Raw genomic sequence first — 136,613 nt, forward strand, 5'->3', positions numbered from 1 at the left:
TGAGACAGTTGTAGTGGAGTGAGACAGTTGTAGTGGAGTGGGACAGTTGTAGTGGAGTGGGACAGTTGTAGAGGAGTGGGACAGTTGTAGTGGAGTGGGACAGTTGTAGTGGAGTGAGACAGTTGTAGTGGAGTGAGACAGTTGTAGACGAGTGGGACAGTTGTAGAGGAGTGGGACAGTTGTAGAGGAGTGGGACAGTTGTAGAGGAGTGGGACAGTTGTAGTGGAGTGGGACAGTTGTAGTGGAGTGGGACAGTTGTAGAGGAGTGGGACAGTTGTAGTGGAGTGGGACAGTTGTAGTGGAGTGGGACAGTTGTAGAGGAGTGGGACAGTTGTAGTGGAGTGTGACAGTTGAAGTGGAGTGGGACAGGTGTAGAGGAGTGGGACAGTTGTAGTGGAGTGGGACAGTTGAAGTGGAGTGGGACAGTTGTAGACGAGTGGGACAGTTGAAGTGGAGTGGGACAGTTGTAGAGGAGTGGGACAGTTGTAGTGGAGTGGGACAGGTGTAGTGGAGTGGGACAGTTGTAGAGGAGTGGGACAGTTGTAGTGGAGTGTGACAGTTGAAGTGGAGTGGGACAGTTGTAGAGGAGTGGGACAGTTGTAGTGGAGTGGGACAGGTGTAGTGGAGTGGGACAGTTGTAGTGGAGTGTGACAGTTGTAGTGGAGTGGGACAGTTGTAGTGGAGTGAGACAGTTGTAGAGGAGTGGGACAGTTGTAGTGGAGTGGGACAGTTGTAGTGGAGTGGGACAGTTGTAGGGGAGTGGGACAGTTGTAGAGGAGTGGGAACGTTGTAGTGGAGTGGGACAGTTGTAGAGGAGTGGGACAGTTGTAGTGGAGTGAGACAGTTGTAGAGGAGTGGGACAGTTGTAGAGGAGTGGGACAGTAGTAGTGGAGTGGGACAGTTGTAGAGGAGTGGGACAGTTGTAGAGGAGTGGGACAGTTGTAGAGGAGTGGGACAGTTGTAGTGGAGTGAGACAGTTGTAGAGGAGTGGGACAGTTGTAGAGGAGTGGGACAGTTGTAGTGGAGTGAGACAGTTGTAGTGGAGTGGGACAGTCGTAGAGGAGTGGGAAAGTTGCAGTGGAGTGGGACAGTTGTAGAGGAGTGGGAAAGTTGTAGAGGAGTGGGACAGTTGTAGTGGAGTGGGACAGTTGTAGAGGAGTGGGACAGTTGTAGTGGAGTGGGACAGTTGTAGAGGAGTGGGACAGTTGTAGTGGAGTGGGACAGTTGTAGAGGAGTGGGACAGTTGTAGAGGAGTGGGAAAGTTGTAGTGGAGTGGGACAGTTGTAGTGGAGTGGGACAGTTGTAGTGGAGTGGGACAGTTGTAGAGGAGTGGGAAAGTTGTAGAGGAGTGGGAATGTTGTAGTGGAGTGGGACAGTTGTAGTGGAGTGGGACAGTTGTAGAGGAGTGGGACAGTTGTAGAGGAGTGGGAAAGTTGTAGAGGAGTGGGAATGTTGTCTTGGAGTGGGACAGTGGTCGTGGAGTGGGACAGTTGTAGAGGAGTGGGAAAGTTGTAGAGGAGTGGGACAGTTGTCGAGGAGTGGGACTGTTGTATAGGAGTGGGACAGTTGTAGTGGAGTGGGACAGTTGTAGAGGAGTGAGACAGTTGTAGTGTAGTGAGACAGTTGTAGAGGAGTGAGACAGTTGTAGAGGAGTGGGACAGTTGTAGTGGAGTGGGACAGTTGTCGAGGAGTGGGACTGTTGTATAGGAGTGGGAAAGTTGTAGTGGAGTGGGACAGTTGTAGTGGAGTGGGTCAGTTGTCGAGGAGTGGGACTGTTGTATAGGAGTGGGACAGTTGTAGTGGAGTGAGACAGTTGTAGAGGAGTGAGACAGTTGTAGTGTAGTGAGACAGTTGTAGAGGAGTGAGACAGTTGTAGTGGAGTGGCACAGTTGTAGAGGAGTGGGACAGTTGTAGAGGAGTGGGACAGTTGAAGTGGAGTGGGACAGTTGTAGTGGAGTGGGACACTTGTAGAGGAGTGGGACATTTGTAGAGGAGTGGGACAGTTGAAGTGGAGTGGGACAGTTGTAGAGGAGTGAGACATTTGTAGTGGAGTGGGACAGTTGTTGAGGAGTGGGACAGTTGTAGTGGAGTGAGACAGTTGTAGAGGAGTGAGACAGTTGTAGAGGAGTGAGACAGTTGTAGAGGAGTGGGACAGTTGTGGTGGAGTGGGACAGTTGTAGAGGAGTGAGACATTTGTAGTGGAGTGGGACAGTTGTAGAGGAGTGGGACAGTTGTGGTGGAGTGGGACAGTTGTAGAGGAGTGGGACAGTTGTAGAGGAGTGGGACAGTTGTAGTGGAGTGGGACAGTTGTAGTGGAGTGGGACAGTTGTCGTGGAGTGGGACAGTTGTAGTGGAGTGGGAAAGTTGTAGTGGAGTGTGACAGTTGTAGTGGAGTGAGACAGTTGTAGTGGAGTGCGACAGTTGTAGAGGAGTGGGACTGTTGTATAGGAGTGGGACAGTTGTAGTGGAGTGAGACAGTTGTAGAGGAGTGAGACAGTTGTTGTGTAGAGAGACAGTTGTAGAGGAGTGAGACAGTTGTAGTGGAGTGGCACAGTTGTAGAGGAGTGGGACAGTTGTAGAGGAGTGGGGCTGTTGTAGTGGAGTGGGACAGTTTTAGAGGAGTGGGACAGTTGTAGAGGAGTGGGACAGTTGTAGAGGAGTGGGACAGTTGTAGAGGAGTGGGACAGTTGTAGTGGAGTGGGACAGTTGTAGTGGAGTGGGACAGTTGTAGAGGAGTGGGACAGTTGTAGTGGAGTGGGACAGTTGTAGTGGAGTGGGACAGTTGAAGTGGAGTGGGACAGTTGTAGTGGAGTGGGACAGTTGTAGTGGAGTGAGACAGTTGTAGAGGAGTGGGACAGTTGTAGTGGAGTGGGACAGTTGTAGTGGAGTGGGACAGTTGTAGGGGAGTGGGACAGTTGTAGAGGAGTGGGAACGTTGTAGTGGAGTGGGACAGTTGTAGAGGAGTGGGACAGTTGTAGTGGAGTGAGACAGTTGTAGAGGAGTGGGACAGTTGTAGAGGAGTGGGACAGTAGTAGTGGAGTGGGACAGTTGTAGAGGAGTGGGACAGTTGTAGAGGAGTGGGACAGTTGTAGAGGAGTGGGACAGTTGTAGTGGAGTGAGACAGTTGTAGAGGAGTGGGACAGTTGTAGAGGAGTGGGACAGTTGTAGTGGAGTGAGACAGTTGTAGTGGAGTGGGACAGTCGTAGAGGAGTGGGAAAGTTGCAGTGGAGTGGGACAGTTGTAGAGGAGTGGGAAAGTTGTAGAGGAGTGGGACAGTTGTAGTGGAGTGGGACAGTTGTAGAGGAGTGGGACAGTTGTAGTGGAGTGGGACAGTTGTAGAGGAGTGGGACAGTTGTAGTGGAGTGGGACAGTTGTAGAGGAGTGGGACAGTTGTAGAGGAGTGGGAAAGTTGTAGTGGAGTGGGACAGTTGTAGTGGAGTGGGACAGTTGTAGTGGAGTGGGACAGTTGTAGAGGAGTGGGAAAGTTGTAGAGGAGTGGGAATGTTGTAGTGGAGTGGGACAGTTGTAGTGGAGTGGGACAGTTGTAGAGGAGTGGGACAGTTGTAGAGGAGTGGGAAAGTTGTAGAGGAGTGGGAATGTTGTCTTGGAGTGGGACAGTGGTCGTGGAGTGGGACAGTTGTAGAGGAGTGGGAAAGTTGTAGAGGAGTGGGACAGTTGTCGAGGAGTGGGACTGTTGTATAGGAGTGGGACAGTTGTAGTGGAGTGGGACAGTTGTAGAGGAGTGAGACAGTTGTAGTGTAGTGAGACAGTTGTAGAGGAGTGAGACAGTTGTAGAGGAGTGGGACAGTTGTAGTGGAGTGGGACAGTTGTCGAGGAGTGGGACTGTTGTATAGGAGTGGGAAAGTTGTAGTGGAGTGGGACAGTTGTAGTGGAGTGGGTCAGTTGTCGAGGAGTGGGACTGTTGTATAGGAGTGGGACAGTTGTAGTGGAGTGAGACAGTTGTAGAGGAGTGAGACAGTTGTAGTGTAGTGAGACAGTTGTAGAGGAGTGAGACAGTTGTAGTGGAGTGGCACAGTTGTAGAGGAGTGGGACAGTTGTAGAGGAGTGGGACAGTTGAAGTGGAGTGGGACAGTTGTAGTGGAGTGGGACACTTGTAGAGGAGTGGGACATTTGTAGAGGAGTGGGACAGTTGAAGTGGAGTGGGACAGTTGTAGAGGAGTGAGACATTTGTAGTGGAGTGGGACAGTTGTTGAGGAGTGGGACAGTTGTAGTGGAGTGAGACAGTTGTAGAGGAGTGAGACAGTTGTAGAGGAGTGAGACAGTTGTAGAGGAGTGGGACAGTTGTGGTGGAGTGGGACAGTTGTAGAGGAGTGAGACATTTGTAGTGGAGTGGGACAGTTGTAGAGGAGTGGGACAGTTGTGGTGGAGTGGGACAGTTGTAGAGGAGTGGGACAGTTGTAGAGGAGTGGGACAGTTGTAGTGGAGTGGGACAGTTGTAGTGGAGTGGGACAGTTGTCGTGGAGTGGGACAGTTGTAGTGGAGTGGGAAAGTTGTAGTGGAGTGTGACAGTTGTAGTGGAGTGAGACAGTTGTAGTGGAGTGCGACAGTTGTAGAGGAGTGGGACTGTTGTATAGGAGTGGGACAGTTGTAGTGGAGTGAGACAGTTGTAGAGGAGTGAGACAGTTGTTGTGTAGAGAGACAGTTGTAGAGGAGTGAGACAGTTGTAGTGGAGTGGCACAGTTGTAGAGGAGTGGGACAGTTGTAGAGGAGTGGGGCTGTTGTAGTGGAGTGGGACAGTTTTAGAGGAGTGGGACAGTTGTAGAGGAGTGGGACAGTTGTAGAGGAGTGGGACAGTTGTAGAGGAGTGGGACAGTTGTAGTGGAGTGGGACAGTTGTAGTGGAGTGGGACAGTTGTAGAGGAGTGGGACAGTTGTAGTGGAGTGGGACAGTTGTAGTGGAGTGGGACAGTTGAAGTGGAGTGGGACAGTTGTAGTGGAGTGGGACAGTTGTAGTGGAGTGGGACAGTTGTAGAGGAGTGGGACAGTTGTAGAGGAGTGGGACAGTTGTAGAGGAGTGGGACAGTTGTAGTGGAGTGGGACAGTTGTAGTGGAGTGGGACAGTTGTAGTGGAGTGAGACAGTTTTAGAGGAGTGAGACAGTTGTAGTGGAGTGGCACAGTTGTAGAGGAGTGGGACAGTTGTAGAGGAGTGCGATAGTTGTAGTGGAGTGGGACAGTTGTAGTGGAGTGGGACAGTTGTAGTGGAGTGGGACAGTTGTAGTGGAGTGGGACAGTTGTAGAGGAGTGGGACAGTTGTAGAGGAGTGCGATAGTTGTAGTGGAGTGGGACAGTTGTAGTGGAGTGGGACAGTTGTAGTGGAGTGGGACAGTTGGAGAGGAGTGGGACAGTTGTAGAGGAGTGGGACAGTTGTAGTGGAGTGGGACAGTTGTAGTGGAGTGCGATAGTTGTAGTGGAGTGGGACAGTTGTAGTGGAGTGGGACAGTTGTAGTGGAGTGGGACAGTTGGAGAGGAGTGGGACAGTTGTAGAGGAGTGGGACAGTTGTAGAGGAGTGGGACAGTTGTAGAGGAGTGGGACAGTTGAAGTGGAGTGGGACAGTTGTAGTGGAGTGGGACAGTTGTAGAGGAGTGGGACATTTGTAGAGGAGTGGGACAGTTGAAGTGGAGTGGCACAGTTGGAGAGGAGTGCGACAGTTGTAGTGGAGTGGGACAGTTGTAGAGGAGTGGGACAGTTGTAGTGGAGTGGGACAGTTGTAGTGGAGTGGGACAGTTGTAGTGGAGTGGGACAGTTGTAGAGGAGTGGGACAGTTGTAGTGGAGTGGGACAGTTGTAGTGGAGTGGGACAGTTGTAGAGGAGTGGGACAGTTGTAGAGGAGTGAGACAGTTGTAGAGGAGTGAGACAGTTGTAGTGGAGTGCGACAGTTGTAGAGGAGTGAGACAGTTGTAGAGGAGTGAGACAGTTGTAGAGGAGTGGGACAGTTGTAGTGGAGTGGGACAGTTGTAGAGGAGTGGGACAGTTGTAGTGGAGTGGGACAGTTGTAGAGGAGTGGGACAGTTGTCGTGGAGTGGGACAGTTGTAGTGGAGTGGGACAGTTGTAGTGGAGTGGGACAGTTGTAGAGGAGTGGGACAGTTGTAGTGGAGTGGGACAGTTGTAGTGGAGTGGGACAGTTGTAGAGGAGTGGGACAGTTGTAGTGGAGTGGGACAGTTGTAGAGGAGTGGGACAGTTGTAGTGGAGTGGGACAGTTGTAGTGGAGTGGGACAGTTGTAGAGGAGTGGGACAGTTGTAGTGGAGTGGGACAGTTGTAGAGGAGTGGGACAGTTGTCGTGGAGTGAGACAGTTGTAGTGGAGTGGGACAGTTGTGGAGGAGTGAGACAGTTGTAGAGGAGTGGGACAGTTGTAGTGGAGTGAGACAGTTGTAGTGGAGTGGGACAGTTGTAGTGGAGTGGGACAGTTGTAGAGGAGTGGGACAGTTGTAGTGGAGTGAGACAGTTGTAGAGGAGTGGGACAGTTGTAGAGGAGTGGGACAGTTGTCGTGGAGTGGGACAGTTGTAGTGGAGTGGGACAGTTGTAGTGGAGTGGGACAGTTGTAGAGGAGTGGGACAGTTGTAGAGGAGTGGGACAGTTGTAGTGGAGTGGGACAGTTGTAGTGGAGTGGGACAGTTGTAGAGGAGTGAGACAGTTGTAGTGGAGTGGGACAGTTGTAGAGGAGTGGGACAGTTGGAGTGGAGTGGGACAGTTGTAGAGGAGTGAGACAGTTGTAGTGGAGTGGGACAGTTGTAGTGGAGTGGGACAGTTGTAGAGGAGTGGGAAAGTTGTAGTGGAGTGGGACAGTTGTAGTGGAATGGGACACTTGTAGTGGAGTGGGACAGTTGTAGAGGAGTGAGACAGTTGTAGAGGAGTGAGACAGTTGTAGTGGAGTGGGACAGTTGTAGTGGAGTGAGACAGTTGTAGAGGAGTGGGACAGTTGTAGTGGAGTGGGACAGTTGTAGTGTAGTGGGACAGTTGTAGAGGAGTGGGACAGTTGTAGTGGAGTGGGACAGTTGTAGTGGAGTGAGACAGTTGGAGAGGAGTGGGAAAGTTGTAGTGGAGTGGGACAGTTGTAGTGTAGTGGGACAGTTGTAGAGGAGTGGGACAGTTGTAGTGGAGTGGGACAGTTGTAGTGGAGTGAGACAGTTGTAGTGGAGTGGGAAAGTTGTAGAGGAGTGGGACAGTTGTAGTGGAGTGGGACAGTTGTAGTGGAGTGAGACAGTTGTAGTGGAGTGGGACAGTTGTAGTGGAGTGAGACAGTTGTAGTGGAGTGAGACAGTTGTAGTGGAGTGGGACAGTTGTAGTGGAGTGAGACAGTTGTAGTGGAGTGAGACAGTTGTAGAGGAGTGAAACAGTTGTCGTGGAGTGGGACAGTTGTAGTGGAGTGGGACAGTTGTAGTGGAGTGAGACAGTTGTAGAGGAGTGAGACAGTTGTAGTGGAGTGGGACAGTTGTAGTGGAGTGGGACAGTTGTAGTGGAGTGGGACAGTTGTAGTGGAGTGAGACAGTTGTAGTGGAGTGGGACAGTTGTAGAGGAGTGGGAAAGTTGAAGAGGAGTGGGACAGTTGTAGTGGAGTGAGACAGTTGTAGTGGAGTGGGACAGTTGTAGAGGAGTGGGACAGTTGTAGAGGAGTGGGACAGTTGTAGAGGAGTGGGACAGATGTAGTGGAGTGGGACAGTTGTAGTGGAGTGTGACAGTTGTAGAGGAGTGGGACAGTTGTAGTGGAGTGAGACAGTTGTAGTGGAGTGGGACAGTTGTAGTGGAGTGGGACAGTTGTAGTGGAGTGAGACAGTTGTAGAGGAGTGGGACAGTTGCAGTGGAGTGGGACAGTTGTAGTGGAGAGGGACAGTTGTAGTGGAGTGGGACAGTTGCAGTGGAGTGGGACAGTTGTAGAGGAGTGGGACAGTTGTAGAGGAGTGGGATAGTTGTAGAGGAGTGGGACAGTTGTAGAGGAGTGGGACAGTTGTAGAGGAGTGAGACAGTTGTAGTGGAGTGGGACAGTTGTAGAGGAGTGGGACAGTTGTAGAGGAGTGGGACAGTTGTAGTGGAGTGTGACAGTTGTAGTGGAGTGGGACAGTTGTAGAGGAGTGAGACAGTTGTAGTGGAGTGAGACAGTTGTAGAGGAGTGGGACAGTTGTAGTGGAGTGAGACAGTTGTAGTGGAGTGAGACAGTTGTAGTGGAGTGGGACAGTTGTAGAGGAGTGGAACAGTTGTAGTGGAGTGGGACAGTTGTAGAGGAGTGAGACAGTTGTAGTGGAGTGAGACAGTTGTAGAGGAGTGGGACAGTTGTAGAGGAGTGGAACAGTTGTAGTGGAGTGAGACAGTTGTAGTGGAGTGGGACAGTTGTAGTGGAGTGGGACAGTTGTAGAGGGGTGGGACAGTTGTAGTGGAGTGGGACAGTTGTAGAGGAGTGGAACAGTTGTAGTGGAGTGGGACAGTTGTAGAGGAGTGAGACAGTTGTAGTGGAGTGAGACAGTTGTAGAGGAGTGGGACAGTTGTAGAGGAGTGGAACAGTTGTAGTGGAGTGAGACAGTTGTAGTGGAGTGAGACAGTTGTAGTGGAGTGGGACAGTTGTAGTGGAGTGTGACAGTTGTAGTGGAGTGGGACAGTTGTAGTGGAGTGGGACAGTTGTAGTGGAGTGAGACAGTTGTAGTGGAGTGGGACAGTAGTAGTGGAGTGGGACAGTTGTAGTGGAGTGAGACAGTTGTAGTGGAGTGGGACAGTTGTAGAGGAGTGGGACAGTTGTAGTGGAGTGGGACAGTTGTAGAGGAGTGGGACAGTTGTAGTGGAGTGAGACAGTTGTAGTGGAGTGGGACAGTTGTAGTGGAGTGTGACAGTTGTAGTGGAGTGGGACAGTTGTAGAGGAGTGTGACAGTTGTAGTGGAGTGGGACAGTTGTAGAGGAGTGCGACAGTTGTAGTGGAGTGAGACAGTTGTAGTGGAGTGAGACAGTTGTAGTGGAGTGGGACAGTTGTAGTGGAGTGAGACAGTTGTAGTGGAGTGGGACAGTTGTAGTGGAGTGAGACAGTTGTAGAGGAGTGGGACAGTTGTAGTGGAGTGGGACAGTTGTAGTGGAGTGGGACAGTTGTAGTGGAGTGGGACAGTTGTAGAGGAGTGCGACAGTTGTAGTGGAGTGAGACAGTTGTAGTGGAGTGAGACAGTTGTAGTGGAGTGGGACAGTTGTAGTGGAGTGAGACAGTTGTAGTGGAGTGGGACAGTTGTAGTGGAGTGAGACAGTTGTAGTGGAGTGGGACAGTTGTAGTGGAGTGGGACAGTTGTAGTGGAGTGGGACAGTTGTAGAGGAGTGAGACAGTTGTAGTGGAGTGGGACAGTTGTAGTGGAGTGTGACAGTTGTAGTGGAGTGGGACAGTTGTAGTGGAGTGGGACAGTTGTAGAGGAGTGGGACAGTTGTAGTGGAGTGAGACAGTTGTAGTGGAGTGGGACAGTTGTAGTGGAGTGTGACAGTTGAAGTGGAGTGGGACAGTTGTAGTGGAGTGGGACAGTTGTAGAGGAGTGGGACAGTTGTAGTGGAGTGAGACAGTTGTAGTGGAGTGGGACAGTTGTAGTGGAGTGGGACAGTTGTAGAGGAGTGGGACAGTTGTAGTGGAGTGAGACAGTTGTAGTGGAGTGGGACAGTTGTAGTGGAGTGGGACAGTTGTAGTGGAGTGGGACAGTTGTAGAGGAGTGGGACAGTTGTAGTGGAGTGAGACAGTTGTAGTGGAGTGGGACAGTTGTAGTGGAGTGGGACAGTTGTAGTGGAGTGGGACAGTTGTAGAGGAGTGGGACAGTTGTAGTGGAGTGAGACAGTTGTAGAGGAGTGGGACAGTTGTAGTGGAGCGGGACAGTTGTAGAGGAGTGGGACAGTTGTAGTGGAGTGGGACAGGTGTAGTGGAGTGGGACAGTTGTAGTGGAGTGGGACAGTTGTAGAGGAGTGGGACAGTTGTAGTGGAGTGGGACAGGTGTAGTGGAGTGGGACAGGTGTAGTGGAGTGGGACAGTTGTAGTGGAGCGGGACAGTTGTAGAGGAGTGGGACAGTTGTAGTGGAGTGGGACAGGTGTAGTGGAGTGGGACAGTTGTAGTGGAGTGGGACAGTTGTAGTGGAGTGTGACAGTTGTAGTGGAGTGGGACAGGTGTAGTGGAGTGGGACAGTTGTTGTGGAGTGAGACAGTTGTAGAGGAGTGGGACAGTTGTAGTGGAGTGGGACAGTGGTAGTGGAGTGTGACAGTTGAAGTGGAGTGGGACAGGTGTAGAGGAGTGAGACAGTTGTAGAGGAGTGGGACAGTTGTAGAGGAGTGGGACAGTTGTAGAGGAGTGAGACAGTTGTAGTGGAGTGGGACAGTTGTAGAGGAGTGAGACAGTTGTAGAGGAGTGGGACAGTTGTAGAGGAGTGGGACAGTTGTAGTGGAGTGAGACAGTTGTAGTGGAGTGGGACAGTTGTAGTGGAGTGGGACAGGAGTAGAGGAGTGGGACAGTTGTAGAGGAGTGGGACAGTTGTAGAGGAGTGAGACAGTTGTAGTGGAGTGGGACAGTTGTAGAGGAGTGAGACAGTTGTAGAGGAGTGGGACAGTTGTAGAGGAGTGGGACAGTTGTAGTGGAGTGAGACAGTTGTAGTGGAGTGGGACAGTTGAAGTGGAGTGGGACAGGAGTAGAGGAGTGGGACAGTTGTAGAGGAGTGAGACAGTTGTAGAGGAGTGGGACAGTTGTAGAGGAGTGGGACAGTTGTAGAGGAGTGGGACAGTTGTAGTGGAGTGAGACAGTTGTAGAGGAGTGAGACAGTTGTCGTGGAGTGAGACAGTTGTAGTGGAGTGGGACAGTTGTAGAGGAGTGGGACAGTTGTAGTGGAGTGGGACAGTTGTAGTGGAGTGGGGCAGTTGTAGAGGAGTGGGACAGTTGTAGTGGAGTGGGACAGTTGTAGTGGAGTGGGACAGTTGTAGAGGAATGGGACAGTTGTAGAGGAGTGGGACAGTTGTAGAGGAGTGAGACAGTTGTAGTGGAGTGGGACAGTTGTAGAGTAATGGGACAGTTGTAGAGGAGTGGGACAGTTGTAGTGGAGTGGGACAGTTGTAGAGGAGTGGGACAGTTGTAGTGGAGTGGGACAGTTGTAGTGGAGTGGGACAGTTGTAGAGGAATGGGACAGTTGTAGAGGCGTGGGACAGTTGTAGAGGAGTGAGACTGTTGTAGAGGAGTGGGACAGTTGTAGAGGAGTGGGACAGTTGTAGTGGAGTGAGACAGTTGTAGAGGAATGGGACAGTTGTAGAGGAGTGAGACAGTTGTAGTGGAGTGGGACAGTTGTAGAGGAGTGGGACAGTTGTAGTGGAGTGAGACAGTTGTAGAGGAATGGGACATTTGTAGAGGAGTGGGACAGTTGTAGAGGAGTGGGACAGTTGTAGAGGTGTGGGACAGTTGTAGTGGAGTGAGACAGTTGTAGAGGAATGTGACAGTTGTAGAGGAGTGAGACAGTTGTAGTGGAGTGGGACAGTTGTAGAGGAGTGGGACAGTTGTAGTGGAGTGGGACAGTTGTAGTGGAGTGGGACAGTTGTAGAGGAATGGGACAGTTGTAGAGGAGTGGGACAGTTGTAGAGGAGTGGGACAGTTGTAGTGGAGTGGGACAGTTGTAGAGGAGTGAGACAGTTGTAGTGGAGTGGGGCAGTTGTAGAGGAGTGGGACAGTTGTAGAGGAGTGGGACAGTTGTAGAGGAGAGGGACAGTTGTAGAGGAGTGGGACAGTTGTAGAGGAGTGGGACAGTTGTAGAGGAGTGGGACAGTTGTAGTGGAGTGGGACAGTTGTAGAGGAGTGGGACAGTTGTAGAGGAGTGGGACAGTTGTCGTGGAGTGAGACAGTTGTAGTGGAGTGGGACAGTTGTAGAGGAGTGGGACAGTTGTAGAGGAGTGAGACAGTTGTAGTGGAGTGGGACAGTTGTAGTGGAGTGAGACAGTTGTAGAGGAGAGGGACAGTTGTAGAGGAGTGGGACAGTTGTAGTGGAGTGGGACAGTTGTAGTGGAGTGGGACAGTTGTAGAGGAGTGGGACAGTTGTAGTGGAGTGGGACAGTTGTAGAGGAGTGAGACAGTTGTAGTGGAGTGGGACAGTTGTAGTGGAGTGGGACAGTTGTAGTGGAGTGGGACAGTTGTAGAGGAGTGGGACAGTTGTAGTGGAGTGGGACAGTTGTAGTGGAGTGGGACAGTTGTAGAGGAGTGGGACAGTTGTAGTGGAGTGGGACAGTTGTAGAGGAGTGGGACAGTTGTAGTGGAGTGGGACAGTTGTAGTGGAGTGGGACAGTTGTAGAGGAGTGGGACAGTTGTAGTGGAGTGGGACAGTTGTAGAGGAGTGGGACAGTTGTCGTGGAGTGAGACAGTTGTAGTGGAGTGGGACAGTTGTAGAGGAGTGAGACAGTTGTAGAGGAGTGGGACAGTTGTAGTGGAGTGAGACAGTTGTAGTGGAGTGGGACAGTTGTAGTGGAGTGGGACAGTTGTAGAGGAGTGGGACAGTTGTAGTGGAGTGAGACAGTTGTAGAGGAGTGGGACAGTTGTAGAGGAGTGGGTCAGTTGTCGTGGAGTGGGACAGTTGTAGTGGAGTGGGACAGTTGTAGTGGAGTGGGACAGTTGTAGAGGAGTGGGACAGTTGTAGAGGAGTGGGACAGTTGTAGTGGAGTGGGACAGTTGTAGTGGAGTGGGACAGTTGTAGAGGAGTGAGACAGTTGTAGTGGAGTGGGACAGTTGTAGAGGAGTGGGACAGTTGTAGTGGAGTGAGACAGTTGTAGTGGAGTGGGACAGTTGTAGTGGAGTGGGACAGGAGTAGAGGAGTGGGACAGTTGTAGAGGAGTGGGACAGTTGTAGAGGAGTGAGACAGTTGTAGTGGAGTGGGACAGTTGTAGAGGAGTGAGACAGTTGTAGAGGAGTGGGACAGTTGTAGAGGAGTGGGACAGTTGTAGTGGAGTGAGACAGTTGTAGTGGAGTGGGACAGTTGAAGTGGAGTGGGACAGGAGTAGAGGAGTGGGACAGTTGTAGAGGAGTGAGACAGTTGTAGAGGAGTGGGACAGTTGTAGAGGAGTGGGACAGTTGTAGAGGAGTGGGACAGTTGTAGTGGAGTGAGACAGTTGTAGAGGAGTGAGACAGTTGTCGTGGAGTGAGACAGTTGTAGTGGAGTGGGACAGTTGTAGAGGAGTGGGACAGTTGTAGTGGAGTGGGACAGTTGTAGTGGAGTGGGGCAGTTGTAGAGGAGTGGGACAGTTGTAGTGGAGTGGGACAGTTGTAGTGGAGTGGGACAGTTGTAGAGGAATGGGACAGTTGTAGAGGAGTGGGACAGTTGTAGAGGAGTGAGACAGTTGTAGTGGAGTGGGACAGTTGTAGAGGAATGGGACAGTTGTAGAGGAGTGGGACAGTTGTAGTGGAGTGGGACAGTTGTAGAGGAGTGGGACAGTTGTAGTGGAGTGGGACAGTTGTAGTGGAGTGGGACAGTTGTAGAGGAATGGGACAGTTGTAGAGGCGTGGGACAGTTGTAGAGGAGTGAGACTGTTGTAGAGGAGTGGGACAGTTGTAGAGGAGTGGGACAGTTGTAGTGGAGTGAGACAGTTGTAGAGGAATGGGACAGTTGTAGAGGAGTGAGACAGTTGTAGTGGAGTGGGACAGTTGTAGAGGAGTGGGACAGTTGTAGTGGAGTGAGACAGTTGTAGAGGAATGGGACATTTGTAGAGGAGTGGGACAGTTGTAGAGGAGTGGGACAGTTGTAGAGGAGTGGGACAGTTGTAGTGGAGTGAGACAGTTGTAGAGGAATGTGACAGTTGTAGAGGAGTGAGACAGTTGTAGTGGAGTGGGACAGTTGTAGAGGAGTGGGACAGTTGTAGTGGAGTGGGACAGTTGTAGTGGAGTGGGACAGTTGTAGAGGAATGGGACAGTTGTAGAGGAGTGGGACAGTTGTAGAGGAGTGGGACAGTTGTAGTGGAGTGGGACAGTTGTAGAGGAGTGAGACAGTTGTAGTGGAGTGGGGCAGTTGTAGAGGAGTGGGACAGTTGTAGAGGAGTGGGACAGTTGTAGAGGAGAGGGACAGTTGTAGAGGAGTGGGACAGTTGTAGAGGAGTGGGACAGTTGTAGTGGAGTGGGACAGTTGTAGAGGAGTGGGACAGTTGTAGAGGAGTGGGACAGTTGTCGTGGAGTGAGACAGTTGTAGTGGAGTGGGACAGTTGTAGAGGAGTGGGACAGTTGTAGAGGAGTGAGACAGTTGTAGTGGAGTGGGACAGTTGTAGTGGAGTGGGACAGTTGTAGTGGAGTGGGACAGTTGTAGAGGAGTGGGACAGTTGTAGTGGAGTGGGACAGTTGTAGAGGAGTGAGACAGTTGTAGTGGAGTGGGACAGTTGTAGTGGAGTGGGACAGTTGTAGTGGAGTGGGACAGTTGTAGAGGAGTGGGACAGTTGTAGTGGAGTGGGACAGTTGTAGTGGAGTGGGACAGTTGTAGAGGAGTGGGACAGTTGTAGTGGAGTGGGACAGTTGTAGAGGAGTGGGACAGTTGTAGTGGAGTGGGACAGTTGTAGTGGAGTGGGACAGTTGTAGAGGAGTGGGACAGTTGTAGTGGAGTGGGACAGTTGTAGAGGAGTGGGACAGTTGTCGTGGAGTGAGACAGTTGTAGTGGAGTGGGACAGTTGTAGAGGAGTGAGACAGTTGTAGAGGAGTGGGACAGTTGTAGTGGAGTGAGACAGTTGTAGTGGAGTGGGAGAGTTGTAGTGGAGTGGGACAGTTGTAGAGGAGTGGGACAGTTGTAGTGGAGTGAGACAGTTGTAGAGGAGTGGGACAGTTGTAGAGGAGTGGGTCAGTTGTCGTGGAGTGGGACAGTTGTAGTGGAGTGGGACAGTTGTAGTGGAGTGGGACAGTTGTAGAGGAGTGGGACAGTTGTAGAGGAGTGGGACAGTTGTAGTGGAGTGGGACAGTTGTAGTGGAGTGGGACAGTTGTAGAGGAGTGAGACAGTTGTAGTGGAGTGGGACAGTTGTAGAGGAGTGGGACAGTTGGAGTGGAGTGGGACAGTTGTAGAGGAGTGAGACAGTTGTAGTGGAGTGGGACAGTTGTAGTGGAGTGGGACAGTTGTAGAGGAGTGGGAAAGTTGTAGTGGAGTGAGACAGTTGTAGAGGAGTGGGACAGTTGTAGTGGAGTGGGACAGTTGTAGTGTAGTGGGACAGTTGTAGAGGAGTGGGACAGTTGTAGTGGAGTGGGACAGTTGTAGTGGAGTGAGACAGTTGGAGAGGAGTGAGACAGTTGTAGAGGAGTGAGACAGTTGTAGTGGAGTGGGACAGTTGTAGTGGAATGGGACACTTGTAGTGGAGTGGGACAGTTGTAGAGGAGTGAGACAGTTGTAGAGGAGTGAGACAGTTGTAGTGGAGTGGGACAGTTGTAGTGGAGTGAGACAGTTGTAGAGGAGTGGGACAGTTGTAGTGGAGTGGGACAGTTGTAGTGTAGTGGGACAGTTGTAGTGGAATGGGACACTTGTAGTGGAGTGGGACAGTTGTAGAGGAGTGAGACAGTTGTAGAGGAGTGAGACAGTTGTAGTGGAGTGGGACAGTTGTAGTGGAGTGAGACAGTTGTAGAGGAGTGGGACAGTTGTAGTGGAGTGGGACAGTTGTAGTGTAGTGGGACAGTTGTAGAGGAGTGGGACAGTTGTAGTGGAGTGGGACAGTTGTAGTGGAGTGAGACAGTTGGAGAGGAGTGGGAAAGTTGTAGTGGAGTGGGACAGTTGTAGAGGAGTGGGACAGTTGTAGTGGAGTGGGACAGTTGTAGTGGAGTGAGACAGTTGTAGTGGAGTGGGAACGTTGTAGAGGAGTGGGACAGTTGTAGTGGAGTGGGACAGTTGTAGTGGAGTGAGACAGTTGTAGTGGAGTGGGACAGTTGTAGTGGAGTGAGACAGTTGTAGTGGAGTGAGACAGTTGTAGTGGAGTGGGACAGTTGTAGTGGAGTGAGACAGTTGTAGTGGAGTGGGACAGTTGTAGTGGAGTGAGACAGTTGTAGTGGAGTGGGACAGTTGTAGTGGAGTGAGACAGTTGTAGTGGAGTGGGACAGTTGTAGTGGAGTGGGACAGTTGTAGAGGAGTGGGACAGTTGTAGTGGAGTGGGACAGTTGTAGTGGAGTGGGACAGTTGTAGTGGAGTGAGACAGTTGTAGTGGAGTGGGACAGTTGTAGAGGAGTGGGAAAGTTGTAGTGGAGTGGGACAGTTGTAGTGGAGTGAGACAGTTGTAGTGGAGTGGGACAGTTGTAGAGGAGTGGGACAGTTGCAGAGGAGTGGGACAGTTGTAGAGGAGTGGGACAGTTGTAGTGGAGTGAGACAGTTGTAGTGGAGTGGGACAGTTGTAGAGGAGTGGGACAGTTGCAGAGGAGTGGGACAGTTGTAGAGGAGTGGGACAGATGTAGTGGAGTGGGACAGTTGTAGTGGAGTGTGACAGTTGTAGAGGAGTGGGACAGTTGTAGTGGAGTGAGACAGTTGTAGTGGAGTGGGACAGTTGTAGTGGAGTGGGACAGTTGTAGTGGAGTGAGACAGTTGTAGAGGAGTGGGACAGTTGCAGTGGAGTGGGACAGTTGTAGTGGAGTGGGACAGTTGTAGTGGAGTGGGACAGTTGCAGTGGAGTGGGACAGTTGTAGAGGAGTGGGACAGTTGTAGAGGAGTGGGATAGTTGTAGAGGAGTGGGACAGTTGTAGAGGAGTGGGACAGTTGTAGAGGAGTGAGACAGTTGTAGTGGAGTGGGACAGTTGTAGAGGAGTGGGACAGTTGTAGAGGAGTGGGACAGTTGTAGTGGAGTGTGACAGTTGTAGTGGAGTGGGACAGTTGTAGAGAAGTGAGACAGTTGTAGTGGAGTGAGACAGTTGTAGAGGAGTGGGACAGTTGTAGAGGAGTGGAACAGTTGTAGTGGAGTGAGACAGTTGTAGTGGAGTGAGACAGTTGTAGTGGAGTGGGACAGTTGTAGAGGAGTGAGACAGTTGTAGTGGAGTGAGACAGTTGTAGAGGAGTGGGACAGTTGTAGAGGAGTGGAACAGTTGTAGTGGAGTGAGACAGTTGTAGTGGAGTGGGACAGTTGTAGAGGAGTGGGACAGTTGTAGTGGAGTGGGACAGTTGTAGAGGAGTGGGACAGTTGTAGTGGAGTGAGACAGTTGTAGTGGAGTGGGACAGTTGTAGTGGAGTGTGACAGTTGTAGTGGAGTGGGACAGTTGTAGAGGAGTGGGACAGTTGTAGTGGAGTGAGACAGTTGTAGTGGAGTGGGACAGTTGTAGTGGAGTGTGACAGTTGTAGTGGAGTGGGACAGTTGTAGTGGAGTGGGACAGTTGTAGTGGAGTGGGACAGTTGTAGAGGAGTGCGACAGTTGTAGTGGAGTGAGACAGTTGTAGTGGAGTGAGACAGTTGTAGTGGAGTGGGACAGTTGTAGTGGAGTGAGACAGTTGTAGTGGAGTGGGACAGTTGTAGTGGAGTGAGACAGTTGTAGAGGAGTGGGACAGTTGTAGTGGAGTGGGACAGTTGTAGTGGAGTGGGACAGTTGTAGAGGAGTGGGACAGTTGTAGTGGAGTGGGACAGTTGTAGAGGAGTGCGACAGTTGTAGTGGAGTGAGACAGTTGTAGTGGAGTGAGACAGTTGTAGTGGAGTGGGACAGTTGTAGTGGAGTGAGACAGTTGTAGTGGAGTGAGACAGTTGTAGTGGAGTGGGACAGTTGTAGTGGAGTGGGACAGTTGTAGTGGAGTGGGACAGTTGTAGAGGAGTGAGACAGTTGCAGAGGAGTGGGACAGTTGTAGTGGAGTGGGACAGTTGTAGTGGAGTGTGACAGTTGTAGTGGAGTGGGACAGTTGTAGTGGAGTGGGACAGTTGTAGTGGAGTGGGACAGTTGTAGAGGAGTGGGACAGTTGTAGTGGAGTGAGACAGTTGTAGTGGAGTGGGACAGTTGTAGTGGAGTGTGACAGTTGAATTGGAGTGGGACAGTTGTAGTGGAGTGGGACAGTTGTAGAGGAGTGGGACAGTTGTAGTGGAGTGAGACAGTTGTAGTGGAGTGGGACAGTTGTAGTGGAGTGGGACAGTTGTAGAGGAGTGGGACAGTTGTAGTGGAGTGAGACAGTTGTAGTGGAGTGGGACAGTTGTAGTGGAGTGGGACAGTTGTAGTGGAGTGGGACAGTTGTAGAGGAGTGGGACAGTTGTAGTGGAGTGAGACAGTTGTAGTGGAGTGGGACAGTTGTAGTGGAGTGGGACAGTTGTAGTGGAGTGGGACAGTTGTAGAGGAGTGGGACAGTTGTAGTGGAGTGAGACAGTTGTAGAGGAGTGGGACAGTTGTAGTGGAGCGGGACAGTTGTAGAGGAGTGGGACAGTTGTAGTGGAGTGGGACAGGTGTAGTGGAGTGGGACAGTTGTAGTGGAGTGTGACAGTTGTAGTGGAGTGGGACAGGTGTAGTGGAGTGGGACAGTTGTTGTGGAGTGAGACAGTTGTAGAGGAGTGGGACAGTTGTAGTGGAGTGGGACAGGTGTAGTGGAGTGGGACAGTTGTTGTGGAGTGAGACAGTTGTAGTGGAGTGGGACAGTTGTTGTGGAGTGAGACAGTTGTAGAGGAGTGGGACAGTTGTAGAGGAGTGGGACAGTTGTAGTGGAGTGGGACAGTTGTAGTGGAGTGGGACAGTTGTAGAGGAGTGGGACAGTTGTAGTGGAGTGAGACAGTTGTAGAGGAGTGGGACAGTTGTAGTGGAGCGGGACAGTTGTAGAGGAGTGGGACAGTTGTAGTGGAGTGGGACAGGTGTAGTGGAGTGGGACAGTTGTAGTGGAGTGTGACAGTTGTAGTGGAGTGGGACAGTTGTAGTGGAGTGGGACAGTGGTAGTGGAGTGAGACAGTTGTAGTGGAGTGGGACAGTTGTAGTGGAGTGGGACAGGAGTAGAGGAGTGGGACAGTTGTAGAGGAGTGAGACAGTTGTAGAGGAGTGGGACAGTTGTAGAGGAGTGGGACAGTTGTAGAGGAGTGGGACAGTTGTAGTGGAGTGAGACAGTTGTAGAGGAGTGAGACAGTTGTCGTGGAGTGAGACAGTTGTAGTGGAGTGGGACAGTTGTAGAGGAGTGGGACAGTTGTAGTGGAGTGGGACAGTTGTAGTGGAGTGGGACAGTTGTAGAGGAATGGGACAGTTGTAGAGGAGTGGGACAGTTGTAGAGGAATGGGACAGTTGTAGTGGAGTGGGGCAGTTGTAGAGGAGTGGGACAGTTGTAGTGGAGTGGGACAGTTGTAGTGGAGTGGGACAGTTGTAGAGGAATGGGACAGTTGTAGAGGAGTGGGACAGTTGTAGAGGAGTGAGACAGTTGTAGTGGAGTGGGACAGTTGTAGAGGAATGGGACAGTTGTAGAGGAGTGGGACAGTTGTAGTGGAGTGGGACAGTTGTAGAGGAGTGGGACAGTTGTAGTGGAGTGGGACAGTTGTAGTGGAGTGGGACAGTTGTAGTGGAGTGGGACAGTTGTAGAGGAATGGGACAGTTGTAGAGGAGTGGGACAGTTGTAGAGGAGTGAGACTGTTGTAGAGGAGTGGGACAGTTGTAGAGGAGTGGGACAGTTGTAGTGGAGTGAGACAGTTGTAGAGGAATGGGACAGTTGTAGAGGAGTGAGACAGTTGTAGTGGAGTGGGACAGTTGTAGAGGAGTGGGACAGTTGTAGTGGAGTGAGACAGTTGTAGAGGAATGGGACATTTGTAGAGGAGTGGGACAGTTGTAGAGGAGTGGGACAGTTGTAGAGGAGTGGGACAGTTGTAGTGGAGTGAAACAGTTGTAGAGGAATGGGACATTTGTAGAGGAGTGGGACAGTTGTAGAGGAGTGGGACAGTTGTAGAGGAGTGGGACAGTTGTAGAGGAGTGAGACAGTTGTAGTGGAGTGGGACAGTTGTAGAGGAGTGGGACAGTTGTAGTGGAGTGGGACAGTTGTAGTGGAGTGGGACAGTTGTAGAGGAATGGGACAGTTGTAGAGGAGTGGGACAGTTGTAGTGGAGTGAGACAGTTGTAGAGGAATGGGACATTTGTAGAGGAGAGGGACAGTTGTAGAGGAGTGGGACAGTTGTAGAGGAGTGGGACAGTTGTAGAGGAGTGAGACAGTTGTAGTGGAGTGGGACAGTTGTAGAGGAGTGGGACAGTTGTAGTGGAGTGGGACAGTTGTAGTGGAGTGGGACAGTTGTAGAGGAATGGGACAGTTGTAGAGGAGTGGGACAGTTGTAGAGGAGTGGGACAGTTGTAGTGGAGTGGGACAGTTGTAGAGGAGTGAGACAGTTGTAGTGGAGTGGGGCAGTTGTAGAGGAGTGGGACAGTTGTAGAGGAGTGGGACAGTTGTAGAGGAGAGGGACAGTTGTAGAGGAGTGGGACAGTTGTAGAGGAGTGGGACAGTTGTAGAGGAGTGGGACAGTTGTAGTGGAGTGGGACAGTTGTAGAGGAATGGGACAGTTGTAGAGGAGTGGGACAGTTGTTGTGGAGTGAGACAGTTGTAGTGGAGTGGGACAGTTGTAGAGGAGTGGGACAGTTGTAGTGGAGTGGGACAGTTGTAGAGGAATGGGACAGTTGTAGAGGAGTGGGACAGTTGTAGAGGAGTGGGAAAGTTGTAGTGGAGTGGGACAGTTGCAGAGGAGTGGGACAGTTGTAGAGGAATGGGACAGTTGTAGAGGAGTGGGACAGTTGTAGTGGAGTGGGACAGTTGTAGAGGAGTGGGACAGTTGTAGAGGAGTGAGACAGTTGTAGAGGAGTGGGACAGTTGTAGTGGAGTGGGACAGTTGTAGAGGAGTGAGACAGTTGTCGTGGAGTGACACAGTTGTAGTGGAGTGGGACAGTTGTAGAGGAGTGAGACAGTTGTAGTGGAGTCGGACAGTTGTAGTGGAGTGGGACAGTTGTAGAGGAATGGGACAGTTGTAGAGGAGTGGCACAGTTGTAGTGGAGTGGGACAGTTGTAGAGGAGTGGGACAGTTGTAGTGGAGTGGGACAGTTGTAGAGGAATGGGACAGTTGTAGAGGAGTGGGACAGTTGTAGAGGAGTGGGACAGTTGTAGTGGAGTGGGACAGTTGTAGAGGAATGGGACAGTTGTAGAGGAGTGGGACAGTTGTAGAGGAGTGGGACAGTTGTAGTGGAGTGGGACAGTTGTAGAGGAATGGGACAGTTGTAGAGGAGTGAGACACTTGTAGAGGAATGGGACAGTTGTAGAGGAGTGGGACAGTTGTAGAGGAGTGGGACAGTTGTAGTGGAGTGGGACAGTTGTAGTGGAGTGGGACAGTTGTAGAGGAGTGGGACAGTTGTAGTGGAGTGGGACAGTTGTAGTGGAGTGGGACAGTTGTAGTGGAGTGGGACAGTTGTAGAGGAGTGAGACAGTTGTAGTGGAGTGAGACAGTTGTAGAGGAGTGGGACAGTTGTAGAGGAGTGGGACAGTTGTAGTGGAGTGAGACAGTTGTAGAGGAGTGAGACAGTTGTCGTGGAGTGAGACAGTTGTAGTGGAGTGGGACAGTTGTAGAGGAGTGAGACAGTTGTAGTGGAGTGGGGCAGTTGTAGAGGAGTGGGACAGTTGTAGAGGAGTGGGACAGATGTAGAGGAATGGGACAGTTGTAGAGGAGTGGGACAGTTGTAGAGGAGTGGGACAGTTGTAGTGGAGTGGGACAGTGGTAGAGGAGTGAGACAGTTGTAGTGGAGTGGGGCAGTTGTAGTGGAGTGGGACAGTTGTAGTGGAGTGGGACAGTTGTAGAGGAATGGGACAGTTGTAGAGGAGTGGGACAGTTGTAGAGGAGTGGGACAGTTGTAGTGGAGTGGGACAGTTGTAGTGGAGTGGGACAGTTGTAGAGGAATGGGACAGTTGTAGAGGAGTGGGACAGTTGTAGAGGAGTGGGACAGTTGTAGTGGAGTGGGACAGTTGTAGAGGAGTGAGACAGTTGTAGTGGAGTGGGGCAGTTGTAGAGGAGTGGGACAGTTGTAGAGGAGTGGGACAGTTGTAGTGGAGTGGGACAGTTGTAGAGGAATGGGACAGTTGTAGAGGAGTGGGACAGTTGTAGTGGAGTGGGACAGTTGTAGAGGAGTGGGACAGTTGTAGTGGAGTGGGACCGTTGTAGAGGAATGGGACAGTTGTAGAGGAGTGGGACAGTTGTAGAGGAGTGGGACAGTTGTAGTGGAGTGGGACAGTTGCAGAGGAGTGGGACAGTTGTAGAGGAATGGGACAGTTGTAGAGGAGTGGGACAGTTGTAGTGGAGTGGGACAGTTGTAGAGGAGTGGGACAGTTGTAGAGGAGTGAGACAGTTGTAGTGGAGTGGGACAGTTGTAGAGGAGTGGGACAGTTGTAGTGGAGTGGGACAGTTGTAGAGGAATGGGACAGTTGTAGAGGAGTGGGACAGTTGTAGTGGAGTGGGACAGTTGTAGAGGAGTGAGACAGTTGTCGTGGAGTGAGACAGTTGTAGTGGAGTGGGACAGTTGTAGAGGAGTGAGACAGTTGTAGTGGAGTGGGACAGTTGTAGAGGAGTGAGACAGTTGTAGAGGAGTGGGACAGTTGTAGTGGAGTGGGGCAGTTGTAGAGGAGTGGGACAGTTGTAGAGGAGTGGGACAGTTGTAGTGGAGTGGGACAGTTGTAGAGGAATGGGACAGTTGTAGAGGAGTGGGACAGTTGTAGTGGAGTGGGACAGTTGTAGAGGAGTGAGACAGTTGTCGTGGAGTGAGACAGTTGTAGTGGAGTGGGACAGTTGTAGAGGAGTGAGACAGTTGTAGAGGAGTGGGACAGTTGTAGTGGAGTGGGGCAGTTGTAGAGGAGTGGGACAGTTGTAGAGGAGTGGGACAGTTGTAGTGGAGTGGGACAGTTGTAGTGGAATGGGACAGTTGTAGAGGAGTGGGACAGTTGTAGTGGAGTGGGACAGTTGTAGAGGAGTGGGACAGTTGTAGTGGAGTGGGACAGTTGTAGAGGAATGGGACAGTTGTAGAGGAGTGGGACAGTTGTAGAGGAGTGGGACAGTTGTAGTGGAGTGGGACAGTTGTAGAGGAATGGGACAGTTGTAGAGGAGTGGGACAGTTGTAGAGGAGTGGGACAGTTGTAGAGGAGTGGGACAGTTGTAGTGGAGTGGGACAGTTGTAGAGGAATGGGACAGTTGTAGAGGAGTGAGACACTTGTAGAGGAATGGGACAGTTGTAGAGGAGTGGGACAGTTGTCGAGGAGTGGGACAGTTGTAGTGGAGTGGGACAGTTGTAGTGGAGTGGGACAGTTGTAGAGGAGTGGGACAGTTGTAGTTGAGTGGGACAGTTGTAGAGGAGTGGGACAGTTGTAGTGGAGTGGGACAGTTGTAGAGGAGTGGGACAGTTGTAGAGGAGTGGGACAGTTGTAGAGGAGTGAGACAGTTGTCGTGGAGTGAGACAGTTGTAGTGGAGTGGGACAGTTGTAGAGGAGTGGGACAGTTGTAGTGGAGTGGGACAGTTGTAGAGGAATGGGACAGTTGTAGAGGAGTGGCACAGTTGTAGTGGAGTGGGACAGTTGTAGAGGAGTGGGACAGTTGTAGTGGAGTGGGACAGTTGTAGAGGAATGGGACAGTTGTAGAGGAGTGGGACAGTTGTAGAGGAGTGGGACAGTTGTAGTGGAGTGGGACAGTTGTAGAGGAATGGGACAGTTGTCGAGGAGTGGGACAGTTGTAGAGGAGTGGGACAGTTGTAGTGGAGTGGGACAGTTGTAGAGGAATCGGACAGTTGTAGAGGAGTGAGACACTTGTAGAGGAATGGGACAGTTGTAGAGGAGTGGGACAGTTGTAGAGGAGTGGGACAGTTGTAGTGGAGTGGGACAGTTGTAGTGGAGTGGGACAGTTGTAGAGGAGTGGGACAGTTGTAGTGGAGTGGGACAGTTGTAGTGGAGTGGGACAGTTGTAGAGGAATGGGACAGTTGTAGAGGAGTGGGACAGTTGTAGAGGAGTGGGACAGTTGTAGTGGAGTGGGACAGGTGTAGAGGAGTGAGACAGTTGTAGTGGAGTGGGGCAGTTGTAGAGGACTGGGACAGTTGTAGAGGAGTGGGACAGTTGTAGTGGAGTGGGACAGTTGTTGAGGAATGGGACAGTTGTAGAGGAGTGGGACAGTTGTAGTGGAGTGGGACAGTTGTGGAGGAGTGGGACAGTTGTAGTGGAGTGGGACCGTTGTAGAGGAATGGGACAGTTGTAGAGGAGTGGGACAGTTGTAGAGGAGTGGGACAGTTGTAGTGGAGTGGGACAGTTGCAGAGGAGTGGGACAGTTGTAGAGGAATGGGACAGTTGTAGAGGAGTGGGACAGTTGTAGTGGAGTGGGAGAGTTGTAGAGGAGTGGGACAGTTGTAGAGGAGTGGGACAGTTGTAGAGGAGTGAGACAGTTGTAGTGGAGTGGGACAGTTGTAGAGGAGTGGGACAGTTGTAGTGGAGTGGGACAGTTGTAGAGGAATGGGACAGTTGTAGAGGAGTGGGACAGTTGTAGTGGAGTGGGACAGTTGTAGAGGAGTGAGACAGTTGTCGTGGAGTGAGACAGTTGTAGTGGAGTGGGACAGTTGTAGAGGAGTGAGACAGTTGTAGTGGAGTGGAACAGTTGTAGAGGAGTGAGACAGTTGTAGAGGAGTGGGACAGTTGTAGAGGAGTGGGACAGTTGTAGAGGAATGGGACAGTTGTAGAGGAGTGGGACAGTTGTAGTGGAGTGGGACAGTTGTAGAGGAGTGAGACAGTTGTCGTGGAGTGAGACAGTTGTAGTGGAGTGGGACAGTTGTAGAGGAGTGAGACAGTTGTAGAGGAGTGGGACAGTTGTAGTGGAGTGGGACAGTTGTAGAGGAATGGGACAGTTGTAGAGGAGTGGGACAGTTGTAGTGGAGTGGGACAGTTGTAGAGGAGTGGGACAGTTGTAGTGGAGTGGGACAGTTGTAGAGGAATGGGACAGTTGTAGAGGAGTGGGACAGTTGTAGAGGAGTGGGACAGTTGTAGTGGAGTGGGACAGTTGTAGAGGAATGGGACAGTTGTAGAGGAGTGGGACAGTTGTAGAGGAGTGGGACAGTTGTAGAGGAGTGGGACAGTTGTAGTGGAGTGGGACAGTTGTAGAGGAATGGGACAGTTGTAGAGGAGTGAGACACTTGTAGAGGAATGGGACAGTTGTAGAGGAGTGGGACAGTTGTCGAGGAGTGGGACAGTTGTAGTGGAGTGGGACAGTTGTAGTGGAGTGGGACAGTTGTAGAGGAGTGGGACAGTTGTAGTTGAGTGGGACAGTTGTAGAGGAGTGGGACAGTTGTAGTGGAGTGGGTCAGTTGTCGAGGAGTGGGACAGTTGTAGAGGAGTGAGACAGTTGTCGTGGAGTGAGACATTTGTAGTGGAGTGGGACAGTTGGAGTGGAGTGGGACAGTTGTAGTGGAGTGGGACAGTTGTAGAGGAGTGGGACAGTTGTCGAGGAGTGGGACAGTTGTAGTGGAGTGGGACAGTTGTAGTGGAGTGGGACAGTTGTAGAGGAGTGGGACAGTTGTAGTTGAGTGGGACAGTTGTAGAGGAGTGGGACAGTTGTAGTGGAGTGGGACAGTTGTAGAGGAATGGGACAGTTGTAGAGGAGTGGGACAGTTGTAGAGGAGTGGGACAGTTGTAGTGGAGTGGGACAGTTGTAGAGGAATGGGACAGTTGTCGAGGAGTGGGACAGTTGTAGAGGAGTGGGACAGTTGTAGTGGAGTGGGACAGTTGTAGAGGAATGGGACAGTTGTAGAGGAGTGAGACACTTGTAGAGGAATGGGACAGTTGTAGAGGAGTGGGACAGTTGTAGAGGAGTGGGACAGTTGTAGTGGAGTGGGACAGTTGTAGTGGAGTGGGACAGTTGTAGAGGAGTGGGACAGTTGTAGTGGAGTGGGACAGTTGTAGTGGAGTGGGACAGTTGTAGAGGAGTGAGACAGTTGTAGTGGAGTGAGACAGTTGTAGAGGAGTGGGACATTTGTAGAGGAGTGGGACAGTTGTAGTGGAGTGAGACAGTTGTAGAGGAGTGAGACAGTTGTCGTGGAGTGAGACAGTTGTAGTGGAGTGGGACAGTTGTAGAGGAGTGAGACAGTTGTAGTGGAGTGGGGCAGTTGTAGAGGAGTGGGACAGTTGTAGAGGAGTGGGACAGTTGTAGAGGAATGGGACAGTTGTAGAGGAGTGGGACAGTTGTCGAGGAGTGGGACAGTTGTAGAGGAGTGGGACAGTTGTAGAGGAATGGGACAGTTGTAGAGGAGTGGGACAGTTGTAGAGGAGTGGGACAGTTGTAGTGGAGTGGGACAGTTGTAGAGGAATGGGACAGTTGTAGAGGAGTGGGACAGTTGTAGAGGAGTGGGACAGTTGTAGTGGAGTGGGACAGTTGTAGAGGAGTGAGACAGTTGTAGTGGAGTGGGGCAGTTGTAGAGGAGTGGGACAGTTGTAGAGGAGTGGGACAGTTGTAGTGGAGTGGGACAGTTGTAGAGGAATGGGACAGTTGTAGAGGAGTGGGACAGTTGTAGTGGAGTGGGACAGTTGTAGAGGAGTGGGACAGTTGTAGTGGAGTGGGACCGTTGTAGAGGAATGGGACAGTTGTAGAGGAGTGGGACAGTTGTAGAGGAGTGGGACAGTTGTAGTGGAGTGGGACAGTTGCAGAGGAGTGGGACAGTTGTAGAGGAATGGGACAGTTGTAGAGGAGTGGGACAGTTGTAGAGGAGTGGGACAGTTGTAGAGGAGTGAGACAGTTGTAGTGGAGTGGGACAGTTGTAGAGGAGTGGGACAGTTGTAGTGGAGTGGGACAGTTGTAGAGGAATGGGACAGTTGTAGAGGAGTGGGACAGTTGTAGTGGAGTGGGACAGTTGTAGAGGAGTGAGACAGTTGTCGTGGAGTGAGACAGTTGTAGTGGAGTGGGACAGTTGTAGAGGAGTGAGACAGTTGTAGTGGAGTGGGACAGTTGCAGAGGAGTGAGACAGTTGTAGAGGAGTGGGACAGTTGTAGAGGAGTGGGACAGTTGTAGTGGAGTGGGACAGTTGTAGAGGAATGGGACAGTTGTAGAGGAGTGGGACAGTTGTAGTGGAGTGGGACAGTTGTAGAGGAGTGGGACAGTTGTAGTGGAGTGGGACAGTTGTAGAGGAATGGGACAGTTGTAGAGGAGTGGGACAGTTGTAGAGGAGTGGGACAGTTGTAGTGGAGTGGGACAGTTGTAGAGGAATGGGACAGTTGTAGAGGAGTGGGACAGTTGTAGAGGAGTGGGACAGTTGTAGAGGAGTGGGACAGTTGTAGTGGAGTGGGACAGTTGTAGAGGAATGGGACAGTTGTAGAGGAGTGAGACACTTGTAGAGGAATGGGACAGTTGTAGAGGAGTGGGACAGTTGTCGAGGAGTGGGACAGTTGTAGTGGAGTGGGACAGTTGTAGTGGAGTGGGACAGTTGTAGAGGAGTGGGACAGTTGTAGTGGAGTGGGACAGTTGTAGAGGAGTGGGACAGTTGTAGTGGAGTGGGACAGTTGTAGTGGAGTGGGACAGTTGTAGAGGAGTGGGACAGTTGTAGTGGAGTGGGACAGTTGTAGAGGAATGGGACAGTTGTAGAGGAGTGGGACAGTTGTAGAGGAGTGGGACAGTTGTAGTGGAGTGGGACAGTTGTAGAGGAGTGGGACAGTTGTAGAGGAGTGGGACAGTTGTAGTGGAGTGGGACAGTTGTAGTGGAGTGGGACAGTTGTAGAGGAGTGGGACAGTTGTAGAGGAGTGGGACAGTTGTAGTGGAGTGGGACAGTTGTAGAGGCGTGAGACAGTTGTAGAGGAGTGAGACAGTTGTAGTGGAGTGGGACAGTTGTAGTGGAGTGGGACAGTTGTAGAGGAGTGAGACAGTTGTAGTGGAGTGGGACAGTTGTAGTGGAGTGGGACAGTTGTAGAGGAGTGGGACAGTTGTAGTGGAGTGGGACAGTTGTAGAGGAGTGGGACAGTTGTAGTGGAGTGGGACAGTTGTAGAGGAGTGGGACAGTTGTAGTGGAGTGGGACAGTTGTAGAGGAGTGGGACAGTTGTAGAGGAGTGAGACAGTTGTAGTGGAGTGGGACAGTTGTAGTGGAGTGGGACAGTTGTAGAGGAGTGGGACAGTTGTAGAGGAGTGGGACAGTTGTAGAGGAGTGGGAAAGTTGTAGTGGAGTGGGACAGTTGTAGAGGAGTGGGACAGTTGTAGTGGAGTGGGACAGTTGTCGAGGAGTGAGACAGTTGAAGTGGAGTGGGACAGTTGTAGTGGAGTGGGACAGTTGTAGAGGAGTGGGACAGTTGTAGTGGAGTGGGACAGTTGTAGTGGAGTGGGACAGTTGTAGAGGAGTGAGACAGTTGTAGTGGAGTGGGACAGTTGTAGTGGAGTGGGACAGTTGTAGTGGAGTGGGACAGTTGTAGAGGAGTGGGACAGTTGTAGTGGAGTGGGACAGTTGTAGTGGAGTGGGACAGTTGTAGAGGAGTGAGACAGTTGTAGTGGAGTGGGACAGTTGTAGTGGAGTGGGACAGTTGTAGTGGAGTGGGACAGTTGTAGAGGAGTGGGACAGTTGTAGTGGAGTGGGACAGTTGTAGAGGAATGGGACAGTTGAAGTGGAGTGGGACAGTTGTAGTGGAGTGGGACAGTTGTAGAGGAGTGGGACAGTTGTAGTGGAGTGGGACAGTTGTAGTGGAGTGGGACAGTTGTAGAGGAGTGGGACAGTTGTAGTGGAGTGGGACAGTTGTAGAGGAATGGGACAGTTGAAGTGGAGTGGGACAGTTGTAGTGGAGTGGGACAGTTGTAGAGGAGTGGGACAGTTGTAGTGGAGTGGGACAGTTGTAGTGGAGTGGGACAGTTGTAGAGGAGTGAGACAGTTGTAGTGGAGTGGGACAGTTGTAGTGGAGTGGGACAGTTGTAGTGGAGTGGGACAGTTGTAGAGGAGTGGGACAGTTGTAGTGGAGTGGGACAGTTGTAGAGGAATGGGACAGTTGAAGTGGAGTGGGACAGTTGTAGTGGAGTGAGACAGTTGTAGAGGAGTGGGACAGTTGGAGTGGAGTGGGACAGTTGTAGAGGAGTGGGACAGTTGTAGTGGAGTGGGACAGTTGTAGAGGAGTGTGACAGTTGTAGTGGAGTGAGACAGTTGTAGTGGAGTGCGACAGTTGTAGAGGAGTGGGACAGTTGTAGAGGAGTGGGACAGTTGTAGTGGAGTGAGACAGTTGTAGTGGAGTGGGACAGTTGTAGAGGAGTGGGAAAGTTGTAGTGGAGTGGGACAGTTGTAGAGGAGTGGGACAGTTGTAGAGGAGTGGGACAGTTGTAGTGGAGTGGGACAGTTGTAGTGGAGTGGGACAGTTGTAGAGGAGTGGGACAGTTGTAGTGGAGTGGGACAGTTGTAGTGGAGTGGGACAGTTGTAGAGGAGTGGGACAGTTGTAGTGGAGTGGGACAGTTGTAGAGGAGTGGGAAAGTTGTAGTGGAGTGGGACAGTTGTAGTGGAGTGGGACAGTTGTAGAGGAGTGGGACAGTTGTAGTAGAGTGGGACAGTTGTAGAGGCGTGAGACAGTTGTAGAGGAGTGAGACAGTTGTAGTGGAGTGGGACAGTTGTAGTGGAGTGGGACAGTTGTAGAGGAGTGAGACAGTTGTAGTGGAGTGGGACAGTTGTAGTGGAGTGGGACAGTTGTAGAGGAGTGGGACAGTTGTAGTGGAGTGGGACAGTTGTAGAGGAGTGGGACAGTTGTAGTGGAGTGGGACAGTTGAAGAGGAGTGGGACAGTTGTAGTGGAGTGGGACAGTTGTAGAGGAGTGGGACAGTTGTAGAGGAGTGAGACAGTTGTAGTGGAGTGGGACAGTTGTAGAGGAGTGGGACAGTTGTAGAGGAGTGGGACAGTTGTAGAGGAGTGGGAAAGTTGTAGTGGAGTGGGACAGTTGTAGAGGAGTGGGACAGTTGTTGTGGAGTGGGACAGTTGTCGAGGAGTGAGACAGTTGAAGTGGAGTGGGACAGTTGTAGTGGAGTGGGACAGTTGTAGAGGAGTGGGACAGTTGTAGAGGAGTGAGACAGTTGTAGTGGAGTGGGACAGTTGTAGTGGAGTGGGACAGTTGTAGAGGAGTGAGACAGTTGTAGTGGAGTGGGACAGTTGTAGTGGAGTGGGACAGTTGTAGTGGAGTGGGACAGTTGTAGAGGAGTGGGACAGTTGTAGTGGAGTGGGACAGTTGTAGAGGAGTGGGACAGTTGAAGTGGAGTGGGACAGTTGTAGAGGAGTGGGACAGTTGTAGTGGAGTGAGACAGTTGTAGTGGAGTGGGACAGTTGTAGAGGAGTGGGAAAGTTGTAGTGGAGTGGGACAGTTGTAGAGGAGTGGGACAGTTGTAGAGGAGTGGGACAGTTGTAGTGGAGTGGGACAGTTGTAGTGGAGTGGGACAGTTGTAGAGGAGTGGGACAGTTGTAGTGGAGTGGGACAGTTGTAGTGGAGTGGGACAGTTGTAGAGGAGTGGGACAGTTGTAGTGGAGTGGGACAGTTGTAGAGGAGTGGGAAAGTTGTAGTGGAGTGGGACAGTTGTAGAGGAGTGCGACAGTTGTAGTGGAGTGGGACAGTTGTAGAGGAGTGGGAAAGTTGTAGTGGAGTGGGACAGTTGTAGAGGAGTGGGAAAGTTGTAGTGGAGTGGGACAGTTGTAGAAGAGTGGGACAGTTGTAGTGGAGTGGGACAGTTGTAGAGGAGTGGGACAGTTGTAGAGGAGTGGGACAGTTGTAGTGGAGTGGGACAGTTGTAGAGGAGTGGGACAGTTGTAGAGGAGTGGGACAGTTGTAGTGGAGTGGGACAGTTGTAGAGGAGTGGGAAAGTTGTCGTGGAGTGGGACAGTTGTAGAGGAGTGGGAAAGTTGTAGAGGAGTGGGAAGGTTGTAGTGGAGTGGGACAGTTGTCGAGGAGTGGGACAGTTGTAGTGGAGTGGGACAGTTGTAGTGGAGTGTGACAGTTGTAGTGGAGTGAGACAGTTGTAGTGGAGTGCGACAGTTGTAGAGGAGTGGGACAGTTGTAGTGGAGTGGGACAGTTGTAGTGGAGTGTGACAGTTGTAGTGGAGTGAGACAGTTGTAGTGGAGTGGGACAGTTGTAGAGGAGTGGGACAGTTGTAGAGGAGTGAGACAGTTGAAGTGGAGTGGGACAGTTGTAGTGGAGTGCGACAGTTGTAGAGGAGTGGGACAGTTGTAGAGGAGTGGGACAGTTGTAGTGGAGTGGGACAGTTGTAGTGGAGTGAGACAGTTGTAGTGGAGTGAGACAGTTGTAGTGGAGTGCGACAGTTGTAGAGGAGTGGGACAGTTGTAGAGGAGTGGGACAGTTGTAGAGGAGTGAGACAGTGGTAGAGGAGTGGGACAGTTGTAGAGGAGTGGGACAGTTGTGGAGGAGTGGGACAGTTGTAGAGGAGTGGGACAGTTGTAGTGGAGTGGGACAGTTGTAGAGGAGTGGAACAGTTGTAGTGGAGTGGGACAGTTGTAGAGGAGTGGGACAGTTGTAGTGGCGCGGGACAGTTGTAGAGGAGTGGGACAGTTGTAGAGGAGTGAGACAGTTGTAGTGGAGTGGGACAGTTGTAGTGGAGTGGGAAAGTTGTAGTGGAGTGAGACAGTTGTAGTGGAGTGCGACAGTTGTAGAGGAGTGGGACAGTTGTAGAGGAGTGGGAAAGTTGTAGAGGAGTGGGAAAGTTGTAGTGGAGTGGGACAGTTGTAGTGGAGTGGGACAGTTGTAGAGGAGTGGGACAGTTGTAGTGGCGCGGGACAGTTGTAGAGGAGTGGGACAGTTGTAGAGGAGTGAGACAGTTGTAGTGGAGTGGGACAGTTGTAGAGGAGTGGGACAGTTGTAGAGGAGTGGGAAAGTTGTAGTGGAGTGGGACAGTTGTAGAGGAGTGGGACAGTTGTAGTGGAGTGGGACAGTTGTAGTGGAGTGGGACAGTTGTAGTGGAGTGGGACAGTTGTAGAGGAGTGGGACAGTTGTAGAGGAGTGGGAAAGTTGTAGTGGAGTGGGACAGTTGTAGAGGAGTGGGACAGTTGTAGTGGAGTGGGACAGTTGTCGAGGAGTGGGACAGTTGTAGAGGAGTGAGACAGTTGTAGTGGAGTGGGACAGTTGTAGTGGAGTGGGACAGTTGTAGAGGAGTGGGACAGTTGTAGTGGCGCGGGACAGTTGTAGAGGAGTGGGACAGTTGTAGAGGAGTGGGACAGTTGTAGTGGCGCGGGACAGTTGTAGAGGAGTGGGACAGTTGTAGAGGAGTGAGACAGTTGTAGTGGAGTGGGACAGTTGTAGAGGAGTGGGACAGTTGTAGAGGAGTGGGACAGTTGTAGAGGAGTGGGAAAGTTGTAGTGGAGTGGGACAGTTGTAGAGGAGTGGGACAGTTGTAGAGGAGTGGGAAAGTTGTAGTGGAGTGGGACAGTTGTAGAGGAGTGGGACAGTTGTAGAGGAGTGGGAAAGTTGTAGTGGAGTGGGACAGTTGTAGAGGAGTGGGACAGTTGTAGTGGAGTGGGACAGTTGTCGAGGAGTGAGACAGTTGAAGTGGAATGGGACAGTTGTAGTGGAGTGGGACAGTTGTAGTGGAGTGGGACAGTTGTAGTGGAGTGGGACAGTTGTAGAGGAGTGGGACAGTTGTAGACGAGTGAGACAGTTGTAGAGGAGTGGGACAGTTGTAGACGAGTGAGACAGTTGTAGTGGAGTGGGACAGTTGTAGACGAGTGAGACAGTTGTAGAGGAGTGGGACAGTTGTAGTGGAGTGGGACAGTTGTAGTGGAGTGGGACAGTTGTAGTGGAGTGGGACAGTTGTAGAGGAGTGGGACAGTTGTAGAGGAGTGGGACAGTTGTAGAGGAGTGAGACAGTTGTAGTGGAGTGGGACAGTTGTAGTGGAGTGGGACAGTTGTCGAGGAGTGAGACAGTTGTAGTGGAGTGGGACAGTTGTAGTGGAGTGGGACAGTTGTAGAGGAGTGGGACAGTTGAAGTGGAGTGGGACAGTTGTAGTGGAGTGAGACAGTTGTAGAGGAGTGGGACAGTTGGAGTGGAGTGGGACAGTTGTAGAGGAGTGGGACAGTTGTAGTGGAGTGGGACAGTTGTAGAGGAGTGTGACAGTTGTAGTGGAGTGAGACAGTTGTAGTGGAGTGCGACAGTTGTAGAGGAGTGGTACAGTTGTAGAGGAGTGGGACAGTTGTAGTGGAGTGAGACAGTTGTAGTGGAGTGGGACAGTTGTAGAGGAGTGGGAAAGTTGTAGTGGAGTGGGACAGTTGTAGAGGAGTGGGACAGTTGTAGAGGAGTGGGACAGTTGTAGTGGAGTGGGACAGTTGTAGTGGAGTGGGACAGTTGTAGAGGAGTGGGACAGTTGTAGTGGAGTGGGACAGTTGTAGTGGAGTGGGACAGTTGTAGAGGAGTGGGACAGTTGTAGTGGAGTGGGACAGTTGTAGAGGAGTGGGAAAGTTGTAGTGGAGTGGGACAGTTGTAGAGGAGTGGGACAGTTGTAGTGAAGTGGGACAGTTGTAGAGGAGTGGGAAAGTTGTAGTGGAGTGGGACAGTTGTAGAGGAGTAGGACAGTTGTAGAGGAGTGGGACAGTGGTAGTGGAGTGGGACAGTTGTAGAGGAGTGGGACAGTTGTAGAGGAGTGGGACAGTTGTAGTGGAGTGGGACAGTTGTAGAGGAGTGGGACAGTTGTAGAGGAGTAGGACAGTTGTAGAGGAGTGGGACAGTGGTAGTGGAGTGGGACAGTTGTAGAGGAGTGGGACAGTTGTAGAGGAGTGGGACAGTTGTAGTGGAGTGGGACAGTTGTAGAGGAGTGGGACAGTTGTTGAGGAGTGGGACAGTTGTAGTGGATTGGGACAGTTGCAGAGGAGTGGGAAAGTTGTAGAGGAGTGGGAAAGCTGTCGTGGAGTGGGACAGTTGTAGTGGAGTGGGACAGTTGTAGAGGAGTGGGAAAGTTGTAGAGGAGTGGGAAAGTTGTCGTGGAGTGGGACAGTTGTAGTGGAGTGGGACAGTTGTAGAGGAGTGGGAAAGTTGTAGTGGAGTGGGACAGTTGTAGAGGAGTGGGAAAGTTGTAGAGGAGTGGGAAAGTTGTAGTGGAGTGGGACAGTTGTAGAGGAGTGGGACAGTTGTAGTGGAGTGGGACAGTTGTAGTGGAGTGTGACAGTTGTAGTGGAGTGAGACAGTTGTAGTGGAGTGCGACAGTTGTAGAGGAGTGGGACAGTTGTAGTGGAGTGGGACAGTTGTAGTGGAGTGTGACAGTTGTAGTGGAGTGAGACAGTTGTAGTGGAGTGCGACAGTTGTAGAGGAGTGGGACAGTTGTAGAGGAGTGGGACAGTTGTAGTGGAGTGGGACAGTTGTAGTGGAGTGAGACAGTTGTAGTGGAGTGAGACAGTTGTAGTGGAGTGGGACAGTTGTAGAGGAGTGGGACAGTTGTAGAGGAGTGGGACAGTTGTAGAGGAGTGGGACAGTTGTAGTGGAGTGGGACAGTTGTAGAGGAATGGGACAGTTGTCGTGGAGTGGGACAGTTGTAGAGGAGTCAGACAGTGGTAGACTAGTGGGACAGTTGTAGAGGAGTGCGACAGTTGTAGAGGAGTGGGACAGTTGTAGAGGAGTGGGACAGTTGTAGAGGAGTCAGACAGTGGTAGAGGAGTGGGACAGTTGTAGAGGAGTGGGACAGTTGTGGAGGAGTGGGACAGTTGTGGAGGAGTGGGACAGTTGTAGAGGAGTGAGACAGTTGTAGTGGAGTGGGACAGTTGTAGTGGAGTGAGACAGTTGTAGAGGAGTGAGACAGTTGTAGAGGAGTGAGACAGTTGTAGTGGAGTGGGACAGTTGTAGTGGAGTGGGACAGTTGTAGAGGAGTGAGACAGTTGTAGAGGAGTGAGACAGTGGTAGAGGAGTGGGACAGTTGTAGTGGAGGGGGACAGTTGTAGTGGAGTGGGACAGTTGTAGAGGAGTGAGACAGTTGGAGAGGAGTGGGACAGTTGTAGAGGAGTGGGACAGGTGTAGAGGAGTGGGACAGTTGTAGAGGAGTGGGACAGTTGTAGTGGAGTGGGACAGTAGTAGAGGAGTGAGACAGTTGTAGAGGAGTGAGACAGTTGTAGTGGAGTGAGACAGTGGTAGAGGAGTGGGACAGTTGTAGAGGAGTGGGACAGTTGTAGAGGAGTGAGACAGTGGTAGAGGAGTGGGACAGTTGTAGAGGAGTGGGAGAGTTGTAGAGGAGTGAGACAGTTGTAGTGGAGTGGGACAGTTGTAGAAGAGTGGGACAGTTGTAGAGGAGTGAGACAGTTGTAGTGGAGTGAGACAGTGGTAGAGGAGTGGGACAGTTGTAGTGGAGTGGGATAGTTGTAGAGGAGTGGGACAGTTGTAGTGGAGTGGGACAGTTGTAGAGGAGTGAGAGAGTTGTAGAGGAGTGGGACAGTAGTAGAGGAGTGAGACAGTTGTAGTGGAGTGGGACAGTTGTAGAGGAGTGGGACAGTTGCAGTGGAGTGGGACAGTTGTAGAGGAGTGAGACAGTTGTAGTGGAGTGGGACAGTTGTAGTGGAGTGGGACAGTTGTAGAGGAGTGGGACAGTTGTAGTGGAGTGGGACAGTTGTAGTGGAGTGGGACAGTTATAGAGGAGTGGGACAGTTGTAGAGGAGTGGGACAGTTGTAGAGGAGTGGGACAGTTATAGAGGAGTGGGACAGTTGTAGAGGAGTGGGACAGTTGTAGTGGAGTGGGACAGTTGTAGTGGAGTGGGACAGTTGTAGAGGAGTGAGACAGTTGTAGTGGAGTGGGACAGTTGTAGAGGAGTGAGACAGTTGTAGTGGAGTGGGACAGTTGTAGAGGAGTGGCACAGTTGTAGAGGAGTGGGACAGTTGTAGAGGAGTGGGACAGTTATAGAGGAGTGGGACAGTTGTCGAGGAGTGAGACAGTTGTAGAGGAGTGGGACAGTTGTAGAGGAGTGCGACAGTTGTAGTGGAGTGGGACAGTTGTAGAGGAGTGGGACAGTTGTAGAGGAGTGGGAGAGTTGTAGAGGAGTGAGACAGTTGTAGTGGAGTGGGACAGTTGTAGAGGAGTGGCACAGTTGTAGAGGAGTGGGACAGTTGTAGAGGAGTGGCACAGTTGTAGTGTAGTGGGACAGTTGTAGAGGACTGGGACAGTTGTAGAGGAGTGGGAGAGTTGGAGAGGAGTGGGACAGTTGTAGAGGAGTGGGACAGTTGTAGAGGAGTGGCACAGTTGTAGTGGAGTGGGACAGTTGTAGAGGACTGGGACAGTTGTAGAGGAGTGGGAGAGTTGGAGAGGAGTGGGACAGTTGGAGAGGAGTGGGACAGTTGTAGAGGAGTGGGACAGTTGTAGAGGAGTGGGACAGTTGTAGTGGAGTGGGACAGTTGTAGAGGAGTGAGACAGTTGTAGTGGAGTGGGACAGTTGTAGAGGAGTGGGACAGTTGTAGAGGAGTGGGACAGTTGTAGTGGAGTGGGACAGTTGTAGAGGAGTGAGACAGTTGTAGTGGTGTGCGACAGTTGTAGAGGAGTGGCACAGTTGTAGAGGAGTGGGACAGTTGTAGAGGAGTGGGACAGTTGTAGAGGAGTGAGACAGTTGTAGAGGAGTGGGACAGTTGTAGTGGAGTGGGACAGTTGTAGAGGACTGGGACAGTTGTAGAGGAGTGGGAGAGTTGGAGAGGAGTGGGACAGTTGTAGAGGAGTGCGACAGTTGTAGTGGAGTGGGACAGTTGTAGAGGAGTGGGACTGTTGCAGTGGAGTGGGACAGTTGTAGAGGAGTGCGACAGTTGTAGTGGAGTGGGACAGTTGTAGTGGAGTGGGACTGTTGTAGTGGAGTGGGACAGTTGTAGAGGAGTGCGACAGTTGTAGTGGAGTGGGACAGTTGTAGAGGAGTGGGACAGTTGTAGAGGAGTGGGACAGTTGTAGTGGAGTGGGACAGTTGTAGAGGAGTGTGACAGTTGTAGAGGAGTGGGGCTGTTGTAGTGGAGTGGGACTGTTGTAGTGGAGTGGGACAGTTGTAGAGGAGTGGGACAGTTGTAGAGGAGTGTGACAGTTGTAGAGGAGTGGGACAGTTGTAGAGGAGTGGGACTGGTGCAGTGGAGTGGGACTGTTGTAGTGGAGTGGGACAGTTGTAGAGGAGTGCGACAGTTGTAGAGGAGTGGCACAGTTGTAGAGGAGTGCGACAGTTGTAGTGGAGTGGGACAGTTGTAGAGGAGTGGGACTGGTGCAGTGGAGTGGGACAGTTGTAGAGGAGTGCGACAGATGTAGTGGAGTGGGACAGTTGTAGAGGAGTGGGACAGTTGTAGAGGAGTGGGACAGTTGTAGAGGAGTGCGACAGTTGTAGTGGAGTGGGACAGTTGTAGAGGAGTGCGACAGTTGTAGTGGAGTGGGACAGTTGTAGAGGAGTGGGACAGTTGTAGAGGAGTGGGACAGTTGTAGAGGAGTGCGACAGTTGTAGTGGAGTGGGACAGTTGTAGAGGAGTGGGACTGGTGCAGTGGAGTGGGACAGTTGTAGAGGAGTGCGACAGATGTAGTGGAGTGGGACAGTTGTAGAGGAGTGGGACAGTTGTAGAGGAGTGGGACAGTTGTAGAGGAGTGCGACAGTTGTAGTGGAGTGGGACAGTTGTAGAGGAGTGGGACTGGTGCAGTGGAGTGGGACAGTTGTAGAGGAGTGCGACAGATGTAGTGGAGTGGGACAGTTGTAGAGGAGTGGGACAGTTGTAGAGGAGTGGGACAGTTGTAGAGGAGTGCGACAGTTGTAGTGGAGTGGGACAGTTGTAGAGGAGTGGGACAGTTGTAGAGGAGTGGGACAGTTGTAGAGGAGTGCGACAGTTGTAGTGGAGTGGGACAGTTGTAGAGGAGTGGGACAGTTGTAGAGGAGTGGGACAGTTGTAGAGGAGTGCGACAGTTGTAGTGGAGTGGGACAGTCGTAGAGGAGTGGGACAGTTGTAGTGGAGTGGGACAGTTGGAGAGGAGTGGGACAGTTGAAGAGGAGTGGGACAGTTGTAGAGGAATGCGACAGTTGTAGTGGAGTGGGACAGTTGTAGAGGAGTGGGACAGTTGTAGTGGAGTGGGACAGTTGTAGTGGATTGGGACAGGTGTAGAGGAGTGGGACATTTGTAGAGGAGTGGGAGAGTTGCAGTGGAGTGGGACAGTTATTGAGGAGTGGGACAGTTGTAGAGGTGTGGGACAGTTGTAGTGGAGTGAGACAGTTGTAGTGGAGTGGGAGAGTAATAGAGGAGTGGGACAGTTGTAGAGGAGTGGGACAGTTGTAGTGGAGTGGGACAGTTGGAGAGGAGTGGGACAGTTGAAGAGGAGTGGGACAGTTGTAGAGGAATGCGACAGTTGTAGTGGAGTGGGACAGTTGTAGTGGAGTGGGAGAGTAATAGAGGAGTGGGACAGTTGTAGAGAAGTGAGACAGTTGTGGAGGAGTGGGACAGTTGTAGTGGAGTGAGACAGTTGTAGAGGAGTGGGAGAGTTGCAGTGGAGTGGGACAGTTATTGAGGAGTGGGACAGTTGTAGTGGAGTGGGACAGTTGTAGTGGAGTGGGACAGTTGTAGAGGAGTGGGACAGTTGTAGAGGAGTGGGACAGTTGTAGTGGAGTGGGACAGTTGTAGTGGAGTGAGACAGTTGTAGTGGAGTGGGACAGTTGTAGTGGAGTGAGACAGTTGTAGTGGAGTGGGACAGTTGTAGAGGAGTGGGACAGTTGTAGTGGAGTGAGACAGTTGTAGTGGAGTGGGACAGTTGTAGAGGAGTGGGAGGGTTGCAGTGGAGTGGGACAGTTGTAGTGGAGTGAGACAGTTGTAGTGGAGTGGGACAGTTGTAGTGGAGTGGGACAGTTGTAGTGGAGTGAGACAGTTGTAGTGGAGTGGGACAGTTGTAGAGGAGTGGGACAGTTGTAGTGGAGTGAGACAGTTGTAGTGGAGTGGGACAGTTGTAGAGGAGTGGGAGGGTTGCAGTGGAGTGGGACAGTTGTAGTGGAGTGGGACAGTTGTAGAGGAGTGGGACAGTTGTAGTGGAGTGGGACAGTTGTAGAGGAGTGGGACAGTTGTATTGGAGTGGGACAGTTGTAGTGGAGTGAGACAGTTGTAGTGGAGTGAGACAGTTGTAGAGTGAGACAGTTGCAGAGGAGTGAGACAGTTGTAGAGGAGTGGGACAGTTGGAGAGGAGTGAGACAGTTGTAGAGGAGTGATACAGTTGTAGAGGAGTGGGAGAGTTGTAGTGGAGTGGGACAGTTGTAGAGGAGTGGGACAGTTGTAGTGGAGTGGGACAGTTGTAGAGGAGTGGGACAGTTGTATTGGAGTGGGACAGTTGTAGTGGAGTGAGACAGTTGTAGTGGAGTGAGACAGTTGTAGAGGAGTGAGACAGTTGTAGTGGAGTGAGACAGTTGTAGTGGAGTGAGACAGTTGCAGTGGAGTGGGACAGTTGGAGAGGAGTGAGACAGTTGTAGAGGAGTGATACAGTTGTAGAGGAGTGAGACAGTTGTAGTGGAGTGGGACAGTTGTAGTGGAGTGAGACAGTTGTAGTGGAGTGGGACAGTTGTAGTGGAGTGAGACAGTTGTACTGGAGTGAGACAGTTGTAGAGGAGTGATACAGTTGTAGAGGAGTGAGACAGTTGTAGTGGAGTGGGACAGTTGTAGTGGAGTGAGACAGTTGTAGAGGAGTGGGACATTTGTAGAGGAGTGGGACAATTGTAGAGGAGTGGGACAGTTGTAGAGGAGTGGGACAGTTGTAGAGGAGTGGGACATTTGGAGAGGAGTGGGACATTTGTAGAGGAGTGGGACAGCTGTAGAGGAGTGGGACAGTTGTAGAGGAGTGAGACAGTTGAAGAGGAGTGAGACAGTTGTAGAGGAGTGGGACAGTTGTAGAGGAGTGGGACAGTTGTAGAGGAGTGGGACAGTTGTAGTGGAGTGCGACAGTTGTAGTGGAGTGGGACAGTTGTAGAGGAGTGGGACAGTTGTAGAGGAGTGGGACAGTTGTAGAGGAGTGCGACAGTTGTAGTGGAGTGGGACAGTTGTAGAGGAGTGGGACAGTTGTAGTGGAGTGGGCCAGTTGGAGAGGAGTGGGACAGTTGAAGAGGAGTGGGACAGTTGTAGAGGAGTGCGACAGTTGTAGTGGAGTGGGACTGTTGTAGAGGAGTGGGACAGTTGTAGAGGAGTGGGACAGTTGTAGTGGAGTGGGACAGTTGTAGAGGAGTGAGATAGTTGTAGTTGAGTGGGACAGTTGTAGTGGAGTGGGACAGGTGTAGAGGAGTGGGACATTTGTAGAGGAGTGGGAGAGTTGCAGTGGAGTGGGAGAGTAATAGAGGAGTGGGACAGTTGTAGAGGAGTGGGACAGTTGTAGAGGAGTGGGACAGTTGTAGTGGAGTGGGACAGTTGTAGAGGAGTGAGACAGTTGTAGTGGAGTGGGACAGTTGTAGAGGAGTGGGACAGTTGTAGAGGAGTGGGACAGTTGTAGTGGAGTGGGACAGTTGTAGAGGAGTGAGACAGTTGTAGTGGAGTGGGACAGTTGTAGAGGAGTGGCACAGTTGTAGAGGAGTGGGACAGTTGTAGAGGAGTGGGACAGTTATAGAGGAGTGGGACAGTTGTAGAGGAGTGAGACAGTTGTAGAGGAGTGCGACAATTGTAGTGGAGTGGGACAGTTGTAGAGGAGTGGGACAGTTGTAGAGGAGTGGGACAGTTGTAGAGGAGTGCGACAATTGTAGTGGAGTGGGACAGTTGTAGAGGAGTGGGACAGTTGTAGAGGAGTGGGAGAGTTGTAGAGGAGTGAGACAGTTGTAGTGGAGTGGGACAGTTGTAGAGGAGTGGCACAGTTGTAGAGGAGTGGGACAGTTGTAGAGGAGTGGCACAGTTGTAGTGGAGTGGGACAGTTGTAGAGGACTGGGACAGTTGTAGAGGAGTGGGAGAGTTGGAGAGGAGTGGGACAGTTGTAGAGGAGTGGGACAGTTGTAGAGGAGTGGGACATTTGTAGAGGAGTGGGACAGTTGTAGAGGAGTGGGACAGTTGTAGAGGAGTGGGAGAGTTGTAGAGGAGTGGGACAGTTGTAGTGGAGTGGGACAGTTGTAGTGGAGTGGGACATTTGTAGAGGAGTGGGACAGTTGTAGAGGAGTGGGACAGTTGTAGAGGAGTGGGAGAGTTGTAGAGGAGTTGGACAGTTGTAGTGGAGTGGGACAGTTGTAGAGGAGTGGCACAGTTGTAGAGGAGTGGGACAGTTGTAGAGGAGTGGGACAGTTGTAGTGGAGTGGGACAGTTGTAGAGGAGTGGCACAGTTGTAGAGGAGTGGGACAGTTGTAGAGGAGTGGCACAGTTGTAGTGGAGTGGGACAGTTGTAGAGGACTGGGACAGTTGTAGAGGAGTGGGAGAGTTGTAGAGGAGTGGGACAGTTGTAGAGGAGTGCGACAGTTGTAGTGGAGTGGGACAGTTGTAGAGGAGTGTGACAGTTGTAGAGGAGTGGGGCTGTTGTAGTGGAGTGGGACTGTTGTAGTGGAGTGGGACAGTTGTAGAGGAGTGCGACAGTTGTAGAGGAGTGGGGCTGTTGTAGTGGAGTGGGACTGTTGTAGTGGAGTGGGACAGTTGTAGAGGAGTGCGACAGTTGTAGAGGAGTGGGACAGTTGTAGTGGAGTGGCACAGTTGTAGTGGAGTGGGACAGTTGTAGAGGAGTGTGACAGTTGTAGAGGAGTGTGACAGTTGTAGAGGAGTGGGGCTGTTGTAGTGGAGTGGGACTGTTGTAGTGGAGTGGGACAGTTGTAGAGGAGTGCGACAGTTGTAGAGGAGTGGCACAGTTGTAGAGGAGTGGGACAGTTGTAGAGGAGTGGCACAGTTGTAGTGGAGTGGGACAGTTGTAGAGGAGTGTGACAGTTGTAGAGGAGTCGGGCTGTTGTAGTGGAGTGGGACTGTTGTAGTGGAGTGGGACAGTTGTAGAGGAGTGTGACAGTTGTAGAGGAGTGGGGCTGTTGTAGTGGAGTGGGACTGTTGTAGTGGAGTGGGACAGTTGTAGAGGAGTGCGACAGTTGTAGAGGAGTGGCACAGTTGTAGAGGAGTGGGACAGTTGTAGAGGAGTGGCACAGTTGTAGTGGAGTGGGACAGTTGTAGAGGAGTGTGACAGTTGTAGAGGAGTCGGGCTGTTGTAGTGGAGTGGGACTGTTGTAGTGGAGTGGGACAGTTGTAGAGGAGTGCGACAGTTGTAGTGGAGTGGGACAGTTGTAGAGGAGTGGGACAGTTGTAGAGCAGTGGGACAGTTGTAGTGGAGTGGGACAGTTGTAGAGGAGTGTGACAGTTGTAGAGGAGTGGGGCTGTTGTAGTGGAGTGGGACTGTTGTAGAGGAGTGGGACAGTTGTAGAGGAGTGGGACAGTTGTAGTGGAGTGTGACAGTTGTAGTGGAGTGGGACAGTTGTAGAGGAGTGGGACAGTTGTAGAGGAGTGGCACAGTTGTAGTGGAGTGGGACAGTTGTAGAGGACTGGGACAGTTGTAGAGGAGTGGGACAGTTGTAGAGGAGTGGGACAGTTGTAGTGGAGTGGGACAGTTGTAGAGGAGTGGGGCTGTTGTAGTGGAGTGGGACTGTTGTAGTGGAGTGGGACAGTTGTAGAGGAGTGGGGCTGTTGTTGTGGAGTGGGACAGTTGTAGTGGAGTGGGACAGTTGTAGTGGAGTGGGACAGTTGTAGAGGAGTGGGGCTGTTGTAGTGGAGTGAGACAGTTGTAGTGGAGTGGGACAGTTGTAGTGGAGTGGGACAGTTGTAGTGGAGTGGGACAGTTGTAGAGGAGTGGGGCTGTTGTAGTGGAGTGGGACAGTTGGAGAGGAGTGAGACAGTTGTAGAGGAGTGATACAGTTGTAGAGGAGTGAGACAGTTGTAGTGGAGTGGGACAGTTGTAGTGGAGTGAGACAGTTGTAGTGGAGTGGGACAGTTGTAGTGGAGTGAGACAGTTGTACTGGAGTGAGACAGTTGTAGAGGAGTGATACAGTTGTAGAGGAGTGAGACAGTTGTAGTGGAGTGGGACAGTTGTAGTGGAGTGAGACAGTTGTAGAGGAGTGGGACATTTGTAGAGGAGTGGGACAATTGTAGAGGAGTGGGACAGTTGTAGAGGAGTGGGACAGTTGTAGAGGAGTGGGACATTTGGAGAGGAGTGGGACATTTGTAGAGGAGTGGGACAGCTGTAGAGGAGTGGGACAGTTGTAGAGGAGTGAGACAGTTGAAGAGGAGTGAGACAGTTGTAGAGGAGTGGGACAGTTGTAGAGGAGTGGGACAGTTTAGAGGAGTGGGACAGTTGTAGTGGAGTGCGACAGTTGTAGTGGAGTGGGACAGTTGTAGAGGAGTGGGACAGTTGTAGAGGAGTGGGACAGTTGTAGAGGAGTGCGACAGTTGTAGTGGAGTGGGACAGTTGTAGAGGAGTGGGACAGTTGTAGTGGAGTGGGCCAGTTGGAGAGGAGTGGGACAGTTGAAGAGGAGTGGGACAGTTGTAGAGGAGTGCGACAGTTGTAGTGGAGTGGGACTGTTGTAGAGGAGTGGGACAGTTGTAGAGGAGTGGGACAGTTGTAGTGGAGTGGGACAGTTGTAGAGGAGTGAGATAGTTGTAGTTGAGTGGGACAGTTGTAGTGGAGTGGGACAGGTGTAGAGGAGTGGGACATTTGTAGAGGAGTGGGAGAGTTGCAGTGGAGTGGGAGAGTAATAGAGGAGTGGGACAGTTGTAGAGGAGTGGGACAGTTGTAGAGGAGTGGGACAGTTGTAGTGGAGTGGGACAGTTGTAGAGGAGTGAGACAGTTGTAGTGGAGTGGGACAGTTGTAGAGGAGTGGGACAGTTGTAGAGGAGTGGGACAGTTGTAGTGGAGTGGGACAGTTGTAGAGGAGTGAGACAGTTGTAGTGGAGTGGGACAGTTGTAGAGGAGTGGCACAGTTGTAGAGGAGTGGGACAGTTGTAGAGGAGTGGGACAGTTATAGAGGAGTGGGACAGTTGTAGAGGAGTGAGACAGTTGTAGAGGAGTGAGACAGTTGTAGAGGAGTGCGACAATTGTAGTGGAGTGGGACAGTTGTAGAGGAGTGGGACAGTTGTAGAGGAGTGGGAGAGTTGTAGAGGAGTGAGACAGTTGTAGTGGAGTGGGACAGTTGTAGAGGAGTGGCACAGTTGTAGAGGAGTGGGACAGTTGTAGAGGAGTGGCACAGTTGTAGTGGAGTGGGACAGTTGTAGAGGACTGGGACAGTTGTAGAGGAGTGGGAGAGTTGGAGAGGAGTGGGACAGTTGTAGAGGAGTGGGACAGTTGTAGAGGAGTGGGACATTTGTAGAGGAGTGGGACAGTTGTAGAGGAGTGGGACAGTTGTAGAGGAGTGGGAGAGTTGTAGAGGAGTGGGACAGTTGTAGTGGAGTGGGACAGTTGTAGTGGAGTGGGACATTTGTAGAGGAGTGGGACAGTTGTAGAGGAGTGGGACAGTTGTAGAGGAGTGGGAGAGTTGTAGAGGAGTTGGACAGTTGTAGTGGAGTGGGACAGTTGTAGAGGAGTGGCACAGTTGTAGAGGAGTGGGACAGTTGTAGAGGAGTGGGACAGTTGTAGTGGAGTGGGACAGTTGTAGAGGAGTGGCACAGTTGTAGAGGAGTGGGACAGTTGTAGAGGAGTGGCACAGTTGTAGTGGAGTGGGACAGTTGTAGAGGACTGGGACAGTTGTAGAGGAGTGGGAGAGTTGTAGAGGAGTGGGACAGTTGTAGAGGAGTGCGACAGTTGTAGTGGAGTGGGACAGTTGTAGAGGAGTGTGACAGTTGTAGAGGAGTGGGGCTGTTGTAGTGGAGTGGGACTGTTGTAGTGGAGTGGGACAGTTGTAGAGGAGTGCGACAGTTGTAGAGGAGTGGGGCTGTTGTAGTGGAGTGGGACTGTTGTAGTGGAGTGGGACAGTTGTAGAGGAGTGCGACAGTTGTAGAGGAGTGGCACAGTTGTAGAGGAGTGGGACAGTTGTAGAGGAGTGGCACAGTTGTAGTGGAGTGGGACAGTTGTAGAGGAGTGTGACAGTTGTAGAGGAGTGTGACAGTTGTAGAGGAGTGGGGCTGTTGTAGTGGAGTGGGACTGTTGTAGTGGAGTGGGACAGTTGTAGAGGAGTGCGACAGTTGTAGAGGAGTGGCACAGTTGTAGAGGAGTGGGACAGTTGTAGAGGAGTGGCACAGTTGTAGTGGAGTGGGACAGTTGTAGAGGAGTGTGACAGTTGTAGAGGAGTCGGGCTGTTGTAGTGGAGTGGGACTGTTGTAGTGGAGTGGGACAGTTGTAGAGGAGTGCGACAGTTGTAGTGGAGTGGGACAGTTGTAGAGGAGTGGGACAGTTGTAGAGCAGTGGGGCTGTTGTAGTGGAGTGGGACTGTTGTAGTGGAGTGGGACAGTTGTAGAGGAGTGGGACAGTTGTAGAGGAGTGTGACAGTTGTAGTGGAGTGGGACAGTTGTAGAGGAGTGGGACAGTTGTAGAGGAGTGGCACAGTTGTAGTGGAGTGGGACAGTTGTAGAGGACTGGGACAGTTGTAGAGGAGTGGGACAGTTGTAGAGGAGTGGGACAGTTGTAGTGGAGTGGGACAGTTGTAGAGGAGTGGGGCTGTTGTAGTGGAGTGGGACTGTTGTAGTGGAGTGGGACAGTTGTAGAGGAGTGGGGCTGTTGTTGTGGAGTGGGACAGTTGTAGTGGAGTGGGACAGTTGTAGAGGAGTGGGGCTGTTGTAGTGGAGTGGGACAGTTGTAGTGGAGTGGGACAGTTGTAGTGGAGTGGGACAGTTGTAGAGGAGTGCGACAGTTGTAGAGGAGTGGCACAGTTGTAGTGGAGTGGGACAGTTGTAGAGGACTGGGACAGTTGTAGAGGAGTGGGACAGTTGTAGAGGAGTGGGACAGTTGTAGTGGAGTGGGACAGTTGTAGAGGAGTGGGACAGTTGTAGAGGAGTGCGACAGTTGTAGAGGAGTGGCACAGTTGTAGTGGAGTGGGACAGTTGTAGAGGACTGGGACAGTTGTAGAGGAGTGGGACAGTTGTAGAGGAGTGGGACTGTTGCAGTGGAGTGGAACAGTTGTAGAGGAGTGCGACAGTTGTAGTGGAGTGGGACAGTTGTAGAGGAGTGGGACAGTTGTAGAGGAGTGGGACAGTTGTAGAGGAGTGCGACAGTTGTAGTGGAGTGGGACAGTTGTAGAGGAGTGGGACTGGTGCAGTGGAGTGGGACAGTTGTAGAGGAGTGCGACAGATGTAGTGGAGTGGGACAGTTGTAGAGGAGTGGGACAGTTGTAGAGGAGTGGGACAGTTGTAGAGGAGTGCGACAGTTGTAGTGGAGTGGGACAGTTGTAGAGGAGTGCGACAGTTGTAGTGGAGTGGGACAGTTGTAGAGGAGTGGGACAGTTGTAGAGGAGTGGGACAGTTGTAGAGGAGTGCGACAGTTGCAGTGGAGTGGGACAGTTGTAGAGGAGTGGGACTGGTGCAGTGGAGTGGGACAGTTGTAGAGGAGTGCGACAGATGTAGTGGAGTGGGACAGTTGTAGAGGAGTGGGACAGTTGTAGAGGAGTGGGACAGTTGTAGAGGAGTGCGACAGTTGTAGTGGAGTGGGACAGTTGTAGAGGAGTGGGACTGGTGCAGTGGAGTGGGACAGTTGTAGAGGAGTGCGACAGATGTAGTGGAGTGGGACAGTTGTAGAGGAGTGGGACAGTTGTAGAGGAGTGGGACAGTTGTAGAGGAGTGCGACAGTTGTAGTGGAGTGGGACAGTTGTAGAGGAGTGGGACAGTTGTAGAGGAGTGGGACAGTTGTAGAGGAGTGCGACAGTTGTAGTGGAGTGGGACAGTTGTAGAGGAGTGGGACAGTTGTAGAGGAGTGGGACAGTTGTAGAGGAGTGGGACATTTGGAGAGGAGTGGGACATTTGTAGAGGAGTGGGACAGCTGTAGAGGAGTGGGACAGTTGTAGAGGAGTGAGACAGTTGAAGAGGAGTGAGACAGTTGTAGAGGAGTGGGACAGTTGTAGAGGAGTGGGACAGTTGTAGTGGAGTGCGACAGTTGTAGTGGAGTGGGACAGTTGGAGAGGAGTGGGAGGGTTGCAGTGGAGTGGGACAGTTGTAGAGGAGTGCGACAGTTGTAGTGGAGTGGGACAGTTGTAGAGGAGTGGGACAGTTGTAGTGGAGTGGGACAGTTGGAGTGGAGTGGGACAGTTGTAGAGGAGTGGGACAGTTGTAGAGGAGTGGGACAGTTGGAGTGGAGTGGGACAGTTGTAGAGGAGTGAGACAGTTGTAGAGGAGTGAGACAGTTGTAGTGGAGTGCGACAGTTGTAGAGGAGTGGGACAGTTGGAGAGGAGTGGGAGGGTTGCAGTGGAGTGGGACAGTTGTAGAGGAGTGGGACAGTTGTAGTGGAGTGGGACAGTTGGAGTGGAGTGGGACAGTTGTAGAGGAGTGAGACAGTTGTAGAGGAGTGAGACAGTTGTAGTGGAGTGCGACAGTTGTAGAGGAGTGGGACAGTTGTAGAGGAGTGGGACAGTTGTAGAGGAGTGCGACAGTTGTAGTGGAGTGGGACAGTTGTAGAGGAGTGCGACAGTTGTAGTGGAGTGGGACAGTTGTAGAGGAGTGGGACAGTTGTAGAGGAGTGGGACAGTTGTAGAGGAGTGCGACAGTTGTAGTGGAGTGGGAGAGTTGTAGAGGACTGGGACTGGTGCAGTGGAGTGGGACAGTTGTAGAGGAGTGCGACAGATGTAGTGGAGTGGGACAGTTGTAGAGGAGTGGGACAGTTGTAGAGGAGTGGGACAGTTGTAGAGGAGTGCTACAGTTGTAGTGGAGTGGGACAGTTGTAGAGGAGTGGGACTGGTGCAGTGGAGTGGGACAGTTGTAGAGGAGTGCGACAGATGTAGTGGAGTGGGACAGTTGTAGAGGAGTGGGACAGTTGTAGAGGAGTGGGACAGTTGTAGAGGAGTGCGACAGTTGTAGTGGAGTGGGATAGTTGTAGAGGAGTGGGACAGTTGTAGAGGAGTGGGACAGTTGTAGAGGAGTGCGACAGTTGTAGTGGAGTGGGACAGTTGTAGAGGAGTGGGACAGTTGTAGAGGAGTGGGACAGTTGTAGAGGAGTGCGACAGTTGTAGTGGAGTGGGACAGTTGTAGAGGAGTGGGACAGTTGTAGTGGAGTGGGACAGTTGGAGAGGAGTGGGACAGTTCAAGAGGAGTGGGACAGTTGTAGAGGAATGCGACAGTTGTAGTGGAGTGGGACAGTTGTAGAGGAGTGGGACAGTTGTAGTGGAGTGGGACAGTTGTAGTGGAGTGGGACAGGTGTAGAGGAGTGGGACATTTGTAGAGGAGTGGGAGAGTTGCTTTGGAGTGGGACAGTTATTGAGGAGTGGGACAGTTGTAGAGGTGTGGGACAGTTGTAGTGGAGTGAGACAGTTGTAGTGGAGTGGGAGAGTAATAGAGGAGTGGGACAGTTGTAGAGGAGTGAGACAGTTGTAGAGGAGTGGGACGGTTGTAGTGGAGTGGGACAGTTGGAGAGGAGTGGGACAGTTGAAGAGGAGTGGGATAGTTGTAGAGGAATGCGACAGTTGTAGTGGAGTGGGACAGTTGTAGTGGAGTGGGACAGTTGTAGTGGAGTGGGACAGTTGGAGAGGAGTGGGACAGTTGAAGAGGAGTGGGACAGTTGTAGAGGAGTGGGACAGTTGTAGAGGAGTGGGACAGTTGTAGTGGAGTGAGATAGTTGTAGTTGAGTGGCACAGTTGTAGTGGAGTGGGACAGGTGTAGAGGAGTGGGACATTTGTAGAGGAGTGGGAGAGTTGCAGTGGAGTGGGACAGTTATTGAGGAGTGGGACAGTTGTAGTGGAGTGGGACAGTTGTAGTGGAGTGGGACAGTTGTAGAGGAGTGGGACAGTTGTAGTGGAGTCAGACAGTTGTAGTGGAGTGGGACAGTTGGAGAGGAGTGGGACAGTTGTAGTGGAGTGGGACAGTTGTAGAGGAGTGGGACAGTTGTAGTGGAGTGGGACAGTTGTAGTGGAGTGGGAGAGTAATAGAGGAGTGGGACAGTTGTAGAGAAGTGAGACAGTTGTGGAGGAGTGGGACAGTTGTAGTGGAGTGAGACAGTTGTAGAGGAGTGGGAGAGTTGCAGTGGAGTGGGACAGTTATTGAGGAGTGGGACAGTTGTAGTGGAGTGGGACAGTTGTAGTGGAGTGGGACAGTTGTAGAGGAGTGGGACAGTTGTAGTGGAGTGGGACAGTTGTAGTGGAGTGGGACAGTTGTAGTGGAGTGAGACAGTTGTAGTGGAGTGGGACAGTTGTAGAGGAGTGGGACAGTTGTAGAGGAGTGGGACAGTTGTAGAGGAGTGGGACAGTTGTAGTGGAGTGGGAGAGTAATAGAGGAGTGGGACAGTTGTAGAGAAGTGAGACAGTTGTAGTGGAGTGAGACAGTTGTAGAGGAGTGGGACAGTTGTAGTGGAGTGAGACAGTTGTAGTGGAGTGGGACAGTTGTAGAGGAGTGGGACAGTTGTAGTGGAGTGGGACAGTTGTAGTGGAGTGGGACAGTTGTACAGGAGTGGGACAGTTGTAGAGGAGTGGGACAGTTGTAGTGGAGTGGGACAGTTGTAGTGGAGTGAGACAGTTGTAGTGGAGTGGGACAGTTGTAGTGGAGTGAGACAGTTGTAGTGGAGTGGGACAGTTGTAGAGGAGTGGGACAGTTGTAGTGGAGTGGGACAGTTGGAGAGGAGTGGGAGGGTTGCAGTGGAGTGGGACAGTTGTAGTGGAGTGGGACAGTTGTAGAGGAGTGGGACAGTTGTAGTGGAGAGGGACAGTTGTAGAGGAGTGAGACAGTTGTAGAGGAGTGAGACAGTTGTAGTGGAGTGGGACAGTTGGAGAGGAGTGAGACAGTTGTAGAGGAGTGGGACAGTTGTAGTGGAGTGGGACAGTTGTAGAGGAGTGAGACAGTTGTAGTGGAGTGAGACAGTTGTAGAGGAGTGAGACAGTTGTAGAGGAGTGAGACAGTTGTAGTGGAGTGGGACAGTTGTAGAGGAGTGAGGCAGTTGTAGAGGAGTGGGACAGTTGTAGAGGAGTGAGACAGTTGTAGAGGAGTGAGACAGTTGTAGAGGAGTGAGACAGTTGTAGTGGAGTGGGACAGTTGTAGAGGAGTGGGACAGTTGTAGTGAAGTGGGACAGTTGTAGAGGAATGGGACAGTTGTAGAGGAGTGGGACAGTTGTAGTGGAGTGAGACAGATGTAGAGGAGTGGGACATTTGTCGAGGAGTGGGACAGTTGTAGAGGAGTGGGACAGTTGTAGAGGAGTGGGACACTTGTAGAGGAGTGGGACATTTGGAGAGGAGTGGGACATTTGTAGAGGAGTGGGACAGCTGTAGAGGAGTGGGACAGTTGTAGAGGAGTGAGACAGTTGTAGAGGAGTGAGACAGTTGTAGAGGAGTGGGACAGTTGTAGAGGAGTGGGACAGTTGTAGAGGAGTGCGACAGTTGTAGTGGAGTGGGACAGTTGTAGAGGAGTGGGACAGTTGTAGAGGAGTGGGACAGTTGTAGAGGAGTGCGACAGTTGTAGTGGAGTGGGACAGTTGTAGAGGAGTGGGACAGTTGTAGTGGAGTGGGACAGTTGGAGAGGAGTGGGACAGTTGAAGAGGAGTGGGACAGTTGTAGAGGAGTGCGACAGTTGTAGTGGAGTGGGACTGTTGTAGAGGAGTGGGACAGTTGTAGAGGAGTGGGACAGTTGTAGTGGAGTGGGACAGTTGTAGAGGAGTGAGATAGTTGTAGTTGAGTGGGACAGTTGTAGTGGAGTGGGACAGGTGTAGAGGAGTGGGACATTTGTAGAGGAGTGGGAGAGTTGCAGTGGAGTGGGAGAGTAATAGAGGAGTGGGACAGTTGTAGAGGAGTGAGACAGTTGTGGAGGAGTGGGACAGTTGTAGTGGAGTGAGACAGTTGTCGAGGAGTGGGAGAGTTGCAGTGGAGTGGGACAGTTGTAGAGGAGTGAGACAGTTGTAGTGGAGTGGGACAGTTGTAGAGGAGTGGGACAGTTGTAGAGGAGTGGGACAGTTGTAGTGGAGTGGGACAGTTGTAGAGGAGTGGGACAGTTGTAGAGGAGTGGGAGAGTTGCAGTGGAGTGGGACAGTTGTAGAGGAGTGGGACAGTTGTAGAGGAGTTGGACAGTTGTAGTGGAGTGGGACAGTTGTAGAGGAGTGGGACAGTTGTAGAGGAGTGGGAGAGTTGTAGTGGAGTGGGACAGTTGTAGTGGAGTGGGACAGTTGTAGAGGAGTGGGACAGTTGTAGTGGAGTGGGACAGTTGTAGTGGAGTGGGACAGTTGTAGTGGAGTGGGACAGTTGTAGTGGAGTGGGACAGTTGTAGTGGAGTGGGACAGTTGTAGTGGAGTGGGACAGTTGTAGAGGAGTGGGACAGTTGTAGTGGAGTGGGACAGTTGTAGAGGAGTGGGACAGTTGTAGAGGAGTGGGACAGTTGTAGTGGAGTGGGACAGTTGTAGTGGAGTGGGACAGTTGTAGAGGAGTGGGAGAGTTGTAGTGGAGTGGGACAGTTGTAGTGGAGTGGGACAGTTGTAGAGGAGTGGGACAGTTGTAGTGGAGTGAGACAGTTGTAGAGGAGTGGGACAGTTGTAGTGGAGTGAGACAGTTGTAGAGGAGTGGGAGAGTTGTAGTGGAGTGGGACAGTTGTAGAGGAGTGGGACAGTTGTAGTGGAGTGGGACAGTTGTAGAGGAGTGGGACAGTTGTAGTGGAGTGAGACAGTTGTTGAGGAGTGGGAGAGTTGCAGTGGAGTGGGACAGTTGTAGAGGAGTGGGACAGTTGTAGTGGAGTGGGACAGTTGTAGAGGAGTGGGACAGTTGTAGTGGAGTGGGACAGTTGTAGAGGAGTGAGACAGTTGTAGTGGAGTGGGACAGTTGTAGAGGAGTGGGACAGTTGTAGTGGAGTGGGACAGTTGTAGTGGAGTGGGACAGTTGTAGAGGAGTGAGACAGTTGTAGTGGAGTGGGACAGTTGTAGAGGAGTGGGACAGTTGTAGTGGAGTGGGACAGTTGTAGAGGAGTGAGACAGTTGTAGAGGAGTGGGACAGTTGTAGTGGAGTGGGACAGTTGTAGAGGAGTGGGACAGTTGTAGAGGAGTGGGACAGTTGTAGTGGAGTGGGACAGTTGTAGTGGAGTGGGACAGTTGTAGAGGAGTGAGACAGTTGTAGTGGAGTGGGACAGTTGTAGAGGAGTGGGACAGTTGTAGTGGAGTGGGACAGTTGTAGAGGAGTGTGAGAGTTGCAGTGGAGTGGGACAGTTGTGGAGGAGTGGGACAGTTGTAGAGGAGTGGGACAGTTGTAGTGGAGTGAGACAGTTGTAGAGGAGTGGGACAGTTGTAGTGGAGTGGGACAGTTGTAGAGGAGTGAGACAGTTGTAGTGGAGTGGGACAGTTGTAGAGGAGTGGGACAGTTGTAGTGGAGTGGGACAGTTGTAGAGGAGTGAGACAGTTGTAGAGGAGTGGGACAGTTGTAGTGGAGTGGGACAGTTGTAGTGGAGTGAGACAGTTGTAGTGGAGTGGGACAGTTGTAGTGGAGTGAGACAGTTGTAGTGGAGTGGGACAGTTGTAGTGGAGTGGGACAGTTGTAGTGGAGTGAGACAGTTGTAGTGGAGTGGGACAGTTGTAGTGGAGTGGGACAGTTGTAGTGGAGTGAGACAGTTGTAGAGGAGTGGGACAGTTGTAGTGGAGTGGGACAGTTGTAGAGGAGTGAGACAGTTGTAGTGGAGTGGGACAGTTGTAGAGGAGTGGGACAGTTGTAGTGGAGTGGGACAGTTGTAGTGGAGTGGGACAGTTGTAGAGGAGTGGGACAGTTGTAGTGGAGTGGGACAGTTGTAGTGGAGTGGGACAGTTGTAGTGGAGTGAGACAGTTGTAGTGGAGTGGGACAGTTGTAGTGGAGTGAGACAGTTGTAGTGGAGTGGGACAGTTGTAGTGGAGTGGGACAGTTGTAGTGGAGTGGGACAGTTGTAGTGGAGTGAGACAGTTGTAGTGGAGTGGGACAGTTGTAGTGGAGTGGGACAGTTGTAGAGGAGTGGGACAGTTGTAGTGGAGTGGGACAGTTGTAGTGGAGTGGGACAGTTGTAGTGGAGTGAGACAGTTGTAGTGGAGTGGGACAGTTGTAGTGGAGTGAGACAGTTGTAGTGGAGTGGGACAGTTGTAGAGGAGTGGGACAGTTGTAGTGGAGTGGGACAGTTGTAGTGGAGTTGGACAGTTGTAGAGGAGAGGGACAGTTGGAGTGGAGTGGGACAGTTGTAGAGGAGTGAGACAGTTGTAGAGGAGTGAGACAGTTGTAGTGGAGTGCGACAGTTGAAGTGGAGTGAGACAGTTGTAGAGGAGTGAGACAGTTGTAGAGGAGTGGGACAGTTGTAGAGGAGTGAGACAGTTGTAGAGGAGTGGGACAGTTGTAGAGGAGTGAGACAGTTGTAGAGGAGTGAGACAGTTGTAGAGGAGTGGGACAGTTGTAGAGAAGTGGGACAGTTGTAGAGGAGTGGGACAGTTGTAGAAGAGTGGGACATTTGTAGTGGAGTGGGACAGTTGTAGAGGAGTGGGACAGTTGTAGAGGAGTGGGACATTTGTAGAGGAGTGGGACAGTTGCAGAGGAGTGGGACAGTTGCAGAGGAGTGAGACAGTTGGAGAGGAGTGAGTCAGTTGTAGAGGAGTGGGACAGTTGTAGAGGAGTGGGACAGTTGTAGAGGAGTGAGACAGTTGTAGAGGAGTGAGACAGTTGTAGAGGAGTGGGACAGTTGTAGAGGAGTGGGACATTTGTAGAGGAGTGGGACAGTTGTAGAGGAGTGAGACAGTTGTAGTGGAGTGGGACAGTTGTAGAGGAGTGGGACAGTTGTAGTGGAGTGGGACAGTTGTCGAGGAGTGGGACAGTTGTAGTGGAGTGGGACAGTTGTAGAGGAGTGGGACAGTTGTAGAGGAGTGGGACAGTTGTAGAGGAGTGGGACAGTTGTAGTGGAGTGGGACAGTTGTAGTGAAGTGGGACAGTTGTAGAGGAATGGGACAGTTGTAGAGGAGTGAGACAGTTGTAGAGGAGTGAGACAGTTGTAGTGGAGTGGGACAGTTGTAGAGGAGTGGGACAGTTGTAGTGAAGTGGGACAGTTGTAGAGGAATGGGACAGTTGTAGAGGAGTGGGACAGTTGTAGTGGAGTGAGACAGATGTAGAGGAGTGGGACATTTGTCGAGGAGTGGGACAGTTGTAGAGGAGTGGGACAGTTGTAGAGGAGTGGGACACTTGTAGAGGAGTGGGACATTTGGAGAGGAGTGGGACATTTGTAGAGGAGTGGGACAGCTGTAGAGGAGTGGGACAGTTGTAGAGGAGTGAGACAGTTGTAGAGGAGTGAGACAGTTGTAGAGGAGTGGGACAGTTGTAGAGGAGTGGGACAGTTGTAGAGGAGTGCGACAGTTGTAGTGGAGTGGGACAGTTGTAGAGGAGTGGGACAGTTGTAGAGGAGTGGGACAGTTGTAGAGGAGTGCGACAGTTGTAGTGGAGTGGGACAGTTGTAGAGGAGTGGGACAGTTGTAGTGGAGTGGGACAGTTGGAGAGGAGTGGGACAGTTGAAGAGGAGTGGGACAGTTGTAGAGGAGTGCGACAGTTGTAGTGGAGTGGGACTGTTGTAGAGGAGTGGGACAGTTGTAGAGGAGTGGGACAGTTGTAGTGGAGTGGGACAGTTGTAGAGGAGTGAGATAGTTGTAGTTGAGTGGGACAGTTGTAGTGGAGTGGGACAGGTGTAGAGGAGTGGGACATTTGTAGAGGAGTGGGAGAGTTGCAGTGGAGTGGGAGAGTAATAGAGGAGTGGGACAGTTGTAGAGGAGTGAGACAGTTGTGGAGGAGTGGGACAGTTGTAGTGGAGTGAGACAGTTGTCGAGGAGTGGGAGAGTTGCAGTGGAGTGGGACAGTTGTAGAGGAGTGAGACAGTTGTAGTGGAGTGGGACAGTTGTAGAGGAGTGGGACAGTTGTAGAGGAGTGGGACAGTTGTAGTGGAGTGGGACAGTTGTAGAGGAGTGGGACAGTTGTAGAGGAGTGGGAGAGTTGCAGTGGAGTGGGACAGTTGTAGAGGAGTGGGACAGTTGTAGAGGAGTTGGAGAGTTGTAGTGGAGTGGGACAGTTGTAGAGGAGTGGGACAGTTGTAGAGGAGTGGGAGAGTTGTAGTGGAGTGGGACAGTTGTAGTGGAGTGGGACTGTTGTAGAGGAGTGGGACAGTTGTAGTGGAGTGGGACAGTTGTAGAGGAGTGGGACAGTTGTAGTGGAGTGGGACAGTTGTAGAGGAGTGAGACAGTTGTAGTGGAGTGGGACAGTTGTAGAGGAGTGGGAGAGTTGTAGTGGAGTGGGACAGTTGTAGAGGAGTGGGACAGTTGTAGAGGAGTGGGAGAGTTGTAGTGGAGTGGGACAGTTGTAGTGGAGTGGGACAGTTGTAGTGGAGTGGGACAGTTGTAGAGGAGTGGGACAGTTGTAGTGGAGTGGGACAGTTGTAGAGGAGTGGGACAGTTGTAGAGGAGTGGGACAGTTGTAGTGGAGTGGGACAGTTGTAGTGGAGTGGGACAGTTGTAGTGGAGTGGGACAGTTGTAGAGGAGTGGGACAGTTGTAGTGGAGTGAGACAGTTGTAGAGGAGTGGGACAGTTGTAGTGGAGTGAGACAGTTGTAGAGGAGTGGGAGAGTTGTAGTGGAGTGGGACAGTTGTAGAGGAGTGGGACAGTTGTAGTGGAGTGGGACAGTTGTAGAGGAGTGGGACAGTTGTAGTGGAGTGAGACAGTTGTTGAGGAGTGGGAGAGTTGCAGTGGAGTGGGACAGTTGTAGAGGAGTGGGACAGTTGTAGTGGAGTGGGACAGTTGTAGAGGAGTGGGACAGTTGTAGTGGAGTGGGACAGTTGTAGAGGAGTGAGACAGTTGTAGTGGAGTGGGACAGTTGTAGAGGAGTGGGACAGTTGTAGTGGAGTGGGACAGTTGTAGTGGAGTGGGACAGTTGTAGAGGAGTGAGACAGTTGTAGTGGAGTGGGACAGTTGTAGAGGAGTGGGACAGTTGTAGTGGAGTGGGACAGTTGTAGAGGAGTGAGACAGTTGTAGAGGAGTGGGACAGTTGTAGTGGAGTGGGACAGTTGTAGAGGAGTGGGACAGTTGTCGAGGAGTGGGACAGTTGTAGTGGAGTGGGACAGTTGTAGTGGAGTGGGACAGTTGTAGAGGAGTGAGACAGTTGTAGTGGAGTGGGACAGTTGTAGAGGAGTGGGACAGTTGTAGTGGAGTGGGACAGTTGTAGAGGAGTGGGAGAGTTGCAGTGGAGTGGGACAGTTGTGGAGGAGTGGGACAGTTGTAGTGGAGTGAGACAGTTGTAGAGGAGTGGGACAGTTGTAGTGGAGTGGGACAGTTGTAGAGGAGTGGGACAGTTGTAGTGGAGTGGGACAGTTGTAGAGGAGTGAGACAGTTGTAGTGGAGTGGGACAATTGTAGAGGAGTGGGACAGTTGTAGTGGAGTGGGACAGTTGTAGAGGAGTGAGACAGTTGTAGAGGAGTGGGACAGTTGTAGTGGAGTGGGACAGTTGTAGAGGAGTGAGACAGTTGTAGTGGAGTGGGACAGTTGTAGAGGAGTGGGACAGTTGTAGTGGAGTGGGACAGTTGTAGTGGAGTGGGACAGTTGTAGAGGAGTGGGACAGTTGTAGTGGAGTGGGACAGTTGTAGTGGAGTGGGACAGTTGTAGTGGAGTGAGACAGTTGTAGTGGAGTGGGACAGTTGTAGTGGAGTGAGACAGTTGTAGTGGAGTGGGACAGTTGTAGTGGAGTGGGACAGTTGTAGTGGAGTGAGACAGTTGTAGTGGAGTGGGACAGTTGGAGAGGAGTGGGAGGGTTGCAGTGGAGTGGGACAGTTGTAGTGGAGTGGGACAGTTGTAGTGGAGTGGGACAGTTGTAGAGGAGAGGGACAGTTGGAGTGGAGTGGGACAGTTGTAGAGGAGTGAGACAGTTGTAGAGGAGTGAGACAGTTGTAGTGGAGTGCGACAGTTGTAGTGGAGTGAGACAGTTGTAGAGGAGTGAGACAGTTGTAGAGGAGTGGGACAGTTGTAGAGGAGTGAGACAGTTGTAGAGGAGTGGGACAGTTGTAGAGGAGTGAGACAGTTGTAGAGGAGTGAGACAGTTGTTGAGGAGTGGGACAGTTGTAGAGAAGTGGGACAGTTGTAGAGGAGTGGGACAGTTGTAGAAGAGTGGGACATTTGTAGTGGAGTGGGACAGTTGTAGAGGAGTGGGACAGTTGTAGAGGAGTGGGACATTTGTAGAGGAGTGGGACAGTTGCAGAGGAGTGGGACAGTTGCAGAGGAGTGAGACAGTTGGAGAGGAGTGAGTCAGTTGTAGAGGAGTGGGACAGTTGTAGAGGAGTGAGACAGTTGTAGAGGAGTGAGACAGTTGTAGAGGAGTGAGACAGTTGTAGAGGAGTGGGACATTTGTAGTGGAGTGGGACAGTTGTAGAGGAGTGAGACAGTTGTAGTGGAGTGGGACAGTTGTAGAGGAGTGGGACAGTTGTAGTGGAGTGGGACAGTTGTCGAGGAGTGGGACAGTTGTAGTGGAGTGGGACAGTTGTAGAGGAGTGGGACAGTTGTAGAGGAGTGGGACAGTTGTAGTGGAGTGGGACAGTTGTCGAGGAGTGGGACAGTTGTAGTGGAGTGGGACAGTTGTAGAGGAGTGAGACAGTTGTAGAGGAGTGGGACATTTGTAGAGGAGTGGGACAGTTGTAGAGGAGTGAGACAGTTGTAGAGGAGTGAGACAGTGGTAGAGGAGTGGGACAGTTGTCGAGGAGTGGGACATTTGTAGAGGAGTGGGACATTTGTAGAGGAGTGGGACAGTTGTAGAGGAGTGAGACAGTTGTAGAGGAGTGAGACAGTGGTAGAGGAGTGGGACAGTTGTCGAGGAGTGGGACATTTGTAGAGGAGTGGGACAGTTGTAGAGGAGTGAGACAGTTGTAGTGGAGTGGGACAGTTGTTGAGGAGTGGGACAGTTGTAGTGGAGTGGGACAGTTGTCGAGGAGTGGGACAGTTGTAGTGGAGTGGGACAGTTGTAGAGGAGTGGGACAGTTGTAGTGGAGTGGGACAGTTGTAGTGGAGTGGGACAGTTGTAGAGGAGTGGGACAGTTGTAGTGGAGTGGGACAGTTGTAGAGGAGTGGGACAGTTGTAGTGGAGTGGGACAGTTGTAGAGGAGTGAGACAGTTGTAGTGGAGTGGGACAGTTGTGGAGGAGTGAGACAGTTGTCGTGGAGTGGGACAGTTGCAGAGGAGTGGGACAGTTGTAGAGCAGTGGGACAGTTGTAGAGGAGTGGGACAGTTGTAGAGGAGTGGGACAGTTGTAGTGGAGTGGGAGAGTTGTAGAGGAGTGGGACAGTTGTAGTGGAGTGGGACAGTTGTAGTGGAGTGGGACAGTTGTAGTGGAGTGGGACAGTTGGAGAGGAGTGGGAGGGTTGCAGTGGAGTGGGACAGTTGTAGTGGAGTGGGACAGTTGTAGTGGAGTGTGACAGTTGTAGAGGAGTGGGACAGTTTTAGTGGAGTGGGACAGTTGTAGAGGAGTGGGACAGTTGGAGAGGAGTGAGACAGTTGTAGAGGAGTGAGACAGTTGTAGAGGAGTGGGACAGTTGTAGAGGAGTGGGACATTTGTAGAGGAGTGGGACAGTTGTGGAGGAGTGAGACAGTTGTAGAGGAGTGGGACAGTTGGAGAGGAGTGGGACAGTTGTAGTGGAGTGGGACAGTTGTAGAGGAGTGGGACAGTTGTAGTGGAGTGGGACAGTTGTAGAGGAGTGGGACAGTTGTCGAGGAGTGGGACAGTTGTAGTGGAGTGGGACAGTTGTAGAGGAGTGGGACAGTTGTAGTGGAGTGGGACAGTTGTAGAGGAGTGGGACAGTTGTAGTGGAGTGGGACAGTTGTAGAGGAGTGAGACAGTTGTAGTGGAGTGAGACAGTTGTAGACGAGTGAGACAGTTGTAGTGGAGTGGGACAGTTGTAGTGGAGTGAGACAGTTGTAGTGGAGTGGGACAGTTGTAGAGGAGTGGGACAGTTGTAGAGGAGTGGGACAGTTGTAGTGGAGTGGGACAGTTGTAGAGGAGTGGGACATTTGTAGAGGAGTGGGACAGTTGTAGTGGAGTGGGACAGTTGTAGAGGAGTGGGACAGTTGTAGTGGAGTGGGACAGTTGTAGAGGAGTGAGACAGTTGTCGTGGAGTGAGACAGTTGTAGAGGAGTGAGACAGTTGTAGAGGAGTGGGACAGTTGTAGTGGAGTGAGACAGTTGCAGTGGAGTGAGACAGTTGTAGTGGAGTGAGACAGTTGTAGAGGAGTGGGACTGTTGTAGTGGAGTGAGACAGTTGTAGTGGAGTGAGACAGTTGTAGAGGAGTGAGACAGTTGTAGTGGAGTGAGACAGTTGTAGTGGAGTGAGACAGTTGTAGTGGAGTGAGACAGTTGTAGAGGAGTGAGACAGTTGTAGTGGAGTGAGACAGTTGTAGAGGAGTGAGACAGTTGTAGAGGAGTGGGACAGTTGTAGTGGAGTGAGACAGTTGTAGTGGAGTGAGACAGTTGTAGTGGAGTGAGACAGTTGTAGTGGAGTGAGACAGTTGTAGAGGAGTGGGACAGTTGTAGAGGAGTGGGACAGTTGTAGAGGAGTGGGACAGTTGTAGTGGAGTGAGACAGTTGTAGTGGAGTGGGACAGTTGTAGTGGAGTGAGACAGTTGTAGAGGAGTGGGACAGTTGTAGTGGAGTGGGACAGTTGTAGTGGAGTGAGACAGTTGTAGAGGAGTGGTACAGTTGTAGAGGAGTGAGACACTTGAAGAAGAGTGAGACAGTTTTGGAGGAGAGGGACAGTTGTAGTGGAGTGGGACAGTTGTAGAGGAGTGAGACAGTTGTAGTGGAGTGGGACCTTTGCAGAGGAGTGGAACAGTTGTAGAGGAGTGGGACAGTTGTAGAGGAGTGGGACATTTGTCGTGGAGTGGGACAGTTGTAGAGGAGTGGGACAGTTGTAGTGGAGGGGGACATTTGTAGAGGAGTGAGACAGTTGTAGTGGAGTGGGACCTTTGTAGAGGAGTGGGACAGTTGTAGAGGAGTGGGACAGTTGTAGTGGAGTGGGACAGTTGTAGAGGAGTGGGACAGTTGTAGTAGAGTGGGACAGTTGTAGAGGAGTGGGACAGTTGTAGAGGAGTGGGACAGTTGTAGAGGAGTGAGACAGTTGTAGAGGAGTGGGACATTTGTAGAGGAGTGGGACAGTTGTAGAGGAGTGAGACAGTTGTAGAGGAGTGGGACAGTTGTAGTGGAGTGAGACAGTTGTAGAGGAGTGGGAGAGTTGTAGAGGAGTGAGACAGTTGTAGTGGAGTGGGACAGTTGTAGAGGAGTGGGACAGTTGTAGTGGAGTGGGACAGTTGTAGTGGAGTGGGACAGTTGTAGAGGAGTGGGACAGTTGTAGTGGAGTGGGACAGTTGTAGTGGAGTGGGACAGTTGTAGAGGAGTGGGACAGTTGTAGTGGAGTGGGACAGTTGTAGAGGAGTGGGACAGTTGTAGTGGAGTGAGACAGTTGTAGTGGAGTGGGACAGTTGTAGAGGAGTGGGACAGTTGTAGAGGAGTGGGACAGTTGTAGTGGAGTGGGACAGTTGTAGAGGAGTGGGACAGTTGTAGAGGAGTGGGACAGTTGTAGAGGAGTGGGACCGTTGTAGTGGAGTGGGACATTTGTAGACGAGTGAGACAGTTGTAGAGGAGTGAGACAGTTGTAGTGGAGTGTGACAGTTGTAGTGGAGTGGGACAGTTGTAGAGGAGTGGGACAGTTGTATTGGAGTGAGACAGTTGTATTTGAGTGGGACATTTGTAGAGGAGTGGGACAGTTGCAGTGGAGTGAGACAGTTGTAGTGGAGTGGGACAGTTGTAGAGGAGTGGGACAGTTGTAGAGGAGTGGGACAGTTGTAGTGGAGTGGGACAGTTGTAGAGGAGTGAGACAGTTGTAGTGGAGTGTGACAGTTGTAGTGGAGTGAGACAGTTGTAGAGGAGTGGGACATTTGTAGAGGAGTGAGACAGTTGTAGAGGAGTGAGACAGTTGTAGAGGAGTGGGATAGTTGTAGAGGAGTGGGACAGTTGTAGTGGAGTGAGACACTTGTAGAGGAGTGGGACAGTTGTAGTGGAGTGAGACAGTTGTAGAGGAGTGAGACAGTTGTAGAGGAGTGGGATAGTTGTAGAGGAGTGGGACAGTTGTAGTGGAGTGAGACACTTGTAGAGGAGTGGGACAGTTGTAGTGGAGTGAGACAGTTGTATTTGAGTGGGACATTTGTAGAGGAGTGAGACAGTTGTAGAGGAATGGGACAGTTGAAGAGGAGTGAGACAGTTGTAGAGGAATGGGACAGTTGTAGAGGAGTGGGACAGTTGTAGAGGAGTGGGACAGTTGTAGAGGAGTGGGACAGTTGTAGAGGAGTGCGACAGTTGTAGAGGAATGGGACAGTTGTAGAGGAGTGGGACAGTTGTAGAGGAGTGGGACAGTTGTAGAGGAGTGAGACAGTTGTAGAGGAATGGGACAGTTGTAGAGGAGTGGGACAGTTGTAGAGGAGTTGGACAGTTGTTGAGGAGTGGGACAGTTGTAGAGGAGTGGGACAGTTGTAGTGGAGTGGGACAGTTGTAGAGGAGTGGGACAGTTGTAGAGGAGTGGGACAGTTGTAGTGGAGTGGGACAGTTGTAGTGGAGTGTGACAGTTGTAGTGGAGTGAGACAGTTGTAGAGGAGTGGGATAGTTGTAGAGGGGTGGGACAGTTGTAGTGGAGTGAGACACTTGTAGAGGAGTGGGACAGTTGTCGTGGAGTGGAACATTTGTAGAGGAGTGGGACAGTTGTAGTGGAGTGGGACAGTTGTAGTGGAGTGAGACAGTTGTAGAGGAGTGGGAGAGTTGTAGAGGAGTGAGACAGTTGTAGAGGAGTGGGACAGTTGTAGAGGAGTGGGACAGTTGTAGTGGAGTGGGACAGTTGTAGTGGAGTGGGACAGTTGTAGAGGAGTGGGACAGTTGTAGTGGAGTGGGACAGTTGTAGTGGAGTGTGACAGTTGTAGTGGAGTGGGACAGTTGTAGAGGAGTGGGACAGTTGTAGAGGAGTGGGACAGTTGTAGTGGAGTGGGACAGTTGTAGATGAGTGGGACAGTTGTAGTGGAGTGTGACAGTTGTAGTGGAGTGGGACAGTTGTAGTGGAGTGGGACAGTTGTAGAGGAGTGGGACAGTTGTAGTGGAGTGGGACAGTTGTAGTGGAGTGTGACAGTTGTAGTGGAGTGGGACAGTTGTAGAGGAGTGGGACAGTTGTAGTGGAGTGGGACAGTTGTAGAGGAGTGGGACAGTTGTAGTGGAGTGAGACAGTTGTAGTGGAGTGGGACAGTTGTAGAGGAGTGGGACAGTTGTAGTGGAGTGGGACATTTGTAGACGAGTGAGACAGTTGTAGAGGAGTGAGACAGTTGTAGTGGAGTGTGACAGTTGTAGTGGAGTGGGACAGTTGTAGAGGAGTGGGACAGTTGTAGTGGAGTGATACAGTTGTAGAAAAGTGGGACAGTTGTATTGGAGTGAGACAGTTGTATTTGAGTGGGACATTTGTAGAGGAGTGAGACAGTTGTAGAGGAGTGGGACAGTTGTAGAGGAGTGGGACAGTTGTAGAGGAGTGGGACAGTTGTCGTTGAATGGGACATTTGTTGAGGAGTGAGACAGTTGCAGAGGAGTGGGACAGTTGTAGAGGAGTGAGACAGTTGTAGAGGAGTGAGACAGTTGTAGAGGAGTGGGATAGTTGTAGAGGGGTGGGACAGTTGTAGTGGAGTGAGACACTTGTAGAGGAGTGGGACAGTTGTAGTGGAGTGAGACAGTTGTATTTGAGTGGGACATTTGTAGAGGAGTGAGACAGTTGTAGAGGAATGGGACAGTTGAAGAGGAGTGAGACAGTTGTAGAGGAATGGGAAAGTTGTAGAGGAGTGGGACAGTTGTAGAGGAGTGGGACAGTTGTAGAGGAGTGGGACAGTTGTAGAGGAGTGCGACATTTGTAGAGGAATGGGACAGTTGTAGAGGAGTGGGACAGTTGTAGAGGATTGGGACAGTTGTAGAGGAGTGAGACAGTTGTAGAGGAATGGGACAGTTGTAGAGGAGTGGGACAGTTGTAGAGGAGTGGGACAGTTGTAGAGGAGTGGGACAGTTGTAGTGGAGTGGGACAGTTGTAGTGGAGTGGGACAGTTGTAGAGGAGTGGGACAGTTGTAGAGGAGTGGGACAGTTGTAGAGCAGTGAGACAGTTGTAGAGGAGTGGGACAGTTGTAGTGGAGTGGGACAGTTGTAGAGGAATGGGACAGTTGTAGAGGAGTGGGACAGTTGTAGAGGAGTGGGACAGTTGTAGTGGAGTGGGACAGTTGTAGAGGAGTGGGACAGTTGTAGAGGAGTGGGACAGTTGTCGTGGAGTGGAACATTTGTAGAGGAGTGACACACTTGTAGAGGAGTGAGACAGTTGTAGTGGAGTGGGACAGTTGTAGAGGAGTGGGACAGTTGTAGTGGAGTGGGACATTTGTAGAGGAGTGGGACAGTTGTAGTGGAGTGAGACAGTTGTAGTGGAGTGGGACATTTGTAGAGGAGTGGGACAGTTGTAGTGGAGTGGGACATTTGTAGAGGAGTGGGACAGTTGTAGTGGAGTGGGACAGTTGTAGTGTCGTGGGACAGTTGTAGAGGAGTGGGACAGTTGTAGAGGAGTGGGACAGTTGTAGAGGAGTGAGACACTTGTAGAGGAGTGAGACAGTTGTAATGGAGTGGGACAGTTGTAGTGGAGTGGGACAGTTGTAGTGGAGTGGGACATTTGTAGAGGAGTGAGACACTTGTAGAGGAGTGAGACAGTTGTAGTGGAGTGGGACAGTTGGAGAGGAGTGAGACAGTTGAATTGGAGTGGGACAGTTGTAGTGGAGTGGGACATTTGTAGAGGAGTGAGACACTTGTAGAGGAGTGAGACAGTTGCAGTGGAGTGGGACATTTGTAGAGGAGTTGGACAGTTGTAGTGGAGTGGGACAGTTGTAGTGGAGTGAAACAGTTGTAGTGGAGTGAGACAGTTGTAGTGGAGTGGGACAGTTGTAGAGGAGTGAGACAGTTGTAGTGGAGTGGGACAGTTGTAGAGGAATGGGACAGTTGTAGTGGAGTGGGACAGTTGTAGAGGAGTGGGACAGTTGTAGAGGAGTGGGACAGTTGTAGTGGAGTGAGACAGTTGTAGAGGAGTGGGACAGTTGTAGAGGAATGGGACAGTTGTAGTGGAGTGGGACAGTTGTAGAGGAGTGGGACAGTTGTAGAGGAGTGGGACATTTGTAGAGGAGTGGGACAGTTGTAGAGGAGTGAGACAGTTGTAGAGGAGTGGGACAGTTGTAGTGGAGTGAGACAGTTGTAGAGGAGTGGGACAGTTGTAGAGGAATGGGACAGTGGTAGGTGAGTGAGACAGTTGTAGAGAAGTGGGACAGTTGTAGAGGAGTGGGACAGTTGTAGTGGAGTGGGACAGTTGTAGAGCAGTGGGACAGTTGTAGTGGAGTGAGACAGTTGTAGAGGAGTGAGACAGTTGTAGAGGATTGAGACAGTTGTAGAGGAGTGGGACAGTTGTAGAGGAGTGGGACAGTGGTAGGTGAGTGAGACAGTTGTAGAGGATTGAGACAGTTGTAGAGGAGTGGGACAGTTGTAGAGGAGTGAGACAGTTGTAGAGGATTGAGACAGTTGTAGTGGAGTGGGACAGTTGTAGAGGAATGGGACAGTTGTAGTGGAGTGGGACAGTTGTAGAGGAGTGGGACAGTTGTAGAGGAGTGAGACAGTTGCAGTGGAGTGGGACATTTGTAGAGGAGTTGGACAGTTGTAGTGGAGTGGGACAGTTGTAGTGGAGTGAAACAGTTGTAGTGGAGTGAGACAGTTGTAGTGGAGTGGGACAGTTGTAGAGGAGTGAGACAGTTGTAGTGGAGTGGGACAGTTGTAGAGGAATGGGACAGTTGTAGTGGAGTGGGACAGTTGTAGAGGAGTGGGACAGTTGTAGAGGAGTGGGACAGTTGTGGTGGAGTGGGACAGTTGTAGAGGAGTGGGACATTTGTAGAGGAGTGAGACAGTTGTAGAGGATTGAGACAGTTGTCGTGGAGTGGGACAGTTGTAGTGGAGTGGGACAGTTGTAGAGGAGTGGGACAGTTATAGAGGAGTGAGACAGTTGTAGAGGATTGAGACAGTTGTAGAGGATTGAGACAGTTGTAGAGGAGTGGGACAGTTGTAGAGGAGTGGGACATTTGTAGAGGAGTGAGACACTTGTAGTGAAGTGGGACACTTGTAGATGAGTGGGACAGTTGTAGAGGAGTGGGACAGTTGTAGTGGAGTGGGACAGTTGTAGAGCAGTGGGACAGTTGTAGAGGAGTGAGACAGTTGTAGAGGAGTGGGACAGTTGTAGTGGAGTGGGACAGTTGTAGAGCAGTGGGACAGTTGTAGAGGAGTGAGACAGTTGTAGAGGATTGAGACAGTTGTAGAGGATTGAGACAGTTGTAGAGGAGTGGGAAACAGTTGTAGAGGAGTGGGACAGTTGTAGTGGAGTGGGACATTTGTAGAGGAGTGGGACATTTGTAGAGGATTGAGACAGTTGGAGAGGAGTGGGACAGTTGTAGAGGAGTGGGACATTTGTAGAGGAGTGAGACACTTGTAGTGAAGTGGGACAGTTGTAGAGGAGTGGGACAGTTGTAGAGGAGTGGGCCAGTTGTAGAGGAGTGGGACAGTTGTAGTGGAGTGGGACAGTTGTCGTGGAGTGGGACATTTGTAGTGGAGTGAGACACTTGTAGAGGAGTGCGACAGTTGTAGAGGAGTGGGACAGTTGTAGTGGAGTGGGACAGTTGTAGAGGAGTGGGACAGTTGTAGTGGAGTGGGACAGTTGTAGAGGAGTGGGACAGTTGTAGTGGAGTGGGACAGTTGTCGTGGAGTGGGACAGTTGTAGAGGAGTGGGACAGTTGTAGTGGAGTGGGACAGTTGTCGTGGAGTGGGACATTTGTAGTGGAGTGAGACACTTGTAGAGGAGTGCGACAGTTGTAGAGGAGTGGGACAGTTGTAGTGGAGTGGGACAGTTGTAGAGGAGTGGGACAGTTATAGAGGAGTGGGACATATGTAGAGGAGTGAGACAGTTGTAGAGGAGTGGGACAGTTGTAGTGGAGTGGGACAGTTGTAGTGGAGTGGGACAGTTGTAGAGGAGTGAGACAGTTGTAGAGGAGTGAGACAGTTGTAGTGGAGTGGGACATTTGTCGTGGAGTTGGACATTTGTAGAGGAGTGGGACAGTTGTAGTGGAGTGAGACAGTTGTAGAGGAGTGGGACAGTTGTAGTGGAGTGGGACAGTTGTAGTGGAGTGGGACATATGTAGAGGAGTGAGACAGTTGTAGTGGAGTGGGACAGTTGTAGTGGAGTGGGACATATGTAGAGGAGTGAGACAGTTGTAGAGGAGTGAGACAGTTGTAGTGGAGTGGGACATTTGTCGTGGAGTTGGACATTTGTAGAGGAGTGGGACAGTTGTAGAGGAGTGAGACAGTTGTAGTGGAATGGGACAGTTGTAGTGGAGTGGGACAGTTGTAGTGGAGTGGGACAGTTGTAGAGGAGTGGGACGGTTGTAGAGGAGTGGGACATTTGTAGAGGAGTGGGACAGTTGTAGTGGAGTGGGACAGTTGTAGTGGAGTGGGACAGTTGTAGTGGAGTGGGACATTTGTCGAGGAGTGGGACGGTTGCAGAGGAGTGGGACAGTTGTAGAGGAGTGGGAGATTTGTCGAGGAGTGGGACAGTTGTAGAGGAGTCGGACAGTTGTAGTGGTGTGGGACAGTTGTAGTGGAGTGGGACAGTTGTAGAGGAGTGGGACAGTTGTAGAGGAGTGGGACAGTTGTAGTGGAGTGGGACAGTTGTAGAGGAGTGGGACAGTTGTAGTGGAGTGGGACAGTTGTAGAGGAGTGGGACAGTTGTAGTGGAGTGGGACAGTTGTAGTGGAGTGGGACAGTTGTAGTGGAGTGGGACAGTTGTAGAGGAGTGGGACAGTTGTAGAGGAGTGGGACAGTTGTTGTGGAGTGGGACAGTTGTAGAGGAGTGGGACAGTTGTAGAGGAGTGGGACAGTTGTAGAAGAGTGGGACAGTTGTAGTGGAGTGGGACAGTTGTAGTGGAGTGGGACAGTTGTAGAGGAGTGGGACAGTTGTAGTGGAGTGGGACAGTTGTAGAGGAGTGGGACATTTGTAGTGGAGTGGGACAGTTGTAGTGGAGTGGGACAGTTGTAGAGGAGTGGGACAGTTGTAGTGGAGTGAGACAGTTGTAGAGGAGTGAGACAGTTGTAGAGGATTGAGACAGTTGTAGAGGAGTGGGACAGTTGTAGAGGATTGAGACAGTTGTAGAGGAGTGGGACAGTTGTAGAGGAGTGGGACATTTGTAGAGGAGTGAGACACTTGTAGTGAAGTGGGACAGTTGTAGAGGAGTGGGACAGTTGTAGAGGAGTGGGCCAGTTGTAGAGGAGTGGGACAGTTGTAGTGGAGTGGGACAGTTGTAGAGGAGTGGGCCAGTTGTAGAGGAGTGGGACAGTTGTAGTGGATTGGGACAGTTGTCGTGGAGTGGGACATTTGTAGTGGAGTGAGACACTTGTAGAGGAGTGCGACAGTTGTAGTGGAGTGGGACATTTGTCGTGGAGTTGGACATTTGTAGAGGAGTGGGACAGTTGTAGTGGAGTGGGACAGTTGTAGTGGAGTGGGACATATGTAGAGGAGTGGGACAGTTGTAGTGGAGTGGGACAGTTGTCGTGGAGTGGGATATATGTAGAGGAGTGAGACAGTTGTAGAGGAGTGAGACAGTTGTAGTGGAGTGGGACATTTGTCGTGGAGTTGGACATTTGTAGAGGAGTGGGACAGTTGTAGAGGAGTGAGACAGTTGTAGTGGAGTGGGACAGTTGTAGTGGAGTGGGACAGTTGTAGAGGAGTGGGACAGTTGTAGAGGAGTGGGACGGTTGCAGAGGAGTGGGACAGTTGTAGAGGAGTGGGACAGTTGTAGTGGAGTGGGACAGTTGTAGTGGAGTGGGACAGTTGTAGTGGAGTGGGACATTTGTCGAGGAGTGGGACGGTTGCAGAGGAGTGGGACAGTTGTAGAGGAGTGGGAGATTTGTCGAGGAGTGGGACAGTTGTAGAGGAGTCGGACAGTTTAGTGGTGTGGGACAGTTGTAGTGGAGTGGGACAGTTGTAGAGGAGTGGGACAGTTGTAGAGGAGTGGGACAGTTGTAGTGGAGTGGGACAGGTGTAGAGGAGTGGGACAGTTGTAGTGGAGTGGGACAGCTGTAGAGGAGTGGGACAGTTGTAGAGGAGTGGGACAGTTGTAGTGGAGTGGGACAGTTGTAGAGGAGTGGGACAGTTGTAGTGGAGTGGGACAGTTGTAGTGGAGTGGGACAGTTGTAGAGGAGTGGGACAGTTGTAGTGGAGTGGGACAGTTGTAGTGGAGTGGGACAGTTGTAGAGGAGTGGGACAGTTGTAGTGGAGTGGGACAGTTGTAGTGGAGTGGGACAGTTGTAGTGGAGTGAGACAGTTGTAGAGGAGTGGGATAGTTGTAGAGGATTGGGACAGTTGTAGAGGAGTGGGACAGCTGTAGTGGAGTGGGACAGTTGTAGTGGAGTGAGACAGTTGTAGTGGAGTGAGACAGTTGTAGTGGAGTGGGACAGTTGTAGAGGAGTGGGACAGTTGTAGAGGAGTGGGACAGTTGTAGTGGAGTGATACAGTTGTAGAAGAGTGGGACAGTTGTAGAGGAGTGAGACAGTTGTAGAGGAGTGGGACAGTTGTAGAGGAGTGGGATAGTTGTAGAGGAGTGGGACAGTTGTAGTGGAGTGGGACAGTTGTAATGGAGTGAGACAGTTGCAGTGGTGTGGGACAGATGTAGAGGAGTGGGACAGTTGTAGAGGAGTGGGATAGTTGTAGAGGAGTGAGACAGTTGTAGAGGAGTGGGACAGTTGTAGAGGAGTGAGACAGTTGTAGAGGAGTGAGACAGTTGTAGAGGAGTGAGACAGTTGTAAAGGAGTGGGATAGTTGTAGAGGAGTGGGACAGTTGTAGTGGAGTGAGACATTTGTAGTGGAGTGAGACATTTGTAGAGGAGTGAGATAGTTGTAGAGGAGTGGGACAGTTGTAGTGGAGTGGGACAGTTGTAGTGGAGTGAGACATTTGTAGTGGAGTGAGACATTTGTAGAGGAGTGAGATAGTTGCAGTGGAGTGGGACAGTTGTAGTGGAGTGGGACAGTTGTAGTGGAGTGAGACATTTGTAGTGGAGTGAGACATTTGTAGAGGAGTGAGATAATTGTAGAGGAGTGGGACAGTTGTAGTGGAGTGGGACAGTTGTCGTTGAGTGGGACATTTGTAGAGGAGTGAGACAGTTGTAGAGGAGTGGGACAGTTGTTGTGGAGTGGGACAGTTGTAGAGGAGTGGGACAGTTGGAGAGGAGTGGGACAGTTGTAGTGGAGTGATACAGTTGTAGAAGAGTGGGACAGTTGTAGAGGAGTGAGACAGTTGTAGAGGAGTGGGACAGTTGTAGAGGAGTGGGATAGTTGTAGAGGAGTGGGACAGTTGTAGTGGAGTGGGACAGTTGGAGTGGAGTGAGACAGTTGTAGAGGAGTGGGACAGTTGTAGAGGAATGGGACAGTTGTAGAGGAGTGGGACAGTTGTTGAGGAGTGAGACAGTTGTAGAGGAGTGGGACTGTTGTAGAGGAGTGGGACAGTTGTAGAGGAGTGGGACAGTTGTAGAGGAGTGGGACAGTTGTAGTGGAGTGAGACAGTTGTAGAGGAGTGGGACAGTTGTAGAGGAGTGAGACAGTTGTAGTGGAGTGAGACAGTTGTAGAGGTGTGGGACAGTTGTAGAGGAGTGAGACAGTTGTAGTGGAGTGAGACAGTTGTAGAGGAGTGGGACAGTTGTAGAGGAGTGAGACAGTTGTAGTGGAGTGAGACAGTTGTAGAGGAGTGGGACAGTTGTAGAGGAGTGGGACAGTTGTAGAGGAGTGAGACAGTTGTAGTGGAGTGAGACAGTTGTAGAGGAGTGGGACAGTTGTAGAGGAGTGAGACAGTTGTAGAGGAGTGAGACAGTTGTAGAGGAGTGGGACAGTTGTAGAGGAGTGAGACAGTTGTAGAGGACTGGGACAGTTGTAGAGGAGTGGGACATTTGTAGAGGAGTGGGACAGTTGTAGTGGAGTGAGACAGTTGTAGAGGAGTGAGACAGTTGTAGTGGAGTGGGACAGTTGTAGAGGAGTGGGACAGTTGTAGTGGAGTGGGACAGTTGTAGTGGAGTGGGACAGTTGTAGAGGAGTGAGACAGTTGTAGTGGAGTGGGACAGGTGTAGAGGAGTGAGACAGTTGTAGTGGAGTGGGACAGTTGTAGTGGAGTGGGACAGTTGTAGAGGAGTGGGACAGTTGTAGAGGAGTGGGACAGTTGTAGAGCAGTGGGACAGTTGTAGAGGAGTGGGACAGTTGTAGTGGAGTGGGACAGTTGTAGAGGAGTGGGACAGTTGTAGAGGAGTGGGACAGTTGTAGAGCAGTGGGAAAGTTGTAGAGGAGTGGGACAGTTGTAGTGGAGTGGGACAGTTGTAGTGGAGTGGGACAGTTGTAGAGGAGTGAGACACTTGTAGTGGAGTGGGACAGTTGTAGTGGAGTGGAACAGTTGTAGTGGAGTGGGACAGTTGTAGTGGAGTGAGACAGTTGTAGAGGAGTGGGACAGTTGTAGTGGAGTGAGACAGTTGTAGTGGAGTGGGACAGTTGTAGTGGAGTGAAACAGTTGTAGAGGAGTGAGACAGTTGTAGACGAGTGAGACAGTTGTAGTGGAGTGGGACAGTTGTAGAGTAGTGAAACAGTTGTAGAGGAGTGAGACAGTTGTAGACGAGTGAGACAGTTGTAGTGGAGTGGGACAGTTGTAGTGGAGTGAAACAGTTGTAGAGGAGTGAGACAGTTGTAGTGGAGTGGGACATTTGTAGAGGAGTGGGACAGTTGTAGTGGAGTGGGACAGTTGTAGAGGAGTGGGACAGTTGTAGAGGAGTGCGACAGTTGTAGAGGAGTGAGACAGTTGCAGAGGAATGGGACAGTTGTAGAGGAGTGGGACAGTTGTAGAGCAGTGAGACAGTTGTAGAGGAGTGTGACAGTTGCAGTGGAGTGAGACAGTTGTAGAGGAGTGGGACAGTTGTAGAGGAATGGGACAGTTGTAGAGGAGTGGGACAGTTGTAGAGGAGTGGGACAGTTGTAGTGGAGTGGGACATTTGTAGAGGAGTGAGACACTTGTAGAGGAGTGAGACAGTTGTAGTGGAGTGGGACAGTTGTAGTGGAGTGGGACAGTTGTAGAGGAGTGGGACAGTTGTAGAGGAGTGGGACAGTTGTAGAGGAGTGAGACACTTGTAGAGGAGTGGGACAGTTGTAGAGGAGTGGGACAGTTGTAGAGGAGTGGGACAGTTGTAGTGGAGTGGGACAGTTGTTCAGGAGTGAGACAGTTGTAGAGGAGTGGGACAGTTGTTGAGGAGTGGGACAGTTGTAGTGGAGTGGGACAGTTGTTGAGGAGTGAGACAGTTGTAGAGGAGTGGGACAGTTGTTGAGGAGTGAGACAGTTGTAGAGGAGTGGGACTGTTGTAGAGGAGTGGGACAGTTGTAGAGGAGTGGGACAGTTGTAGAGGAGTGGGACAGTTGTAGTGGAGTGGGACAGTTGTAGAGCAGTCGGACAGTTGTAGTGGAGTGAGACAGTTGTAGAGGAGTGAGACAGTTGTAGAGGATTGAGACAGTTGTAGAGGGGTGGGACAGTTGTAGAGGAGTGGGACAGTGGTAGGTGAGTGAGACAGTTGTAGAGGTGTGGGACAGTTGTAGAGGAGTGGGACAGTTGTAGAGGAGTGAGACAGTTGTAGTGGAGTGGGACAGTTGTAGAGGAGTGAGACAGTTGTAGTGGAGTGAGACAGTTGTAGAGGAGTGGGACAGTTGTAGTGGAGGGGGACATTTGTAGAGGAGTGAGACACTTGTAGAGGAGTGGGACAGTTGTAGTGGAGTGTGACAGTTGTAGTGGAGTGGGACAGTTGTAGTGGAGTGGGACAGTTGTAGAGGAGTGGGACAGTTGTAGTGGAGTGAGACAGTTGTAGTGGAGTGGGACAGTTGTAGTGGAGTGAAACAGTTGTAGAGGAGTGAGACACTTGTAGACGAGTGAGACAGTTGTAGTGGAGTGGGACATTTGTAGAGGAGTGGGACAGTTGTAGTGGAGTGGGACAGTTGTAGTGGAGTGAAACAGTTGTAGAGGAGTGAGACAGTTGTAGACGAGTGAGACAGTTGTAGTGGAGTGGGACAGTTGTAGTGGAGTGGGACAGTTGTAGAGGAGTGAAACAGTTGTAGAGGAGTGAGACAGTTGTAGACGAGTGAGACAGTTGTAGTGGAGTGGGACATTTGTAGAGGAGTGGGACAGTTGTAGTGGAGTGGGACAGTTGTAGTGGAGTGGGACAGTTGTAGAGGAGTGGGACAGTTGTAGAGGAGTGCGACAGTTGTAGAGGAGTGAGACAGTTGTATAGGAATGTGACAGTTGTAAAGGAGTGGGACAGTTGGAGAGGAGTGGGACAGTTGTAGAGGAGTGGGACAGTTGTAGTGCAGTGAGACAGTTGTAGAGGAGTGGGACAGTTGTAGTGGAGTGAGACAGTTGTAGAGGAGTGGGACAGTTGTAGAGGAATGGGACAGTTGTAGAGGAGTGGGACAGTTGTAGAGGAGTGGGACAGTTGTAGTGGAGTGGGACATTTGTCGAGGAGTGAGACACTTGTAGAGGAGTGAGACAGTTGTAGTGGAGTGGGACAGTTGTAGTGGAGTGGGACAGTTGTCGTGGAGTGGGACAGTTGTAGAGGAGTGGGACAGTTGTAGAGGAGTGGGCCAGTTGTCGAGGAGTGAGACACTTGTAGAGGAGTGGGACAGTTGTAGAGGAGTGGGACAGTTGTAGTGGAGTGGGACAGTTGTAGTGGAGTGGGACAGTTGTTGAGGAGTGGGACAGTTGTATTGGAGTCGGACAGTTGTTGAGGAGTGAGACAGTTGTAGAGGAGTGGGACAGTTGTAGAGGAGTGGGACTGTTGTAGAGGAGTGGGACAGTTGTAGAGGAGTGGGACAGTTGTAGTGGAGTGGGACAGTTGTAGAGCAGTGGGACAGTTGTAGTGGAGTGAGACAGTTGTAGTGGAGTGGGACAGTTGTAGAGGAGTGGGACTGTTGTAGAGGAGTGGGACAGTTGTAGAGGAGTGGGACAGTTGTAGAGGAGTGGGACAGTTGTAGTGGAGTGGGACAGTTGTAGAGCAGTGGGACAGTTGTAGTGGAGTGGGACAGTTGTAGAGCAGTGGGACAGTTGTAGTGGAGTGAGACAGTTGTAGAGGAGTGAGACAGTTGTAGAGGATTGAGACAGTTGTAGAGGAGTGGGACAGTTGTAGATGAGTGGGACAGTGGTAGGTGAGTGAGACAGTTGTAGAGGTGTGGGACAGTTGTAGAGGAGTGGGACATTTGTAGAGGAGTGAGACAGTTGTAGTGGAGTGGGACAGTTGTAGAGGAGTGAGACAGTTGTAGTGGAGTGAGACAGTTGTAGAGGAGTGGGACAGTTGTAGAGGAGTGGGACAGTGGTAGGTGAGTGAGACAGTTGTAGAGCAGTGCGACAGTTGTAGTGGAGTGGGACATTTGTAGAGGAGTGAGACAGTTGTAGTGGAGTGGGACAGTTGTAGAGGAGTGAGACAGTTGTAGTGGAGTGAGACAGTTGTAGAGGAGTGGGACATTTGTAGAGGAGTGAGACAGTTGTAGTGGAGTGGGACAGTTGTAGAGGAGTGGGACACTTGTAGAGGAGTGAGACAGTTGTAGAGGAGTGGGACATTTGTAGAGGAGTGAGACAGTTGTAGTGGAGTGAGACAGTTGTAGTGGAGTGAGACAGTTGTAGTGGAGTGGGACAGTTGTAGAGGAGTGGGACAGTTGTAGTGGAGTGAGACAGTTGTAGTGGAGTGGGACAGTTGTAGTGGAGTGAGACAGTTGTAGTGGAGTGGGACAGTTGTAGAGGAGTGGGACAGTTGTAGTGGAGTGGGACAGTTGTAGAGGAGTGGGACAGTTGTAGTGGAGTGGGACAGTTGTAGAGGAGTGGGACACTTGTAGTGAAGTGGGACATTTGTAGAGGAGTGGGACAGTTGTACAGGAGTGGGACAGTTGTAGTGGAGTGAGACAGTTGTAGTGGAGTGGGACAGTTGTAGTGGAGTGAGACAGTTGTAGTGGAGTGGGACAGTTGTAGAGGAGTGGGACAGTTGTAGTGGAGTGAGACAGTTGTAGTGGAGTGGGACAGTTGTAGTGGAGTGAGACAGTTGTAGTGGAGTGGGTCAGTTGTAGTGGAGTGAGACAGTTGTAGTGGAGTGAGACAGTTGTAGTGGAGTGGGACAGTTGTAGTGGAGTGGGACAGTTGTAGAGGAGTGGGACAGTTGTAGAGGAGTGGGACAGTTGTAGTGGAGTGAGACAGTTGTAGAGGAGTGGGACAGTTGTAGTGGAGTGGGACAGTTGTAGTGGAGTGAGACAGTTGTAGTGGAGTGGGACAGTTGTAGTGGAGTGAGACAGTTGTAGTGGAGTGGGACAGTTGTAGAGGAGTGGGACAGTTGTAGAGGAGTGGGACAGTTGTAGAGGAGTGGGACAGTTGTAGAGGAGTGGGACAGTTGTAGTGGAGTGAGACAGTTGTAGTGGAGTGGGACAGTTGTAGTGGAGTGAAACAGTTGTAGAGGAGTGAGACAGTTGTAGACGAGTGAGACAGTTGTAGTGGAGTGGGACAGTTGTAGAGGAGTGAAACAGTTGTAGAGGAGTGAGACAGTTGTAGACGAGTGAGACAGTTGTAGTGGAGTGGGACAGTTGTAGTGGAGTGAAACAGTTGTAGAGGAGTGAGACAGTTGTAGTGGAGTTGGACATTTGTAGAGGAGTGGGACAGTTGTAGTGGAGTGGGACATTTGTAGTGGAGTGGGACAGTTGTAGAGGAGTGGGACAGTTGTAGAGGAGTGCGACAGTTGTAGAGGAGTGAGACAGTTGCAGAGGAATGGGACAGTTGTAGAGGAGTGGGACAGTTGTAGAGCAGTGAGACAGTTGTAGAGGAGTGGGACAGTTGTAGTGGAGTGAGACAGTTGTAGAGGAGTGGGACAGTTGTAGAGGAATGGGACAGTTGTAGAGGAGTGGGACAGTTGTAGAGGAGTGGGACAGTTGTAGTGGAGTGGGACATTTGTAGAGGAGTGAGACACTTGTAGAGGAGTGAGACAGTTGTAGTGGAGTGGGACAGTTGTAGTGGAGTGGGACAGTTATAGAGGAGTGAGACAGTTGTAGAGGATTGAGACAGTTGTAGAGGAGTGGGGCAGTTGTAGAGGAGTGGGACAGTGGTAGGTGAGTGAGACAGTTGTAGAGGTGTGGGACAGTTGTAGAGGAGTGGGACATTTGTAGAGGAGTGAGACAGTTGTAGTGGAGTGGGACAGTTGTAGAGGAGTGAGACAGTTGTAGTGGAGTGAGACAGTTGTAGAGGAGTGGGACAGTTGTCGAGGAGTGGGACAGTGGTAGGTGAGTGAGACAGTTGTAGAGGTGTGGGACAGTTGTAGAGGAGTGGGACATTTGTAGAGGAGTGGGACAGTTGTACAGCAGTGGGACAGTTGTAGTGGAGTGAGACAGTTATAGAGGAGTGAGACAGTTGTAGAGGATTGAGACAGTTGTAGAGGAGTGGGGCAGTTGTAGAGGAGTGGGACAGTGGTAGGTGAGTGAGACAGTTGTAGAGGTGTGGGACAGTTGTAGAGGAGTGGGACATTTGTAGAGGAGTGAGACAGTTGTAGTGGAGTGGGACAGTTGTAGAGGAGTGAGACAGTTGTAGTGGAGTGAGACAGTTGTAGAGGAGTGGGACAGTTGTAGAGGAGTGGGACAGTGGTAGGTGAGTGAGACAGTTGTAGAGCAGTGCGACAGTTGTAGTGGAGTGGGACATTTGTAGAGGAGTGAGACAGTTGTAGTGGAGTGGGACAGTTGTAGAGGAGTGAGACAGTTGTAGTGGAGTGAGACAGTTGTAGAGGAGTGGGACAGTTGTCGAGGAGTGAGACAGTTGTAGTGGAGAGGGACAGTTGTAGAGGAGTGAGACAGTTGTAGTGGAGTGAGACAGTTGTAGAGGAGTGAGACAGTTGTAGTGGAGTGAGACAGTTGTAGTGGAGTGGGACAGTTGTAGAGGAGTGAGACAGTTGTAGTGGAGTGAGACAGTTGTAGAGGAGTGGGACACTTGTAGAGGAGTGGGACAGTTGTAGTGGAGTGGGACAGTTGTAGTGGAGTGGGACAGTTGTAGTGGAGTGAGACACTTGTCGAGGAGTGGGACAGTTGTAGAGGAGTGGGACAGTTGTAGAGGAGTGGGACAGTTGTAGAGGAGTGGGACAGTTGTAGTGGAGTGAGACAGTTGTAGTGGAGTGGGACAGTTGTAGTGGAGTGGGACAGTTGTAGAGGAGTGGGACAGTTGTAGTGGAGAGGGACAGTTGTAGTGGAGTGAGACAGTTGTAGTGGAGAGGGACAGTTGTAGTGGAGTGAGACAGTTGTAGAGGAGTGGGACAGTTGTAGAGGAGTGGGACAGTTGTAGTGGAGTGGGACAGTTGTAGAGGAATGGGACAGTTGTAGAGGAGTGGGACAGTTGTAGAGGAGTGGGACAGTTGTCGTGGAGTGCGACAGTTGTAGAGGAGTGGGACAGTTGTAGAGGAGTGGGACAGTTGTAGTGGAGTGAGACAGTTGTAGTGGAGTGGGACAGTTGTAGTGGAGTGGGACAGTTGTAGTGGAGTGAGACAGTTGTAGAGGAGTGGGACAGTTGTAGTGGAGTGGGACAGTTGTAGAGGAGTGGGACAGTTGTAGAGGAGTGGGACAGTTGTAGAGGAGTGGGACAGTTGTAGAGGAATGGGACAGTTGTCGTGGAGTGGGACAGTTGTAGAGGAGTGGGACAGTTGTAGTGGAGTGAGACACTTGTCGAGGAGTGGGACAGTTGTAGAGGAGTGGGACAGTTGTAGAGGAGTGCGACAGTTGTAGTGGAGTGGGACAGTTGTAGAGGAGTGGGACAGTTGTAGAGGAGTGGGACAGTTGTAGAGGAGTGGGACAGTTGTAGTGGAGTGGGACAGTTGTAGTGGAGTGAGACAGTTGTAGTGGAGTGGGACAGTTGTAGAGGAGTGGGACAGTTGTAGTGGAGTGGGACAGTTGTAGTGGAGTGAGACAGTTGTAGTGGAGTGGGACAGTTGTAGTGGAGTGAGACAGTTGTAGTGGAGTGGGACAGTTGTAGAGGAGTGGGACAGTTGTAGAGGAGTGGGACAGTTGTAGTGGAGTGGGACAGTTGTAGTGGAGTGAGACAGTTGTAGTGGAGTGGGACAGTTGTAGTGGAGTGGGACAGTTGTAGTGGAGTGAGACAGTTGTAGTGGGGTGAGACAGTTGTAGTGGGGTGGGACAGTTGTCGGGGAGTGAGACAGTTGTAGAGGAGTGGGACAGTTGTAGAGGAGTGGGACAGTTGTAGTGGAGTGGGACAGTTGTAGAGGAGTGGGACAGTTGTAGAGGAGTGGGACAGTTGTAGAGGAGTGGGACGGTTGTAGTGGAGTGGGACAGTTGTAGAGGAGTGGGACAGTTGTAGTGGAGTGGGACAGTTGTAGTGGTGTGGGACAGTTGTAGTGGAGTGGGACAGTTGTAGAGGAGTGGGACAGTTGTAGAGGAGTGGGACAGTTGTAGAGGAGTGGGACAGTTGTAGTGGAGTGGGACAGTTGTAGTGGAGTGGGACAGTTGTCGAGGAGTGGGAGAGTTGTAGAGGACTGGGACAGTTGTAGATTAGTGGGACAGTTGTAGAGGAGTGAGACAGTTGGAGTGGAGTGGGACAGTTGTAGTGGTGTGGGACAGTTGTAGTGGAGTGGGACAGTTGTAGTGGAGTGAGACAGTTGTAGTGGAGTGGGACAGTTGTAGAGGAGTGAGACAGTTGTAGTGGAGTGGGACAGTTGTAGTGGTGTGGGACAGTTGTAGTGGAGTGGGACAGTTGTAGAGGAGTGGGACAGTTGTAGAGGAGTGGGACAGTTGTAGAGGAGTGGGACAGTTGTAGTGGAGTGGGACAGTTGTAGTGGAGTGGGAGAGTTGTAGTGGAGTGGGACAGTTGTAGTGGAGTGGGAGAGTTGTAGTGGAGTGGGACAGTTGTAGTGGAGTGGGACAGTTGTAGAGGAGTGGGACAGTTGTCGAGGAGTGGGAGAGTTGTAGAGGAGTGGGACAGTTGTAGAGGAGTGGGACAGTTGTAGAGGAGTGAGACAGTTGTAGTGGAGTGGGACAGTTATAGTGGAGTGAGACAGTTGTAGTGGAGTGGGACAGTTGTCGAGGAGTGGGAGAGTTGTAGAGGAGTGGGACAGTTGTAGAGGAGTGGGACAGTTGTAGAGGAGTGAGACAGTTGTAGTGGAGTGGGACAGTTGTAGTGGAGTGAGACAGTTGTAGTGGAGTGGGACAGTTGTAGTGGAGTGGGACAGTTGTAGAGGAGTGGGACAGTTGTAGAGGAGTGAGACAGTTGAAGTGGAGTGGCACAGTTGTAGAGGAGTGGGACAGTTGTAGAGGAGTGGGACAGTTCTAGTGGAGTGGGACAGTTGTAGTGGAGTGGGACAGTTGTAGTGGAGTGAGACAGTTGTAGTGGAGTGGGACAGTTGTAGAGGAGTGGGACAGTTGTAGAGGAGTGGGACAGTTGTAGAGGAGTGGGACAGTTGTAGTGGAGTGGGACAGTTGTAGTGGAGTGAGACAGTTGTAGTGGAGTGGCACAGTTGTAGAGGAGTGTGACAGTTGTAGTGGAGTGGGACAGTTGTAGTGGAGTGAGACAGTTGTAGTGGAGTGGGACAGTTGTGGTGGAGTGAGACAGTTGTAGTGGAGTGGGACAGTTGTAGAGGAGTGGGACAGTTGTAGAGGAGTGGGACAGTTGTAGTGGAGTGAGACAGTTGTAGTGGAGTGGGACAGTTGTAGTGGAGTGAGACAGTTGTAGTGGAGTGGGACAGTTGTAGAGGAGTGGGACAGTTGTAGAGGAGTGGGACAGTTGTAGTGGAGTGAGACAGTTGTAGAGGAGTGGGACAGTTGTAGTGGAGTGGGACAGTTGTAGAGGAGTGGGACAGTTGTAGTGGAGTGGGACAGTTGTAGTGGAGTGAGACAGTTGTTGTGGAGTGGGACAGTTGTAGTGGAGTGAGACAGTTGTAGTGGAGTGGGACAGTTGTAGAGGAGTGGGACAGTTGTAGAGGAGTGGGACAGTTGTCGTGGAGTGAGACACTTGTCGAGGAGTGGGACAGTTGTAGTGGAGTGGGACAGTTGTAGAGGAGTGGGACAGTTGTAGAGGAGTGGGACAGTTGTAGTGGAGTGGGACAGTTGTAGAGGAGTGGGACAGTTGTAGAGGAGTGAGACAGTTGTAGTGGAGTGGGACAGTTGTAGAGGAGTGGGACAGTTGTAGTGGAGTGGGACAGTTGTAGTGGAGTGCGACAGTTGTAGAGGAGTGGGACAGTTGTAGAGGAGTGAGACAGTTGTAGTGGAGTGGGACAGTTGTAGAGGAGTGAGACAGTTGTAGAGGAGTGAGACAGTTGTAGTGGAGTGCGACAGTTGTAGAGGAGTGGGACAGTTGTAGAGGAGTGGGACAGTTGTAGAGGAGTGGGACAGTTGTAGTGAAGTGGGACAGTTGTAGAGGAGTGGGACAGTTGTAGAGGAGTGGGACAGTTGTAGTGGAGTGAGACAGTTGTAGAGGAGTGGGACAGTTGTAGAGGAGTGGGACAGTTGTAGTGGAGTGAGACAGTTGTAGTGGAGTGCGACAGTTGTAGAGGAGTGGGACAGTTGTAGAGGAGTGAGACAGTTGTAGTGGAGTGGGACAGTTGTAGAGGAGTGGGACAGTTGTAGTGGAGTGGGACAGTTGTAGAGGAGTGGGACAGTTGTCGTGGAGTGAGACACTTGTCGAGGAGTGGGACAGTTGTCGTGGAGTGAGACACTTGTCGAGGAGAGGGACAGTTGTAGTGGAGTGGGACAGTTGTAGAGGTGTGGGACAGTTGTAGTGGAGTGGGACAGTTGTAGTGGAGTGAGACAGTTGTAGAGGAGTGGGACAGTTGAAGTGGAGTGAGACAGTTGTATTGGAGTGAGAGAGTTGTAGAGGAGTGGGACAGTTGAAGTGGAGTGAGACAGTTGTAGTGGAGTGGGACAGTAGTAGAGGAGTGGGACAGTTGTAGAGGAGTGGGACAGTTGTAGAGGAGTGGGACAGTTGTAGAGGAGTGGGACAGTTGTAGTGGAGTGGGACAGTTGTAGTGGAGTGAGACAGTTGTAGAGGAGTGGGACAGTTGTAGTGGAGTGGGACAGTTGTAGAGGAGTGGGACAGTTGTAGAGGAGTGGGACAGTTGTAGAGGAGTGAGACAGTTGTAGTGGAGTGGGACAGTTGTAGAGGAGTGGGACAGTTGTAGAGGAGTGGGACAGTTGTAGAGGAGTGAGACAGTTGTAGTGGAGTGGGACAGTTGTAGAGGAGTGGGACAGTTGTAGAGGAGTGGGACAGTTGAAGTGGAGTGAGACAGTTGTAGTGGAGTGAGACAGTTGTAGTGGAGTGGGACAGTTGTAGAGGAGTGGGACAGTTGTAGAGGAGTGGGACAGTTGTAGAGGAGTGAGACAGTTGTAGTGGAGTGGGACAGTTGTAGAGGAGTGGGACAGTTGTAGAGGAGTGGGACAGTTGAAGTGGAGTGAGACAGTTGTAGTGGAGTGAGACAGTTGTAGTGGAGTGGGACAGTTGTAGAGGAGTGGGACAGTTGTAGAGGAGTGGGACAGTTGTAGTGGAGTGAGACAGTTGTAGAGGAGTGGGACAGTTGTAGTGGAGTGGGACAGTTGTAGAGGAGTGGGACAGTTGTAGTGGAGTGGGACAGTTGTAGAGGAGTGAGACAGTTGTAGTGGAGTGGGACAGTTGTAGTGGAGTGGGACAGTTGTCGTGGAGTGAGACACTTGTCGAGGAGTGGGACAGTTGTAGTGGAGTGAGACAGTTGTAGTGGAGTGGGACAGTTGTAGTGGAGTGGGACAGTTGTAGAGGAGTGGGACAGTTGTAGTGGAGTGGGACAGTTGTAGTGGAGTGGGACAGTTGTAGAGGAGTGGGACAGTTGAAGTGGAGTGAGACAGTTGTAGTGGAGTGAGACAGTTGTAGTGGAGTGGGACAGTTGTAGAGGAGTGGGACAGTTGTAGAGGAGTGGGACAGTTGTAGTGGAGTGAGACAGTTGTAGAGGAGTGGGACAGTTGTAGTGGAGTGGGACAGTTGTAGTGGAGTGGGACAGTTGTAGTGTAGTGGGACAGTTGTAGAGGAGTGAGACAGTTGTAGTGGAGTGGGACAGTTGTAGTGGAGTGGGACAGTTGTAGAGGAGTGAGACAGTTGTAGTGGAGTGAGACAGTTGTAGAGGAGTGGGACAGTTGTAGTGGAGTGGGACAGTTGTAGTGGAGTGGGACAGTTGTAGTGTAGTGGGACAGTTGTAGAGGAGTGAGACAGTTGTAGAGGAGTGGGACAGTTGTAGTGGAGTGGGACAGTTGTAGAGGAGTGAGACAGTTGTAGTGGAGTGGGACAGTTGTAGAGGAGTGGGACAGTTGTAGAGGAGTGAGACAGTTGTAGTGGAGTGGGACAGTTGTAGAGGAGTGGGACAGTTGTAGAGGAGTGGGACAGTTGTAGAGGAGTGAGACAGTTGTAGTGGAGTGGGACAGTTGTAGAGGTGTTGGACAGTTGTAGAGGAGTGGGACAGTTGTAGAGGAGTGAGACAGTTGTAGTGGAGTGGGACAGTTGTAGTGGAGTGGGACAGTTGCAGAGGAGTGGGACAGTTGTAGAGGAGTGGGACAGTTGTAGAGGAGTGAGACAGTTGTAGTGGAGTGGGACAGTTGTAGTGGAGTGGGACAGTTGTAGAGGAGTGGGACAGTTGTAGTGGAGTGGGACAGTTGCAGAGGAGTGGGACAGTTGTAGAGGAGTGGGACAGTTGTAGAGGAGTGAGACAGTTGTAGTGGAGTGGGACAGTTGTAGTGGAGTGGGACAGTTGTAGAGGAGTGGGACAGTTGTAGTGGAGTGGGACAGTTGTAGTGGAGTGGGACAGTTGTAGTGGAGTGGGACAGTTGTAGTGGAGTGGGACAGTTGTAGAGGAGTGGGACAGTTGTAGAGGAGTGGGACAGTTGTAGTGGAGTGAGACAGTTGTAGAGGAGTGGGACAGTTGTAGAGGAGTGGGACAGTCGTAGAGGAGTGGGACAGTTGTAGAGGTGTTGGACAGTTGTAGAGGAGTGGGACAGTTGTAGAGGAGTGGGACAGTTGTAGAGGAGTGGGACAGTTGTAGTGGAGTGGGACAGTTGTAGAGGAGTGGGACAGTTGTAGAGGAGTGGGACAGTTGTAGTGGAGTGGGACAGTTGTAGTGGAGTGGGACAGTTGTAGAGGAGTGGGACAGTTGTAGAGGAGTGGGACAGTTGTAGAGGAGTGAGACAGTTGTAGTGGAGTGGGACAGTTGTAGAGGTGTTGGACAGTTGTAGAGGAGTGGGACAGTTGTAGAGGAGTGAGACAGTTGTAGTGGAGTGGGACAGTTGTAGTGGAGTGGGACAGTTGTAGAGGAGTGGGACAGTTGTAGAGGAGTGGGACAGTTGTAGTGGAGTGGGACAGTTGTAGTGGAGTGGGACAGTTGTAGTGGAGTGGGACAGTTGTAGAGGAGTGGGACAGTTGTAGAGGAGTGGGACAGTTGTAGTGGAGTGAGACAGTTGTAGAGGAGTGGGACAGTTGTAGAGGAGTGGGACAGTTGTAGAGGAGTGGGACAGATGTAGTGGAGTGGGACAGTTGTAGTGGAGTGAGACAGTTGTAGTGGAGTGGGACAGTTGTCGTGGAGTGAGACACTTGTCGAGGAGTGGGACAGTTGTAGTGGAGTGGGACAGTTGTAGAGGTGTGGGACAGTTGCAGTGGAGTGAGACAGTTGTAGTGGAGTGGGACAGTTGTAGAGGAGTGGGACAGTTGTAGAGGAGTGGGACAGTTGTAGAGGAGTGGGACAGATGTAGTGGAGTGGGACAGTTGTAGTGGAGTGAGACAGTTGTAGAGGAGTGGGACAGTTGTAGTGGAGTGGGACAGTTGTCGTGGAGTGAGACACTTGTCGAGGAGTGGGACAGTTGTAGTGGAGTGGGACAGTTGTAGTGGAGTGAGACAGTTGTAGTGGAGTGGGACAGTTGTAGAGGAGTGGGACAGTTGTAGTGGAGTGAGACAGTTGTAGGGGAGTGCGACAGTTGTAGAGGAGTGGGACAGTTGTAGAGGAGTGGGACAGTTGTAGAGGAGTGGGACAGTTGTAGTGGAGTGGGACAGTTGTAGTGGAGTGCGACAGTTGTAGAGGAGTGGGACAGTTGTAGAGGAGTGGGACAGTTGTAGAGGAGTGGGACAGTTGTAGTGGAGTGGGACAGTTGTAGTGGAGTGCGACAGTTGTAGAGGAGTGGGACAGTTGTAGAGGAGTGAGACAGTTGTAGTGGAGTGGGACAGTTGTAGAGGAGTGGGACAGTTGTAGTGGAGTGGGACAGTTGTAGAGGAGTGGGACAGTTGTCGTGGAGTGAGACACTTGTCGAGGAGTGGGACAGTTGTCGTGGAGTGAGACACTTGTCGAGGAGTGGGACAGTTGTAGTGGAGTGGGACAGTTGAAGAGGTGTGGGACAGTTGTAGTGGAGTGGGACAGTTGTAGTGGAGTGAGACAGTTGTAGAGGAGTGGGACAGTTGAAGTGGAGTGAGACAGTTGTAGTGGACTGAGAGAGTTGTAGAGGAGTGGGACAGTTGAAGTGGAGTGAGACAGTTGTAGTGGAGTGGGACAGTAGTAGAGGAGTGGGACAGTTGTAGAGGAGTGGGACAGTTGTAGAGGAGTGGGACAGTTGTAGAGGAGTGGGACAGTTGTAGTGGAGTGAGACAGTTGTAGAGGAGTGGGACAGTTGTAGTGGAGTGGGACAGTTGTAGAGGAGTGGGACAGTTGTAGTGGAGTGGGACAGTTGTAGAGGAGTGAGACAGTTGTAGTGGAGTGGGACAGTTGTAGAGGAGTGGGACAGTTGTAGAGGAGTGGGACAGTTGTAGAGGAGTGAGACAGTTGTAGTGGAGTGGGACAGTTGTAGAGGAGTGGGACAGTTGTAGAGGAGTGGGACAGTTGTAGAGGAGTGGGACAGTTGTAGAGGAGTGAGACAGTTGTAGTGGAGTGGGACAGTTGTAGAGGTGTTGGACAGTTGTAGAGGAGTGGGACAGTTGTAGAGGAGTGAGACAGTTGTAGTGGAGTGGGACAGTTGTAGTGGAGTGGGACAGTTGCAGAGGAGTGGGACAGTTGTAGAGGAGTGGGACAGTTGTAGAGGAGTGAGACAGTTGTAGTGGAGTGGGACAGTTGTAGTGGAGTGGGACAGTTGTAGAGGAGTGGGACAGTTGTAGTGGAGTGGGACAGTTGCAGAGGAGTGGGACAGTTGTAGAGGAGTGGGACAGTTGTAGAGGAGTGAGACAGTTGTAGTGGAGTGGGACAGTTGTAGTGGAGTGGGACAGTTGTAGAGGAGTGGGACAGTTGTAGTGGAGTGGGACAGTTGTAGAGGAGTGGGACAGTTGTAGTGGAGTGAGACAGTTGTAGAGGAGTGGGACAGTTGTAGAGGAGTGGGACAGTTGTAGAGGAGTGGGACAGTTGTAGAGGTGTTGGACAGTTGTAGAGGAGTGGGACAGTTGTAGAGGAGTGGGACAGTTGTAGTGGAGTGGGACAGTTGTAGAGGAGTGGGACAGTTGTAGAGGAGTGGGACAGTTGTAGTGGAGTGGGACAGTTGTAGAGGAGTGGGACAGTTGTAGAGGAGTGGGACAGTTGTAGAGGAGTGAGACAGTTGTAGTGGAGTGGGACAGTTGTAGAGGTGTTGGACAGTTGTAGAGGAGTGGGACAGTTGTAGAGGAGTGAGACAGTTGTAGTGGAGTGGGACAGTTGTAGTGGAGTGGGACAGTTGTAGAGGAGTGGGACAGTTGTAGAGGAGTGGGACAGTTGTAGTGGAGTGGGACAGTTGTAGTGGAGTGGGACAGTTGTAGTGGAGTGGGACAGTTGTAGAGGAGTGGGACAGTTGTAGTGGAGTGAGACAGTTGTAGAGGAGTGGGACAGTTGTAGAGGAGTGGGACAGTTGTAGAGGAGTGAGACAGTTGTAGTGGAGTGGGACAGTTGTAGTGGAGTGGGACAGATGTAGTGGAGTGGGACAGTTGTAGTGGAGTGAGACAGTTGTAGTGGAGTGGGACAGTTGTAGTGGAGTGGGACAGTTGCAGAGGAGTGGGACAGTTGTAGAGGAGTGGGACAGTTGTAGAGGAGTGAGACAGTTGTAGTGGAGTGGGACAGTTGTAGAGGAGTGGGACAGTTGTAGAGGAGTGGGACAGTTGTAGTGGAGTGAGACAGTTGTAGTGGAGTGAGACAGTTGTAGAGGAGTGGGACAGTTGTAGTGGAGTGGGACAGTTGTAGAGGAGTGGGACAGTTGTAGAGGAGTGGGACAGTTGTAGTGGAGTGAGACAGTTGTAGAGGAGTGGGACAGTTGTAGTGGAGTGGGACAGTTGTAGAGGAGTGGGACAGTTGTAGTGGAGTGGGACAGTTGTAGAGGAGTGAGACAGTTGTAGTGGAGTGGGACAGTTGTAGAGGAGTGGGACAGTTGTAGAGGAGTGGGACAGTTGTAGAGGAGTGAGACAGTTGTAGTGGAGTGGGACAGTTGTAGAGGAGTGGGACAGTTGTAGAGGAGTGGGACAGTTGAAGTGGAGTGAGACAGTTGTAGTGGAGTGAGACAGTTGTAGTGGAGTGGGACAGTTGTAGAGGAGTGGGACAGTTGTAGAGGAGTGGGACAGTTGTAGTGGAGTGAGACAGTTGTAGAGGAGTGGGACAGTTGTAGTGGAGTGGGACAGTTGTAGAGGAGTGGGACAGTTGTAGTGGAGTGGGACAGTTGTAGAGGAGTGAGACAGTTGTAGTGGAGTGGGACAGTTGTAGTGGAGTGGGACAGTTGTCGTGGAGTGAGACACTTGTCGAGGAGTGGGACAGTTGTAGTGGAGTGAGACAGTTGTAGTGGAGTGGGACAGTTGTAGTGGAGTGGGACAGTTGTAGAGGAGTGGGACAGTTGTAGTGGAGTGGGACAGTTGTAGAGGAGTGGGACAGTTGAAGTGGAGTGAGACAGTTGTAGTGGAGTGAGACAGTTGTAGAGGAGTGGGACAGTTGTAGTGGAGTGAGACAGTTGTAGTGGAGTGCGACAGTTGTAGAGGAGTGGGACAGTTGTAGAGGAGTGGGACAGTTGTAGAGGAGTGGGACAGTTGTAGTGGAGTGGGACAGTTGTAGTGGAGTGCGACAGTTGTAGAGGAGTGGGACAGTTGTAGAGGAGTGGGACAGTTGTAGAGGAGTGGGACAGTTGTAGTGGAGTGGGACAGTTGTAGTGGAGTGCGACAGTTGTAGAGGAGTGGGACAGTTGTAGAGGAGTGAGACAGTTGTAGTGGAGTGGGACAGTTGTAGAGGAGTGGGACAGTTGTAGTGGAGTGGGACAGTTGTAGAGGAGTGGGACAGTTGTCGTGGAGTGGGACAGTTGTAGTGGAGTGGGACAGTTGTAGTGGAGTGGGACAGTTGTAGTGGAGTGGGACAGTTGTAGAGGAGTGGGACAGTTGTAGAGGAGTGGGACAGATGTAGTGGAGTGGGACAGTTGTAGTGGAGTGAGACAGTTGTAGTGGAGTGGGACAGTTGTCGTGGAGTGAGACACTTGTCGAGGAGTGGGACAGTTGTAGTGGAGTGGGACAGTTGTAGAGGTGTGGGACAGTTGTAGTGGAGTGAGACAGTTGTAGTGGAGTGGGACAGTTGTAGAGGAGTGGGACAGTTGTAGAGGAGTGGGACAGTTGTAGAGGAGTGGGACAGATGTAGTGGAGTGGGACAGTTGTAGTGGAGTGAGACAGTTGTAGAGGAGTGGGACAGTTGTAGTGGAGTGGGACAGTTGTAGTGGAGTGGGACAGTTGTAGAGGTGTGGGACAGTTGTAGTGGAGTGAGACAGTTGTAGTGGAGTGGGACAGTTGTAGAGGAGTGGGACAGTTGTAGTGGAGTGAGACAGTTGTAGTGGAGTGCGACAGTTGTAGAGGAGTGGGACAGTTGTAGAGGAGTGGGACAGTTGTAGAGGAGTGGGACAGTTGTAGTGGAGTGAGACAGTTGTAGTGGAGTGCGACAGTTGTAGAGGAGTGGGACAGTTGTAGAGGAGTGAGACAGTTGTAGTGGAGTGGGACAGTTGTAGAGGAGTGGGACAGTTGTAGTGGAGTGGGACAGTTGTAGAGGAGTGGGACAGTTGTCGTGGAGTGAGACACTTGTCGAGGAGTGGGACAGTTGTCGTGGAGTGAGACACTTGTCGAGGAGTGGGACAGTTGTAGTGGAGTGGGACAGTTGTAGTGGAGTGAGACAGTTGTAGAGGAGTGGGACAGTTGAAGTGGAGTGAGACAGTTGTAGTGGAGTGAGAGAGTTGTAGAGGAGTGGGACAGTTGAAGTGGAGTGAGACAGTTGTAGTGGAGTGGGACAGTAGTAGAGGAGTGGGACAGTTGTAGAGGAGTGGGACAGTTGTAGAGGAGTGGGACAGTTGTAGAGGAGTGGGACAGTTGTAGTGGAGTGAGACAGTTGTAGAGGAGTGGGACAGTTGTAGTGGAGTGGGACAGTTGTAGAGGAGTGGGACAGTTGTAGTGGAGTGGGACAGTTGTAGAGGAGTGAGACAGTTGTAGTGGAGTGGGACAGTTGTAGAGGAGTGGGACAGTTGTAGAGGAGTGGGACAGTTGTAGAGGAGTGAGACAGTTGTAGTGGAGTGGGACAGTTGTAGAGGAGTGGGACAGTTGTAGAGGAGTGGGACAGTTGTAGAGGAGTGGGACAGTTGTAGAGGAGTGAGACAGTTGTAGTGGAGTGGGACAGTTGTAGAGGTGTTGGACAGTTGTAGAGGAGTGGGACAGTTGTAGAGGAGTGAGACAGTTGTAGTGGAGTGGGACAGTTGTAGTGGAGTGGGACAGTTGCAGAGGAGTGGGACAGTTGTAGAGGAGTGGGACAGTTGTAGAGGAGTGAGACAGTTGTAGTGGAGTGGGACAGTTGTAGTGGAGTGGGACAGTTGTAGAGGAGTGGGACAGTTGTAGTGGAGTGGGACAGTTGCAGAGGAGTGGGACAGTTGTAGAGGAGTGGGACAGTTGTAGAGTAGTGAGACAGTTGTAGTGGAGTGGGACAGTTGTAGTGGAGTGGGACAGTTGTAGAGGAGTGGGACAGTTGTAGTGGAGTGGGACAGTTGTAGTGGAGTGGGACAGTTGTAGTGGAGTGGGACAGTTGTAGTGGAGAGGGACAGTTGTAGAGGAGTGGGACAGTTGTAGAGGAGTGGGACAGTTGTAGTGGAGTGAGACAGTTGTAGAGGAGTGGGACAGTTGTAGAGGAGTGGGACAGTTGTAGAGGAGTGGGACAGTTGTAGAGGTGTTGGACAGTTGTAGAGGAGTGGGACAGTTGTAGAGGAGTGGGACAGTTGTAGTGGAGTGGGACAGTTGTAGAGGAGTGGGACAGTTGTAGAGGAGTGGGACAGTTGTAGTGGAGTGGGACAGTTGTAGAGGAGTGGGACAGTTGTAGAGGAGTGGGACAGTTGTAGAGGAGTGAGACAGTTGTAGTGGAGTGGGACAGTTGTAGAGGTGTTGGACAGTTGTAGAGGAGTGGGACAGTTGTAGAGGAGTGAGACAGTTGTAGTGGAGTGGGACAGTTGTAGTGGAGTGGGACAGTTGGAGAGGAGTGGGACAGTTGTAGAGGAGTGGGACAGTTGTAGTGGAGTGGGACAGTTGTAGTGGAGTGGGACAGTTGTAGTGGAGTGGGACAGTTGTAGTGGAGTGGGACAGTTGTAGAGGAGTGGGACAGTTGTAGAGGAGTGGGACAGTTGTAGTGGAGTGAGACAGTTGTAGAGGAGTGGGACAGTTGTAGAGGAGTGGGACAGTTGTAGAGGAGTGGGACAGATGTAGTGGAGTGGGACAGTTGTAGTGGAGTGGGACAGTTGTCGTGGAGTGAGACACTTGTCGAGGAGTGGGACAGTTGTAGAGGAGTGAGACAGTTGTAGAGGAGTGGGACAGTTGTAGAGGAGTGGGACAGTTGTAGTGGAGTGAGACAGTTGTAGTGGAGTGGGACAGTTGTAGAGGAGTGGGACAGTTGTCGAGGAGTGGGACAGTTGTAGAGGAGTGGGACAGATGTAGTGGAGTGGGACAGTTGTAGTGGAGTGAGACAGTTGTAGAGGAGTGGGACAGTTGTAGTGGAGTGGGACAGTTGTCGTGGAGTGAGACACTTGTCGAGGAGTGGGACAGTTGTAGAGGAGTGGGACAGTTGTAGTGGAGTGGGACAGTTGTAGTGGAGTGGGACAGTTGTAGTGGAGTGAGACAGTTGTAGTGGAGTGGGACAGTTGTAGAGGAGTGGGACAGTTGTAGTGGAGTGGGACAGTTGTAGAGGAGTGGGACAGTTGTAGTGGAGTGCGACAGTTGTAGAGGAGTGGGACAGTTGTAGAGGAGTGGGACAGTTGTAGAGGAGTGGGACAGTTGTAGTGGAGTGGGACAGTTGTAGTGGAGTGAGACAGTTGTAGTGGAGTGCGACAGTTGTAGAGGAGTGGGACAGTTGTAGAGGAGTGGGACAGTTGTAGAGGAGTGGGACAGTTGTAGTGGAGTGCGACAGTTGTAGAGGAGTGGGACAGTTGTAGAGGAGTGGGACAGTTGTAGTGGAGTGAGACAGTTGCAGTGGAGTGGGACAGTTGTAGAGGAGTGGGACAGTTGTAGTGGAGTGGGACAGTTGTAGAGGAGTGGGACAGTTGTCGTGGAGTGAGACACTTGTCGAGGAGTGGGACAGTTGTCGTGGAGTGAGACACTTGTCGAGGAGTGGGACAGTTGTAGTGGAGTGGGACAGTTGTAGAGGTGTGGGACAGTTGTAGTGGAGTGGGACAGTTGTAGTGGAGTGAGACAGTTGTAGAGGAGTGGGACAGTTGAAGTGGAGTGAGACAGTTGTAGTGGAGTGAGAGAGTTGTAGAGGAGTGGGACAGTTGAAGTGGAGTGAGACAGTTGTAGTGGAGTGGGACAGTAGTAGAGGAGTGGGACAGTTGTAGAGGATTGGGACAGTTGTAGTGGAGTGGGACAGTTGTAGTGGAGTGGGACAGTTGTAGAGGATTGGGACAGTTGTAGTGGAGTGGGACAGTTGTAGTGGAGTGGGACAGTTGTAGAGGAGTGGGACAGTTGTAGTGGAGTGGGACAGTTGTAGTGGAGTGAGACAGTTGTAGAGGAGTGGGACAGTTGTAGTGGAGTGGGACAGTTGTAGTGGAGTGGGACAGTTGTAGAGGAGTGGGACAGTTGTAGAGGATTGGGACAGTTGTAGTGGAGTGGGACAGTTGTAGTGGAGTGGGACAGTTGTAGAGGAGTGGGACAGTTGTAGTGGAGTGGGACAGTTGTAGTGGAGTGAGACAGTTGTAGAGGAGTGGGACAGTTGTAGTGGAGTGGGACAGTTGTAGAGGAGTGGGACAGTTGTAGTGGAGTGGGACAGTTGTAGAGGAGTGAGACAGTTGTAGTGGAGTGGGACAGTTGTAGAGGAGTGGGACAGTTGTAGAGGAGTGGGACAGTTGTAGAGGAGTGAGACAGTTGTAGTGGAGTGGGACAGTTGTAGAGGAGTGGGACAGTTGTAGAGGAGTGGGACAGTTGAAGTGGAGTGAGACAGTTGTAGTGGAGTGAGACAGTTGTAGTGGAGTGGGACAGTTGTAGAGGAGTGGGACAGTTGTAGAGGAGTGGGACAGTTGTAGTGGAGTGAGACAGTTGTAGAGGAGTGGGACAGTTGTAGTGGAGTGGGACAGTTGTAGAGGAGTGGGACAGTTGTAGTGGAGTGGGACAGTTGTAGAGGAGTGAGACAGTTGTAGTGGAGTGGGACAGTTGAAGTGGAGTGGGACAGTTGTCGTGGAGTGAGACACTTGTCGAGGAGTGGGACAGTTGTAGTGGAGTGAGACAGTTGTAGTGGAGTGGGACAGTTGTAGAGGAGTGGGACAGTTGTAGAGGAGTGGGACAGTTGAAGTGGAGTGAGACAGTTGTAGTGGAGTGAGACAGTTGTAGTGGAGTGGGACAGTTGTAGAGGAGTGGGACAGTTGTAGAGGAGTGGGACAGTTGTAGTGGAGTGAGACAGTTGTAGAGGAGTGGGACAGTTGTAGTGGAGTGGGACAGTTGTAGAGGAGTGGGACAGTTGTAGTGGAGTGGGACAGTTGTAGAGGAGTGAGACAGTTGTAGTGGAGTGGGACAGTTGCAGAGGAGTGGGACAGTTGTAGAGGAGTGGGACAGTTGTAGAGGAGTGAGACAGTTGTAGTGGAGTGGGACAGTTGTAGCGGAGTGGGACAGTTGTAGAGGAGTGGGACAGTTGTAGAGGAGTGGGACAGTTGTAGAGGAGTGAGACAGTTGTAGTGGAGTGGGACAGTTGTAGAGGTGTTGGACAGTTGTAGAGGAGTGGGACAGTTGTAGAGGAGTGAGACAGTTGTAGTGGAGTGGGACAGTTGTAGTGGAGTGGGACAGTTGCAGAGGAGTGGGACAGTTGTAGAGGAGTGGGACAGTTGTAGTTGAGTGGGACAGTTGTAGTGGAGTGGGACAGTTGTAGTGGAGTGGGACAGTTGTAGAGGAGTGGGACAGTTGTAGAGGAGTGGGACAGTTGTAGTGGAGTGAGACAGTTGTAGAGGAGTGGGACAGTTGTAGAGGAGTGGGACAGTTGTAGAGGAGTGGGACAGTTGTAGAGGTGTTGGACAGTTGTAGAGGAGTGGGACAGTTGTAGAGGAGTGGGACAGTTGTAGAGGAGTGGGACAGTTGTAGTGGAGTGGGACAGTTGTAGAGGAGTGGGACAGTTGTAGAGGAGTGGGACAGTTGTAGTGGAGTGGGACAGTTGTAGAGGAGTGGGACAGTTGTAGAGGAGTGGGACAGTTGTAGAGGAGTGAGACAGTTGTAGTGGAGTGGGACAGTTGTAGAGGTGTTGGACAGTTGTAGAGGAGTGGGACAGTTGTAGAGGAGTGAGACAGTTGTAGTGGAGTGGGACAGTTGTAGAGGAGTGGGACAGTTGTAGAGGAGTGGGACAGTTGTAGTGGAGTGGGACAGTTGTAGTGGAGTGGGACAGTTGTAGTGGAGTGGGACAGTTGTAGTGGAGTGGGACAGTTGTAGAGGAGTGGGACAGTTGTAGAGGAGTGGGACAGTTGTAGTGGAGTGAGACAGTTGTAGAGGAGTGGGACAGTTGTAGAGGAGTGGGACAGTTGTAGAGGAGTGGGACAGATGTAGTGGAGTGGGACAGTTGTAGTGGAGTGAGACAGTTGTAGAGGAGTGAGACAGTTGTAGAGGAGTGGGACAGATGTAGTGGAGTGGGACAGTTGTAGTGGAGTGAGACAGTTGTAGAGGAGTGGGACAGTTGTAGTGGAGTGGGACAGATGTAGTGGAGTGGGACAGTTGTAGTGGAGTGGGACAGTTGTAGAGGAGTGGGACAGTTGTAGAGGAGTGGGACAGTTGTAGAGGAGTGGGACAGTTGTAGAGGAGTGAGACAGTTGTAGTGGAGTGGGACAGTTGTAGAGGTGTGGGACAGTTGTAGAGGAGTGGGACAGTTGTAGAGGAGTGAGACAGTTGTAGTGGAGTGGGACAGTTGTAGTGGAGTGGGACAGTTGTAGTGGAGTGGGACAGTTGTAGAGGAGTGGGACAGTTGTAGAGGAGTGGGACAGTTGTAGTGGAGTGGGACAGTTGTAGTGGAGTGGGACAGTTGTAGTGGAGTGGGACAGTTGTAGAGGAGTGGGACAGTTGTAGAGGAGTGGGACAGTTGTAGAGGAGTGGGACAGATGTAGTGGAGTGGGACAGTTGTAGTGGAGTGAGACAGTTGTACAGGAGTGGGACAGTTGTAGTGGAGTGGGACAGTTGTAGTGGAGTGGGACAGTTGTAGAGGAGTGGGACAGTTGTAGTGGAGTGGGACAGTTGTAGTGGAGTGAGACAGTTGTAGTGGAGTGGGACAGTTGTAGAGGAGTGGGACAGTTGTAGAGGAGTGGGACAGTTGTAGAGGAGTGGGACAGATGTAGAGGAGTGGGACAGTTGTAGAGGAGTGGACAGTTGTAGTGGAGTGGGACAGTTGTAGTGGAGTGGGACAGTTGTAGAGGAGTGGGACAGTTGTAGTGGAGTGGGACAGTTGTAGTGGAGTGGGACAGTTGTAGAGGAGTGGGACAGTTGTAGTGGAGTGGGGCAGTTGTAGTGGAGTGGGACAGTTGTAGAGGAGTGGGACAGTTGTAGAGGAGTGAGACAGTTGTAGTGGAGTGGGACAGTTGTAGAGGAGTGAGACAGTTGTAGTGGAGTGGGACAGTTGTAGAGGTGTTGGACAGTTGTTGAGGAGTGGGACAGTTGTAGAGGAGTGAGACAGTTGTAGTGGAGTGGGACAGTTGTAGTGGAGTGGGACAGTTGTAGAGGAGTGGGACAGTTGTAGAGGAGTGGGACAGTTGTAGTGGAGTGGGACAGTTGTAGTGGAGTGGGACAGTTGTAGTGGAGTGGGACAGTTGTAGTGGAGTGGGACAGTTGTAGAGGAGTGGGACAGTTGTAGAGGTGTGGGACAGTTGTAGAGGAGTGGGACAGTTGTAGTGGAGTGAGACAGTTGTAGAGGAGTGGGACAGTTGTAGAGGAGTGAGACAGTTGTAGAGGAGTGGGACAGATGTAGTGGAGTGGGACAGTTGTAGTGGAGTGAGACAGTTGTAGAGGAGTGGGACAGTTGTAGTGGAGTGGGACAGTTGTCGTGGAGTGAGACACTTGTCGAGGAGTGGGACAGTTGTAGTGGAGTGAGACAGTTGTAGTGGAGTGGGACAGTTGTAGTGGAGTGGGACAGTTGTAGAGGAGTGGGACAGTTGTAGAGGAGTGGGACAGTTGTAGAGGAGTGGGACAGATGTAGTGGAGTGGGACAGTTGTAGTGGAGTGAGACAGTTGTACAGGAGTGGGACAGTTGTAGTGGAGTGGGACAGTTGTAGTGGAGTGGGACAGTTGTAGAGGAGTGGGACAGTTGTAGTGGAGTGGGACAGTTGTAGAGGAGTGGGACAGTTGTAGAGGAGTGGGACAGTTGTAGTGGAGTGGGACAGTTGTAGAGGAGTGGGACAGTTGTAGAGGAGTGAGACAGTTGTAGTGGAGTGAGACAGTTGTAGAGGAGTGAGACAGTTGTAGTGGAGTGAGACAGTTGTAGTGGAGTGGGACAGTTGTAGAGGAGTGGGACAGTTGTAGAGGAGTGGGACAGCTGTAGAGGAGTGGGACAGATGTAGAGGAGTGGGACAGTTGTAGAGGAGTGGGACAGTTGTAGTGGAGTGGGACAGTTGTAGTGGAGTGGGACAGTTGTAGAGGAGTGGGACAGTTGTAGTGGAGTGGGACAGTTGTAGTGGAGTGGGACAGTTGTAGAGGAGTGGGACAGTTGTAGTGGAGTGGGACAGTTGTAGAGGAGTGGGACAGTTGTAGAGGAGTGGGACAGTTGTAGTGGAGTGGGACAGTTGTAGAGGAGTGGGACAGTTGTAGAGGAGTGGGACAGTTGTAGTGGAGTGGGACAGTTGTAGAGGAGTGGGACAGTTGTAGAGGAGTGGGACAGTTGTAGTGGAGTGGGACAGTTGTAGAGGAGTGGGACAGTTGTAGAGGAGTGGGACAGTTGTAGTGGAGTTGGACAGTTGTCGTGGAGTGGGACAATTGTAGTGGAGTGAGACACTTGTAGAGGAGTGGGACAGTTGTAGTGGAGTGGGACAGTTGTAGTGGAGTGGGACAGTTGTAGAGGAGTGGGACAATTGTAGTGGAGTGAGACACTTGTCGAGGAGTGGGACAGTTGTAGAGGAGTGGGACATATGTAGAGGAGTGAGACAGTTGTAGTGGAGTGGGACAGTTGTAGTGGAGTGGGACAGTTGTAGTGGAGTGGGACAGTTGTAGAGGAGTGGGACGGTTGCAGAGGAGTGGGACAGTTGTAGAGGAGTGGGACAGTTGTAGAGGAGTGGGACAGTTGTTGAGGAGTGAGACAGTTGTAGAGGAGTGGGACAGTTGTAGAGGAGTGGGACAGTTGTTGATGAGTGAGACAGTTGTAGTGGAGTGGGACAGTTGTAGTGGAGTGGGACAGTTGTAGTGAAGTGGGACAGTTGTCGAGGAGTGAGACAGTTGTTGAGGAGTGGGACAGTTGTAGAGGAGTGGGAGATTTGTCGAGGAGTGGGACAGTTGTAGAGGAGTCGGACAGTTGTAGTGGTGTGGGACAGTTGTAGTGGAGTGGGACAGTTGTAGAAGAGTGGGACAGTTGTCGAGGAGTGGGACAGTTGTAGTGGAGTGGGACAGTTGTAGTGGAGTGGGACAGTTGTCGAGGAGTGGGACGGTTGCAGAGGAGTGGGACAGTTGCAGAGGAGTGGGAGATTTGTCGAGGAGTGGGACAGTTGTAGAGGAGTCGGACAGTTGTAGTGGAGTGGGACAGTTGTCGAGGAGTGGGACGGTTGCAGAGGAGTGGGACAGTTGTAGAGGAGTGGGAGATTTGTCGAGGAGTGGGACAATTGTAGAGGAGTCGGACAGTTGTAGTGGTGTGGGACAGTTGTAGTGGAGTGGGACAGTTGTAGAGGAGTGGGACAGTTGTAGTGGAGTGGGACAGTTGTAGTGGAGTGGGACAGTTGTAGAGGAGTGGGACAGTTGTAGAGGAGTGGGACAGTTGTCGAGGAGTGGGACAGTTGTAGTGGAGTGGGACAGTTGTCGAGGAGTGGGACAGTTGTAGAGGAGTGGGACAGTTGTAGTGGAGTGGGACAGTTGTAGTGGAGTGGGACAGTTGTAGAGGAGTGGGACAGTTGTAGTGGAGTGGGACAGTTGTAGAGGAGTGAGACAGTTGTAGAGGAGTGGGACAGTTGTAGTGGAGTGGGACAGTTGTAGAGGAGTGGGACAGTTGTAGTGGAGTGAGACAGTTGTCGAGGAGTGGGACAGTTGTAGAGGAGTGGGACAGTTGTAGAGGAGTGGGACAGTTGTAGAGGAGTGGGACAGTTGTAGTGGAGTGGGACAGTTGTAGTGGAGTGAGACAGTTGTAGAGGAGTGGGACAGTTGTAGAGGAGTGGGACAGTTGTAGTGGAGTGAGACAGTTGTAGAGGAGTGGGACAGTTGTAGAGGAGTGGGACAGTTGTAGTGGAGTGGGACATTTGTAGAGGAGTGAGACACTTGTAGAGGAGTGAGACAGTTGTAGTGGAGTGGGACAGTTGTAGTGGAGTGGGACAGTTGTAGTGGAGTGGGACAGTTGTAGAGGAGTGGGACAGTTGTAGAGGAGTGGGACAGTTGTAGAGGAGTGAGACACTTGTAGAGGAGTGGGACATTTGTAGAGGAGTGGGACAGTTGTAGTGGAGTGGGACAGTTGTAGAGGAGTGGGACAGTTGTAGAGGAGTGGGACAGTTGTAGAGGAGTGGGACAGTTGTAGTGGAGTGGGACATTTGTAGAGGAGTGAGACACTTGTAGAGGAGTGAGACAGTTGTAGTGGAGTGGGACAGTTGTAGTGGAGTGGGACAGTTGTAGTGGAGTGGGACAGTTGTAGAGGAGTGGGACAGTTGTAGAGGAGTGGGACAGTTGTAGAGGAGTGAGACACTTGTAGAGGAGTGGGACAGTTGTAGAGGAGTGGGACAGTTGTAGTGGAGTGGGACAGTTGTAGTGGAGTGGGACAGTTGTTGAGGAGTGGGACAGTTGTAGTGGAGTGGGACAGTTGTTGAGGAGTGAGACAGTTGTAGAGGAGTGGGACAGTTGTAGAGGAATGGGACAGTTGTAGAGGAGTGGGACAGTTGTTGAGGAGTGAGACAGTTGTAGAGGAGTGGGACTGTTGTAGAGGAGTGGGACAGTTGTAGAGGAGTGGGACAGTTGTAGAGGAGTGGGACAGTTGTAGTGGAGTGGGACAGTTGTAGAGCAGTGGGACAGTTGTAGTGGAGTGAGACAGTTGTAGAGGAGTGAGACAGTTGTAGAGGATTGAGACAGTTGTAGAGGAGTGGGACAGTTGTAGAGGAGTGGGACAGTGGTAGGTGAGTGAGACAGTTGTAGAGGTGTGGGACAGTTGTAGAGGAGTGGGACATTTGTAGAGGAGTGAGACAGTTGTAGAGGAGTGGGACAGTTGTACTGGAGTGGGACAGTTGTAGAGGAGTGAGACAGTTGTAGTGGAGTGAGACAGTTGTAGAGGAGTGGGACAGTTGTAGAGGAGTGAGACAGTTGTAGTGGAGTGGGACAGTTGTAGAGGAGTGGGACAGTTGTAGAGGAGTGGGACAGTTGTAGAGGAGTGGGACAGTTGTAGAGGAGTGGGACAGTTGTAGTGGAGTGGGACATTTGTAGAGGAGTGAGACACTTGTAGAGGAGTGAGACAGTTGTAGTGGAGTGGGACAGTTGTAGTGGAGTGGGACAGTTGTAGTGGAGTGGGACAGTTGTAGAGGAGTGGGACAGTTGTAGAGGAGTGGGACAGTTGTAGAGGAGTGAGACACTTGTAGAGGAGTGGGACAGTTGTAGAGGAGTGGGACAGTTGTAGTGGAGTGGGACAGTTGTAGTGGAGTGGGACAGTTGTTGAGGAGTGGGACAGTTGTAGTGGAGTGGGACAGTTGTTGAGGAGTGAGACAGTTGTAGAGGAGTGGGACAGTTGTAGAGGAATGGGACAGTTGTAGAGGAGTGGGACAGTTGTTGAGGAGTGAGACAGTTGTAGAGGAGTGGGACTGTTGTAGAGGAGTGGGACAGTTGTAGAGGAGTGGGACAGTTGTAGAGGAGTGGGACAGTTGTAGTGGAGTGGGACAGTTGTAGAGCAGTGGGACAGTTGTAGTGGAGTGAGACAGTTGTAGAGGAGTGAGACAGTTGTAGAGGATTGAGACAGTTGTAGAGGAGTGGGACAGTTGTAGAGGAGTGGGACAGTGGTAGGTGAGTGAGACAGTTGTAGAGGTGTGGGACAGTTGTAGAGGAGTGGGACATTTGTAGAGGAGTGAGACAGTTGTAGAGGAGTGGGACAGTTGTACTGGAGTGGGACAGTTGTAGAGGAGTGAGACAGTTGTAGTGGAGTGAGACAGTTGTAGAGGAGTGGGACAGTTGTAGAGGAGTGAGACAGTTGTAGTGGAGAGGGACAGTTGTAGAGGAGTGAGACAGTTGTAGTGGAGTGAGACAGTTGTAGTGAAGTGGGACATTTGTAGTGGAGTGAGACAGTTGTAGTGGAGTGGGACAGTTGTAGAGGAGTGAGACAGTTGTAGTGGAGTGAGACAGTTGTAGAGGAGTGGGACACTTGTAGAGGAGTGGGACAGTTGTAGTGGAGTGGGACAGTTGTAGTGGAGTGGGACAGTTGTAGAGGAGTGGGAGAGTTGTAGTGGAGTGAGACAGTTGTAGAGGAGTGGGACAGTTGTAGTGGAGTGGGACAATTGTAGTGGAGTGAGACACTTGTCGAGGAGTGGGAGAGTTGTAGAGGAGTGCGACAGTTGTAGTGGAGTGGGACAGTTGTAGAGGAGTGGGACAGTTGTAGAGGAGTGGGACAGTTGTAGAGGAGTGGGACAGTTGTAGTGGAGTGGGACAGTTGTAGAGCAGTGGGACAGTTGTAGAGGAGTGGGACAGTTGTAGAGGAGTGGGACAGTTGTAGTGGAGTGAGACAGTTGTAGTGGAGTGGGACAGTTGTAGTGGAGTGGGACAGTTGTAGAGGAGTGGGACAGTTGTAGAGGAGTGGGACAGTTGTAGAGGAGTGAGACACTTGTAGAGGAGTGGGACATTTGTAGAGGAGTGAGACACTTGTAGAGGAGTGAGACAGTTGTAGTGGAGTGGGACAGTTGTAGTGGAGTGGGACAGTTGTAGTGGAGTGGGACAGTTGTAGAGGAGTGGGACAGTTGTAGAGGAGTGGGACAGTTGTAGAGGAGTGGGACAGTTGTAGTGGAGTGGGACATTTGTAGAGGAGTGAGACACTTGTAGAGGAGTGAGACAGTTGTAGTGGAGTGGGACAGTTGTAGTGGAGTGGGACAGTTGTAGTGGAGTGGGACAGTTGTAGAGGAGTGGGACAGTTGTAGAGGAGTGGGACAGTTGTAGAGGAGTGAGACACTTGTAGAGGAGTGGGACAGTTGTAGAGGAGTGGGACAGTTGTAGTGGAGTGGGACAGTTGTAGTGGAGTGGGACAGTTGTTGAGGAGTGGGACAGTTGTAGTGGAGTGGGACAGTTGTTGAGGAGTGAGACAGTTGTAGAGGAGTGGGACAGTTGTAGAGGAATGGGACAGTTGTAGAGGAGTGGGACAGTTGTTGAGGAGGGAGTGGGACTGTTGTAGAGGAGTGGGACAGTTGTAGAGGAGTGGGACAGTTGTAGAGGAGTGGGACAGTTGTAGTGGAGTGGGACAGTTGTAGAGCAGTGGGACAGTTGTAGTGGAGTGAGACAGTTGTAGAGGAGTGAGACAGTTGTAGAGGATTGAGACAGTTGTAGAGGAGTGGGACAGTTGTAGAGGAGTGGGACAGTGGTAGGTGAGTGAGACAGTTGTAGAGGTGTGGGACAGTTGTAGAGGAGTGGGACATTTGTAGAGGAGTGAGACAGTTGTAGAGGAGTGGGACAGTTGTACTGGAGTGGGACAGTTGTAGAGGAGTGAGACAGTTGTAGTGGAGTGAGACAGTTGTAGAGGAGTGGGACAGTTGTAGAGGAGTGAGACAGTTGTAGTGGAGAGGGACAGTTGTAGAGGAGTGAGACAGTTGTAGTGGAGTGAGACAGTTGTAGTGAAGTGGGACATTTGTAGTGGAGTGAGACAGTTGTAGTGGAGTGGGACAGTTGTAGAGGAGTGAGACAGTTGTAGTGGAGTGAGACAGTTGTAGAGGAGTGGGACACTTGTAGAGGAGTGGGACAGTTGTAGTGGAGTGGGACAGTTGTAGTGGAGTGGGACAGTTGTAGTGGAGTGGGACAGTTGTAGAGGAGTGGGAGAGTTGTAGTGGAGTGAGACAGTTGTAGAGGAGTGGGACAGTTGTAGTGGAGTGGGACAATTGTAGAGGAGTGGGAGAGTTGTAGAGGAGTGGGACAGTTGTAGTGGAGTGGGACAGTTGTAGAGGAGTGGGACAGTTGTAGTGGAGTGGGACAGTTGTAGTGGAGTGGGACAGTTGTAGTGGAGTGGGACATTTGTAGTGGAGTGGGACAGTTGTAGAGGAGTGGGACAGTTGTAGTGGAGTGGGACAGTTGTAGTGGAGTGGGACAGTTGTAGTGGAGTGAGACAGTTGTAGAGGAGTGGGACAGTTGTAGTGGAGTGGGACAGTTGTAGTGGAGTGAGACAGTTGTAGTGGAGTGGGACAGTTGTAGTGGAGTGGGACAGTTGTAGTGGAGTGAGACAGTTGTAGTGGAGTGGGACAGTTGTAGTGGAGTGAGACAGTTGTAGAGGAGTGGGACAGTTGTAGTGGAGTGGGACAGTTGTAGTGGAGTGAGACAGTTGTAGAGGAGTGGGACAGTTGTAGTGGAGTGGGACAGTTTTCGAGGAGTGGGACAGTTGTAGAGGAGTGAGACAGTTGTAGTGGAGTGGGACAGTTATAGTGGAGTGGGACAGTTGTAGAGGAGTGGGACAGTTGTAGTGGAGTGGGACAGTTGTAGTGGAGTGGGACAGTTGTAGTGGAGTGGGACAGTTGTAGAGGAGTGGGACAGTTGTAGTGGAGTGGTACAGTTGTAGTGGAGTGGGACAGTTGTAGTGGAGTGCGACAGTTGTAGAGGAGTGGGACAGTTGTAGAGGAGTGAGACAGTTGTAGTGGAGTGGGACAGTTGTAGAGGAGTGAGACACTTGCAGTGGAGTGGGACAGTTGTAGTGGAGTGGGACAGTTGTAGAGGAGTGGGACAGTTGTAGTGGAGTGGGACAGTTGTAGTGGAGTGGGACAGTTGTAGAGGAGTGGGACAGTTGTAGTGGAGTGGGACAGTTGTAGTGGAGTGGGACAGTTGTAGAGGAGTGGGACAGTTGTAGTGGAGTGGGACAGTTGTAGAGGAGTGGGACAGTTGTAGTGGAGTGGGACAGTTGTCGTGGAGTGGGACAGTTGTAGAGGAGTGGGACGGTTGCAGAGGAGTGGGACAGTTGTAGAGGAGTGGGACAATTGTAGTGGAGTGAGACACTTGTCGAGGAGTGGGACAGTTGTAGAGGAGTGGGACAGTTGTAGTGGAGTGGGACAGTTGTAGTGGAGTGGGACAGTTGTAGTGGAGTGGGACAGTTGTAGAGGAGTGGGACAGTTGTAGAGGAGTGGGACAGTTGTAGTGGAGTGGGACAGTTGTAGTGGAGTGGGACAGTTGTAGTGGAGTGGGACAGTTGTAGAGGAGTGGGACAGTTGTAGAGGAGTGAGACAGTTGTAGTGGAGTGGGACAGTTGTAGTGGAGTGGGACAGTTGTAGAGGAGTGGGACGGTTGCAGAGGAGTGGGACAGTTGTAGAGGAGTGGGACAGTTGTAGTGGAGTGGGACAGTTGTAGTGGAGTGGGACAGTTGTCGAGGAGTGGGACGGTTGCAGAGGAGTGGGACAGTTGTAGAGGAGTGGGAGATTTGTCGAGGAGTGGGACAGTTGTAGAGGAGTCGGACAGTTGTAGTGGTGTGGGACAGTTGTAGTGGAGTGGGACAGTTGTAGAGGAGTGGGACAGTTGTAGTGGAGTGGGACAGTTGTCGAGGAGTGGGACGGTTGCAGAGGAGTGGGACAGTTGTAGAGGAGTGGGAGATTTGTCGAGGAGTGGGACAGTTGTAGAGGAGTCGGACAGTTGTAGTGGAGTGGGACAGTTGTAGAGGAGTGGGACAGTTGTAGAGGAGTGGGACAGTTGTAGTGGAGTGGGACAGTTGTAGTGGAGTGGGACAGTTGTAGTGGAGTGGGACAGTTGTAGAGGAGTGGGACAGTTGTAGAGGAGTGGGACAGTTGTAGTGGAGTGGGACAGTTGTAGTGGAGTGAGACAGTTGTAGAGGAGTGGGACAGTTGTAGAGGAGTGGGACAGTTGTAGTGGAGTGAGACAGTTGTAGAGGAGTGGGACAGTTGTAGAGGAGTGGGACAGTTGTAGTGGAGTGGGACATTTGTAGAGGAGTGAGACACTTGTAGAGGAGTGAGACAGTTGTAGTGGAGTGGGACAGTTGTAGTGGAGTGGGACAGTTGTAGAGGAGTGGGACAGTTGTAGAGGAGTGGGACAGTTGTAGAGGAGTGAGACACTTGTAGAGGAGTGGGACATTTGTAGAGGAGTGAGACACTTGTAGAGGAGTGAGACAGTTGTAGTGGAGTGGGACAGTTGTAGTGGAGTGGGACAGTTGTAGAGGAGTGGGACAGTTGTAGAGGAGTGGGACAGTTGTAGAGGAGTGGGACAGTTGTAGTGGAGTGGGACAATTGTAGAGGAGTGAGACACTTGTAGAGGAGTGAGACAGTTGTAGTGGAGTGGGACAGTTGTAGTGGAGTGGGACAGTTGTAGTGGAGTGGGACAGTTGTAGAGGAGTGGGACAGTTGTAGAGGAGTGGGACAGTTGTAGAGGAGTGAGACACTTGTAGAGGAGTGGGACAGTTGTAGAGGAGTGGGACAGTTGTAGTGGAGTGGGACAGTTGTAGTGGAGTGGGACAGTTGTTGAGGAGTGGGACAGTTGTAGTGGAGTGGGACAGTTGTTGAGGAGTGAGACAGTTGTAGAGGAGTGGGACAGTTGTAGAGGAATGGGACAGTTGTAGAGGAGTGGGACAGTTGTTGAGGAGTGAGACAGTTGTAGTGGAGTGGGACAGTTGTAGAGGAGTGGGACAGTTGTAGAGGAGTGGGACAGTTGTAGTGGAGTGGGACAGTTGTAGAGGAGTGGGACAGTTGTAGAGGAGTGGGACAGTTGTAGTGGAGTGGGACAGTTGTAGAGCAGTGGGACAGTTGTAGTGGAGTGAGACAGTTGTAGAGGAGTGAGACAGTTGTAGAGGATTGAGACAGTTGTAGAGGAGTGGGACAGTTGTAGAGGAGTGGGACAGTGGTAGGTGAGTGAGACAGTTGTAGAGGAGTGGGACAGTTGTAGAGGAGTGGGACATTTGAAGAGGAGTGAGACAGTTGTAGAGGAGTGGGACAGTTGTACTGGAGTGGGACAGTTGTAGAGGAGTGAGACAGTTGTAGTGGAGTGAGACAGTTGTAGAGGAGTGGGACAGTTGTAGAGGAGTGAGACAGTTGTAGTGGAGAGGGACAGTTGTAGAGGAGTGAGACAGTTGTAGTGGAGTGAGACAGTTGTAGTGAAGTGGGACATTTGTAGTGGAGTGAGACAGTTGTAGTGGAGTGGGACAGTTGTAGAGGAGTGAGACAGTTGTAGTGGAGTGAGACAGTTGTAGAGGAGTGGGACACTTGTAGAGGAGTGGGACAGTTGTAGTGGAGTGGGACAGTTGTAGTGGAGTGGGACAGTTGTAGAGGAGTGGGAGAGTTGTAGTGGAGTGAGACAGTTGTAGAGGAGTGGGACAGTTGTAGTGGAGTGGGACAATTGTAGTGGAGTGAGACACTTGTCGAGGAGTGGGAGAGTTGTAGAGGAGTGGGACAGTTGTAGAGGAGTGGGACAGTTGTAGAGGAGTGGGACAGTTGTAGTGGAGTGGGACAGTTGTAGAGGAGTGGGACAGTTGTAGAGGAGTGGGACAGTTGTAGTGGAGTGGGACAGTTGTAGAGGAGTGGGACAGTTGTAGAGGAGTGGGACAGTTGTAGTGGAGTGGGACAGTTGTAGTGGAGTGGGACATTTGTAGTGGAGTGGGACAGTTGTAGAGGAGTGGGACAGTTGTAGTGGAGTGGGACAGTTGTAGTGGAGTGGGACAGTTGTAGTGGAGTGAGACAGTTGTAGAGGAGTGGGACAGTTGTAGTGGAGTGGGACAGTTGTAGTGGAGTGAGACAGTTGTAGTGGAGTGGGACAGTTGTAGTGGAGTGGGACAGTTGTAGTGGAGTGAGACAGTTGTAGTGGAGTGGGACAGTTGTAGTGGAGTGAGACAGTTGTAGAGGAGTGGGACAGTTGTAGTGGAGTGGGACAGTTGTAGTGGAGTGAGACAGTTGTAGAGGAGTGGGACAGTTGTAGTGGAGTGGGACAGTTGTCGAGGAGTGGGACAGTTGTAGAGGAGTGAGACAGTTGTAGTGGAGTGGGACAGTTATAGTGGAGTGGGACAGTTGTAGAGGAGTGGGACAGTTGTAGTGGAGTGGGACAGTTGTAGTGGAGTGGGACAGTTGTAGTGGAGTGGGACAGTTGTAGAGGAGTGCGACAGTTGTAGTGGAGTGGGACAGTTGTCGAGGAGTGGGACAGTTGTAGAGGAGTGGGACAGTTGTAGAGGAGTGCGACAGTTGTAGTGGAGTGGGACAGTTGTAGAGGAGTGGGACAGTTGTAGTGGAGTGGGACAGTTGTAGAGGAGTGCGACAGTTGTAGTGGAGTGGGACAGTTGTAGAGGAGTGGGACAGTTGTAGAGGAGTGGGACAGTTGTAGAGGAGTGCGACAGTTGTAGTGGAGTGGGACAGTTGTAGAGGAGTGGGACAGTTGTAGAGGAGTGGGACAGTTGTAGTGGAGTGGTACAGTTGTAGTGGAGTGGGACAGTTGTAGTGGAGTGGGACAGTTGTAGAGGAGTGGGACAGTTGTAGAGGAGTGAGACAGTTGTAGTGGAGTGGGACAGTTGTAGAGGAGTGAGACAGTTGCAGTGGAGTGGGACAGTTGTAGTGGAGTGGGACAGTTGTAGAGGAGTGGGACAGTTGTAGTGGAGTGGGACAGTTGTAGTGGAGTGGGACAGTTGTAGAGGAGTGGGACAGTTGTAGAGGAGTGGGACAGTTGTAGTGGAGTGGGACAGTTGTAGTGGAGTGGGACAGTTGTAGAGGAGTGGGACAGTTGTAGTGGAGTGGGACAGTTGTCGTGGAGTGGGACAGTTGTAGAGGAGTGGGACGGTTGCAGAGGAGTGGGACAGTTGTAGAGGAGTGGGACAATTGTAGTGGAGTGAGACACTTGTCGAGGAGTGGGACAGTTGTCGAGGAGTGGGACAGTTGTAGTGGAGTGGGACAGTTGTAGTGGAGTGGGACAGTTGTAGAGGAGTGGGACAGTTGTAGAGGAGTGGGACAGTTGTAGTGGAGTGGGACAGTTGTAGTGGAGTGGGACAGTTGTAGAGGAGTGGGACAGTTGTAGAGGAGTGAGACAGTTGTAGTGGAGTGGGACAGTTGTAGTGGAGTGGGACAGTTGTAGAGGAGTGGGACGGTTGCAGAGGAGTGGGACAGTTGTAGAGGAGTGGGACAGTTGTAGTGGAGTGGGACAGTTGTAGTGGAGTGGGACAGTTGTCGAGGAGTGGGACGGTTGCAGAGGAGTGGGACAGTTGTAGAGGAGTGGGAGATTTGTCGAGGAGTGGGACAGTTGTAGAGGAGTCGGACAGTTGTAGTGGTGTGGGACAGTTGTAGTGGAGTGGGACAGTTGTAGAGGAGTGGGACAGTTGTAGTGGAGTGGGACAGTTGTCGAGGAGTGGGACGGTTGCAGAGGAGTGGGACAGTTGTAGAGGAGTGGGAGATTCGTCGAGGAGTGGGACAGTTGTAGAGGAGTCGGACAGTTGTAGTGGAGTGGGACAGTTGTAGAGGAGTGGGACAGTTGTAGAGGAGTGGGACAGTTGTAGTGGAGTGGGACAGTTGTAGTGGAGTGGGACAGTTGTAGTGGAGTGAGACAGTTGTCGAGGAGTGGGACGGTTGCAGAGGAGTGGGACAGTTGTAGAGGAGTGGGAGATTTGTCGAGGAGTGGGACAGTTGTAGAGGAGTGGGACAGTTGTAGTGGAGTGGGACAGTTGTCGAGGAGTGGGACAGTTGTAGAGGAGTGGGACAGTTGTAGTGGAGTGGGACAGTTGTAGTGGAGTGGACAGTTGTAGAGGAGTGGGACAGTTGTAGTGGAGTGGGACAGTTGTAGAGGAGTGCGACAGTTGTAGAGGAGAGGGACAGTTGTAGTGGAGTGGGACAGTTGTAGTGGAGTGGGACAGTTGTAGTGGAGTGAGACAGTTGTAGAGGAGTGGGATAGTTGTAGAGGATTGGGACAGTTGTAGAGGAGTGGGACAGTTGTAGTGGAGTGGGACATTTGTAGAGGAGTGGGACAGTTGTAGAGGAGTGAGACAGTTGTAGTGGAGTGGGACAGTTGTAGAGGAGTGGGACAGTTGGAGAGGAGTGGGACAGTTGTAGTGGAGTGATACAGTTGTAGAGGAGTGGGACAGTTGTAGAGGAGTGAGACAGTTGTATTTGAGTGGGACATTTGTAGAGGAGTGAGACAGTTGTAGAGGAGTGGGACAGTTGCAGAGGAGTGGGACAGTTGTCGTTGAGTGGGACATTTGTAGAGGAGTGAGACAGTTGTAGAGGAGTGGGACAGTTGTAGAGGAGTGAGACAGTTGTAGAGGAGTGAGACGGTTGTAGAGGAGTGGGATAGTTGTAGAGGAGTGGGACAGTTGTAGTGGAGTGAGACACTTGTAGAGGAGTGGGACAGTTGTAGTGGAGTGGGACAGTTGTAGAGGAGTGGGACAGTTGTAGAGGAGTGGGACAGTTGTAGAGGAGTGGGACAGTTGTAGAGGAGTGAGACAGTTGTAGAGGAGTGAGACGGTTGTAGAGGAGTGGGATAGTTGTAGAGGAGTGGGACAGTTGTAGTGGAGTGAGACACTTGTAGAGGAGTGGGACAGTTGCAGAGGAGTGGGATAGTTGTAGAGGAGTGAGACAGTTGTAGAGGAGTGCGACAGTTGTAGTGGAGTGGGACAGTTGTAGTGGAGTGAGACAGTTGTAGAGGAGTGGGACAGTTGTAGAGGAGTGAGACAGTTGTCGTGAAGTGAGACAGTTGTAGAGGAGTGGGACAGTTGTAGAGGAGTGAGACAGTTGTAGTGGAGTGAGACAGTTGTAGAGGAGTGGGACAGTTGTAGAGGAGTGGGACAGTTGTAGAGGAGTGAGACAGTTGTAGAGGAGTGCGACAGTTGTAGAGGAGTGAGACAGTTGTAGTGGAGTGCGACAGTTGTAGAGGAGTGGGAAAGTTGTAGTGGAGTGGGACAGTTGTAGAGGAGTGAGACAGTTGTAGTGGAGTGAGACAGTTGTAGAGGAGTGGGACAGTTGTAGTGGAGTGGGACAGTTGTAGTGGAGTGGGACATTTGTAGAGGAGTGAGACACGTGTAGAGGAGTGGGACAGTTGTAGAGGAGTGAGACAGTTGTAGAGGAGTGGGACAGTTGTAGAGGAGTGGGACAGTTATAGAGGAGTGGGACAGTTGTAGAGGAGTGGGACAGTTGTAGTGGAGTGGGACAGTTGTAGTGGAGTGGGACAGTTGTAGAGGAGTGAGACAGTTGTAGTGGAGTGGGACAGTTGTAGAGGAGTGGGACAGTTGTAGAGGAGTGAGACAGTTGTAGTGGAGTGGGACAGTTGTAGTGGAGTGGGACAGTTGTAGTGGAGTGGGACAGTTGTAGAGGAGTGAGACAGTTGTAGTGGAGTGGGACAGTTGTAGTGGAGTGGGACAGTTGTAGAGGAGTGGGACAGTTGTAGTGGAGTGGGACAGTTGTAGTGGAGTGGGACAGTTGTAGAGGATTGAGACAGTTGTAGTGGAGTGGGACAGTTGTAGAGGAGTGAGACAGTTGTAGTGAAGTGGGACAGTTGTAGTGGAGTGGGACAGTTGTAGTGGAGTGGGACAGTTGTAGAGGAGTGAGACAGTTGTAGTGGAGTGGGACAGTTGTAGTGGAGTGGGACAGTTGTAGAGGAGTGGGACAGTTGTAGTGGAGTGGGACAGTTGTAGAGGAGTGAGACAGTTGTAGTGGAGTGGGACAGTTGTAGAGGAGTGGGACAGTTGTAGTGGAGTGGGACAGTTGTAGAGGAGTGGGACAGTTGTAGAGGAGTGGGACAGTTGTAGAGGAGTGGGACAGTTGTAGTGGAGTGGGACAGTTGTAGAGGAGTGGGACAGTTGTAGTGGAGTGGGACAGTTGTAGAGGAGTGGGACAGTTGTAGAGGAGTGGGACAGTTGTAGAGGAGTGGGACAGTTGTAGAGGAGTGGGACAGTTGTAGTGGAGTGGGACAGTTGTCGTGGAGTGGGACAGTTGTAGAGGAGTGGGACGGTTGCAGTGGAGTGAGACAGTTGCAGTGGAGTGGGACAGTTGTAGTGGAGTGGGACAGTTGTAGAGGAGTGGGACAGTTGTAGTGGAGTGGGACAGTTGTAGTGGAGTGGGACAGTTGTAGAGGAGTGGGACAGTTGTAGAGGAGTGGGACAGTTGTAGTGGAGTGGGACAGTTGTAGTGGAGTGGGACAGTTGTAGAGGAGTGGGACAGTTGTAGTGGAGTGGGACAGTTGTCGTGGAGTGGGACAGTTGTAGAGGAGTGGGACGGTTGCAGAGGAGTGGGACAGTTGTAGAGGAGTGGGACAATTGTAGTGGAGTGAGACACTTGTCGAGGAGTGGGACAGTTGTCGAGGAGTGGGACAGTTGTAGTGGAGTGGGACAGTTGTAGAGGAGTGGGACAGTTGTAGAGGAGTGGGACAGTTGTAGTGGAGTGGGACAGTTGTAGTGGAGTGGGACAGTTGTAGTGGAGTGGGACAGTTGTAGAGGAGTGGGACAGTTGTAGAGGAGTGAGACAGTTGTAGTGGAGTGGGACAGTTGTAGTGGAGTGGGACAGTTGTAGTGGAGTGGGACAGTTGTCGAGGAGTGGGACGGTTGCAGAGGAGTGGGACAGTTGTAGAGGAGTGGGAGATTTGTCGAGGAGTGGGACAGTTGTAGAGGAGTCGGACAGTTGTAGTGGTGTGGGACAGTTGTAGTGGAGTGGGACAGTTGTAGAGGAGTGGGACAGTTGTAGTGGAGTGGGACAGTTGTCGAGGAGTGGGACGGTTGCAGAGGAGTGGGACAGTTGTAGAGGAGTGGGAGATTCGTCGAGGAGTGGGACAGTTGTAGAGGAGTCGGACAGTTGTAGTGGAGTGGGACAGTTGTAGAGGAGTGGGACAGTTGTAGAGGAGTGGGACAGTTGTAGTGCAGTGGGACAGTTGTAGTGGAGGGGGACAGTTGTAGTGGAGTGAGACAGTTGTCGAGGAGTGGGACGGTTGCAGAGGAGTGGGACAGTTGTAGAGGAGTGGGAGATTTGTCGAGGAGTGGGACAGTTGTAGAGGAGTCGGACAGTTGTAGTGGAGTGGGACAGTTGTAGTGGAGTGGGACAGTTGTAGAAGAGTGGGACAGTTGTAGAGGAGTGGGACAGTTGTAGTGGAGTGGGACAGTTGTAGAGGAGTGGGACAGTTGTAGAGGAGTGGGACAGTTGTCAAGGAGTGGGACAGTTGTAGAGGAGTGGGACAGTTGTCAAGGAGTGGGACAGTTGTCGAGGAGTGGGACAGTTGTAGAGGAGTGGGACAGTTGTAGTGGAGTGGGACAGTTGTAGTGGAGTGGACAGTTGTAGAGGAGTGGGACAGTTGTAGTGGAGTGGGACAGTTGTAGTGGAGTGGGACAGTTGTAGTGGAGTGGGACAGTTGTAGAGGAGTGGGACAGTTGTAGAGGAGTGGGACAGTTGTAGAGGAGTGAGACACTTGTAGAGGAGTGGGACAGTTGTAGAGGAGTGGGACAGTTGTAGTGGAGTGGGACAGTTGTAGTGGAGTGGGACAGTTGTTGAGGAGTGGGACAGTTGTAGTGGAGTGGGACAGTTGTTGAGGAGTGAGACAGTTGTAGAGGAGTGGGACAGTTGTAGAGGAATGGGACAGTTGTAGAGGAGTGGGACAGTTGTTGAGGAGTGAGACAGTTGTAGAGGAGTGGGACTGTTGTAGAGGAGTGGGACAGTTGTAGAGGAGTGGGACAGTTGTAGAGGAGTGGGACAGTTGTAGTGGAGTGGGACAGTTGTAGAGCAGTGGGACAGTTGTAGTGGAGTGAGACAGTTGTAGAGGAGTGAGACAGTTGTAGAGGTGTGAGACAGTTGTAGAGGAGTGGGACAGTTGTAGAGGAGTGGGACAGTGGTAGGTGAGTGAGACAGTTGTAGAGGTGTGGGACAGTTGTAGAGGAGTGGGACATTTGTAGAGGAGTGAGACAGTTGTAGAGGAGTGGGACAGTTGTACTGGAGTGGGACAGTTGTAGAGGAGTGAGACAGTTGTAGTGGAGTGAGACAGTTGTAGAGGAGTGGGACAGTTGTGGAGGAGTGAGACAGTTGTAGTGGAGAGGGACAGTTGTAGAGGAGTGAGACAGTTGTAGTGGAGTGAGACAGTTGTAGTGAAGTGGGACATTTGTAGTGGAGTGAGACAGTTGTAGTGGAGTGGGACAGTTGTAGAGGAGTGAGACAGTTGTAGTGGAGTGAGACAGTTGTAGAGGAGTGGGACACTTGTAGAGGAGTGGGACAGTTGTAGTGGAGTGGGACAGTTGTAGTGGAGTGGGACAGTTGTAGAGGAGTGGGAGAGTTGTAGTGGAGTGAGACAGTTGTAGAGGAGTGGGACAGTTGTAGTGGAGTGGGACAATTGTAGTGGAGTGAGACACTTGTCGAGGAGTGGGAGAGTTGTAGAGGAGTGGGACAGTTGTAGAGGAGTGGGACAGTTGTAGAGGAGTGGGACAGTTGTAGTGGAGTGGGACAGTTGTAGAGGAGTGGGACAGTTGTAGAGGAGTGGGACAGTTGTAGTGGAGTGGGACAGTTGTAGAGGAGTGGGACAGTTGTAGAGGAGTGGGACAGTTGTAGTGGAGTGGGACAGTTGTAGTGGAGTGGGACAGTTGTAGTGGAGTGGGACATTTGTAGTGGAGTGGGACAGTTGTAGAGGAGTGGGACAGTTGTAGTGGAGTGGGACAGTTGTAGTGGAGTGGGACAGTTGTAGTGGAGTGAGACAGTTGTAGAGGAGTGGGACAGTTGTAGTGGAGTGGGACAGTTGTAGTGGAGTGAGACAGTTGTAGTGGAGTGGGACAGTTGTAGTGGAGTGGGACAGTTGTAGTGGAGTGAGACAGTTGTAGTGGAGTGGGACAGTTGTAGTGGAGTGAGACAGTTGTAGAGGAGTGGGACAGTTGTAGTGGAGTGGGACAGTTGTAGTGGAGTGAGACAGTTGTAGAGGAGTGGGACAGTTGTAGTGGAGTGGGACAGTTGTCGAGGAGTGGGACAGTTGTAGAGGAGTGAGACAGTTGTAGTGGAGTGGGACAGTTATAGTGGAGTGGGACAGTTGTAGAGGAGTGGGACAGTTGTAGTGGAGTGGGACAGTTGTAGAGGAGTGGGACAGTTGTAGTGGAGTGGTACAGTTGTAGTGGAGTGGGACAGTTGTAGTGGAGTGGGACAGTTGTAGAGGAGTGGGACAGTTGTAGAGGAGTGAGACAGTTGTAGTGGAGTGGGACAGTTGTAGAGGAGTGAGACAGTTGCAGTGGAGTGGGACAGTTGTAGTGGAGTGGGACAGTTGTAGAGGAGTGGGACAGTTGTAGTGGAGTGGGACAGTTGTAGTGGAGTGGGACAGTTGTAGAGGAGTGGGACAGTTGTAGAGGAGTGGGACAGTTGTAGTGGAGTGGGACAGTTGTAGTGGAGTGGGACAGTTGTAGAGGAGTGGGACAGTTGTAGTGGAGTGGGACAGTTGTCGTGGAGTGGGACAGTTGTAGAGGAGTGGGACGGTTGCAGAGGAGTGGGACAGTTGTAGAGGAGTGGGACAATTGTAGTGGAGTGAGACACTTGTCGAGGAGTGGGACAGTTGTCGAGGAGTGGGACAGTTGTAGTGGAGTGGGACAGTTGTAGTGGAGTGGGACAGTTGTAGAGGAGTGGGACAGTTGTAGAGGAGTGGGACAGTTGTAGAGGAGTGGGACAGTTGTAGTGGAGTGGGACAGTTGTAGAGGAGTGGGACAGTTGTAGAGGAGTGAGACAGTTGTAGTGGAGTGGGACAGTTGTAGTGGAGTGGGACAGTTGTAGAGGAGTGGGACGGTTGCAGAGGAGTGGGACAGTTGTAGAGGAGTGGGACAGTTGTAGTGGAGTGGGACAGTTGTAGTGGAGTGGGACAGTTGTCGAGGAGTGGGACGGTTGCAGAGGAGTGGGACAGTTGTAGAGGAGTGGGAGATTTGTCGAGGAGTGGGACAGTTGTAGAGGAGTCGGACAGTTGTAGTGGTGTGGGACAGTTGTAGTGGAGTGGGACAGTTGTAGAGGAGTGGGACAGTTGTAGTGGAGTGGGACAGTTGTCGAGGAGTGGGACGGTTGCAGAGGAGTGGGACAGTTGTAGAGGAGTGGGAGATTCGTCGAGGAGTGGGACAGTTGTAGAGGAGTCGGACAGTTGTAGTGGAGTGGGACAGTTGTAGAGGAGTGGGACAGTTGTAGAGGAGTGGGACAGTTGTAGTGGAGTGGGACAGTTGTAGTGGAGTGGGACAGTTGTAGTGGAGTGAGACAGTTGTCGAGGAGTGGGACGGTTGCAGAGGAGTGGGACAGTTGTAGAGGAGTGGGAGATTTGTCGAGGAGTGGGACATTTGTAGAGGAGTCGGACAGTTGTAGTGGAGTGGGACAGTTGTAGTGGAGTGGGACAGTTGTAGAAGAGTGGGACAGTTGTAGAGGAGTGGGACAGTTGTAGTGGAGTGGGACAGTTGTAGAGGAGTGGGACAGTTGTAGAGGAGTGGGACAGTTGTCGAGGAGTGGGACAGTTGTAGTGGAGTGGGACAGTTGTCGAGGAGTGGGACAGTTGTAGAGGAGTGGGACAGTTGTAGTGGAGTGGGACAGTTGTAGTGGAGTGGACAGTTGTAGAGGAGTGGGACAGTTGTAGTGGAGTGGGACAGTTGTAGAGGAGTGCGACAGTTGTAGAGGAGAGGGACAGTTGTAGTGGAGTGGGACAGTTGTAGTGGAGTGGGACAGTTGTAGTGGAGTGAGACAGTTGTAGAGGAGTGGGATAGTTGTAGAGGATTGGGACAGTTGTAGAGGAGTGGGACAGTTGTAGTGGAGTGGGACATTTGTAGAGGAGTGGGACAGTTGTAGAGGAGTGAGACAGTTGTAGTGGAGTGGGACAGTTGTAGAGGAGTGGGACAGTTGGAGAGGAGTGGGACAGTTGTAGTGGAGTGATACAGTTGTAGAGGAGTGGGACAGTTGTAGAGGAGTGAGACAGTTGTATTTGAGTGGGACATTTGTAGAGGAGTGAGACAGTTGTAGAGGAGTGGGACAGTTGCAGAGGAGTGGGACAGTTGTCGTTGAGTGGGACATTTGTAGAGGAGTGAGACAGTTGTAGAGGAGTGGGACAGTTGTAGAGGAGTGAGACAGTTGTAGAGGAGTGAGACGGTTGTAGAGGAGTGGGATAGTTGTAGAGGAGTGGGACAGTTGTAGTGGAGTGAGACACTTGTAGAGGAGTGGGACAGTTGTAGTGGAGTGGGACAGTTGTAGAGGAGTGGGACAGTTGTAGAGGAGTGGGACAGTTGTAGAGGAGTGAGACAGTTGTAGAGGAGTGAGACGGTTGTAGAGGAGTGGGATAGTTGTAGAGGAGTGGGACAGTTGTAGTGGAGTGAGACACTTGTAGAGGAGTGGGACAGTTGCAGAGGAGTGGGATAGTTGTAGAGGAGTGAGACAGTTGTAGAGGAGTGCGACAGTTGTAGTGGAGTGGGACAGTTGTAGTGGAGTGAGACAGTTGTAGAGGAGTGGGACAGTTGTCGAGGAGTGAGACAGTTGTCGTGAAGTGAGACAGTTGTAGAGGAGTGGGACAGTTGTAGAGGAGTGAGACAGTTGTAGTGGAGTGAGACAGTTGTAGAGGAGTGGGACAGTTGTAGAGGAGTGGGACAGTTGTAGAGGAGTGAGACAGTTGTAGAGGAGTGCGACAGTTGTAGAGGAGTGAGACAGTTGTAGTGGAGTGCGACAGTTGTAGAGGAGTGGGAAAGTTGTAGTGGAGTGGGACAGTTGTAGAGGAGTGAGACAGTTGTAGTGGAGTGAGACAGTTGTAGAGGAGTGGGACAGTTGTAGTGGAGTGGGACAGTTGTAGTGGAGTGGGACATTTGTAGAGGAGTGAGACACGTGTAGAGGAGTGGGACAGTTGTAGAGGAGTGGGACAGTTGTAGTGGTTGGGACAGTTGTAGTGGAGTGGGACAGTTGTAGTGGAGTGGGACAGTTGTAGAGGAGTGAGACAGTTGTAGTGGAGTGGGACAGTTGTAGAGGAGTGGGACAGTTGTAGAGGAGTGAGACAGTTGTAGTGGAGTGGGACAGTTGTAGTGGAGTGGGACAGTTGTAGTGGAGTGGGACAGTTGTAGAGGAGTGAGACAGTTGTAGTGGAGTGGGACAGTTGTAGTGGAGTGGGACAGTTGTAGAGGAGTGGGACAGTTGTAGTGGAGTGGGACAGTTGTAGTGGAGTGGGACAGTTGTAGAGGATTGAGACAGTTGTAGTGGAGTGGGACAGTTGTAGAGGAGTGAGACAGTTGTAGTGAAGTGGGACAGTTGTAGTGGAGTGGGACAGTTGTAGTGGAGTGGGACAGTTGTAGAGGAGTGAGACAGTTGTAGTGGAGTGGGACAGTTGTAGTGGAGTGGGACAGTTGTAGAGGAGTGGGACAGTTGTAGTGGAGTGGGACAGTTGTAGAGGAGTGAGACAGTTGTAGTGGAGTGGGACAGTTGTAGAGGAGTGGGACAGTTGTAGTGGAGTGGGACAGTTGTAGAGGAGTGGGACAGTTGTAGAGGAGTGGGACAGTTGTAGAGGAGTGGGACAGTTGTAGTGGAGTGGGACAGTTGTAGAGGAGTGGGACAGTTGTAGAGGAGTGGGACAGTTGTAGAGGAGTGGGACAGTTGTAGTGGAGTGGGACAGTTGTCGTGGAGTGGGACAGTTGTAGAGGAGTGGGACGGTTGCAGAGGAGTGAGACAGTTGCAGTGGAGTGGGACAGTTGTAGTGGAGTGGGACAGTTGTAGAGGAGTGGGACAGTTGTAGTGGAGTGGGACAGTTGTAGAGGAGTGGGACAGTTGTAGAGGAGTGGGACAGTTGTAGTGGAGTGGGACAGTTGTAGTGGAGTGGGACAGTTGTAGAGGAGTGGGACAGTTGTAGTGGAGTGGGACAGTTGTCGTGGAGTGGGACAGTTGTAGAGGAGTGGGACGGTTGCAGAGGAGTGGGACAGTTGTAGAGGAGTGGGACAATTGTAGTGGAGTGAGACACTTGTCGAGGAGTGGGACAGTTGTCGAGGAGTGGGACAGTTGTAGTGGAGTGGGACAGTTGTAGTGGAGTGGGACAGTTGTAGAGGAGTGGGACAGTTGTAGAGGAGTGGGACAGTTGTAGTGGAGTGGGACAGTTGTAGTGGAGTGGGACAGTTGTAGTGGAGTGGGACAGTTGTAGAGGAGTGGGACAGTTGTAGAGGAGTGAGACAGTTGTAGTGGAGTGGGACAGTTGTAGTGGAGTGGGACAGTTGTAGAGGAGTGGGACGGTTGCAGAGGAGTGGGACAGTTGTAGAGGAGTGGGACAGTTGTAGTGGAGTGGGACAGTTGTAGTGGAGTGGGACAGTTGTAGAGGAGTGGGACGGTTGCAGAGGAGTGGGACAGTTGTAGAGGAGTGGGAGATTTGTCGAGGAGTGGGACAGTTGTAGAGGAGTCGGACAGTTGTAGTGGTGTGGGACAGTTGTAGTGGAGTGGGACAGTTGTAGAGGAGTGGGACAGTTGTAGTGGAGTGGGACAGTTGTCGAGGAGTGGGACGGTTGCAGAGGAGTGGGACAGTTGTAGAGGAGTGGGAGATTCGTCGAGGAGTGGGACAGTTGTAGAGGAGTCGGACAGTTGTAGTGGAGTGGGACAGTTGTAGAGGAGTGGGACAGTTGTAGAGGAGTGGGACAGTTGTAGTGGAGTGGGACAGTTGTAGTGGAGTGGGACAGTTGTAGTGGAGTGAGACAGTTGTCGAGGAGTGGGACGGTTGCAGAGGAGTGGGACAGTTGTAGAGGAGTGGGAGATTTGTCGAGGAGTGGGACAGTTGTAGAGGAGTCGGACAGTTGTAGTGGAGTGGGACAGTTGTAGTGGAGTGGGACAGTTGTAGAAGAGTGGGACAGTTGTAGAGGAGTGGGACAGTTGTAGTGGAGTGGGACAGTTGTAGAGGAGTGGGACAGTTGTAGAGGAGTGGGACAGTTGTCAAGGAGTGGGACAGTTGTAGTGGAGTGGGACAGTTGTCGAGGAGTGGGACAGTTGTAGAGGAGTGGGACAGTTGTAGTGGAGTGGGACAGTTGTAGTGGAGTGGACAGTTGTAGAGGAGTGGGACAGTTGTAGTGGAGTGGGACAGTTGTAGAGGAGTGCGACAGTTGTAGAGGAGTGGGACAGTTGTAGTGGAGTGGGACATTTGTAGAGGAGTGGGACAGTTGTAGAGGAGTGAGACAGTTGTAGTGGAGTGGGACAGTTGTAGAGGAGTGGGACAGTTGGAGAGGAGTGGGACAGTTGTAGTGGAGTGGGACAGTTGTAGAAGAGTGGGACAGTTGTAGAGGAGTGGGACAGTTGTAGTGGAGTGGGACAGTTGTAGAGGAGTGGGACAGTTGTAGAGGAGTGGGACAGTTGTCAAGGAGTGGGACAGTTGTAGTGGAGTGGGACAGTTGTCGAGGAGTGGGACAGTTGTAGAGGAGTGGGACAGTTGTAGTGGAGTGGGACAGTTGTAGTGGAGTGGACAGTTGTAGAGGAGTGGGACAGTTGTAGTGGAGTGGGACAGTTGTAGAGGAGTCGGACAGTTGTAGAGGAGTGGGACAGTTGTAGTGGAGTGGGACAGTTGTAGAGGAGTGGGACAGTTGTAGTGGAGTGGGACAGTTGTAGTGGAGTGGACAGTTGTAGTGGAGTGGGACAGTTGTAGAGGAGTGGGACAGTTATAGAGGAGTGGGACAGTTGTAGAGGAGTGGGACAGTTGTAGTGGAGTGGGACAGTTGTAGTGGAGTGGGACAGTTGTAGAGGAGTGAGACAGTTGTAGTGGAGTGGGACAGTTGTAGAGGAGTGGGACAGTTGTAGAGGAGTGAGACAGTTGTAGTGGAGTGGGACAGTTGTAGTGGAGTGGGACAGTTGTAGTGGAGTGGGACAGTTGTAGAGGAGTGAGACAGTTGTAGTGGAGTGGGACAGTTGTAGTGGAGTGGGACAGTTGTAGAGGAGTGGGACAGTTGTAGTGGAGTGGGACAGTTGTAGTGGAGTGGGACAGTTGTAGAGGATTGAGACAGTTGTAGTGAAGTGGGACAGTTGTAGTGGAGTGGGACAGTTGTAGTGGAGTGGGACAGTTGTAGTGGAGTGGGACAGTTGTAGTGGAGTGGGACAGTTGTAGAGGAGTGAGACAGTTGTAGTGAAGTGGGACAGTTGTAGTGGAGTGGGACAGTTGTAGAGGAGTGAGACAGTTGTAGTGGAGTGGGACAGTTGTAGAGGAGTGGGACAGTTGTAGTGGAGTGGGACAGTTGTAGAGGAGTGGGACAGTTGTAGAGGAGTGGGACAGTTGTAGAGGAGTGGGACAGTTGTAGTGGAGTGGGACAGTTGTAGAGGAGTGGGACAGTTGTAGTGGAGTGGGACAGTTGTAGAGGAGTGGGACAGTTGTAGAGGAGTGGGACAGTTGTAGAGGAGTGGGACAGTTGTAGAGGAGTGGGACAGTTGTAGTGGAGTGGGACAGTTGTCGTGGAGTGGGACAGTTGTAGAGGAGTGGGACGGTTGCAGTGGAGTGAGACAGTTGCAGTGGAGTGGGACAGTTGTAGTGGAGTGGGACAGTTGTAGAGGAGTGGGACAGTTGTAGTGGAGTGGGACAGTTGTAGTGGAGTGGGACAGTTGTAGAGGAGTGGGACAGTTGTAGAGGAGTGGGACAGTTGTAGTGGAGTGGGACAGTTGTAGTGGAGTGGGACAGTTGTAGAGGAGTGGGACAGTTGTAGTGGAGTGGGACAGTTGTCGTGGAGTGGGACAGTTGTAGAGGAGTGGGACGGTTGCAGAGGAGTGGGACAGTTGTAGAGGAGTGGGACAATTGTAGTGGAGTGAGACACTTGTCGAGGAGTGGGACAGTTGTCGAGGAGTGGGACAGTTGTAGTGGAGTGGGACAGTTGTAGAGGAGTGGGACAGTTGTAGAGGAGTGGGACAGTTGTAGTGGAGTGGGACAGTTGTAGTGGAGTGGGACAGTTGTAGTGGAGTGAGACAGTTGTCGAGGAGTGGGACGGTTGCAGAGGAGTGGGACAGTTGTAGAGGAGTGGGAGATTTGTCGAGGAGTGGGACAGTTGTAGAGGAGTCGGACAGTTGTAGTGGAGTGGGACAGTTGTAGTGGAGTGGGACAGTTGTAGAAGAGTGGGACAGTTGTAGAGGAGTGGGACAGTTGTAGTGGAGTGGGACAGTTGTAGAGGAGTGGGACAGTTGTAGAGGAGTGGGACAGTTGTCAAGGAGTGGGACAGTTGTAGTGGAGTGGGACAGTTGTCGAGGAGTGGGACAGTTGTAGAGGAGTGGGACAGTTGTAGTGGAGTGGGACAGTTGTAGTGGAGTGGACAGTTGTAGAGGAGTGGGACAGTTGTAGTGGAGTGGGACAGTTGTAGAGGAGTGCGACAGTTGTAGAGGAGTGGGACAGTTGTAGTGGAGTGGGACATTTGTAGAGGAGTGGGACAGTTGTAGAGGAGTGAGACAGTTGTAGTGGAGTGGGACAGTTGTAGAGGAGTGGGACAGTTGGAGAGGAGTGGGACAGTTGTAGTGGAGTGGGACAGTTGTAGAAGAGTGGGACAGTTGTAGAGGAGTGGGACAGTTGTAGTGGAGTGGGACAGTTGTAGAGGAGTGGGACAGTTGTAGTGGAGTGGGACAGTTGTCAAGGAGTGGGACAGTTGTAGTGGAGTGGGACAGTTGTCGAGGAGTGGGACAGTTGTAGAGGAGTGGGACAGTTGTAGTGGAGTGGGACAGTTGTAGTGGAGTGGACAGTTGTAGAGGAGTGGGACAGTTGTAGTGGAGTGGGACAGTTGTAGAGGAGTGGGACAGTTGTAGAGGAGTGGGACAGTTGTAGTGGAGTGGGACAGTTGTAGAGGAGTGGGACAGTTGTAGTGGAGTGGGACAGTTGTAGTGGAGTGGACAGTTGTAGTGGAGTGGGACAGTTGTAGAGGAGTGGGACAGTTATAGAGGAGTGGGACAGTTGTAGAGGAGTGGGACAGTTGTAGTGGAGTGGGACAGTTGTAGTGGAGTGGGACAGTTGTAGAGGAGTGAGACAGTTGTAGTGGAGTGGGACAGTTGTAGAGGAGTGGGACAGTTGTAGAGGAGTGAGACAGTTGTAGTGGAGTGGGACAGTTGTAGTGGAGTGGGACAGTTGTAGTGGAGTGGGACAGTTGTAGAGGAGTGAGACAGTTGTAGTGGAGTGGGACAGTTGTAGTGGAGTGGGACAGTTGTAGAGGAGTGGGACAGTTGTAGTGGAGTGGGACAGTTGTAGTGGAGTGGGACAGTTGTAGAGGATTGAGACAGTTGTAGTGGAGTGGGACAGTTGTAGAGGAGTGAGACAGTTGTAGTGAAGTGGGACAGTTGTAGTGGAGTGGGACAGTTGTAGTGGAGTGGGACAGTTGTAGAGGAGTGAGACAGTTGTAGTGGAGTGGGACAGTTGTAGTGGAGTGGGACAGTTGTAGAGGAGTGGGACAGTTGTAGTGGAGTGGGACAGTTGTAGAGGAGTGAGACAGTTGTAGTGGAGTGGGACAGTTGTAGAGGAGTGGGACAGTTGTAGTGGAGTGGGACAGTTGTAGAGGAGTGGGACAGTTGTAGAGGAGTGGGACAGTTGTAGAGGAGTGGGACAGTTGTAGTGGAGTGGGACAGTTGTAGAGGAGTGGGACAGTTGTAGTGGAGTGGGACAGTTGTAGAGGAGTGGGACAGTTGTAGAGGAGTGGGACAGTTGTAGAGGAGTGGGACAGTTGTAGAGGAGTGGGACAGTTGTAGTGGAGTGGGACAGTTGTCGTGGAGTGGGACAGTTGTAGAGGAGTGGGACGGTTGCAGTGGAGTGAGACAGTTGCAGTGGAGTGGGACAGTTGTAGTGGAGTGGGACAGTTGTAGAGGAGTGGGACAGTTGTAGTGGAGTGGGACAGTTGTAGTGGAGTGGGACAGTTGTAGAGGAGTGGGACAGTTGTAGAGGAGTGGGACAGTTGTAGTGGAGTGGGACAGTTGTAGTGGAGTGGGACAGTTGTAGAGGAGTGGGACAGTTGTAGTGGAGTGGGACAGTTGTCGTGGAGTGGGACAGTTGTAGAGGAGTGGGACGGTTGCAGAGGAGTGGGACAGTTGTAGAGGAGTGGGACAATTGTAGTGGAGTGAGACACTTGTCGAGGAGTGGGACAGTTGTCGAGGAGTGGGACAGTTGTAGTGGAGTGGGACAGTTGTAGAGGAGTGGGACAGTTGTAGAGGAGTGGGACAGTTGTAGTGGAGTGGGACAGTTGTAGTGGAGTGGGACAGTTGTAGAGGAGTGGGACAGTTGTAGAGGAGTGAGACAGTTGTAGTGGAGTGGGACAGTTGTAGTGGAGTGGGACAGTTGTAGTGGAGTGGGACAGTTGTCGAGGAGTGGGACGGTTGCAGAGGAGTGGGACAGTTGTAGAGGAGTGGGAGATTTGTCGAGGAGTGGGACAGTTGTAGAGGAGTCGGACAGTTGTAGTGGTGTGGGACAGTTGTAGTGGAGTGGGACAGTTGTAGAGGAGTGGGACAGTTGTAGTGGAGTGGGACAGTTGTCGAGGAGTGGGACGGTTGCAGAGGAGTGGGACAGTTGTAGAGGAGTGGGAGATTCGTCGAGGAGTGGGACAGTTGTAGAGGAGTCGGACAGTTGTAGTGGAGTGGGACAGTTGTAGAGGAGTGGGACAGTTGTAGAGGAGTGGGACAGTTGTAGTGCAGTGGGACAGTTGTAGTGGAGGGGGACAGTTGTAGTGGAGTGAGACAGTTGTCGAGGAGTGGGACGGTTGCAGAGGAGTGGGACAGTTGTAGAGGAGTGGGAGATTTGTCGAGGAGTGGGACAGTTGTAGAGGAGTCGGACAGTTGTAGTGGAGTGGGACAGTTGTAGTGGAGTGGGACAGTTGTAGAAGAGTGGGACAGTTGTAGAGGAGTGGGACAGTTGTAGTGGAGTGGGACAGTTGTAGAGGAGTGGGACAGTTGTAGAGGAGTGGGACAGTTGTCAAGGAGTGGGACAGTTGTAGAGGAGTGGGACAGTTGTCAAGGAGTGGGACAGTTGTCGAGGAGTGGGACAGTTGTAGAGGAGTGGGACAGTTGTAGTGGAGTGGGACAGTTGTAGTGGAGTGGACAGTTGTAGAGGAGTGGGACAGTTGTAGTGGAGTGGGACAGTTGTAGTGGAGTGGGACAGTTGTAGAGGAGTGGGACAGTTGTAGAGGAGTGGGACAGTTGTAGAGGAGTGAGACACTTGTAGAGGAGTGGGACAGTTGTAGAGGAGTGGGACAGTTGTAGTGGAGTGGGACAGTTGTAGTGGAGTGGGACAGTTGTTGAGGAGTGGGACAGTTGTAGTGGAGTGGGACAGTTGTTGAGGAGTGAGACAGTTGTAGAGGAGTGGGACAGTTGTAGAGGAATGGGACAGTTGTAGAGGAGTGGGACAGTTGTTGAGGAGTGAGACAGTTGTAGAGGAGTGGGACTGTTGTAGAGGAGTGGGACAGTTGTAGAGGAGTGGGACAGTTGTAGAGGAGTGGGACAGTTGTAGTGGAGTGGGACAGTTGTAGAGCAGTGGGACAGTTGTAGTGGAGTGAGACAGTTGTAGAGGAGTGAGACAGTTGTAGAGGTGTGAGACAGTTGTAGAGGAGTGGGACAGTTGTAGAGGAGTGGGACAGTGGTAGGTGAGTGAGACAGTTGTAGAGGTGTGGGACAGTTGTAGAGGAGTGGGACATTTGTAGAGGAGTGAGACAGTTGTAGAGGAGTGGGACAGTTGTACTGGAGTGGGACAGTTGTAGAGGAGTGAGACAGTTGTAGTGGAGTGAGACAGTTGTAGAGGAGTGGGACAGTTGTGGAGGAGTGAGACAGTTGTAGTGGAGAGGGACAGTTGTAGAGGAGTGAGACAGTTGTAGTGGAGTGAGACAGTTGTAGTGAAGTGGGACATTTGTAGTGGAGTGAGACAGTTGTAGTGGAGTGGGACAGTTGTAGAGGAGTGAGACAGTTGTAGTGGAGTGAGACAGTTGTAGAGGAGTGGGACACTTGTAGAGGAGTGGGACAGTTGTAGTGGAGTGGGACAGTTGTAGTGGAGTGGGACAGTTGTAGAGGAGTGGGAGAGTTGTAGTGGAGTGAGACAGTTGTAGAGGAGTGGGACAGTTGTAGTGGAGTGGGACAATTGTAGTGGAGTGAGACACTTGTCGAGGAGTGGGAGAGTTGTAGAGGAGTGGGACAGTTGTAGAGGAGTGGGACAGTTGTAGAGGAGTGGGACAGTTGTAGTGGAGTGGGACAGTTGTAGAGGAGTGGGACAGTTGTAGAGGAGTGGGACAGTTGTAGTGGAGTGGGACAGTTGTAGAGGAGTGGGACAGTTGTAGTGGAGTGGGACAGTTGTAGTGGAGTGGGACAGTTGTAGTGGAGTGGGACATTTGTAGTGGAGTGGGACAGTTGTAGAGGAGTGGGACAGTTGTAGTGGAGTGGGACAGTTGTAGTGGAGTGGGACAGTTGTAGTGGAGTGAGACAGTTGTAGAGGAGTGGGACAGTTGTAGTGGAGTGGGACAGTTGTAGTGGAGTGAGACAGTTGTAGTGGAGTGGGACAGTTGTAGTGGAGTGGGACAGTTGTAGTGGAGTGAGACAGTTGTAGTGGAGTGGGACAGTTGTAGTGGAGTGAGACAGTTGTAGAGGAGTGGGACAGTTGTAGTGGAGTGGGACAGTTGTAGTGGAGTGAGACAGTTGTAGAGGAGTGGGACAGTTGTAGTGGAGTGGGACAGTTGTCGAGGAGTGGGACAGTTGTAGAGGAGTGAGACAGTTGTAGTGGAGTGGGACAGTTATAGTGGAGTGGGACAGTTGTAGAGGAGTGGGACAGTTGTAGTGGAGTGGGACAGTTGTAGAGGAGTGGGACAGTTGTAGTGGAGTGGTACAGTTGTAGTGGAGTGGGACAGTTGTAGTGGAGTGGGACAGTTGTAGAGGAGTGGGACAGTTGTAGAGGAGTGAGACAGTTGTAGTGGAGTGGGACAGTTGTAGAGGAGTGAGACAGTTGCAGTGGAGTGGGACAGTTGTAGTGGAGTGGGACAGTTGTAGAGGAGTGGGACAGTTGTAGTGGAGTGGGACAGTTGTAGTGGAGTGGGACAGTTGTAGAGGAGTGGGACAGTTGTAGAGGAGTGGGACAGTTGTAGTGGAGTGGGACAGTTGTAGTGGAGTGGGACAGTTGTAGAGGAGTGGGACAGTTGTAGTGGAGTGGGACAGTTGTCGTGGAGTGGGACAGTTGTAGAGGAGTGGGACGGTTGCAGAGGAGTGGGACAGTTGTAGAGGAGTGGGACAATTGTAGTGGAGTGAGACACTTGTCGAGGAGTGGGACAGTTGTCGAGGAGTGGGACAGTTGTAGTGGAGTGGGACAGTTGTAGTGGAGTGGGACAGTTGTAGAGGAGTGGGACAGTTGTAGAGGAGTGGGACAGTTGTAGAGGAGTGGGACAGTTGTAGTGGAGTGGGACAGTTGTAGAGGAGTGGGACAGTTGTAGAGGAGTGAGACAGTTGTAGTGGAGTGGGACAGTTGTAGTGGAGTGGGACAGTTGTAGAGGAGTGGGACGGTTGCAGAGGAGTGGGACAGTTGTAGAGGAGTGGGACAGTTGTAGTGGAGTGGGACAGTTGTAGTGGAGTGGGACAGTTGTCGAGGAGTGGGACGGTTGCAGAGGAGTGGGACAGTTGTAGAGGAGTGGGAGATTTGTCGAGGAGTGGGACAGTTGTAGAGGAGTCGGACAGTTGTAGTGGTGTGGGACAGTTGTAGTGGAGTGGGACAGTTGTAGAGGAGTGGGACAGTTGTAGTGGAGTGGGACAGTTGTCGAGGAGTGGGACGGTTGCAGAGGAGTGGGACAGTTGTAGAGGAGTGGGAGATTCGTCGAGGAGTGGGACAGTTGTAGAGGAGTCGGACAGTTGTAGTGGAGTGGGACAGTTGTAGAGGAGTGGGACAGTTGTAGAGGAGTGGGACAGTTGTAGTGGAGTGGGACAGTTGTAGTGGAGTGGGACAGTTGTAGTGGAGTGAGACAGTTGTCGAGGAGTGGGACGGTTGCAGAGGAGTGGGACAGTTGTAGAGGAGTGGGAGATTTGTCGAGGAGTGGGACATTTGTAGAGGAGTCGGACAGTTGTAGTGGAGTGGGACAGTTGTAGTGGAGTGGGACAGTTGTAGAAGAGTGGGACAGTTGTAGAGGAGTGGGACAGTTGTAGTGGAGTGGGACAGTTGTAGAGGAGTGGGACAGTTGTAGAGGAGTGGGACAGTTGTCGAGGAGTGGGACAGTTGTAGTGGAGTGGGACAGTTGTCGAGGAGTGGGACAGTTGTAGAGGAGTGGGACAGTTGTAGTGGAGTGGGACAGTTGTAGTGGAGTGGACAGTTGTAGAGGAGTGGGACAGTTGTAGTGGAGTGGGACAGTTGTAGAGGAGTGCGACAGTTGTAGAGGAGAGGGACAGTTGTAGTGGAGTGGGACAGTTGTAGTGGAGTGGGACAGTTGTAGTGGAGTGAGACAGTTGTAGAGGAGTGGGATAGTTGTAGAGGATTGGGACAGTTGTAGAGGAGTGGGACAGTTGTAGTGGAGTGGGACATTTGTAGAGGAGTGGGACAGTTGTAGAGGAGTGAGACAGTTGTAGTGGAGTGGGACAGTTGTAGAGGAGTGGGACAGTTGGAGAGGAGTGGGACAGTTGTAGTGGAGTGATACAGTTGTAGAGGAGTGGGACAGTTGTAGAGGAGTGAGACAGTTGTATTTGAGTGGGACATTTGTAGAGGAGTGAGACAGTTGTAGAGGAGTGGGACAGTTGCAGAGGAGTGGGACAGTTGTCGTTGAGTGGGACATTTGTAGAGGAGTGAGACAGTTGTAGAGGAGTGGGACAGTTGTAGAGGAGTGAGACAGTTGTAGAGGAGTGAGACGGTTGTAGAGGAGTGGGATAGTTGTAGAGGAGTGGGACAGTTGTAGTGGAGTGAGACACTTGTAGAGGAGTGGGACAGTTGTAGTGGAGTGGGACAGTTGTAGAGGAGTGGGACAGTTGTAGAGGAGTGGGACAGTTGTAGAGGAGTGAGACAGTTGTAGAGGAGTGAGACGGTTGTAGAGGAGTGGGATAGTTGTAGAGGAGTGGGACAGTTGTAGTGGAGTGAGACACTTGTAGAGGAGTGGGACAGTTGCAGAGGAGTGGGATAGTTGTAGAGGAGTGAGACAGTTGTAGAGGAGTGCGACAGTTGTAGTGGAGTGGGACAGTTGTAGTGGAGTGAGACAGTTGTAGAGGAGTGGGACAGTTGTCGAGGAGTGAGACAGTTGTCGTGAAGTGAGACAGTTGTAGAGGAGTGGGACAGTTGTAGAGGAGTGAGACAGTTGTAGTGGAGTGAGACAGTTGTAGAGGAGTGGGACAGTTGTAGAGGAGTGGGACAGTTGTAGAGGAGTGAGACAGTTGTAGAGGAGTGCGACAGTTGTAGAGGAGTGAGACAGTTGTAGTGGAGTGCGACAGTTGTAGAGGAGTGGGAAAGTTGTAGTGGAGTGGGACAGTTGTAGAGGAGTGAGACAGTTGTAGTGGAGTGAGACAGTTGTAGAGGAGTGGGACAGTTGTAGTGGAGTGGGACAGTTGTAGTGGAGTGGGACATTTGTAGAGGAGTGAGACACGTGTAGAGGAGTGGGACAGTTGTAGAGGAGTGGGACAGTTGTAGTGGTTGGGACAGTTGTAGTGGAGTGGGACAGTTGTAGTGGAGTGGGACAGTTGTAGAGGAGTGAGACAGTTGTAGTGGAGTGGGACAGTTGTAGAGGAGTGGGACAGTTGTAGAGGAGTGAGACAGTTGTAGTGGAGTGGGACAGTTGTAGTGGAGTGGGACAGTTGTAGTGGAGTGGGACAGTTGTAGAGGAGTGAGACAGTTGTAGTGGAGTGGGACAGTTGTAGTGGAGTGGGACAGTTGTAGAGGAGTGGGACAGTTGTAGTGGAGTGGGACAGTTGTAGTGGAGTGGGACAGTTGTAGAGGATTGAGACAGTTGTAGTGGAGTGGGACAGTTGTAGAGGAGTGAGACAGTTGTAGTGAAGTGGGACAGTTGTAGTGGAGTGGGACAGTTGTAGTGGAGTGGGACAGTTGTAGAGGAGTGAGACAGTTGTAGTGGAGTGGGACAGTTGTAGTGGAGTGGGACAGTTGTAGAGGAGTGGGACAGTTGTAGTGGAGTGGGACAGTTGTAGAGGAGTGAGACAGTTGTAGTGGAGTGGGACAGTTGTAGAGGAGTGGGACAGTTGTAGTGGAGTGGGACAGTTGTAGAGGAGTGGGACAGTTGTAGAGGAGTGGGACAGTTGTAGAGGAGTGGGACAGTTGTAGTGGAGTGGGACAGTTGTAGAGGAGTGGGACAGTTGTAGTGGAGTGGGACAGTTGTAGAGGAGTGGGACAGTTGTAGAGGAGTGGGACAGTTGTAGAGGAGTGGGACAGTTGTAGTGGAGTGGGACAGTTGTCGTGGAGTGGGACAGTTGTAGAGGAGTGGGACGGTTGCAGAGGAGTGAGACAGTTGCAGTGGAGTGGGACAGTTGTAGTGGAGTGGGACAGTTGTAGAGGAGTGGGACAGTTGTAGTGGAGTGGGACAGTTGTAGAGGAGTGGGACAGTTGTAGAGGAGTGGGACAGTTGTAGTGGAGTGGGACAGTTGTAGTGGAGTGGGACAGTTGTAGAGGAGTGGGACAGTTGTAGTGGAGTGGGACAGTTGTCGTGGAGTGGGACAGTTGTAGAGGAGTGGGACGGTTGCAGAGGAGTGGGACAGTTGTAGAGGAGTGGGACAATTGTAGTGGAGTGAGACACTTGTCGAGGAGTGGGACAGTTGTCGAGGAGTGGGACAGTTGTAGTGGAGTGGGACAGTTGTAGTGGAGTGGGACAGTTGTAGAGGAGTGGGACAGTTGTAGAGGAGTGGGACAGTTGTAGTGGAGTGGGACAGTTGTAGTGGAGTGGGACAGTTGTAGTGGAGTGGGACAGTTGTAGAGGAGTGGGACAGTTGTAGAGGAGTGAGACAGTTGTAGTGGAGTGGGACAGTTGTAGTGGAGTGGGACAGTTGTAGAGGAGTGGGACGGTTGCAGAGGAGTGGGACAGTTGTAGAGGAGTGGGACAGTTGTAGTGGAGTGGGACAGTTGTAGTGGAGTGGGACAGTTGTCGAGGAGTGGGACGGTTGCAGAGGAGTGGGACAGTTGTAGAGGAGTGGGAGATTTGTCGAGGAGTGGGACAGTTGTAGAGGAGTCGGACAGTTGTAGTGGTGTGGGACAGTTGTAGTGGAGTGGGACAGTTGTAGAGGAGTGGGACAGTTGTAGTGGAGTGGGACAGTTGTCGAGGAGTGGGACGGTTGCAGAGGAGTGGGACAGTTGTAGAGGAGTGGGAGATTCGTCGAGGAGTGGGACAGTTGTAGAGGAGTCGGACAGTTGTAGTGGAGTGGGACAGTTGTAGAGGAGTGGGACAGTTGTAGAGGAGTGGGACAGTTGTAGTGGAGTGGGACAGTTGTAGTGGAGTGGGACAGTTGTAGTGGAGTGAGACAGTTGTCGAGGAGTGGGACGGTTGCAGAGGAGTGGGACAGTTGTAGAGGAGTGGGAGATTTGTCGAGGAGTGGGACAGTTGTAGAGGAGTCGGACAGTTGTAGTGGAGTGGGACAGTTGTAGTGGAGTGGGACAGTTGTAGAAGAGTGGGACAGTTGTAGAGGAGTGGGACAGTTGTAGTGGAGTGGGACAGTTGTAGAGGAGTGGGACAGTTGTAGAGGAGTGGGACAGTTGTCAAGGAGTGGGACAGTTGTAGTGGAGTGGGACAGTTGTCGAGGAGTGGGACAGTTGTAGAGGAGTGGGACAGTTGTAGTGGAGTGGGACAGTTGTAGTGGAGTGGACAGTTGTAGAGGAGTGGGACAGTTGTAGTGGAGTGGGACAGTTGTAGAGGAGTGCGACAGTTGTAGAGGAGTGGGACAGTTGTAGTGGAGTGGGACATTTGTAGAGGAGTGGGACAGTTGTAGAGGAGTGAGACAGTTGTAGTGGAGTGGGACAGTTGTAGAGGAGTGGGACAGTTGGAGAGGAGTGGGACAGTTGTAGTGGAGTGGGACAGTTGTAGAAGAGTGGGACAGTTGTAGAGGAGTGGGACAGTTGTAGTGGAGTGGGACAGTTGTAGAGGAGTGGGACAGTTGTAGAGGAGTGGGACAGTTGTCAAGGAGTGGGACAGTTGTAGTGGAGTGGGACAGTTGTCGAGGAGTGGGACAGTTGTAGAGGAGTGGGACAGTTGTAGTGGAGTGGGACAGTTGTAGTGGAGTGGACAGTTGTAGAGGAGTGGGACAGTTGTAGTGGAGTGGGACAGTTGTAGAGGAGTCGGACAGTTGTAGAGGAGTGGGACAGTTGTAGTGGAGTGGGACAGTTGTAGAAGAGTGGGACAGTTGTAGAGGAGTGGGACAGTTGTAGTGGAGTGGGACAGTTGTAGTGGAGTGGACAGTTGTAGAGGAGTGGGACAGTTGTAGTGGAGTGGGACAGTTGTAGAGGAGTGCGACAGTTGTAGAGGAGTGGGACAGTTGTAGTGGAGTGGGACATTTGTAGAGGAGTGGGACAGTTGTAGAGGAGTGAGACAGTTGTAGTGGAGTGGGACAGTTGTAGAGGAGTGGGACAGTTGGAGAGGAGTGGGACAGTTGTAGTGGAGTGATACAGTTGTAGAGGAGTGGGACAGTTGTAGAGGAGTGAGACAGTTGTATTTGAGTGGGACATTTGTAGAGGAGTGAGACAGTTGTAGAGGAGTGGGACAGTTGCAGAGGAGTGGGACAGTTGTCGTTGAGTGGGACATTTGTAGAGGAGTGAGACAGTTGTAGAGGAGTGGGACAGTTGTAGAGGAGTGAGACAGTTGTAGAGGAGTGAGACGGTTGTAGAGGAGTGGGATAGTTGTAGAGGAGTGGGACAGTTGTAGTGGAGTGAGACACTTGTAGAGGAGTGGGACAGTTGTAGTGGAGTGGGACAGTTGTAGAGGAGTGGGACAGTTGTAGAGGAGTGGGACAGTTGTAGAGGAGTGGGACAGTTGTAGAGGAGTGAGACAGTTGTAGAGGAGTGAGACGGTTGTAGAGGAGTGGGATAGTTGTAGAGGAGTGGGACAGTTGTAGTGGAGTGAGACACTTGTAGAGGAGTGGGACAGTTGCAGAGGAGTGGGATAGTTGTAGAGGAGTGAGACAGTTGTAGAGGAGTGCGACAGTTGTAGTGGAGTGGGACAGTTGTAGTGGAGTGAGACAGTTGTAGAGGAGTGGGACAGTTGTAGAGGAGTGAGACAGTTGTCGTGAAGTGAGACAGTTGTAGAGGAGTGGGACAGTTGTAGAGGAGTGAGACAGTTGTAGTGGAGTGAGACAGTTGTAGAGGAGTGGGACAGTTGTAGAGGAGTGGGACAGTTGTAGAGGAGTGAGACAGTTGTAGAGGAGTGCGACAGTTGTAGAGGAGTGAGACAGTTGTAGTGGAGTGCGACAGTTGTAGAGGAGTGGGAAAGTTGTAGTGGAGTGGGACAGTTGTAGAGGAGTGAGACAGTTGTAGTGGAGTGAGACAGTTGTAGAGGAGTGGGACAGTTGTAGTGGAGTGGGACAGTTGTAGTGGAGTGGGACATTTGTAGAGGAGTGAGACACGTGTAGAGGAGTGGGACAGTTGTAGAGGAGTGGGACAGTTGTAGTGGAGTGGGACAGTTGTAGTGGAGTGGGACAGTTGTAGTGGAGTGGGACAGTTGTAGAGGAGTGAGACAGTTGTAGTGGAGTGGGACAGTTGTAGAGGAGTGGGACAGTTGTAGAGGAGTGAGACAGTTGTAGTGGAGTGGGACAGTTGTAGTGGAGTGGGACAGTTGTAGTGGAGTGGGACAGTTGTAGAGGAGTGAGACAGTTGTAGTGGAGTGGGACAGTTGTAGTGGAGTGGGACAGTTGTAGAGGAGTGGGACAGTTGTAGTGGAGTGGGACAGTTGTAGTGGAGTGGGACAGTTGTAGAGGATTGAGACAGTTGTAGTGGAGTGGGACAGTTGTAGAGGAGTGAGACAGTTGTAGTGAAGTGGGACAGTTGTAGTGGAGTGGGACAGTTGTAGTGGAGTGGGACAGTTGTAGAGGAGTGAGACAGTTGTAGTGGAGTGGGACAGTTGTAGTGGAGTGGGACAGTTGTAGAGGAGTGGGACAGTTGTAGTGGAGTGGGACAGTTGTAGAGGAGTGAGACAGTTGTAGTGGAGAGGGACAGTTGTAGAGGAGTGGGACAGTTGTAGTGGAGTGGGACAGTTGTAGAGGAGTGGGACAGTTGTAGAGGAGTGGGACAGTTGTAGAGGAGTGGGACAGTTGTAGTGGAGTGGGACAGTTGTAGAGGAGTGGGACAGTTGTAGTGGAGTGGGACAGTTGTAGAGGAGTGGGACAGTTGTAGAGGAGTGGGACAGTTGTAGAGGAGTGGGACAGTTGTCGTGGAGTGGGACAGTTGTAGAGGAGTGGGACAGTTGTAGAGGAGTGGGACAGTTGTAGAGGAGTGGGACAGTTGTAGTGGAGTGGGACAGTTGTAGAGGAGTGGGACAGTTGTAGAGGAGTGAGACACTTGTAGTGGAGTGGGACAGTTGTAGTGGAGTGGAACAGTTGTAGTGGAGTGGGACATTTGTAGAGGACTGAGACACTTGTAGAGGAGTGGGACAGTTGTAGAGGAGTGGGACAGTTGTAGTGGAGTGGGACAGTTGTAGAGGAGTGGGACAGTTGTAGAGGAGTGGGACAGTTGTAGTGGAGTGGGACAGTTGTAGAGGAGTGGGACAGTTGTAGAGGAGTGGGACAGTTGTAGTGGAGTGGGACAGTTGTAGTGGAGTGGGACATTTGTAGAGGAGTGGGACAGTTGTAGTGGAGTGGGACAGTTGTAGAGGAGTGGGAGAGTTGTAGAGGAGTGGGACAGTTGTAGTGGAATGAGACAGTTGTAGTGGAATGAGACAGTTGTAGAGGAGTGGGACAGTTGTAAAGGAGTGGGACAGTTGTAGTGGAGTGGGACAGTTGTAGTGGAGTGGGACAGTTGTAAAGGAGTGGGACAGTTGTAGTGGAGTTGGACAGTTGTAGTGGAGTGGGACAGTTGTAGAGGAGTGGGACAGTTGTAGTGGAGTGCGACAGTTGTAGAGGAGTGAGACAGTTGTAGTGGAGTGAGACACTTGGAGAGGAGTGGGACAGTTGTAGAGGAGTGGGACAGTTGTAGAGGAGTGGGACAGTTGTAGAGGAGTGGGACAGTTGTAGTGGAGTGAGACAGTTGTAGAGGAGTGAGACAGTTGTAGAGGAGTGGGACAGTTGTAGTGGAGTGGGACATTTGTAGTGGAGTGGGACATTTGTAGAGGAGTGAAACAGTTGTAGAGGAGTGAGACAGTTGTAGAGGAGTGGGACAGTTGTAGTGGAGTGAGACAGTTGTAGAGGAGTGAGACAGTTGTAGAGGAGTGGGACAGTTGTAGTGGAGTGGGACATTTGTAGTGGAGTGGGACATTTGTAGAGGAGTGAAACAGTTGTAGAGGAGTGAGACAGTTGTAGACGAGTGAGACAGTTGTAGTGGAGTGGGACAGTTGTAGTGGAGTGGGACATTTGTAGAGGAGTGCGACATTTGTAGAGGAGTGGGACAGTTGTAGAGGAGTGAGACAGTTGTAGAGGAGTGGGACAGTTGTAGAGGAGTGAGACAGTTGTAGAGGAGTGGGACAGTTGTAGTGGAGTGAGACAGTTGTAGAGGAGTGAGACTGTTGTAGAGGAGTGGGACAGTTGTAGTGGAGTGGGACATTTGTAGTGGAGTGGGACATTTGTAGAGGAGTGAAACAGTTGTAGAGGAGTGAGACAGTTGTAGACGAGTGAGACAGTTGTAGTGGAGTGGGACAGTTGTAGTGGAGTGGGACATTTGTAGAGGAGTGCGACATTTGTAGAGGAGTGGGACAGTTGTAGAGGAGTGAGACAGTTGTAGAGGAGTGGGACAGTTGTAGTGGAGTGGGACAGTTGTAGTGGAGTGGGACAGTTGTAGAGCAGTGGGACAGTTGTAGTGGAGCGGGACAGTTGTAGTGGAGTGAGACAGTTGTAGTGGAGTGGGACAGTTGTAGTGGAGTGGGACAGTTGTAGTGGAGTGGGACAGTTGTAGTGGAGTGGGACAGTTGTAGAGCAGTGGGACAGTTGTAGTGGAGCGGGACAGTTGTAGTGGAGTGAGACAGTTGTAGTGGAGTGGGACAGTTGTAGTGGAGTGGGACAGTTGTAGTGGAGTGGGACAGTTGTAGAGCAGTGGGACAGTTGTAGAGGAGTGCGACAGTTGTAGAGGAGAGGGACAGTTGTAGTGGAGTGGGACAGTTGTAGTGGAGTGAGACAGTTGTAGTGGAGTGAGACAGTTGTAGAGGAGTGGGATAGTTGTAGAGGATTGGGACAGTTGTAGAGGAGTGGGACAGTTGTAGTGGAGTGGGACATTTGTAGAGGAGTGGGACAGTTGTAGAGGAGTGAGACAGTTGTAGTGGAGTGGGACAGTTGTAGAGGAGTGGGACAGTTGGAGAGGAGTGGGACAGTTGTAGTGGAGTGATACAGTTGTAGAGGAGTGGGACAGTTGTAGAGGAGTGAGACAGTTGTATTTGAGTGGGACATTTGTAGAGGAGTGAGACAGTTGTAGAGGAGTGGGACAGTTGCAGAGGAGTGGGACAGTTGTCGTTGAGTGGGACATTTGTAGAGGAGTGAGACAGTTGTAGAGGAGTGGGACAGTTGTAGAGGAGTGAGACAGTTGTAGAGGAGTGAGACGGTTGTAGAGGAGTGGGATAGTTGTAGAGGAGTGGGACAGTTGTAGTGGAGTGAGACACTTGTAGAGGAGTGGGACAGTTGTAGTGGAGTGGGACAGTTGTAGAGGAGTGGGACAGTTGTAGAGGAGTGGGACAGTTGTAGAGGAGTGGGACAGTTGTAGAGGAGTGAGACAGTTGTAGAGGAGTGAGACGGTTGTAGAGGAGTGGGATAGTTGTAGAGGAGTGGGACAGTTGTAGTGGAGTGAGACACTTGTAGAGGAGTGGGACAGTTGCAGAGGAGTGGGATAGTTGTAGAGGAGTGAGACAGTTGTAGAGGAGTGCGACAGTTGTAGTGGAGTGGGACAGTTGTAGTGGAGTGAGACAGTTGTAGAGGAGTGGGACAGTTGTAGAGGAGTGAGACAGTTGTCGTGAAGTGAGACAGTTGTAGAGGAGTGGGACAGTTGTAGAGGAGTGAGACAGTTGTAGTGGAGTGAGACAGTTGTAGAGGAGTGGGACAGTTGTAGAGGAGTGGGACAGTTGTAGAGGAGTGAGACAGTTGTAGAGGAGTGCGACAGTTGTAGAGGAGTGAGACAGTTGTAGTGGAGTGCGACAGTTGTAGAGGAGTGGGAAAGTTGTAGTGGAGTGGGACAGTTGTAGAGGAGTGAGACAGTTGTAGTGGAGTGAGACAGTTGTAGAGGAGTGGGACAGTTGTAGTGGAGTGGGACAGTTGTAGTGGAGTGGGACATTTGTAGAGGAGTGAGACACGTGTAGAGGAGTGGGACAGTTGTAGAGGAGTGGGACAGTTGTAGTGGAGTGGGACAGTTGTAGTGGAGTGGGACAGTTGTAGTGGAGTGGGACAGTTGTAGAGGAGTGAGACAGTTGTAGTGAAGTGGGACAGTTGTAGTGGAGTGGGACAGTTGTAGTGGAGTGGGACAGTTGTAGAGGAGTGAGACAGTTGTAGTGGAGTGGGACAGTTGTAGTGGAGTGGGACAGTTGTAGAGGAGTGGGACAGTTGTAGTGGAGTGGGACAGTTGTAGAGGAGTGAGACAGTTGTAGTGGAGTGGGACAGTTGTAGAGGAGTGGGACAGTTGTAGTGGAGTGGGACAGTTGTAGAGGAGTGGGACAGTTGTAGAGGAGTGGGACAGTTGTAGAGGAGTGGGACAGTTGTAGTGGAGTGGGACAGTTGTAGAGGAGTGGGACAGTTGTAGAGGAGTGGGACAGTTGTAGAGGAGTGGGACAGTTGTAGAGGAGTGGGACAGTTGTCGTGGAGTGGGACAGTTGTAGAGGAGTGGGACAGTTGTAGAGGAGTGGGACAGTTGTAGAGGAGTGGGACAGTTGTAGTGGAGTGGGACAGTTGTAGAGGAGTGGGACAGTTGTAGAGGAGTGAGACACTTGTAGTGGAGTGGGACAGTTGTAGTGGAGTGGAACAGTTGTAGTGGAGTGGGACATTTGTAGAGGAGTGAGACACTTGTAGAGGAGTGGGACAGTTGTAGAGGAGTGGGACAGTTGTAGTGGAGTGGGACAGTTGTAGAGGAGTAGGACAGTTGTCGTGGAGTGGGACAGTTGTAGAGGAGTGGGACAGTTGTAGAGGAGTGGGACAGTTGTAGTGGAGTGGGACAGTTGTAGAGGAGTGGGACAGTTGTAGAGGAGTGGGACAGTTGTAGTGGAGTGGGACAGTTGTAGTGGAGTGGGACAGTTGTAGAGGAGTGGGACAGTTGTAGTGGAGTGGGACAGTTGTAGAGGAGTGGGAGAGTTGTAGAGGAGTGGGACAGTTGTAGTGGAATGAGACAGTTGTAGTGGAATGAGACAGTTGTAGAGGAGTGGGACAGTTGTAAAGGAGTGGGACAGTTGTAGTGGAGTGGGACAGTTGTAGTGGAGTGGGACAGTTGTAGAGGAGTGGGACAGTTGTAGTGGAGTGCGACAGTTGTAGAGGAGTGAGACAGTTGTAGTGGAGTGAGACACTTGGAGAGGAGTGGGACAGTTGTAGAGGAGTGGGACAGTTGTAGAGGAGTGGGACAGTTGTAGAGGAGTGAGACAGTTGTAGAGGAGTGGGACAGTTGTAGTGGAGTGAGACAGTTGTAGAGGAGTGAGACAGTTGTAGAGGAGTGGGACAGTTGTAGTGGAGTGGGACATTTGTAGTGGAGTGGGACAGTTGTAGTGGAGTGGGACAGTTGTAGTGGAGTGGGACAGTTGTAGTGGAGTGGGACAGTTGTAGTGGAGTGGGACAGTTGTAGAGGAGTGGGACAGTTGTAGTGGAGTGGGACAGTTGTAGTGGAGTGGGACAGTTGTAGAGGATTGAGACAGTTGTAGTGGAGTGGGACAGTTGTAGAGGAGTGGGACAGTTGTAGAGGAGTGAGACAGTTGTAGTGGAGTGGGACAGTTGTAGAGGAGTGGGACAGTTGTAGTGAAGTGGGACAGTTGTAGTGGAGTGGGACAGTTGTAGTGGAGTGGGACAGTTGTAGAGGAGTAGGACAGTTGTAGAGGAGTGGGACAGTTGTAGTGAAGTGGGACAGTTGTAGTGGAGTGGGACAGTTGTAGTGGAGTGGGACAGTTGTAGAGGAGTGAGACAGTTGTAGTGGAGTGGGACAGTTGTAGTGGAGTGGGACAGTTGTAGAGGAGTGGGACAGTTGTAGTGGAGTGGGACAGTTGTAGAGGAGTGAGACAGTTGTAGTGGAGTGGGACAGTTGTAGAGGAGTGGGACAGTTGTAGTGGAGTGGGACAGTTGTAGAGGAGTGGGACAGTTGTAGAGGAGTGGGACAGTTGTAGAGGAGTGGGACAGTTGTAGTGGAGTGGGACAGTTGTAGAGGAGTAGGACAGTTGTAGTGGAGTGGGACAGTTGTAGAGGAGTGGGACAGTTGTAGAGGAGTGGGACAGTTGTAGAGGAGTGGGACAGTTGTCGTGGAGTGGGACAGTTGTAGAGGAGTGGGACAGTTGTAGAGGAGTGGGACAGTTGTAGAGGAGTGGGACAGTTGTAGTGGAGTGGGACAGTTGTAGAGGAGTGGGACAGTTGTAGAGGAGTGAGACACTTGTAGTGGAGTGGGACAGTTGTAGTGGAGTGGAACAGTTGTAGTGGAGTGGGACATTTGTAGAGGAGTGAGACAGTTGTAGAGGAGTGAGACAGTTGTTGACGAGTGAGACAGTTGTAGTGGAGTGGGACAGTTGTAGTGGAGTGGGACATTTGTAGAGGAGTGCGACATTTGTAGAGGAGTGGGACAGTTGTAGAGGAGTGAGACAGTTGTAGAGGAGTGGGACAGTTGTAGTGGAGTGCGACAGTTGTAGTGGAGTGGGACAGTTGTAGTGGAGTGGGACAGTTGTAGTGGAGTGGGACAGTTGTAGAGCAGTGGGACAGTTGTAGTGGAGCGGGACAGTTGTAGTGGAGTGAGACAGTTGTAGTGGAGTGGGACAGTTGTAGTGGAGTGGGACAGTTGTCGTGGAGTGGGACAGTTGTAGAGCAGTGGGACAGTTGTAGAGGAGTGGGACAGTTGTAGAGGAGTGAGACAGTTGTAGAGGAGTGGGACAGTTGTAGTGGAGTGCGACAGTTGTAGTGGAGTGGGACAGTTGTAGTGGAGTGGGACAGTTGTAGTGGAGTGGGACAGTTGTAGAGCAGTGGGACAGTTGTAGAGCAGTGGCACAGTTGTAGTGGAGTGAGACAGTTGTAGAGGAGTGAGACAGTTGTAGAGGATTGAGACAGTTGTCGAGGAGTGGGACAGTTGTAGAGGAGTGGGACAGTGGTAGGTGAGTGAGACAGTTGTAGAGGTCTGGGACAGTTGAAGAGGAGTGGGACATTTGTAGAGGAGTGAGCCAGTTGTAGTGGAGTGAGACAGTTGTAGTGAAGTGGGACAGTTGTAGTGGAGTGAGACAGTTGTAGTGGAGTGGGACAGTTGTAGAGGAGTGGGACAGTTGTATTGGAGTGGGACAGTTGTCGTGGAGTGGGACATTTGTAGTGGAGTGAGACACTTGTAGAGGAGTGCGACAGTTGTAGTGAAGTGGGACAGTTGTAGTGGGTGGGACAGTTGTAGAGGAGTGGGACAGTTGTAGTGGAGTGGGACAGTTGTAGTGGAGTGAGACAGTTGTAGAGGAGTGGGACAGTTGCAGAGGAGTGGGACAGTTGGAGAGGAGTGAGACAGTTGTAGTGGAGTGGGACAGTTGTAGTGGAGTGGGACAGTTGTAGTGGAGTGGGACAGTTGTAGAGGAGTGGGACGGTTGCAGAGGAGTGGGACAGTTGTAGAGGAGTGGGACAGTTGTAGTGGAGTGGGACAGTTGTAGTCGAGTGGGACAGTTGTCGAGGAGTGGGACAGTTGTAGAGGAGTGGGACAGTTGTAGAGGAGTGAGACAGTTGTAGAGGAGT

The sequence above is a fragment of the Chiloscyllium plagiosum genome, unplaced genomic scaffold, assembly GCF_037043375.1.
Source record: "Chiloscyllium plagiosum isolate Xiang-an unplaced genomic scaffold, Cpla_swu_hap1 HiC_scaffold_33, whole genome shotgun sequence".
NCBI classification, from domain to species: Eukaryota; Metazoa; Chordata; class Chondrichthyes; order Orectolobiformes; family Hemiscylliidae; genus Chiloscyllium; species Chiloscyllium plagiosum.